The sequence below is a fragment of the Callorhinus ursinus genome, unplaced genomic scaffold, assembly GCF_003265705.2.
Source record: "Callorhinus ursinus isolate GAN/ISIS: 27379988/994484 unplaced genomic scaffold, GSC_fseal_2.0 scaffold29, whole genome shotgun sequence".
Classification (NCBI taxonomy): domain Eukaryota; kingdom Metazoa; phylum Chordata; class Mammalia; order Carnivora; family Otariidae; genus Callorhinus; species Callorhinus ursinus.
Genome location: NW_027397091.1, coordinates 20,345,112 through 20,472,256, shown reverse-complemented (window position 1 = coordinate 20,472,256; position 127,145 = coordinate 20,345,112). Strand labels below are relative to the sequence as shown.

At 43.7% G+C, this 127,145-nt stretch overlaps 5 protein-coding genes, 1 long non-coding RNA gene and 1 pseudogene across 10 annotated transcripts in view; 4 read left to right on the top strand and 3 right to left on the bottom strand.

The window, feature by feature from the left end:
* Positions 1-889, bottom strand: part of LOC112828137 (probable cystatin-16) — a 16,574-nt gene extending 15,685 nt beyond the window's left edge. Inside the window, exons 1-2 of the mRNA XM_025877003.2 lie at positions 473-889; positions 167-262 (exon numbers count right to left, since the gene is read on the bottom strand). Coding sequence (XP_025732788.1) covers positions 167-262; positions 473-751 — 375 coding nt within the window. The 5' untranslated portion in view covers positions 752-889. The remainder of the gene's footprint in view (positions 1-166; positions 263-472) is intronic.
* Positions 890-18,190: 17,301 nt separating this feature from the next.
* On the top strand, positions 18,191-18,712 carry LOC112828136 (nuclear transport factor 2 pseudogene; annotated as a pseudogene).
* An 824-nt stretch (positions 18,713-19,536) lies between these two features.
* Positions 19,537-21,556, top strand: CST11 (cystatin 11). Its single transcript, XM_025876972.1, has 3 exons — positions 19,537-19,761; positions 20,347-20,451; positions 21,473-21,556. Exons 1-3 carry the CDS (start codon positions 19,537-19,539, stop codon positions 21,554-21,556), a joined length of 414 nt encoding a protein of 137 aa, XP_025732757.1.
* Positions 21,557-29,053: 7,497 nt separating this feature from the next.
* On the bottom strand, positions 29,054-34,022 carry CSTL1 (cystatin like 1). Its single transcript, XM_025877018.1, has 4 exons — positions 33,906-34,022; positions 33,177-33,428; positions 29,936-30,046; positions 29,054-29,179 (listed from the first exon to the last, which is right to left on the bottom strand). The coding sequence occupies exons 2-4, from the start codon at positions 33,393-33,395 to the stop codon at positions 29,096-29,098; spliced, it is 414 nt and encodes a 137-aa protein (XP_025732803.1). The 5' UTR covers positions 33,396-33,428; positions 33,906-34,022; the 3' UTR covers positions 29,054-29,095.
* A 15,903-nt stretch (positions 34,023-49,925) lies between these two features.
* Positions 49,926-92,026, top strand: NAPB (NSF attachment protein beta). Of its 2 annotated transcripts, XM_025877014.2 has the most exons (11): positions 49,926-50,112; positions 66,624-66,703; positions 69,390-69,506; positions 71,285-71,331; positions 71,484-71,561; positions 79,442-79,497; positions 79,670-79,754; positions 86,342-86,446; positions 87,421-87,489; positions 87,863-87,913; positions 88,920-92,026. In XM_025877014.2, the coding sequence occupies exons 1-11, from the start codon at positions 50,015-50,017 to the stop codon at positions 89,028-89,030; spliced, it is 897 nt and encodes a 298-aa protein (XP_025732799.1). In that variant the 5' UTR covers positions 49,926-50,014; the 3' UTR covers positions 89,031-92,026. The 2 variants fall into 2 exon arrangements, with proteins under 2 accessions (XP_025732799.1, XP_025732800.1); XM_025877015.1 differs by lacking the exons at positions 49,926-50,112; positions 66,624-66,703; positions 71,285-71,331 and having other exon boundaries at positions 69,447-69,506.
* Positions 92,027-93,869: 1,843 nt separating this feature from the next.
* GZF1 (GDNF inducible zinc finger protein 1) lies at positions 93,870-104,394 on the bottom strand. 4 transcript variants are annotated; one of them, XM_073878469.1, is made up of 7 exons: positions 104,324-104,372; positions 102,358-102,524; positions 100,282-101,683; positions 98,888-98,982; positions 97,130-97,297; positions 96,418-96,575; positions 93,870-96,047 (listed from the first exon to the last, which is right to left on the bottom strand). In XM_073878469.1, exons 3-7 carry the CDS (start codon positions 101,658-101,660, stop codon positions 95,697-95,699), a joined length of 2,151 nt encoding a protein of 716 aa, XP_073734570.1. In that variant the 5' UTR covers positions 101,661-101,683; positions 102,358-102,524; positions 104,324-104,372; the 3' UTR covers positions 93,870-95,696. The 4 variants fall into 4 exon arrangements, with proteins under 4 accessions (XP_073734570.1, XP_025732791.1, XP_025732792.1 ...); XM_025877006.2 differs by lacking the exon at positions 102,358-102,524 and having other exon boundaries at positions 104,324-104,394; XM_025877007.2 differs by lacking the exon at positions 102,358-102,524 and having other exon boundaries at positions 93,870-96,001; positions 104,324-104,394.
* A 13,063-nt stretch (positions 104,395-117,457) lies between these two features.
* On the top strand, positions 117,458-121,335 carry LOC112828132 (uncharacterized). The gene is made up of 2 exons (XR_003209418.2): positions 117,458-117,602; positions 120,670-121,335. It is a non-coding gene; the product is annotated as an uncharacterized lncRNA (long non-coding RNA).
* The last annotated feature ends 5,810 nt before the right edge of the window (positions 121,336-127,145 follow it).

Sequence of the window (127,145 nt, the reverse complement as noted above, 5' to 3'; positions counted from 1 at the left end):
TGCCTCTCATTGGACTGAACTGGAATTATCTAGAAAGCTGACTTTTGGGCTCAGTTTTTGCAACTGACACATGATATCCACTCGTGCCCCAACACACACCAACAACACACTCTCGAACATGTGCGTGTGCGAGCACACACACACACTCATGAACACCCAGCCTCACTTGCAGGGTCACCAGACCCTGAGCTAGGACAGGGCACAGGGGCTTGGAGACCACCCCAACGAGCTCCTGTGGCCTCCAGGTGTCCAGGGCTGGTTGCTGTCCAAGGAAGAGGCGGAGGGTCAGGAAATGGGAAAGACTGAGGGAAGCTGGTGGGTGCTGTGCAGGGAAGGGGCCACACCCAGTCTCTTCAGGAGTGTGGTGCAGAGGTGAGACCCTCCCTATCAGGGCCCTGCTGGCATGGCACCCAGCTCACGGCTGTTCATGCAGGGACCAGAATCTGGGCATGGACAGAATGATCGAACTCACCTTTTGCTGGGCCTGCCCGACCTCCAACAACTTGTATGAGTCTTCTTCCATGTTGTCATCATTGAACCAAGCCAGAGCAAATTCCACAGATGCCACAAAATAATCATGGTTCTTACAAATGTCTACAAATTCTTTTTGAATGGTCCAGACATGGGTGCCCAGCACAATGAGTCCCAGAAGCAGAGGCGTCTTCAGGAACATGCTGTCCTTTGTCAGCACCAAGGACTGGTGACACATGGGAGGAGGGGGTGGCAGCAGCTGCTGGGCTGCCCTCCACATCTCCAGATCCCACACAACCCTGCCCTCAGAGCTGCTGACCTCCCCCCTTTGACTGGTGCCTCTGGTCAGCTCCACCTCTCCATCTACCTGCCTTGTCGCTCCCACATCACCAAACAGAAAGCAGAATATGGGGTCACATCATCACCCCTTGTCACAAAAACCCTGGACACAGGGCATGCATGCAACATGCTCTGTTTCCTGCGTGTTTCCAGGGCTGCCTGCCTGAGCTGCTATTTCAGCCCCACTCCTCCAGAGCTTTGTATCCACCTTGTTTGCTCCCACGGCAGTGCATCAACTGCCAGAGTCACACAGATTCCTGGGAACCCTGATGAGTCCGTTTCTGGGGCTGGAGGCCATTGTCAAGCCTGCCTACAACCTTGGCTGGAGCCCACCACTAGCCAGACCCAGGGAAGTACAGGGTGTGCGGCCGGCAATGAGGAAGGTTGGGGAGGTGTTTAATCCACTGTCCTGACCCTCCTCTGCCAGAAGGTACATCTGGCTTCATCCTTCCAGTCTGGTATGATTAGTTTTCCCTCCCTCCAAAATATGTTCTCAATTTCACTGTGATTTCTTTCTTGATCTGTGGGCTATTGTGACTATGTCGTTTAATTACTACCATAGCCAGTTTCCAATCATCTTCTCTCCTGATGACTTCCAGCTGAAGTCCACTGTAGTCAGAAAATATCCTATTATTTATCTTCTTTGAAATTTGTTGAGGTTTTATTGCCCAGAATATTGCCAACACTCTATATGTTCTTGAACACAATGTATATTCTGTATTTTTTAGGAGTTAGATACCTCTCAGTACACCATTTTGTTCAAACCTTCCATATACTTACATTTTTTGCTTTATTTTGTTATATTGAGTTTTGTTTGGTTTGGTCTGGGTTTGGGTTTCAGTCTCCTTTTCTGTCTGTTGCTCAGAAATGTGTTAAAATCTTTCACTGTGATTGATCGTGAATTTGTTCTTCTTTTCCACAATGATTGCTTTATGTATTATGAGACTCTGTCATTAAGTGCTTATACAAATAGAATTTTTACACCTTTTTGGTGGTCAACCATGTTACCATTATGAGTTAGTTGTACCTTTTATCCCAAGGAAATCCTCTTGCTCTGCAATCTGCTTTGTGTGATGTCAGAGCTCCTACATCAGCATTGTTTTCATTATTGTTCTCATGATATGTCTTTATTCATCTTTTTGCTCACAGATGGTGTCCTAATCATTAAGATGTGGCTTTGTGAGCAGCAAACAGTTTTTAAAATCAGTCTAAGTGTCTTTTATTTTGAGGATTTATTCCACTTACAATGACTTGTATTACTGATCCCTGACAACTAGTATTACCATTAATGATATGTTTGGATTCCAATTGGCCATATAATTATTTGTTTTCTATTCATCTCATTGTCTGTTCCTTATTTTCTCCTTTCTTGCATTCTTTTAAATTATTCAAGATCTTATTATTCCATTTCTTCCTCTCAGCGGTTTTATTTACCCCTTACTTTACTCTTCTTTTAGTGGTACCATTAGTGATTGTGACAAGCATCACTGAGTTACTTGTATCTACTGTAAATTAGTACTTCTACCATTTCAGGGATGGTGGAAAGACCTTAGAACATTATTACTCCTAACTCCCTGCCCGCCTAGTGTGTTATTGTTGTCAGGTGTTTAAATTCTATATATTCAAAAAGCCCATAAGACAATATGATTGTCTTAAATTAATTGGATTTAGCAACATATTTACCCTTCTGCTCTGCATCATTCCTTCAACATTATTTTCACTGGGGTTATTTCTTGTCCCCTGAAGAACTCTCTTAAGGATTTATTTGTGGTTGGACCTTGATAATACATCTTTTAGTTAGTTAATTTGTTCATTTGTGTTTTTATTTTTCAAAAATTATCTTCTCACTAAACAATTGTACTTCCTTGGGAGCCCTTGTCCTAGGGGTTCAGCAAAGTTTCCCCCTCCCCCCTATGTCCTTCAAGCATGGCTAATACATGGATTTTAAGATGATAAATTATCCTCTGTGCCCTCTTTTGGCTGCATCTCAGAAGGTTTGTTATGCCATATGTTCATTATCTTTTGATTCAAAGTATTTTCTTATTTCCTATGTGATTTCTTCTTTGACCCTTGGCTTATTTAGAAATATACTACTAAATTTACAGGACCTAGAGTTTTTCAAATTGAGTTTTTATTGCAGTTGTCTACTGTGAACAGAAAACATACTCTGAACCCTTTTGATCTTCTAAAACTTTTAAGATTCTTCTCCTTTTTGATTGAGAATGTTTTTATTTCACCTTCAATTTTGAAGAAAAATTTTGCTGCCTATAGAATTCTAGGTAGTTAGTTCTTTCATTTCAGTTCTTTGAAGATTCAAAGTGGCACTTCTTAAAGTGGTCTATTTCTAATTGACTTTTACAAGCAGGATGTGGCCCTTCATGGTCTCTGCTGAAATCTTAGGATATTTGCTATAGCTCTTCTTTTTGGCAGGTGCTGAACTCCAGGTTTTGTCCCCCATTTGAGGAAAGAAACACCTCTTCCCCAGGGCACTGAAAGCCACTGCCTCCTTCTCTTCCACTCACACCCTGGTGCCCTCTCACCCCATTCTCCTCTCCAGGCCTTGCTTTGAGTCAAGCAAGATAGAGATAATATAGTTCCACACCAGGGTAGTGTCCTTCACCACCTGTTTCTCCCAGGGGCAATAAGTAGTACCCACAGCCTAAGTTCTCACCATGAAGACCAGGCTGAGTCCCCAGGTGTTTAAGCATCAAGGAGCAGGTAAGGATGTGCTGAGTTGAGCTGCTGTCTTCCAAGGCCATTTGCAGTCCTGGTGAAGGCTTTCTTTCAATCCGGTGGCCCCTGTACCCTGGTGGGTAACTATAGGTAGATGGAACCTCCCTTGGCCACCCTCTTGTGCCTCTCAGATTTGGATATGGCCCATCTACAGAATGCCTGGGCCCTGTGAGCCTGGTGGGCAGAGTCTGAAGCAGAAGTGATATGGTCCTTGCTTCCTGGGAAATTCTCCTATAATCTTTTACTTTCAGGAGATTTGTGTAAAAAGAAGAAAATTTTCATTCCACTTGAAAGAGCATTGAACTTTGTAACCTTGCTCTATCTTAAAGCTCTCTTCATTCTGTCTTTGGCCTCTGGTTCAGGGTCTAGCACTGCCCCTGGAAGGGTCAGCAGGGCCATTTCCCTCCTTCCCTATGAAGGTCAGGCTTCCAGGTGACTGGACTCACTGGAGGCTCATAGACAAAGCAGAGAGCTGCCCAGGTCAGGGCCGCTGGGTGTTCTACTGGACTTCAACAGTTACTGCCCGAGAATGGGGCTTAGGACTGAACAGATATGTACACATCCATGTCCAAAGAAGCATTAATCACAATAGCCAAAAGTCTGAAGCAACCTATATCCATCAATAGATGAATGGATAAACAAAATATTGTATATCTATACAACAGAATACTATTCAGCCTTAAAAAAGAAAGAAATTCTGTCTCAAAGTATAACATGAGTGAACATTGAGGGCATTATGTTAAGTGAAATAAGCCAGTCACAAAAGAACAAATATTGTATGACTTCACTTATATGAAGTACCTAGAATATTCAAATCCATACAAACAGAACATAGAAAGGTAGTTGCCAGGGGAAAGAGGGTAGGAAGAGATGAGATGTTACTATTTAATGGGTGCAGAGTTTAAGTTTAGGAAGATGAGAAGGTTCTAGAGATGGATGGTGGTGATGGTTGCACAACAATATGAATGTACTTAATACCAATGGAATGTACTATTAAAAATGATTAAAACAATAAATTTCATGTTATGTATCTTTTGTTAAAATAAAAAACATTATATATACATATTAGGGGCTCAGGAAAATTCTGAATTACAAAAGAGAGAAACATATGGTTCTGCAGGGAAGGCCATGTTGCTCCCATCACACATGCTGGTGCAACCCTCCAGTGCCCATGTGTCAGCAGGGGGAACAGGAGGGAAGAGAACCCCTTCCCCAAACATAACCAACTCTAACCTGCTGGCTGTCCTCCTCTGGTCTCCCAGCTGGCCTCAGCACTCCTGCCTCTTTCTAGAGCAGTGTTGTCCACCAGGGGCTAATGTTAGCCCCTCTGAAAGCTCTGCCATGTATCTCAGAACACCTGATGCTTGCCTGGGTGTCCAATTCTTATATCACATTTGAGATCAGTCATTCCCAAAGAATCATTGAAACTCAACAGAACACAGAAGAGTAACCACCTGTTATAAGAATATTTTATCCTCTGTGGGAAAGGGAAACCCTCTCACACTGTTGGTGGGAATGCAAGCTGGTACAGCCACTCTGGAAAACAGTATGGATGCTCCTCAAGAAGTTAAAAATAGAGCTACCATATGACCCAGGAATTGCACTACTGGGTATTTACCCCAAAGATACAGACAGAGTGAAAAGAAGGGGCACATGCACCCCAATGTTCATAGCAGCAATGTTCACAATAGCCAAACTGTGGAAGGAGCTGAGATGCCCTTCAACAGATGAATGGATAGAGAAGATGTGGTCCATATATACAATAGAATATTACTCAGCCATCAGAAAAGATGAATACCTACCATTTGCATCGACATGGCTGGAACTGGAGGGTATTATGCTAAGTGAAATAAGTCAAGCAGAGAAAGACAATTATCATATGGTTTCACTTATATGTGGAACATAAGGAATAGCACAGAGGACCACAGGGGAAGGGAGGGAAAACTGAATGGGAAAAAATCAGAGAGGGAGACAAACCATGAAAGACTCTGGACTCATGGAAACAAACGGAGGGTTACAGAAGGGAGGAGGGTAGTGGGATGGGTTAACAGGGTGATGGGTGTTAAGGAGAGCATGTGTGGTGATGAGCACTGAGTGTTATATGCAACGAATGAATCACTGAACACTACATGAAAAGTTAAAGATGTAGGGCGCCTGGGTGGCTCAGCCGTTAAGCGTCTGCCTTCAGCTCAGGTCATGATCCTGGGGTCCTGGGATCGAGCCCCACATCGGGCTCCCTCCTCAGCAGGAACCCTGCTTCTCTCTTTCACACTCCCCTTGCTTGTGTTCCCTCTCTCGCTGCTCTCTCTCTGTCAAATAAATAATAAAATCTTTTTTTTATTTTTTTATTGTTATGTTAATCACCATATATTACATCATTAGTTTTTGGTGCAGTGTTCCATGATTCATTGTTTGTTCATAACACCCAGTGCTCCATGCAGAACGTGCCCTCCTCAATACCCATCACCAGGATAACCCATCCCCCTCCCCCCCTCCCCTCTAGAACCCTCAGTTTGTTTTTCAGAGTCCATCATCTCTCATGGTTCGTCTCCCCCTCTGACATACTCCCCTTTTCTTCCTCTCCTGTTATCTTCTTCTTTTCTTTTTTCTTAAAATATGTTGCGTTATTTGTTTCAGAAGTACAGATCTGTGATTCAACAGTCTTGCACAATTCACAGCACTCACCGTAGCACATACCCTCCCCAATGTCTATCACCCAGCCATCCCATCCCTCCCACCCCCAACCACTCCAGTAACACTCAGTTTGTTTCCTGAGATTAAGAATTCCTCATATCAGTGAGGTCATGTGATACATGTCTTTCTCTGATTGACTTATTTCACTCAGCATAACACCCTCCAGCTCCATCCACGTCGTTGCAAATGGCAGGTTCTCATTCCTTTTGATGGCTGCATAATATTCCATTGTGTATATATACCACATCTTCTTTAGCCATTCATCTGTCGATGGGCATCTTGGCTCTTTCTACAGTTTGGCTATTGTGGACATTGCTGCTATAAACATTGGGGTACACGTACCCCTTCGGGTCCCTACATTTGTATCTTTGGGGTAAATACCCAGTAGTGCAATTGCTGGATCTAACGGTAGCTCTAATTTCAACTGTTTGAGGAACCTCCATACTGTTTTCCACAGGGGTTGCACCAGCTTGCATTCCCACCAACAGTGTAGGAGGGTTCCCCTTTCTCCACATCCCCGCCAACATCTGTCGTTCCCTGACTTGTTAATTTTAGCCATTCTGACGGGTGTGAGGTGGTATCTCATTGAGGTTTTGATTTGGATTTCCCTGATGCCGAGCGATGTTGAGCACTTTTTCATGTGCCTGTTGGCCATTTGGATGTCTTCTTTGGAGAAATGTCTGTTCATGTCTTCTGCCCATTTCTTGATTGGATTATTTGTTCTTTGGGTGTTGAGTTTGATAAGTTCTTTATAGATTTTGGATACTAGCCCTTTATCTGATATGTCATTTGCAAATTAAATAATAAAATCTTAAAAAAAAAAGCTAATGATGTATTATATGTTGGCTAATTGAAAAATAAATAAATAAAAATAAATAAATAAAAGAATATTTTATCCTTTTGAGAGACCTGAAAGTTTAGATAACAATGTTTTTTTAATGGTGCAAAGAAAGGTCTTTTCCTCAGTCATTCAGCTGTAAGTCAGAACCAGGATCAAGCACCAACATAGTTCGATGCTCAAGGAACCCAGACCAAAACCACTAAGTCTCTGCTCTCCTGCCTCATCCCATGTTTCTGGCCTTGCCCTTGGGATGATAAACCAGTGAATAAACACAATTTCTACAGGGACATTCCTATTCCTTAGCTCTGCATGGGTCTGATTGTTACTATTTCAAAAGTTGGGAGAGACCAAGAGAGCTGGCAAGGCAACCATAGGAAAAACAGAGCCTTCCTTTTTCAAGAAGGTAGGGTGAGAGCTGGGACCTTGTGAGGAGGTGGGAGATATGTGTTCACTGAGGCCAGTGGGCACAGACCAGAAGAGATCCACAAACAGGTTTCTGTACTGGGGCAGCACTTACCAGGATTCCATGCTAGTGCACACATTAGACAAATACAAATTTAGGGAAATTCTACAGAATAATGGTCCTTCAAAAATGTCAAGGTCATGGTGCCTGAGTGGCTCAGTTGGTTAAGTGTCTGCCTTCAGGTCAGGTCATGATCCCAGAGTCCTGGAATCAAGTCCCGCATCGGCTCCTTGCTCATCAGGGAGCGTGCTTCTCCCTCTTCTGCCTGCTGCTTCCCCTGCTTGTGTTCTCTCTCTCTGTCAAATAAATAAATAAAATATTTTTTAAAATGTCAAGGTCATAAAAGTCAAGGAAAGATTAAGGGACCTTTCCAGATGGAAGAGCAAGTGTGCCCCATGATTCTACATCCTTTTGTCATGGGGCACTTAGTATGGTGATTAACATAACATAATAATAAAAAAAAAAAAGAAGGAGAAGAGGTCCTTCGTTCTGGGAGGGCCAAAACACATGTCCTGCTGCTCTGCCACTGGTTGAGGGTGGGGGAGGCATGACCATCCCTTAGCACTTGTCAGGATTTGAGGATCAGGCAGGAGATATGTCTCTGTGTTCATCTCTGGACTCCATGGTTGCATTGTGGTTAGGGAGGAAAGTGTGCCTGTTTGTAGGAATGACTCACTAACATATTCAGGGTGATAAAGCATCACATCACCAACTTTCTCTCAAGTGTTTTAAGAGCGAAGTTCTTTGCATTGTAATTATAGCATTTCTGTAAGTTTTAGATTCTTTTAAAATAAAACTTCTTTTTAAAAACTCAGCAGGATGGGGACATGGAGCATATGCCTCAGAAGTAGCCCATCTGAGGGGCAAACAAGCTAAAATATTGAGTCCCCAGCTCCTGTCTTGTCATGTATAGCAGTGCATACATCTGCCACTTTTGGCCTATTCCATGATGGGCAAATGTGCCCTGTGGCCAGAGAAATCTTCAGGCAAAGCCACGGAGCATGCACCAAGTCTAAATGAGAAGTGTGAATGAGAAAAGATTGAGTCTGGTCTATACCCTTGGAAAACATGCCCAGAATCCTCTCTGCTCTGTTCCCCCAAGGATCGACCCTGTCCTATAGCTGGCCATGCCCTGGAGCAAGCTGGCTGCATCAACCCAGCCCCATATCCTTCCCCCATCCAGTGCAGAGGGAGACTGAGGCCTTTCTGGAAGTTCCTGTGAAAGAGGGAAATGGTTCCATGTTCTGGAGGGCCAGTACACAGCTGAAGCTCAACCACTGGCTGGAGTTAGGGAAGGTGTGCCTGTCCCTGCCTGTGTGTAGGTAGGGCTGTGGTCTGCACTGATCAACCTGATTCCACAGCAGACCACCTCTGATAGAGGTGGGCCCAGTTCTTCCTACTACCATGGCTAGAGACAAGGGAAGGGTTGGGTCCCCAAGGAAAGTCAGAATTCTGTTTTTTTTTTTTTCCAAAGGCATTCCCAAAGGGAAGGGAAAAGCAGGGTCCTCTACATTCTCTTCAAGGTAGTCAATTACCAGAAGAAGGAAGACAAGCCTGAAGCCCCAGAACAGAGGTTCCTTGGATAGAGAGTGTTTAGTGGAAGAGTGGCTTTTGGGAGAGGAGAATGTTCTCGTTCCAGGTAAGACAGAGTCAACACATAACACCCTGACTTTACCAAAGAATCGACTCCAAAACCTGGACAGAATGTATGGAACAGCCACCCAGAGGCTCTGAAACATACATAGTAGCAGATAGACAAAAGATTAGAATTTGAAATACCAAAGAACCAGGAAGGTTTATCATTGCTTTTCCTCTGGTGTCCCCCAGCCTGGGTTTTAAGAAGCCAGGAACTCAAAAGAGGGCACCTGGGTATGGAGAGAGAGCTCTGGGAAGTCCTGCTCAAGGAGAAAGCAAGGCACTCAGGAGACAGACAGTGGGAGTGGTCCCTGTGTTTTCTTTTCTCTGCTCTCTGATGCCCTGACCCCTGGGGCAATCCTGTGGTGGCAGCCGAGAGCACAACAGCAGTGGCAGGGGATCCTAGAGATACATAAAATGCTGCCGAAGGGGAGCCTCCTCTGATCAGAGCAGCTGTTCGTCCAAGAGAGGTGAACAAACCCCTGTTGCTTTCTTCCTTTTCCTCTCCTCCTCTGTGACCTCAGAACTGGCTGTAGTTATGGGCCTGCATGACAGAGCAGGGTAGGGGAGGTCCAGGGGACCAGATAGTACTGGAAAGATAGTAGGGAGTGAGGATCTCAGAAGCAGGAAACCTGAATTGCACAAGTGCAGGTCTAATCTTAAACAGCACACCAAAGACTTTTAGAACTGCATGAAGGGTTAGAGTATCACCCAGCCGGACTGGACACTGGAAGACCCACACTCAATACAGGTCCAAACAGCATTGCAGAGGCTTGCTTTGACACAGAACTGACATTAAGATCACAACCCACAGAAGGCTGGTCAGAATTTGCAGCCTGAACCTAACTGGGTTAATTGCCTGCTGAAAAAAGAAAAATCAACATTCCCTATAGGATTTGAACAAGATACAGAGTCTCACAGCATAATTTTCAAAACATCCAGGATATAATCCAAAACTACTCAGCATATGAAGAACCAAGAAAATTTTAGTTCTCATGGGAAAAAGAAAACAATTAAGAGACACCAAAGTTAGAATTAAAAAGACAAGAAATAACAAGTGTTGGTAAGGATGTGGAGAAAAAAGAAAACTTGTGCACTGTTGGTGGGAATGTAAATAGATGCAGCCATATTGGATACAGTATGGACGTTCTTCAAAAAATTAAAAATAGGAATACCATTTGATTCAGTAATTCCACTACTGGGTATTTATCCAAAGAAAACAAAATCACCAATTAAAAAAAAATATATGCACCCCTCTGTTTATTGTAGCATTTTTTTCAGTAGCCAACATAGGGAAGCAACCAAAATGTCCATTGAAAGATGAATGGATAAAGAAGATGTGATATATATAAAATGGAATTTGCTCAGCCATAAGAAAAAGAATGAGATCTTGCCATTTACAACAACACAGATAGACCTGGGGGGGGTATTATACTAAGTGAAATAAGTCAAACAGAGAAAGGTAAATATCATATGATTTCACTTATATGTAGAATCTGAAAAACAAAACAAACAAATAAACAAAAAGCAGAAGCAGGCCATAAATACAGAGAACAAAATGGCAGTTGCAGGGTGGGGAGGATAGGGGGATGGGTGAATTGGGTAAAGGAGAGTGGGAGATACAGGCTTCCAATTATGGAAGTATAAGTCATGGAGATGAAGGGCACAGCATAGGGAATATAACCAATGGTATTGTAATAGCGTTGTATGGTGACAGATGGTAGCTACACCTGCGGTGAGCATAGCATAACATATAGACTTGTTGAATCACTCTTTGTACACCTGAAACTAATGTAACATTGTGTGTCAACTATACTTCAATCTAAAAAAAGACACCAATGCTGAAATAATTCAATATCTGACAAGGAGTTTAAAGCAACATTCCAAGAAGTAAAGGTAAGCCCTTTTGAAATGAATGGAAAGGTAGGAAATATTAGCAAAATCAGAAAATTAAAAAAGAAGTAGCAAACAAAAACAAATACTAAAATAGTAGGCTAAATCCAAACACATCGACAATTACATTAAATATGTGATCTTAATTAAGAGATTGTCAAAATGAATAAAAATATGACCAAACTATATGCTCTTCTTATTCACACACAACATGATTATATGTATGCCTAGAAACATTGTATGATTACATGCATCATGTTGTGAAAATCCCAAGGAACCTACCCCAAAATCCTATACAGCTAGAGTATGGTTCTTGCAAAGTGGTAGATAAATACATGGAACAGAATAGTCAAAAAATATAACCATAGATAGCCTATTCATTTTTTACATTGATGTAAAAGGCAATTCAAGGTAGAAAAACACTCTTTTCAACGAATGGTGTTGGAATAATTGAACTCCCTTGGACAATAAATGAACCTCAAACTCAAGGAGTAAATATAGAGGAAGGAAGAAATAAAATCATCCTACCATGCCCATCTTGGGGGTAACAGAAGAGCAGGAAAAAAAAAAGTCTAAAGAGTTCATCTTTTAGGAGAGAAAGAGTGAACAGATAATAGTCTTGAACAGCAGGTATGATTATCATTTTAAGAATAGGAAAATATAGTTTTATTTGGGATTAATACTCTGTGCTCAATTGACAAAATGCTTACAGTTCTTTAAGCCTCCCTATATCCACGCCCTTTGCAAAGGCAACTTTACAGTTCCTCTCACTGAGAGGTGGGGTCTATTATCCTATTCCATGGAATGTGGCTGAGGTGTCTGTGGGCCAATTCCAAACCTAAACCCCAAGGACATCCTCTCATTCTCTTGAAAGCCTGTCACCATCGTGGGACATGCCTAGGTTACTCTGCTGAAGCATGAAAGGCCATGTATAACAGAACCAAGTGGACCCAGCTGAGGCCCCTGACATATGAAAGAATGCAGTCAAGAGCAGCAGAGCAAATATTATGTTTAAAAGGTTGGAAGGGGGGCTCATGGGTGGCTCAGTCAGTTGGGTGTCTGCCTTCAGCTTGGGTCCTGATCCCAGAGTCCTGGGACTGACCCTTGCATCAGGCTCCCTGCTTGGATTCAAGTCTGCTTCTCTCTCTCCCTCTGGGATTTCCCTCACTCTTGCTCTCTCAAATAAATAAATAATTTTAAAAAAAAAAAGGTTGGAAGAGCTGAGAACACAAAAAAATCAAGAGAAAATGTCAGAACACTTAAAGTAATATGCATAAATTAACTCTGCACAAACTGCATTGAAGCTGAAATAATGTGGGCAAAGTAACAGACACTCCTTTGGAAGATGAGAAGCCATGGAACTTTCATGATAGCCTTACCAACTATAGAGGGATTTACTGCGATTTCTTGTTTTTCAGACTGTTGCTGAGTTACAACTAACATTTATTTAAATAGAAAATATGCATATTGTTTATATCTACACAGATAAATGTATAATATATCTTCAGTTTTATCTATAATTTGTAGATGTTATATTATAGACTTATTATCTATATATAAGCTTAAAAATAATTTCATACAGTACAAAATGGAGTGTATGCACTGCATATACTGAAAACAGGAAATACACGTCAGTTCATTAAACTTTTATTTCAGTTACTTACATGGTTTTATATATGTAGGTATGTGCTGGACCATAATATATACTGTATTTCTTCCTGTGGAATGATCCAACATGTTTATACTCCAATATATTAAGAAAAAAGTCTGTGCAGCCAGCTGAAAAGGCCAGTACAAGAATAACCATCCTTTTTCCATTCTGTAGACACATCATCTTAACTCCTCCAAGCCAGGCTGCAATCATTCTTTGATAGGCTCATACTTTGTTGCCTTGTCTTTTCAGATTTGCAGTCCGACAGTGATCCTTATTTAAAAGAATTCCTCCAATTGCTATGATTACTTATAAGGCTGGGAACTCTGGTGGCAGCATCCCAGATATTTATAGCTCTGCCAAAGGTTTAGAAGTTGTTTACCCCTCTTTGTGAGATTTTTAGAAAAGACTCCTTTAGAAGGGATGGCTTCTCACAGATATTATCCCAAACTCCCCCAACCCATGGCTTGAAAGGACCAATCAAGAAATTCCAGTTAATCTATCAATAACCAAACTTAAACTGGAGTCTTTTGTGCCTCAACCAGTTTTGTTTTTGTTTGCAGTAGACAGCATTTGCCATGGGCATATGAATGTTTAGATAGCTGGTGAACCAGGGGTCAATGCTTATAGGGACATTTAACTGTCTGTGTCAGCATCCATAACAAATCAGAAGTTTCCCAATTGCCCTGCCATTGAGCCTCCATTGCCACCTTCAACAAAAACTTCCAGGAGGCGTACATGACTCCAGATTTGCCTCCATAGGAAGACCCTTTCTCACATGCCAATCAACACATGACCAGAAATCTCTCCCTAATATTAGGAAAGCTAGCCAACCCCACAGCCAAAGCAGTAGCAGCCCAGTGATGATCACTTGACTCGTTGGCTAAACAGACAAGCACATGGCCCTTGATTATCTACATACTGGACAAGGAGGCATTTGTGCCTAGTGAATTCTATCCTTTGTACAGGGATAAATGCCTCTAGAGAAGTAGAAATTCAATTATACAAGATCAGAGAACAAGCCCACCGGTTATGACAAATTTCTCCTCACACTCCATTGTCTTTTTATCTATTTAGCTGGCTACCTTCAGGTTTGAGCTCCTGGCTTAGAATCATCCCACAAACTGGATTTATCATATTACTTCTAATTCTGCTTCGCATAATTATTCTTGAACTTCGTACCTGTTGCCTGTCAAATGTCTGCAGAAGCAATGCACCAAAGAGGGTGATGCTGTTTCAATGCTTGGATATGATCTTCAATGTTTACCACCTTGATAAGATACAGACTATAAGTGGAAAAGGCCTGAGAGTTCTCCCTCCTACCCTTCCTTTTGCTCACATGTGGCCTAGGTAGTTTGAATTAGTGCACTTTCCCTTCCAACATGGGACATGACAGCCAGGACAGGGCCTTCCTGGCAACAAGGGACAAAAGGACTAAATGGGGAAAACCTTGACTTGTGATCAGTGATGCTCTCTAGGGAAGATCTTGATCAAAAGGGGGAAATGTGAAAATGCATAAAGGACACCTCATTTATCATTTTTTAATTTTATCTTATTTTATTATGTTATGTTAGTCACCATACATCATTAGCTTTTTTTAAATTATGTTATGTTAATCACCATACATTACATCATTAGTTTTTGATGTAGTGTTCCATGATTCATTGTTTGTGTATAACACCCAGTGCTCCATTCAATACGTGCCCTCTTTAATACCCATCACCAGGCTAACCCATCACCCCACCCCACCCCCTCTAGAACCCTCAGTTTGTTTCCCAGAGTCCACAGTCTCTCATTGTTTGTCTCCCCCTCTGATTTCCCCCCCTTCATTTTTCCCTTCCTACTATCTTCTTCTTTTTTTTTTTAACATATAATGTATTATTTGTTTCAGAGGTACAGGTCTGTGATTCAACAGTCTTACACAATTCACAACACTCACCATAAACATCGGGGTGCACATACCCCTTTGGATCACTACATTTGTATCTTTGGGGTAAATACCCAGGAGTGCATCATTAGCATTTGATGTAGTGTTCCATGATTCATTGTTTTTGTATAACATCTCATTTTTATTATTTTTAGTTTTTGATGTAGTGATCCATGATTCATTGTTTGCATATAACACCCAGTGCTCCATGCAGAACGTGCCCTCCTTAATACCCATCACCAAGCTAACCCATCCCCCCACCCCATCCCCTCTAACACTCTCAGTTTGTTTCTCAGAGTCTATAGTCTTTCATGGTTCATCTCTCCCTCCGATTTCCCCCCGTTCATTTTCCCTTCCTTCTCCTAATGTCCTCCATGCTATTCCTTATGTTCCACAAATAAGTGAAACCATATGATAATTAACTTTCTCTACTTGACTTATTTCACTTAGCATAATCTCCTCCAGTCCCATCCATGTTGATGTAAAAGTTGGGTATTGATCCTTTCTGGTGGCTGAGTAATATTCCATTGTATATATGGACCACATCTTCTTTATCCATTCATCTGTTGAAGGGCATCTCAGCTCTTTCCACATTTAAAATGAGTCAGGAAGCCCTGAAGGGGGCACTCTTCTTGCACATACTGCTCCTGGCAGCAGGCAGCACCAGCAGGAAGAGAAAAGATAAAAATTATCTTGACGAGGAGGACATTTTTCACATAGGAATTTGATCTCCTGCTTTTAAGAAAAAGAAGGAAACCCCTCCCTGTCCCGGCAACTGCACACTAAGCCCTCCTTGCAGCCAATGAGAAACCACCACAGTCTGAAACACTTGTTCTTCTCCAGTGAACTTTTGTTCAAAATAACCCTCCCTGATTTCCTCCTAAAACCTAATAAAAGCTCACCTTCCTTTTGTCTCTTTGGACTTTCCTATGGTTCACCATACTGTGTATGTCCTGAATTGTGATTCCTCTGCTATCCCCAAATAAACTCACTTTGCCAGTAAAATAACTGGCAATTTTATTTTTTAAGGTTGACATAACCAGAGAACTTACAAAATCACTAGAGTTGGAGAGTATGTGAGTTTTAGAAACAAACCAGGCAAACTTCTTCAGCATGTCCATCAGTCTGAGGTGAAAATTTGGTGGTCAGATAACATCTTCCGACAGAGCACAATGAAGCCTGTGGCAGGAGGCACATTAAGCAAATCTGTGTAAACCTGAAACTAAGTGTCCTGTTCAAGGTTGAGCAGGAAGACCTTCTGACAGCGGGCAATTACCCTCCCTCCGCTTTTAATCTCAGCCTCCAAACCAACTGTCAGTGGGATGTGGAAAGCCTACTGCCAGGAAGAATGGGTTTTTTTGTTGTTGTTTTTTAATAAGATCAATGTGCTAGAAAAGTATACCCATTGATGCATTGTCTTGTGGGTAACATTGGTCCATGTTACCCATAAATGATCCATGGCAGGAGATAGGCTGGAAATGATGAACGAAGACTGAGTGGGCCTTGGTGGCTGCCTTTGGGACTTCCAAGGGACAGTATGTGGTACTCCCACAGGGCAGTGTGAGGGGAGTAAAGAGAATGATCTGGTCCTGGGTTTGAGGAGTTTCAGTACACAGTGGGACTTTCAAAGAAATTTGTGGCAACCAGGTAGAAATATAGGATCAGATCTCAAAATAAGGACCTGGCATGAAGGCAGATGTATAGGGGTCCCCTCTATGGAAGCATTGAATGTGGCCAATAGTAGCTTTGAGTGTGGAAAAGGGGTTCTTCATTCAGAGCCCATGACAGTGGGTATAATTTGGGGATCTATAACCCCGCTAAAGTTATATGCAACATTTTATGTAGATATTAATGAATGCTCAAATGGACTTTTTAATTGCGGCAGATGTCAAAGTGAGGTGCCAGAGAAGAATATGAAATTTCTCACAGAAGGAGAAGACCCACAGATGTTGAGGAAATAAAAGTCAGGAGTTGGAGAGCAGAGGGAAAGTTTTAAGCAAGGTGGGCTCCTGTCCAAACCTCACCAAAGCGACAAGCTGAGATTGACTCAATGCTTTCTAGCTGGGCACACAAGAAGGGGCTGGCTGGAACTGGTCTGAACAGAGAGAGCTGGGGGGGGGGGGGAAGGCCCACACTGCTTAGCCAAGAGAAACCAAGGGATTCCCTTGGGGGAACCAACCAGCTGGAAGACAGAACATTACACTGCAATGACAGGCAGACTAGTGTCCCCCAAAATATCTCTGTCCAACCCTTGGAATCTGTGAATAGGCTGCCTCCAAAAGCAAAGGGGATTTGCAGGTGTGGTTAAGTTAAGGTTCTTGAGTTGGAGAGGTCATCCTCAGTTATCTGGGTGGGCTGAACATAATCACAGAGGTGCTTGTGAGAGGGAGGTGGAGAGTCAGAGAAGGACAGATGGCAGAAGAATCAGAGGTCAGATGACATATTGAAGATGCTTCACTGCTGGCTTTGAAGATGGGAAAGGGGCTATAGGCTAAGGCATACAAGCTGGAAAAGGATAGAAATGGGTTCTTCTCCAGAGCCTCCAGAAGGAATGCAACCCTGCCAACACCTTAATTTTAGGATTTGTAATCTCCAGAACTGTGAGATAATAAATGTGTGTTGTCTTAAGCCAGTGTTGATGGTAACTCATTACAGCAGCCCTAGGAAACTAACAGAGCTTCCAAGAGAGCTATGGAGGAGAGGTTACTAGCAGTGGAGGCTGGGGGAAAGCCAGGAAGGGACTCAAAGAACAGTACACTGCACAATTCCCAACAAGTCCAGGAGCACTGCAGCTGGAGCCAAGTAGGGACTTCTCAGTACCCCCACCCCTTCTTCTTCCCCTGGTCCTCACACCAGAAGAGTCCTGAGGTAAGATGGTAAGATGGGGCAAATGGAACAGATGGAACAGATGGGGAAAACGAAAAAGGAGCTATCACTCCTCCCCACAGTCAGGACTTCAGGAGGGAGAAGTGCAGCTTCACAACACATTCCAAGTTCTGACCACTTGGAGAGACTGGTTCTTGATTACTGGATTGAGGCTGTATGTATTGTCTGAGAGTGCCTGAAAGGTTACAGGGGACAAATAGCACAGCTGAGTCCATTCAAAAAGACAGTGGAAAGTGAATATAAAGCCGTGTCATGACTTCACCCATACATGGAGTCTGCTCCCCATATGGGGCACAGCCTCTGTTTTCTGGGGAGCACTGGCTTCTCTGAGGGGAGCCATACACTTCCCAAATTTAAGAATTATTAACACAGAGCATTGTCTGGGTGGCTAGTAGGTTAACCGTCCGACTTCAGCTCAGGTCATGATCTCAGGGTTCTGGGATTGAGTCAGGTTCCCCATTCAGTGGGAGCCTGCTTGTCCCTCTGCCCCTCCCCTTGCTCGTGTTCTCTCTCTCTCTCTCTCTTTCTATCTCTCTCTCTCTCAAAAATAAATAAAATATTTTTTTAAAAGGTAAGAATTATTAACACAGGCAGTCACACCACTGCTTTCATCATGCCACCCCTTTGGGTCTCAACAAGGCTGGGTGATGCTTCAGAATGACACACAAGCCAATCTGGGAGCAGATTGGATCCAGTTTCATTCCACATGACAGAACCCAACTAGGCACAGTTTATACTGATGCATCATGCCTTACATGAGAAGGACAGTAGTTCCTGAGGAAAGCTTCCATTGTGGAGAAGTTGTCTTGTCTTCCATCCCAGAAAATCCAGCACAGCATCACGATGCAGAACCATCAGCCCACGCCAGATAGCTGCATCATCAGCATGGTTGTGGGCCAGTTCAAGGTTGATGAAGACCCCATCATGGGGTTCCACCAGATGTTCTTATTAAAGAACATTAACGATGCTTGGATTTGCACCAATCACATGTTCAGGCTTTCCCTGCACAGCTTCAGCTGGGCTCCTCCCAGCCAGGCACTCTTGCTGTTTCCTCCTTTCTCTTCTTCTTTATACTATTCACATTCCTCCAGATGCTCCAAATATTATATACAAATGAGCAGGGCCGTGGTGGGAGCGGGTTCTGTGCGCTGCTATTATGGAGGTATTGTGCAGATGTAGTTGCATCTGACAAAGTTTGTGTTGTACCAGCACATGCCTTGGAAAGTCTTAAGTAATGCAAAAGGTGGTCTTTTTATTTATTTATTTTTAATCTACTGACAAGTTGCTCTAGTAACGCAAAGAAGTGAAGGAGCAAATGCCTCACTGCCCAGATATTGATTTGTTCGGATATTTCAATGCTTCATGATACAATAAAACCACAAAAATTTTCTTTAAAAAAAAAGAATTATTAGCATAGAGGAAGAGACCAAGGTTTGGGCCTGACGGAAAAGTAATATCCTGGCCAGGCAGGGAAGAGGGAGAGGGTGATAAGAAGAGTCCAAGGGAAATCAAAGGACAGGGAGGATGTGGTGTTCACTTGGCTGACCTTTTGTGCTCCACTGCCCTGTGATCCAGCATCCCCCATGTCTCCATTGCTTCCTGTCACTCCAGACTGCCCACAGTGCTGGCTGAAGTGGGTTCAGTAGATAGAGGCCCCTGGCCTGACTTCCACCCAGATAATGCTGGGGCAGCAGGAGGGTGTGTGCTGCTAAGACAGAAGCCCCCCAAAAGAGAAGAAAAGAGCATTTGCATGAGTGTATGTGTGTGAGAGATGAACATATGCAAAAAGAAGAAGAGGAAGTAGGACTGAAATTGCCAACCATGGCAGAGTGTTCCTGCTCATTCACCAGGTCCAGCTACAGATGGAGAAGGAGGTGGAGGAGGGCTGTGGGTGTCCACCACTGACCATTTAAATCCAGCCAGGCAAGGAAGGTCAGTGGTATCCTGCTGGGCCCTGCAGGGTAAGGAGGGGGGTCTTCCTATTCCTCCCCAGCTTAGGGACAATGGCCAGACTCTGGCAGGCCCCGCGACTTCTGCTGGTCATCCTGGTAGCCCTGATGGCCCTCACCTACCAAGAAAAAAGGAAAACCTTTCTGAGTGTCAGAAAAGTTCCTGCATCAGAGCCCTATGTGATAGCCACCATGCAATATGTGATCAATGACTTCAACAAGAAGAGTAACGACAAGTACAATTTCCGGATTGTGCGTGTCCTGAAGGTCGAGCAGCAGGTCAGCTCAGCCCCCTCTCCTAGCCATGCCTCTCCAATGGGGACAGTCCAAAGGGGATGCCCATACAAGTGAAATTCAGCCTCGTTTAGTTTCAAGTGGGAATTTTAAGAGAAACAAATTCACTGGCATAGATGAAGTTACTTAAATGATACCTAAAACCAGGGGTCAACAGATTATACCCCAGGAGCCAAAGAGGACTGCTGCCCATTTTTGTAAATAGTTTTATTGCTGCTCAGCCATGCCATACATCATCCAGGGCTGCTTTTGAGCTACAACAGCGGTGTTGAGTACTTGCAACTGAGATTTCAGGGACTGCAAAGCCTAAAAGATGGACTCTCAGGCCCTTTACAGTTTATAGACCCTTGCCCAAATCAATTAGTATCATTTGAGTTGTCCAAGGGATGTCTTTGCCCAGAGATTTGAATGGCAAATAGATAGGAGTCAGATAGGAAGGGGAGAGAGAAGCCCACCAATTTGTCCAGGAAGGAGTGCTTGACCTTGGGCACCATGCAAAGGAGTTCTAGCCACCAGAACCTACAGAGAAAGGAGAAGTCCTTTTATCTCTTTGCCACTTGCTCCTCACAGATTACTGACCACATGGAGTATCGTGTGAACATGGAAATGCGGCGGACCACCTGTCAAAAGCTCGAGACTACTAACTGCTCCTTTCAGGAAGGGGAGCTTTACAAGGTACTGGGTGAATACACATTAATTCAGAAAGAACCCACTGGGGTTTTCTGTGGTTTTAGGATGAGGTAGGGTAGAATTACTGGGGGTATATTCAAGCCTGCTTGAAAAGAAAGCATAGGTAACACCAACTTGCTCAAAGAGGAAAAGTAAAGGTAAGAGTAACCAAGATCCTGCCTGGCAGGTGCGGTTCCTTTGTTGTTGAAAGAATTATGGGAGGTAAAGGGAGTCCAGACAGGGAGAGCCAAGGTGGCTGAATAACTGAATATAGCAATAGAGTAAAATTAGATCTTCTTGGATGTTAGTGATTGAGCTGATGGAGTTGGTAGTCTGATTTCTATTTTAGGAGAAATGTAAGTGTTTAAGCCTCCCACCCCACCCCCACCCTGGGCTTTCAAATGAAGAGCAAGAAAACAAAATCAAACTAAGAAATTATATTTATTAATTTTTTATTATGGGACAAGAGGGAAGTGAAAAAGAAAAGCAAAGTTTTGAGAGAGAATGGGGACAAGGGAAGGAGGGAGTGGGTGTGATGGATCAGTGGATGAACAGACAAAGAAAATGCAGGGAAGGAAGGATGGATGGTGATGGGTGAGTCCAAGTGGATGGATCCAAGTGGATGGATGATGGATGGATGAATGCATAGATGGATGGATGGATGGTTGGATGGATGGATGGATGGATGAAGTCAGCAGAGGCCATGTAAGGGAAAGTGTGAAGTAAATGACACTGGAGTAAAAATAGAGGAAAAAAGAATCACTAGTTCCTATTGTGAGTATGGCAGGATGGATCCTATTTCTAGTCTACAATTATCACCATAAACAGAAGGGCATTTGATGATCTCAGCAATACTACCATCAAGTGACTGAAATCAAAATAAAAGTCAAGTCATATTTGGATTGGAGGCATGGTGAGGTGGTGTCATCTTCCCCAACTGCATGTGTTATATCCTCTTCTTGCTCCTTTAAAATTTTCACTTTGCTTACCTTTTTAAAATATTGTTTTTGGTTTGTTTTTTTTTTAGCAAATTGAGTGCTTCTACTCAGTGTTTGTTGTTCCTTGGTTTGAAAAGTACAAAATTCTGAAAAAAAACTGCACCGATGTCTAGATGTCCTGGAGCACACACCTGCAATCATTATGCATGAAAGTATCCTGCAATAAGCAGTAATTCCCTTGACTTGACTTTAATATAGAAAATAAATGTTTGTCAAACTATTATCGTAATGCTCTTAACACTCTTAATGTTTATGATTCCACTCTTTTTTGCCAAATTCTTCAGTTCATAATAATATAATATTTTGGGCTAGGGCAGTTTGGGGATTCTAATCAGGTGATGTGGATAATTCCTGACCTTATAGCCTATACCTGCATGATAGCAGAACTTCAGCCTCACTTCAAGTAGGAGTCTTCAGACTGTAGAGTAAGTAGAAGATGAGAAGGAGGAGGAGGGAAGAAGCTGTATGTCACTTACCTGATTAGACAAAAGCTGTTTGCAAGTATGGCCTACAATGCCTTCTCTGAGGGCCCAATGAGGAGTATCCCTTTCCTTGCTTAAAGTGTCGAACAAGGACAAATAACACAAGTAATTTTAAAAGATAAGGGTCTTTGTTACTGATAAGGACTAAGTTGGGACATGTGTGTTATTTTTGCAGGAAAATGAACTAATACCAAACTCTATATTTACACCCCTAGCATCAGCAAAATTGGAGCAGGTCTCTTCATAGAGGACTTCCTCACTTGGAGTTACCAAGGAAAATATGTGCCCATGTGGGAAAGAGGAGGACCGGGGTACCATGACTTCTTTATTCATCTCAGATAGACAAATTAGAATAATTCCTCCAAGAGAGAAATGATTGAGGGTGAAGAGAAACTGGGAATACTATGTCAAAGGACTCCCTTTCTATGGGTGCCATATTAGCAGTGGGGAATGATCACACACACACCCCCAGCCAACAGCTTGATTCAGGATTTCAAACAATGTCACCAATTTCATCTCTCCACTCTACTTCCTCCATGTGGTCTCAGAGGGCTACCAGCTGGGTCACATCTGTCCTCATTCACATCCAGTAGGGGAGAAAAAGATCTCATCCCCAGGAACTGAGGAAAAAGCCTTGTGGTTTAATACCACTGGGGAACTCTAGGGACATTATAAAATACTTACACACACACACACACACACTCACACTCATAACTCTTTCTTACACACACACACACACACACACACACACACACACACATATCTACCTGAAGGGAGAGGGAGTGGGGTATTTATGCAAAAGCCCCAGTCAGTTATTGGCTGCAGAAGAGCTCCTAGGAGGCATTAATTCCCTAGAACCACTGGCCTGGGGTGGCTTGAGGGCAGAGCAGGCAGTCAGAGATAAAAGGGCATAGGTGCTGCATTTGGAGCTGGTGTGCACAGAAAGATAAGCTGTGGGAGGATAAAGGCAGAATGCCAATAGGGTACTCTTTCTACATGTGGACTGTATACAGGGATGCAAAATAGACACATCAATTCTCTACCAGATAGAGATAGCTGGGAGCTCTGAAAGAACAATATTTTTGCGTTCTACACTTCCTACCAAAGTTCTGGAATGCTCAGGACCCTGTTTCAGGTGGTGCCCAGGTGGGACACCCCTCCACCAACTATTCAGGAAAATGTTAACTTACAGTTTCTTCATCTTTAACTTAAAATAACAGTACCTATTTCTTGGGGTAGTTATAATATTAATGATGATAGTGCATGTAAATTACTTAACAAAGCAAATATTCAAATAAATGTTAATGATTAGTAAGAATATTGGCAGTAGCAGTAGTAATTTAATATTAATCAGTCATTCAACTCTCTGCTGGCATTTTGGCTGCTTTGTGTGAAGGCAAATGTTATTAACCTGGGGTAGAATAAAAGAAAGGTAGAACATTTGTGCCCCTTGATATTTTGGATTTCTCAGCCCAATTTTTTTTAATTTTTTATTTTGAAACAATAAAAAGAAGAAAGTTATAAGTACAGAGAGGTCTCTTGTATGCTTCATTTAGTTTCCTTGCATGATCACAACTTTTGTAGTTATAGAAAAATATCACAAGCAGGAAATTGACACTGGTATAGTTTGCATGTGTGTCATTTTGTCATATGTGTAGATTTGTGCGACTGTAACCACAATCAAGATATAAAACTATTCCATCACCACAAACATACTCTGAACTAACCCCTATAGAGTCACACCTCTCTTTCCCCACCATCTAAAACTCCTTGCAACCACTAATTTATTCTCTATCTCTTTAGTTGTGCCAATTTGAGAATGTTATATAAATGGAATCAAGTACGTGACCTTTTGAGATTTGTGATGATGCCCTTGGGATCCATCCAATGTGTTTCATGTTATCAGTAGCTTGTTTCTTTTAATTGTTGAGTGGTATTCCATGGTATACTATAGCACCACAGTTTGTCTAACTATTTACCTATTTTAAGATGTGTTTGTTCTTTTCAACTTTTGCTAATAAAGTTTCTATGAACAATCATGTATGAGTTTTTGTGTGGAGGTAAGTTTTCATTTCTGTGGGTTAAATGCTGAGGAGTGCAGTTGCTGCACCATATAGTAAAGCATATTTTAGGATTTTCTCTTTTTGAAAAAGAAACTGCCAAATTATTTTCCAAAGGATGTAACATTATGTAATGTCCCTTTGTATCCCTGGTAATTTTCTTTGCTCTGAGGTCTGCTTTATCTGATAATATAGCTTCTCTCACTTTCTTTTAATGTTTTATAACTTTTTCATCTTTTCACTTTCAACTTACACATATTATTATATTTGAAGTAAGTTTCTTGTAGATAGCATATAGTTGGGTCAATATTTATTTAATCCACTCTACAAATCTCTGTCTTTTAATTGGCTTATTTAGACCATTTACATGTAGTTTACACATTCTATTTAATGTAATTGCTGAAAGGACTTAGGTCTGTTATTTTATTTTTTCTTCTCTCTGTATTTTGTTTCTGTTTTCTTTATTCTTCCTTCCTGTGAGTTACTTGAACATTTTTTAAAGAATTCCACTTTTATGTATCTATACTGTTTGTGAGTATATCTCTTTGCACAGCCTTCTAGGTGGTTGCTCTAGATATGGCATTATAAATACATAACTTGTCAGTCTGCTGGTGTTGTTATTTTACCAGTTTGAATGAAATGTAGAAAGTTTACCTCCCTTTACACCCTTTATTATTCCTCATTTACAAATGTTCTAAATATTTCTTCTACATACATTGGGAACTACATCAGAAAATGATATAATTTTTGCTTTAATGATCAGACATAATTTAGAAAACTCAAGAGAAAAAAATCCTATTGTATTTACCCATATTTTTACTTTTTATGTTCTTCTTTTCTGATGCTTTAAGATCCTTCTTTTAAATTTCCTTTATATTTAGAGAGCTTCTTTTAGCTGTTATTTTAATGTAGGTCTTCTGGTGCAAATTCTCTAGTTTCCTTCCATGTGAGAATGGCTTATTTCCCCTTTATTCCTGTCGGATATTTTTAGTGGATAGAGGATTCTGGATTGGCAGTTTTCTTTTCTTTTAGACCCTGAAAAACATTGCAGCTCTTCTGGCCTCCATGGTTTATTATGAAAAATCTGTTGTCATTCAAACTGGGGTTTTCCCCCTAAAGTTAAGGTGCCTTTTCTCTTTCACTGCTTTCAAGATTTTTTGTCTTTATATTTCAGAAGTTTAACTCTGATGCGTTTTGCTGTAAATTTCTTTCTGTTTAGGATTTACTCACTTTCTTGAATCTATAGGTTTATGTCTTTTGCCGAATTTGAGAGGTGATCAGCCATGATTTCTTCAAATAATTTTTTAGCCCCCCTCTCTCCTCTCTTTCTGCAATTCCAATGTGTTAGATATTTTGTAAGACTTTCACCAATTTCTGAGGCTCTGTTCATTTCTATTTGGTTGACTTTCTCACTGTTATTCAGATTGGATAGTTTCCATTATTCTTGCTTCTGTTCATTTACTTTTCCTCTATTCCTCCCATTTCACTGGTGAGCCCACACATTTAATTTTGTATTTATTATTGTACTTTTTAATTCTAATATTTCCACTTGTTTTTTCTTTACATCTTCTATTTCTTTGTTGTGATTGTATCTTTTCTGAGACTTCCCATTTTTTCATTTGTTTGAAGCATGTTGACAACTGATCATTGCAGCACTTTATGATGACTGCTTTAAAATCCTTATGAAATGGTGGGTATTCATCCTTTCTGATGGCTGAGTAATATTCCATTTTATATATGAACCACACCTTCTTTATCTATTCATCTTGAAGGACATCTCAGCTCCTTCCACAATCCTTATCAGATGATTTTAAGATCCGTGTCATCTCTATGTTAGCATCTGTTCATTGTCTCTTCTCATTTAAGTTGACATTTTCCTCATTCTTAGTAGGACAAATGATTGTCTATTAAAATCTGGGTGTTTTCATATTGTACTTCTGGATCTCACTGATATGTCTCTTAGCAGGCCTCCTCTGACAGTGCTCTTCAGGGAAGAGGGACACCACCTCATCACTGCAGTGGGGACTGAAGGCTAGTTTCCTCATTCAGTCTCTGTTGACACAGGTGGGGGGGATTCTTCATCACATTTGGATGGGATAGGAATTCAGCCTCCCCACCCAGGCCTCTGCTGATACTATTCTCACTGGAAAGAGCAGGAGTATCTCATCACTACTCCCCACATGCCTCTTCTCACACTAGCTCAGTGAGGAGAAACAGAAGTCTGGGCTTTCCATGTGGCCTCCACTATCACCACAGGGAGCGGGGCAGCGGTGGGGGGGCATGTTGACACTCAGTGAGGTAAAAGCTCTGGCACCCTATTTGGCTTTCTCTGACACCATTTCAACTTGAGTGCTAGGCTCCTCATTACAGTCTCAAGAGGGTGAAAAATCTACATTCCCCACTCAAGCTTTGCCAGGGGGTCAAGGGATTGTGGAGCCTCATTTTTCCTGCAGTATTTTCCTGGAGTAAAGCACTTATCTAAATGCTGTCATAATGGGCTGCCCCATCCTGGCCTTTTGGCCAGAGAGAGCAACCTTTCGCTGAGATGTTTTTTTATCTGCCCCTGTTGTCATTTCCAGGTTTCCACCTTCTTCATCTCCAAGTCTGAGATACAAAGCAAAAAGGAAACCCAGGGTATAAGCTTCCTATAGCTGCTGTCAAATTTTCACAAACTTGGTGACTTCAAACCGTAGACACTAGTTCTCAGTTCTGGAGCCATGAAGTCTGAAATCAAAGGTGTTGGCAGGACTGTGCTCCCCCCAGAGGCTCTAAGGGAGAATCTGTTCTTTGCTTCTTCCAGCCACCGGTGGCTGCTGGCTTTGCTGGGCTGTGGTACATCACTACCCTCCCTGCCTCTGTCTTCACACACCTTCTCCTCCACGTTTCTTTGCTAAATCCTTCTCTGCCTCTCTCTCATAAGGAAAACTGTCTTGGGTCTCTTAGACATCAGGGCCTGGACTCCCCACTCCTTTCACAGAGGCCTACCTTGTGTCTGTCCTTCCTAGCTGCCATTCATAAAAGCAAGGCAGGTGGGTGGGGGAGGAAGAGGTCACTTTAAAAATTCAAAGCAAAGCCATAAAGGTTGGTAAAATATTATTAAAAGAATAAAGTATCATTTGAAATTACATAAAATAAAGCTACAAACAAAACAATTAGGTCATATAACTAAAAGATATTTTTTAAAGTAAGAACTTAGAAGTTGAACAAGGTTTAAATCAATAATTAAACATCATTAGAGAGGTAAATTAAGTAAAAAATTTTAAAATGTTAAAAAAAATCTTGAGTAAATTAGCTAAAGGCTGAATGTACACATATCCTATTATCCAGGATTCCACTCTTAGTTGTGTACTCAACAGAAACTCATGCATATGTCTACCATTAGACACACACATGCATATTTATTCTTAATAGCTTTTATTCTTAGAAACTAGAAACTACCATAAAGTTCATTATCAGTAGAATAGATAAGTATAGTGTAGTATAATCACAAAATAGAAGTCTACACAATCTTAAAGTGAGCTACAATTACACACAACATGAAAGAATTCAGAAATATGTTGAATGAAAGAAGCCAGAAACAAAAGAATATATATTGTATGATTCCATTTGTAAAAGCTCAACCAACAGGCCAAACTCAGCTAGAATGGTAGGATCTGGAGAGGCTCCTCACCTGTAACATGGAGGTGAGAGTTGCTATTTCATAGGTTGTTGGGATAACCAAATGAGAAAGTGAGGACAGCAGGCCCGTGCATATCACCCACTCAGCCTTCCATGACTTTAGATCTGCAGAACTGGATGCTTCTGCCTTCTCTCTTGCATGAGAATTTCCCCACCTTTAACACTGCACCTCCACTCTCCCTTCTCTCTTAAGACACTCAGGTGAATTTGAGGTTCTTATTTGTGTATTTACTCTTCCCCTTTGGAAATCCTCTCTCAAGTTGCCATTATAAGTATGCCAGTGGGTCTGGTCACTGAGGAGGTTCTCAGCCTTCATCTGATCCCCATTTCTGGTCCAGTGTACACCAACTCTGCTCAACTATGAGTCACAGGAGGGAAGATGCTGTAGGTCTCATTCCTCCAGCAGTGAGCACATGGGAGGCTCAGGAGCTCTCTGTGAAGAAAAGAGTTCACACGGCCAGCCCAGACTGCTGTCCTTGGAAAGGCCCACTTGTGAAGTTGGCCTTGGTTGGAGGGTGGGGACTTGGATGGCAAACGGTTCCATATATATATATACTGATATAAACTCTCTCTAAGTGATGAGAGGCCCTCATTGTGTCTGTACTCTTTATACAGTGTGACTTATGCTGAATAACTTTTCTCCTTCTGGGAGTCTGAAGTTTGGACACATCCTAGGCAGAAGCTGCTTATGTGCAGGGAAAAACCCATGGCACTGAGTCTCTAATGAGCTTCCCTGGGAAATACATTTCACACATGCTATCACAACTCACTACTGGGGAATTAAGCACATACCATCTGACTGTACCAGGAAAGGAGTCTGGAAAACTGCACCTAGTTCCCTGAACTTTTCCACATTAACTTTTTCCCCATTGCTGATTTTGTCTGATACCCTTTCACTGTAATAAGTCATAGCTGTGAGTACAACTGTGTGCTGAGTCCTGAGGGTCTTTCTACTGAGTTACTGAACCAGTGAACTTGGGGACCTCAGCCACACTCACAAAGATACATAAGTTACAGAGAGTATGGGGAAAAAAGAGAGTTCCTGCAAGCTCAGGCTGGTGGTCAGAAATTGCCTGAATCACAACAAACCTCAAAGACATGCACTGAAGTAGAAAAACTATGAGTTTCCTCCAAAGAGTTAACATCCTTCTGTTCAAATTGCACCCACCCCCTAAGGGCCACTGAACATGTGCATGAGTGTGAGTGTGTGAGCATGTGAGGAATGTGAGTGTGTGTCTGCATATGTGTGAGTGTGTCTGTGTATGAGTGCGTTGTGAGTGTGCACATGCACTTATGCAAGTGTGCATGTGTGCATGAGTACGAGCAGGTGTGTGGAGATCCTGCTGAGGGGGATGAGGCCCTTCAGAAGTCTAATAGAAAGCGCACAGTGTGACCATCTAAGTTTTTATCAAACATCTTTGCACCAATGCATTCAAGCCTCCAGACAAGAGTTGTTCCAGAGTTGGTAATAGTTCATCCAGGGCACAGTGTACACCAAAAAATCACAAATGAAACTCTGTGGAAGGAGAAAGAAAACAGCTTTCAGGGAAATATTTTTTGAAGGTGAACAAAAAACTCCTGCCCTCCAACAAGCCCTTATCTGGGGTATCTGGACCAGTCTCTGTGTCTGCTCAATGACCACATGGGTGAGGGAGATCTGCTCACAGTCACATGGTGGGGGTGGAGTGGGCCGGCCTGAACAGGGATGTCACCTGGGTGCCCCCTGCCCAGTCATTGGGACCTGGAACAGGTGCACCTGGAGCCTGCAGCCCAGCCAGATGCTGGGATGAAGTCTGGGCAGGACAGCCTGGGACAGCTACATTGCCCAAAGCCCCAGTCCTCCTGCTCCTGCACTCAGGCACAAAGTGTCCCTCGTGTCTGCCAGCTTGCAGGTGGTTGCACCAGGTGGTACTGGGAAAAGCCGGAAAAGATGGGCAGAGGTTGGAAGACAAGAAGGAAACTAGACAATTCCCAGGAATATAGAGAGTATGAGCCGAGGGCAGAGCAAAGCCCCAGGGAAAGTAAACCACTTCCACCTGAGGGGCAGGGGTGATACTGCCAGGGCCGGGGCTATAACAGCTCAGGGTGGGGAGACTGCCCAATTAGAGAGCCTTCCTCCCACCTCTGGGCACCTCCAATGCATCAGGCAGCCCTAAGCCCCATATCCACACAGCTAGAAAAGCTGTCAATGTCCACTTTTGGTCTACTTTTTAAAATTTTACTTTTCCCCCTTTGATCACAAGTCCCTGCTCAAATGACTGCCACCACACACCTTTTTCAGCTTCTTTTTGCTTTGAATGGGACATGAATTACTTGTGCTATTCCTCTTGCATTTGGTCCGGCTAATCTTCACAGTTACCATATACTCCACTCCAGTTGTGAGCTACCGAGAAACAGCAACACTGTTAGTGTTGACTCCAAGCATCCAGTTGCTGACTCTCCCCAGGAAAAGCTAGGAGATGAAGCCCCAGGAGCCACAATCCCTGTTTCCAGAGCTCATCCAGTAAAACCATGGCTCCCTCTTCTCCTCCCAGCTGGAGGATGCACAGTGACAGTTGAGGCCCTTGGTCGGCCCCCAGCATGTGCAGAGCCCTTCCCCTTGCTCTGGACTGGCCTCACTTTTGCAGTCACAGATGGCTTCTCACTTGTCTCCCTTGCATCCTCAGGATGAGGGACTGGCAATACACTGAGCTTGGCTGCCCGGCAGCCCCAGAATACCCCCCATATCTATACACATGATCCTCAGAATGCACAGGGGTGCATCTTGTCCCTCAGTTTCATCCTTGCCTCCCTCCCTACTCTCCTTCCCAACCAACCTGATGGAAAACAGTTTAAAAACACAGCTAAAAAACACAGGCTTAGAAACTGAATTGATTTGGGGCATTCATTTCCCTCCTACTAACCCTGCACCCTTGAGCAAATGCCCAGCAGCCTCCCTTTCTTCAACTACAGAGTTCAGATAATAATTGTGCCTGCTCAAGGAGTTGTTACATGGGCTAAAGAGAAGCATGCATCTCAGTGAATGCACAAAGCAAATTCTAAAATAATTCATTACGAATTATTAAATGTTTTAGCAAAGTGTGGGGAACATTACTCTGAAGCAGCTATGGAGTTAGGAAAGCAACAGAACAGAAGACAGAAGAACTGTGCTCAAGTTCTGGCTTTATCCCCGGCTAACTCTGTCTCCTTGGCCAAGCCCCGCCACCTCTCTGACTCAATTTCCTCATCTAGAGAATGGGAAGAAGAGTGCCAATTTCCTCCTAGGGTGTATGCAAACAGTGAATGTGTAAACCATGGAGAACACACACCAGGGTTAGTCCCGGCTGTTGGGATCTGTCTTGCTGTGCTCATGATCAAGTGCCAGGCTGTAAGGACTGTGAGGTCAGGAATGCTGGGAAAGCCCATTGTGGCAGGACCTGCACCCTGAAGTGAAACTGCAACAAATGCTTTGGTGATTCATGTCCTCTCTTGGAAACAGCTGGGTCCCTCAAGTCAACACACTGGATAGAGAGCTCTGCCCTGGGGAGGGGAGAAGCTCCTGGAAGTTCCCTGCTTCCTTGTTCCTATGTCAGGGTCAAATCAACCGAGAGGGCTTGGTACTCTCCCTGGTGGTGGTAGAGGGAGAGAGCACCCACACTGCCCCCTAGAGGAAAGTGCCCCCAGAAAAGCTCAGGGTGGTTGCAGGGGAAGGAGGCCTGAGGGCGTTATGGCCATCCTGGTCCCAACATCTGCCACCTGAAGAACCTCAGGATGCAGGGCTCCAAGCTCTTCATCAAAGGACGACGGTTCCATCCAGGTGTTGGCATCTTACAGGGCTTTCACACTGACTTTCAGCATACTCCATAGGTATGAAAAATCTAAAACACCGGCCATAAATTTTACTGACATTCCAGTGTGCAAAGTGTTTTAGTATTCATTATTAGATTGGATTGCTAGGTAATAAGAGGAATCATCATAGTCATACAAATATTTTCACGAGTGCGACTTCACTCTTATTCTGCCCACTTGCCGATGAGGAAACAGGCCTGGAGATAATGAGTGGCGCTTGACATAGATCTCACAATTAGAGGGACCTGGAACCTAGGTGCAGGCAGCTCATCAGGCCCACCTCCTATACCCCTCTGTGGGGTATTAGGATGCACACATCATGTGGTGAAAGGACCCAGGTCACCTAGCTACCTCAGGGCACACACACTGTCCTTTTATCCATCTGAATGACATTAAAAGGTTGTTCATAAACTATTCTTTGAGAGTTAACTGTTTTGTTTTGTTTTTAAAGATTTTATTTATTTATCTGACAGAGAGAGACACAGCGAGAGAGGGAACATAAGCAGGGGGAGTGGGAGAGGGAGAAGCAGGCTCCCCGCGAAGCAGGGAGCCCAATGCGGGGCTCGATCCCAGGACCCTGGGATCATGACCTGAGCCAAAGGCAGACGCTTAACGACTGAGCCACCCAGGCACCCCGAGAGTTAACTGTTAACGATAATGGACTGATTCCACAAGACAGACCTCCTGGGAGTCTCAGATTTATCCTTGAGAAGTATGGCCTGGGAGAACAAGCCAACTTGGCAAGAATTTTGGTCAACAGCCGCCACCTTGTGGCCAAGTCACCTCAGTGTTTGTGGGCCTGATGAGCCACCATCTTGGGGCAAGAGTATGTGACTGAAACAGGGACCGGCTGATGTCCACATTGTGATGTCAGGCCTGCTTCGTATCACACTAACACTGCCTGCCCCTCTATGCGCCCCACCTTTGCTGGTTTCTCCTGTTCCCACTGTCCCTCTCTCTCTGGGCCAGAGACCTTTTCTCCGGTCAATTTTTTTTTCCAAATCGGGTTAATTGAACTAAAATGTGCTATTGCCTCTGCCCTAACTTACATATAGTTTACTATGTAAACTTGAAGGGAAGTGGGACCCACAAAAGTGGTTTTCAAACAACTTTTCTTTCCTCCATCACCCTCAATTGATGTATTTCAAAAAAACTTTGTATGCAAAACACATAAAAACACATAAAAAGAGACATGATCTGGTTGAAGTCTGTTCCTCACTCCCCCTTCTGTGCCCTGTGCAATCCCAGATTTCTACAGAATACAACTAGAAAGTTCAGACTTGACAGCCCTGGACACTGAAAAACTATGTTGAGGGGGAACCTACAGAGAACATTTATATTTCACCAAAGCAGAAACAAAGTCATCTTCGTCAGCTGTCACTCTGGTAGGACTAATTTCAGAACAAAAGGCAATTCTTCCCAAGAAAGAACAGTTGAGAACCTCAGAGACTGTTTTTACTTCAGACCAAGAGTAACAGAGTAAGGTTTCATTCCAGTCATTCAGCTAGCATTTCAAAGCATGGTGAAGGCAAGTCTGGGGTCCAAACAACTCCAAACATGCTCATCCCAAATGAAGCCTCCCCCCACCTTGGTGAAACCATCACTTGATTCTCTCTGGGAGCCATACCATGTCCCCGGATGTCCAAGTGGGCCCTGCCCACATCCAGAGAAACTGAAGCACAAACCTGCATCTGACTTCGAAGTAGCTTGTCGACTTGAAATAAGTAGGTGTCATTGCTAGCATTGTTGTAGGTTTCCATGAAGAATTGGAGCGTTGAATTCATGTTTGTCTTGCTCATGGACTTCTCCTGGAAGCCTTCCCACCTTTGAAAATGACCTAGTCTGGCTTCCAGGATCAGGACAGCCAACAGCAACAAAGGGTTCCTCCAACATCCAACTCCCATCTTGTAGCCTCGGAAACCTTCTAACCACTGCACCTGCCAGGGTAGGGTTGGAGCCAGAATACAACTCACTCACCCTCCCGCAGCGGCCCTTGCCCAGTGGGCTTGCCCAGGTTAAGCAGAGATTGAGACCCCAGCCTTATCCTTTCAAGGCTCTGCCCCCAATCTGACCAAAGGACCAACCCAGGAAATCTCCCTGCGTGGTTGCTCAACTCTCTTTCAGGTTTGTACATTTTCCACATATTTATGACACCCACTTGGTTCTTCTATTATTCAGGCAAGTGTAATTTCTAAACACCTGCCAAGATTGGCAAGACCCTCTCCTTGCCTTCGTATTTATCAAGGAAGAAAGCCCCCAGAACAGAGCTCTACAGTGCTATGCCATAAGAAGTATATTGGACAGAGAAGCGCCATTGGTGGGAATTGGGGAAGACTTATGGAGAAAGTAATATTTTAACTGGGTGGGATATGAGGAATCAAGATATGGGACAGGGCGTGATACATTCTACTTACCTGCTGTGGATTCTACCTTTTTAACCCAGCCATCAACTATTCCCTATGCCTCCTTTAGAGATAAGTTCTCTTTACTCTCCTGCCTCCTTTCTCACCACAGATTTCTGCCTGCTGGATCCCACTATACCTGCAGGCCCTGGCACTAGCTCTTGCTATCTTGGTGTGACCCCAGCAGACCTTTGTGAGGTAATATTAGCCTCCCTGTGAGGAGGGAATAAACTCTGATCCTTGTTCACAAATTAATCCTAAAGACCCCTGAAGGTTAGGTGTTGCTTATTTGGGGCAGGAAAAATTTTCCTCAACCCTCTTTGGGTCTCTGGATGGACCTAAGAATTAAACTAACAGGAGAAAAGCATACAGGTTTTATTGACATTTTGTATTTGCATGGAGCCTTCACAAGAAAATGAAGACGTGAAGAAGTGGCCAGAACAAAAAGCTTATATACCCTGTAGACAAAGAAACAATAAATGTGTGAAGAATAGACAAGACAAGGGGGTTTGGACTAGGGATAATAAATGGTGAAGAGATAACAAGGTTTGTTTCTACAGTCTTATCCCCCATCTCTGGGGATAAGGATGTCCTCCATCTTCCTGGCACATGGAAGGCACCTTTCACATGGGAGATTTATCTTCTGTTTTTAGGGAAGAAGGCCTCCAGGTGGGGGGTGGGGGATGATCAGATTGTCCTTCCTGTTTCACCATTTTCTCAAACTCCTTAGGCTTAAGATCTTCAATGCACCAAAGTGCCAAATTTGGGGGTAACATGCCCTGAACCCATTACCTGCATCCAGAAGCCTGGAATAGCTCCTCATTTTTAAGACTTTTGTTAAGGCGGGATCCTGAATGGGGTCCTGCAGCAGAAAAAAAGAATTAGTGGGACAATTGATGAAATGTGAATCAAGTCTGTAGATCAGTTCATAGCACTGCACCGATGTTAACTTCCTAGTTTTTACCGTTGCACTGCACTTACATGAGATGCTAACATTTGGGCAAGTGGGGTGAACATTTTATGCTATTTTTGTAGCCTTTTTGTAAGTCTGAAATTATTTCAAAATAAAGGTTAATTTTTTTAAATTTTTTTGTTTAAATTCAATTTAGTTAACATATACTATATTATTAGCTTCAGGGATAGAACTCTCTTCAGCAACCCTCAGTTTATTTCCTAGAGTTTAAGAGTCTCTTATGATTTTCCTCCCTCTTTGTTTTCATCTTATTTTTTTTAATTAGATATTTGCAAATGACACTACAGATAAAGGGCTGATATCCAAGATCTATAAATAACTTCTCAAACTCAACACCCAAAAAACAAATAATCAAGTCAAAAAATGGGCAGAAGACATGGACACTTCTCGAAAGAAGACATACAAATGGCTAACAGATGCATGAAAAAAATGTCCATCATCATTAGCCATCAGGTAAGTTCAAATCAAAACCACATTGAGATACCACCTTACACCAGTTAGAATGGCAAAAATTGACAAGGTAAGAAACAACAAATGTTGGAGAAGTTGTGGAGAAAGGGGAACCCTCTTACACTGTTGGTGGGAATGCAAGTTGATACAACCACTTTGGAAAACAGTGTGGAGGTTCCTCAAAAAGTTAAAAATAGAGCTACCCTATCACCCAGAAATTGCACTACTGGGCATTTACCCCAAAGATATAGATGTAGTGAAAAGAAGGACCACATGAACTGCAATGTTCATAGTGGCAATGTCCACAATAGCCAAACTGTGGAAAGAGCTGAGATGCCCTTCAACAGATGAATGGATAAAGAAGATGTGGTCCATATACACAATGGAATATTACTCAGCCATCAGAAAGAATGAATACCCAACTTTTGCATCAACATGAATGGAACTGGAGGAGATTATGCTAAGTGAAATAAGTCAAGCAGAGAAGGTCAATTATCATATGGTTTCACTTATTTGTGGAACATAAGGAATAGCATGGAGGACATTAGGAGAAGGAAGGGAAAAATGAAAGGCGGGAAATCAGAGGGTGAGACGAACCATGAGAGATTATGGACTCTGGGAAACAAAATGAGGGTTTTAGAGGGGAGGCGGGTGGAGGGATGGGTTAGCCCAGTGATGGGTATTAAGGAGGGCATGGGTTGCTTGGAGCATTGGGTGTTATATGCAAACAATGAATCATGGAACACTACATCAAAAACTAATGATGTAATGTATGGTGATTAACATAACAATAAAATAGTTTAAAAAAACTAATGATGTACCATATGTTGACTAACATAACATAATAAAAAAATAAAAATAAATAAATTCAATTTGCTAACACGTACTACATCCTTAGTTTCAGATGTAATGTTCCACAATTCATTAGTTGCATATAACACCCAGTGCTCATCACATCACATGCCCTTCCCAATGCCCATCACCCAATTATCCCATCCCCCCATCCACCACCCCTCCAGCAACCCTGTTTTTTTCCTAGAGTGAAGAGTCTCTCATGGTTTGTCTACCTCTCTAATTTCTTCCCATTCAGTTTTCCCTCCCTTCCCCTATGATCCTCTGCGCTATTTCTTATATTCCACACATGAGTGAGACCATACATTTGTCTTTCTCCGATTGACTTATTTCACATAGCAAAATACCCTCCAGTTCCAACCATGTCGATGTAAATGATAAATATTCATCCTTTCTGATGGCTGAGTAGTATTCCATTGTATACATAATTCATCTGCTGAAGGACATCTCAGCTCCTCCCACAATTTGGCTATTGTAGACATTGCTGCTATGAACATTGGGGTGCAGGTGCCCCTACTACATCTGTATCTTTGGGGTCAATACCTAATAGTGCAATAGCTGGATATTCATCTTATTTTATTTTTCCTTCCTTTCCCCTATGTTCATCTGTTTTGTTTCTTAAATTCCACAAAATAAAGGTTAAAATGTTCAAAAATAAATAGGACCTTAGTCTTTGGGAAGGGGTACACATGCAGTACTACCTTGCAATCCAACTCTCCTGGGTTCAGATCCCTTGCTGGGTGACTCAGAGAGACAGTTAATCTCTGAGCCTCAGTTTCTTCATCTATAATATGAGAATGGGAAAAACTACTAATCTTGGTTTGTGGTGGAAACTAAATCCACATACCGAACAACCTGTTCTCAGGTCAGGCATCAGTCAGTGCTCGGAAACATCTTCTGGGTGATTCTTTCAAGACTCTGAACCCACACAATGAAGCCCATGGCCTGTCAGACCCCAAATGCCCTAGGACCCAGACCACCCTCCAGTGTGAAAATCCTACTAGGACCTGTTACAACATCACTGCTGACCCTCAAAGCCTGCCTTGTAAGACTTGTCCAGCTGATGGAAGTGGCCACTTTGGAACACCCTGGGCCAAAGGTGCAGGAGCACCATTGTCAAATAGATGCATAAGGGTTCCAAGTAATGTGTGTGCAGACTGCCTTGGAAATCTGAGCTATTCCCATTGGACTGTGGATCTGAGGAAGGAAATGTAATATTCAATGGACTATATCAGAAAATCTACGAACAGGGGGCCAAATACATAAAAAAATTGATCTACTTAAAGAAATACGCACCTTGGTTATAACCATAAAGTAAGGGAAAAATGAATCCCCAGTAATTTGCACGGAATAAGAAAAAATATATAGACCCTGGCTATCCCCATAGAATAAAACAGAAAAAGGGAACCCTATCTACCACACCTGGAGTTCTTTGGCTTATGGTGGCAGAATTCCAATCTCACTTCCCTCCACATGGCCTTCTCATCTGTCTCTTTATCTCAAATTTCTCCCACCTTTCTCTTAAGAATGCCAGTCATTGGATTTGGGACTACCCTAAATCCAATGTGATCTCATCTCAAGATCCTTAACTTAATTATGTCTGCAAAGACTTTAAATCCAAATAAGTTCACATTCATGGGTACTAGGGGCAACGACTTGCACATATATTTTTGGGGAACACAATTCAACACACTAAATTGTCCACAGAATAAGAAGAAAATTGAGAGTATAAGTGTGTCCATATATACTAATTTCCCATGTTTTTTGTAATAAATTAACATGAGTTTGGTGGCTTAAAACCACAGAAATGTATTGTCTTTTAATTCTGGAGGCCAGAAATATGAAGTCATTTTCACTAGACCAAAATCAAGGTGTTGGCAGCGCCATACTCCCTCCAGAGGCTTTGGGGAAAAATCCACTGGTTGTCGTCATTCCTTGGCTTGTGGCCACAACGCTCCAATCTCTGCTTCTATGGGCATATGCCCTCCTCTTCTGTCTGCCTCCCTCGTATAAGGATATATGGGTGGTATTTAAGGCCCATCTGAGAAATCCAGAATGATCTGTCCATCTCAAGATCTTGAACTTAATCACATCTGTAAACTTCTTCTTTACCACATAAGACAATGCTCACAAGTTCCAGGGGGTCATTATTCAGCCTATCACACCATGGAGTCAGGAAAAATAGGAAGAGTGATTATTTCCATGGAAGGAGGGGGACAGGGGCCCTGGTCATGTCCCTGGAGAAGGAAAAAAGAGAAATAAACACATCCATGGAAATGAGAGGAAATAGGAGGCCTCATCAATTCCATGCTTAAAGGGAAAACAGGTATCCTGGTTACGTCTGTGGAATAAGTGAAAAATAGGAGACCTGATAATATTCATGGGATAGGTTGAAGATAGGGATCAGCATTATATCCATGAATCAGTGGAAAAATACAGGAGGATGGATGATTTCCATAGCTTGAGGGGGAAATGGTGGTTTTGGTTATGTTCATGGAATGAGGAGAAAATAGGATTCCAACAATGTTTGGTATAACGGATAAGCAGGGGCTTGGTTAAGATTATGGAATAAAGAGAAAATGAATGGCCTGGTTATATCCAGAATAGATTGTGAGAAAAGGCAGTGATATAATGCCCATAGAATGAAGGGGAAATGAGGGACTCTTGTCATATCCATGGAATATGGTGAAAATAAGGGGTCTGGGAATGTCCATGAACTAAGAGAAAAATACTAAACCTGATAAAATCCATAGAAAGGGAAAATATTAGGCCTAATTATTTCCATTCAATGAGGAGAAAATACAGGGCTGGGTGTGTCCGTGTAATGCAGGGAAAGTAGGGGGCCTGGTTATGTCAGTGGAATAAGGGGACAAGCAGAATGCCTTGGTCATATCTATGGAATGAAAGGAAAATAGGCAGCCCCATTGTGTCCATAAAAAAAGAAATAGAGACAATGACTATGTCTACGTAGTAAGGGGAACGTAGGGACCCTGGTTATATCCATGGAATGTGAGAAAAAGCCCTAGTTGTACACACGAAAGAAGAGAAAACAGGGGACCTGGCATGTCCATGCATGAAGAGGAAAATAAGCCTAATAGTGTCCATGAAACAAGGAAAAGCATGAGGTCTGATTGCTTCCCAAAAAATAAAGGGAAAATAGAGGCCCTAGATGTTCAGGAATAAGAAGAAAATTGGAAACATGGCCATGTCTGTGGAATAAGGGGAAAACATGTGGCCTGGATAAGTCTATGAAAGTCTATAAGGAAGATATGGGGGGGGCTGATAATATCCATTTAATAGGGGACACAGGGAGCCTGGCCATGTCCAGGGAATTAGTGGAAAAGAAAGTAGGGTCTCTGGATGTTTCTATGGGAAAGGGGAAAGTAGGTAAAAAGGAAAAACTCTGCTTCCCATCTGGGTAGGGAAAACCCCAGCTCTTCCCTATGTTATTTCTCTCCAGCAAGTCTCCTTTTCTATCTTGCAAAACACTTTCTGACACTTCTGGCTGCCAAATATGTGGGGTTTTCCCCACAAGCAATTCTCTCCAACACCAGTTGGGTGTCCTATAAGTCCACTCTACCTGGAGACAGCATCAGACCTCACAGATGAAGGGCTTAGTCCAACAAGACTTTCCCACTATCACCACCTTCAGATGCCAGGTGCAAGTCCAGGTTGTCAACTGTGCTTCATGACCAACTGGCTATAAATCCAAGGTTCTCATGACTCCATTTCTGGGTTCAACTAATTTGCTAGAGTGGCTCATAGAACTCAGGGAAACACTTTTTCCCAGCTTATTGTAAAAGGATATGACAAAGGATACAGATGAACATCCAGATGGAAGGGATATGTAGGACAAGGTATGTGGGAATGGGGGCAAGGCTTCCATGCCCAGTCCCGGAGGGCAACTCTCCCAGCACCTTTATGTGGTGACCAACCTGGAAGCTCTCCAAACCCTGTACTTTTAAGATTTTATGGAGACTTCATCATATAGGCATGATCTATCATTGACTCCATTTTTAGCCCTTCTCCCTTCTCACAAGCATAGGGGGCAGAGCTGAAAATTCCAAGTTTCTCATCATGGGTTGTTCTGTCTGGTGACCAGCCCCCATCCAGAAGCCCACCCAAAGTCACCTCATTAGAACAAAAGGCACTCCTGTCACCCAGGAAATACAAGGCTTTCAGGGGCTCTCTGCTGGGAACCAGGATCAAAGCCCAAATATTGGAGCAAAAGACACTCTTTATAGTCTCACCACTTAGGAAATTACAAGGGTTTCACAGGTTCTGTGCCAGAAACTGGAGGCAGAGGCCAATATACATATTTTCTATTATCTCATAAATAAAACTCGGTTACAACCATAAAATAACAGGGAAGTAGAGGCCCTGGCTCTATATATGGCCCAGTAATGTCCACAGAACAAGAGGAAAATAGAGAACTTAATTATTTCTATAGAATAATAGGAAATTACATTGCCTGGTTACAGTCGTGGGATAAGAGGAAAATGGGGACCCTGATTATCCATGGAATAAAGGTACATAAGGTGGGCTGGTTATGTCCACCTAGGAAAAGTGAAAAATAGGAGCCCCATTTTGGTCAATAAAAGAAGGGAAAATGGGGGCCCCAATTATAGCCTGAAATTATAAGAAATATGGAGTCTGTGTATGTCCATGGAATAAGGAAGGGTAGGTGGGAGGGAATGCAAAGGGGCATGAGGAAACTTTGGATAACAGATGTGTTCATTGTATGGAGTATAGTGATGATCTCACAGGTGATACACATCAAAACTCAGCAAGTTGTGCAGTTTATTGTATGTCAGTTATACCTCAATAAAGCCATTTGGGTAGGTAGATGGACGAATGGATGGATGGATGGACAGATAGATGAGTGGGTGGACAGAGGAACAGATAGATGGATGGGTAAGTGGGGGTGGGGGGATGAACAAGTAGATGTATGGACAGGTAGATGGATGGATGGATGGGTGGGTGGATAGATGGATGAAGGGTGTGCAAGAATAAGCACAGAGCTTCCTATGGAACAGACAGGGCTGCCAACTGTGCCCCTTTCCATAACTGCACCCAGAGCACTGAGAAAGAAAAACCTGTCCTTGTCCAGAGCCACATGGAGGCAAGTATGAGAACAGTGAGAACTGCACCTCAGCATCTCCCACCTGCCTGGGCCCAGGCCACCTTCTCACTTGTTGCTACACCATTCAGAGGAAGAGAGTCAGCCTCATTAGTAGTTGGCGCTTAAGAAAGAATAAGCATCTTTCCCAAAAGCCCAGGGCACCTGGCCTTCTGACTCATAGGCTGAACCTGGTAGCAGGGCCACTGCTGGAGCAGTCAGTGGCAAGGGCATGAGATTTGTCTTAGATCAACCCACAGCTATGTGGTGTGTGGGTGACATGGTGGTAGGCCACAGGGGGTTGTCTGTGAGCTGCACAACTTCTTGGTTTTGCCTGTTGCCAGCCAGGCTTGGAAATCCTTTGTCAGGCTGCTCCCAGGGAAAAAAATAGCAGGAAACAGAGGGACAATGTATCTTATCACTGAGGGCAGTATGGGTCTGCTTGTGTGGGCTGAGGAGTCTGGAGACTGGGAGTTTCCTGGCTGTGGTTTTTCATCTACCCCTTTATCTTACCTTGTCATTACTGCCCCTCCACCCCAGATGAACTTCACAGGTTCTTCCTTGACCCCAGTTCTCTTGAGCCTGCACAGACCACTCATCAGTCTGGTCAAAACCATTGCTCATCATGATATGCTTCTGATTGGAAACCCAAAGCAGAGTGCCATTACTCCCCGAAGTGGGAAGGGACCTGGAGGTCTTCTAGCAGGTGAGAATCCATGTCCCAGGCTGCTGGGCATGTTCCAGGACAGGCAGCTAGGTAGACCATCCCTCACCCAGACAGACTGAGTCCAGACATCCAGGCTGGTCAGTTCTGGTCTTGCTGCGGGGCCAGGGGATGCTGTGAAGAGTAGGAGAGCTGTAGAGCAGTCAGACGTCGGGCTGCCCTTCCACAGTTTCTTGGCAGCTGCTTCACCTTCGGAGTCTTAGTTACCTCATCTGTAAAATCCACATGATAGTAAAAACATCAGAATATTTTAAAAGGTACCTAGCAGTGCCTGGAACACAGGGCTCAATCATTTGGGTTCTTCTCCCCATATTTTTTTAATTTATCTATCTATCTATCTATCTATCTATCTATCTATCTATCTATCCATCCATCTATCTATCTAAACTCTTCCTTGTTCTGCTCTCAACTGGCTGCTGACCTAGAAATTACCTTGACAAGAAGCAAATCTATTTGAGAGCCACCCTGTCCCCAGAAACCCTTCAAAGCCGGCCCAGCAAGGAACAATCTGCAGTCTGGGTACCTGCATGACTACTCTCCCAAGCACGGCTGCAGGGGATCATTGCCTAGGCTACCAGTGGCAGGCTGCAACTGCAGCCCCGAGCCCCTGAGCCCTCATCCCTGGAGCTGCAGAAGAAGGACATGGCTGACATTGGCTGGAGATGCCCGCTGGTCCTGGGGAGCAGGCCAGCAGCAGGCGCAGAATGTCAACAATGACAAGGTGGTAGTACAGATGGCTCAGAGCTGGCATTGCCCCAAAAGGCTCAGTGTACATTTTCCCTTTCCAGACAAGGAAACCTGAGAAATCACGAGGTTCAGAAAGTCAGAGATGTCATAAGACATGGAACATTCTCGCTGTCTCTGTAGGATCTCCACCTGGGGACTGAGAGTGACAGGGTTTGTCGGCAGGCCACCGTCCTCATGCAGCTTTTGGTCTCCTTTCTGCGGCCATTCTCCCTGGTGCAGCACTGGTTTACCAGCTCCTAAACAGGCTACTCCATTTAAGTAACCATCACATCTCATTTTGAAAGCGAATAAAAAGTACGCAGGCTCTGCAGACTGTTGTTCTCCTGTTTCTGGTCTCCGGCTGTACTTCTGTTTTTCCGTGAGCAGGGAACCATCTTCCTGAAGCAACAAGCAGCAAAAGCTGAAAAGGGCCAAAACTTTGTTGTAACTTTCAAGTGTTCAAGTTCAAGTCTTTTGTCCATCTTTTCTATTTGGTGGTTTGCCTCCCATTGATTTGTAGGATTTCTTTACCCTTAGTAATAATTATTTTGGGGTATATTTCCTGCAAATATCTTTTCTGGGTTGTGGTTTTGTGTTTTCATTTGAGTTATATGCTATGTTAACGAAAAGAAATCCTTCATCTTAATGGAGTGAACGTATTGATTTTTTTCTCTTATGGTTGGCAGTTTCGATATCTCATTTAAGAAATCAAGGTCATGAAGCTACTTTCCTGTATTTTCATTTAAAACTTCTAAAAGTTTTTACCCAAAACTCATGTGACATTGTGTGTCAACTATACTTCAATAATAATAAAAAAAAAACTCAGTTTCAAAGTTAAGCATTTCACACTTATGTCCATTACCATCAATATTTTTGTGCCAGGTGTATTTGCTAATATCTCATTCAGAATTCTTGTATCCATGTTCCTGAGTGAGACTGGCCCAAGATTTTCCTTTCTCATACAGGCGTTTTCTAGTTTGGGTCTCAAGGTTGCACCTCATACAACAAGCTGGGGAACGTGTCAGTCAGGGTCCCTGCAGTAAATAGAGGCACACTCGCAATAGGAAGGTTTATTTTACAGGGGGTACTTACAATGCTGCAGGTGCCAGTGAATCCCAGGGCACAGGGCTGTCATTTGCTGGCAGATGAGGGGAGCAATCTCGATGTCAGGGAGCATCAGCTGGCCACCCTGCAGATGGACCGGTGAACAGATGCCATGATTTCACTCACCTTCTGCCCCTCCACCTCAGGCTGAGCACCTCATTGGCCTCATGCACCAGAAGTCCGAGGACATGGGACCCTATTGGTGGAGTCCCTACAGATCAGCCTTTTGGGGCAGAGAGCAGCATAAAGCAAGGTAATGAGTGGGACGGAGAGGAAGGGGGGATCAACGTGATCAAACACGGGGACATGTCCCTCTCTTTTAATTCCCTGGAGGAGTTGCTAGTTTGTTACGTTTCTGTCCATGTCTTTTAGGGACTGGGAAAGAGAGAGTCTATATGTAGCTTCATTTCATTTTCTTTATCTGGACACTCTCACAATATACAGTCAATTCTCATCAATCAATGTAGTTATGATCTATAAAGTCACTACAAACACTGAGTTAACAAATACTGAACCACTGCTCCCCAGGAAAGCACAGATTTTGTTCCTTTGAGTCTCTGGTCACATTTTTGTCAGCCCATTAACTGTTTTATATGTGTTTCTGTTTAAAGACACTTTATTTGATGTATATCTTGACTTGTTAACATTGAACTCATAGCCAACAGCACCATAACTTGTGCCTGAACAAAGCTTATCTAACACGTATCTTCTCCCTAAGGCACAGCACCACTTTCTTGTGCTGAGGAACACCAGGAGACTTATTTACAGTATGAGCTAAAAAAAAAAAAAAAAAGTTAGTAAGCTGAAAACATGTTTATCATGCCACTCAAATTTTTCACTGCTCTATACATGTCCATAAATGACTACAGAAATTCATAGTATTGGTTTGGGGGTTACAAATGGATTTTAGCAAATAGGCAAATTTGCAAATATAGAATCCGTGGATGCTGAGCATTTACTGTACTTTCAAATGCAGTCACTACAACAGTGCTTATGAAGACTCAGTTCTTTCAGACTATGAGATGTCTGAAGACTCAGTTCTTTCAGACTATGAGATGTTAGCACCACACCTAAGTAAGCCTGTTACAGTGTGACCACTGATAGGAAACCCTTTCTTTATTTTGGGACAGATCTGACTATTCTGGTAATAGGCAAATAGGATGAAACTCAAACATGCCACAATTGGAAAGGGTTATATAAGATTTGGTGCAATGAACTATTATCCATTAACACCTAATTGCAAAGACCAGTAGCAATCTAGAAAATGCTTATGTATCCTTAGAAACATATAGATAAAAAATGAGTAGAAAGGGGTGAATTTTTCCTAAAATTTCTTTTAATTAAAGAAATTTAGATCAATTAAATTAAAATAATAATGTGAAAGGAAATCGAAACAGTCCAGGAAATAAACCCATTTTTCTCTGTAAGCCATTGTGCCTGCAGCTTAGAACTATAATTCTGGCTAGAACTATATTAACTATCGAGAAGAAAAGTCTTAGAATATATCATTATATAAATAAAAGTTGGGTCATCTTGGTTTTTATGTCTATTTGCCATTTTTAAAAGTATCCAGTTAATTTCAAACTGTGTGGCGGAATTTCATATCAGTTAATGAAAAGAATAACATTAATTAATGACATAATATTACTTTTTCACAAGTATTTTCTTGAACTTAATTTACCATTTTCTATGTTTCCTCTAACAGATATTTTGTACATTTAATTTTGCTTTTTCTAATGTTTTGGTCTAAATTTCACAGAACAATTTCTTAAGAAAATGGTAAATAATATTAACAGAACTGTCTTCAGGAATAGTTGTAGTAATTTCGACACAGCATGAAATGTCTCAAACACACACACACACACACACACATACACAAACTACGATTGATTTGAAAATTTAAAAATATATAATAAAAACCACTTATTTAATTATCCCTCTGGAGTTCCCCATTCAATTGCTCTCGGGTTTTGCGAGTCCATGAGGAAAATGAAAAGAATGACCATGAATAGAATAATTAAATTCTAGCCTCAAAGCTACACAAAGTGCAGAAGCCCAGCCTCATCAACATGAATAGAGAACGTTTATTTTCATTAATTCATTATTTTGATGCTTTTGGATGAAGAGCCTTCTGGAATGAATTCTTTTCTTCCCTGCCTTCGAAAGGGGACCACACTGGAGCAGCCCTGGCCTTGTCCCTCCCGACACCTCTGAGCCACTCTTAGGTTACTGAGGCTGAGACATCAGTGGAGGAGGCAGCCAAAGATGGGGCAGACCCTCCCGGGGTTCCAAGGCCCTTGGAGGTGAGGGGCTGCTCCACAGCCTGGGGGCTCCAGCTTCACAGTTTTGTCAGTGCAACCAGGCTCCCTTGAATATAACTCTGGTGGGTTTAACACCTCTGACAAATCCTTTGAGACCCTCCCCTTGAATACAGGTGAGCCTGAGCAATTTGCTTCAGGGAAATAGAAATGATGCCTCAGAACTTGAGACCTTAAGTTGTAAAGGTGATTCAGCAGCTGCCTGGCTCCCATCCCCCTAGCACCTTTGGAACCCTGGTCACCATGTAAACATTCGGAGAGAGAAACCAGGAGCCTTGGCTGTTCTGGTCTTTCGAGTCTTCCCATCTCAGACAGCAGGCATGAGTAGAAAGCCCTAAAGATGACCCCAGCTCCAGCTACCACCTGACTGAGAGACCCCCAAGTGAGAACCACCCATCTGAGCCCAGTCGGGCCCCAGAACCACAAATGATACTAAATAATAAACAACTACTATAGCTTTTCACCCCTAAGTTTGAAGTGACAACCAGAACCCCAAGTATACAGTTATCCACAGATGGCAATACCGATTTATGAATTTGTAATGAACACCATGACTGTGTCTGGGTACCAGAACACACCTATCAGTCCTCAGTGCATATGGTCCCCGTCTTAGTTTGTGTTCTCCCAGAAGCAGACCTTGAGACAAGGATTCTACTGAAAGCAATTTCTTAGGCAGTAACACCAGAAGGCAGTGCCAGTAGGAGTGTGGGGAAAGGCAAGGGAAGAAAGTCAGTAAAGAGTACAGAACAAGGAACGTTCTACTGTGAGCAGCTTGGAGCTCACTGCCACTGGGGACCCCTATGAGTGAGTGTAAAACATTGCTCAGAGTTGTCCCACCAGAAGGGTACTTATCTTCCAATTTGCCAACATTCATTGATTGAGGGCTGCTCATAGGAGGCCAAGAGGTGTTGATTTCCTTGTTAATGTAGTTAATTAATCTTCCCCACTTCTTTGGCATTCCAGCAGAACAGGCTGGAAGGCCAAAGAGAACCCTCAGGAGAATTGCAGGTGCTGGCAGTTGGGACCCCCAGGCTAGTTATGGCCAGAAGTTTCCTACAGACTTTGGAATCAGAGGGAGGGGGGTGGGTGACACTAAGTGAATGCAGGACCTGGTAGCTGCTGCTCAGCTGCAGGGCAGGCAGGGGTAGTGGGAGCCAACTGCACTCAGTGGCATGGGAGAAACTCACCCAGTGCACTGGGCCCCTGCACTGCCACTCCAGATCCCAGTCCAGACAATCCTGGAGGTGCAATGCATTTGTGCCCACTGCACCTTCCCTTGGTACTGGTCTCCACACAGGACTTTTCCCATGCTGCACTGCCTTCTGTGAACACATGCAAAGGGCCACACCTTGTTTTTCACACAGATCGTTTTCTGATCCTGCCTCTCTTACAGCAGGCTATTCGCAAATGGCTTCAGTCTTGCCTTTGCAGAGCACCTCTCAGGGTGAACAGTTGGACACTCGACATTCCAGTTTAACTTCCTGTGTGTTCATTCAGTCTGAATGCCTGTGAGTCTGCCCTGATCATAGGGAAAGGCCTGCAGGTTCTGCTTGGTTCTGCCTGGTAAAGGGTGCAGGCTCCTCCTTTCTTTCTCCATCTTCTCAGAAACTGTCTGAAGTCTTTTCTTCCAAGTGTCCAGAGCGGCTGAAAGGCAAGATATGTCTAGGCCAGCATTGTCAACTTCGTGCCATAAATAGAAATGTTCTGTATTTGTGCATTCCAATATGACAGCCACTAGGTACATGCGGCAATTGAGCAGTTAAAATGTGGCTAGTGTGACTGAGGAACAAAATTTTACATTTGATTTCATATTATTTGATTTAAATTTAAATGGCCTCTTTCAGTGAGTGGCCACCATCCTGGTCAGCACAGGTGTACATCATGGGTCCTTTGGACCCACTCTAGGACAGCTTCTACTTGAGGGCTTCACTCTTTCCCTGGCGCACAGCAGAGCAGGTCTCCTTTTCCCTCCTGCTTGGAGGAGTCCTCATCTGTCTTTCAGTCATCCTCATTCTTTGAGGTTTTTCTCTCTGCCCTGCCACCTCCCTCTATCTAGCCTCTGGAAGAAGAAAACAAGTGCTCTACACAACAATTACAGTTTAAAGTTTTTTCCCTACTTGGGTGTGGACTGGGGAAGGATGGGAGTGACTGTCAGAAAGAAGAGAATGAAGGAAATACCCAGAAACATTAAAAATGTCAAGATGTACCCTGCCACCCCTAGCTGCATGTTCTGGCTCAGAGGAGGAAGTCCATTCTACCTCCTTTTGAGCTGACCACAGGTTTGAGAATCTAGAATTGTACGCTTTACAATAGCGCAGAGAATTCTTATTAAAATGTACATTTCCTAGACTCCAACCTCAGGAGATCCTGATATAAACAGCTAGCGGCTTAGGGATCAGTATTTCTTGAACATCCGTTACTTTGGGCCAGTTTTGGGAGCTGCTTTAATCAAAATAATGATGCTGCACTTAGGAGCTTTTGAGTTGGCTCCACTCCATGAAATTCCCATGGACTGCTCTGCTTTTCAAATGCTTATGTCCAATTTTGCAGTTTTTCCTCTTTAATCTGACATTTACTGACACCTCTAATTTCCTGCCTCCTTATTCTCCAATACTGCTTCAAAAGAACACAAATTAGGCTTTTGAAGTTAGAGTATTGCATGTAGTAATAGTAAATAAATTCTGCCTGAAGATCTGATACTTCCATCTCTAGAGTTCCTTCAATGTTTGAACTCTGTGACATATGCTTTAGTTACCTTTCTAGGAGTTTGGACTTCGTTGCCTTGCTTCTAAAGACAGGCTTCATTCTAAAGACAGTTTGACATTGTCACACATTCTCATTTGGCAGTGATTTTCATATTTGCTTCACCACCTCTGCTTTAGCATTGCCAAATGCAAATGGTCTAGATTTTGTATAAAACAAAAACAAAACAAAACAAAGAAAAAAAGCCACCCCCTCCAGGACAGGCCTGGAAATTGTTGGCACATGATAGCATCTATCTATGGATTCTTCTGCTAGGGAATTAGAAGTCCTCCAGGCAGGCCTGTGCCCCAGGAGACTCACCCTCTAGGGCCAGCACCATGTAAAGAATAAGAGAGCTCAAAGCTTCCCATCCATGGAAAATAATTCAATTAGAAGAGTGGATTATGCATATATAGCATAAATGCAACTTATTTATAACCAAGAAAGAGAGAACCGACATTAAGTTGTAATACGGAGAAACTGAAAAATAACTCTGAATTTATATTGGGGAAAATGATGCATTCTTAAACGCCTTGCTCTGGAGATAAAAATGGCTCTTTCTTCCAGCTGTTGCTGGTGGGTGGTTGGGTGGATGGGCATCACATGGTTAATGAAATTGCTTTCAGTGGCTGCGTTAGATTCCCTTTTGCAGAACTTGCGCGTAGGTTGAACGTTCCAATCTGTTATCCACCGTTTCCTCATCTATCCCATTGCCAGGTGTCAGTCGTGGTGAGCAAGGGATTCCTGAACCAACATGATGCGGCGTGTTTGAGGTTACCCTAACTAGAAAGCCACGCGTCATCTTCCATTTCCCCGCATACTAAATGATTAAAGTTCACCTTGGACTAAGACCCCTACGGAGAGCCACGCCCCTCGCCCCGAAATCCCGGGCGCTGGCAGTCTGCAAGCTCCGATCCCCACCCCGCCTGGCTCTGCGGCCCTCTGGGAATTGTAGTTGACACCTCACCCATCTCCAGCGCCAGGGCCCGACCCGGCACTACAAGTCCCGAAAGGCCTTGCGCACCACGCCTGCGCTCCCCATCTCTGGGACAGAAGGGCGAAGGCGCTGAAGGCGCGTCGGAGCCGGGAGAGGAGATTGTGGCAGCGGGCGACATGGACAACGCGGGGAAGGAGCGAGAGGCGGTGCAGCTGATGGCGGAGGCCGAGAAGCGAGTCAAGGCCTCCCACTCCTTCCTCCGAGGGCTCTTTGGGTGAGCTCCAGACCGCGAGTGCCCTAAGGGGGGGTCTCCGTCGCGGGCCCCTTCCTTAGCCAGCCGCCCCCACGCGCGTCCAGTTGAATCCCCTCTCTCCCCTGAGACGCCCTTGGGCCCTACGCCCGTGGGCCCTCATTTCCCCTGCATCTTCCAGAGAGCTCCTAAGCCTTAGAGCCTCCCAGAGACACCCTACCAAGAACGCCACAGGGGCTCTCAGGACCCCCGCGCGCCCCCAGACCTCACCCCCGTACGTCCCCTGGAACCTCCAGGATCTCTCGGGGTCCCTCAGCCCCCACACACCTTTCAGACATCCCCGGAAGTCCCCCGAGCCCCCACGCCCCCTCCGCCCCGGCGTTATCCACGCGTTGGTTCGGCGGGGGGGTCCCACGCCTCGCCTGGAGGGGTGCAGTCGCCGCCACGGCGGGATAGATTTGTTCATTTCGCCACGGTTGAAGCCGCGTCCCTCGGAGACCCGTGTTAGTGGGAGGCGAGCCCAGGAGGAGCTGGAGGGGCGGGTCCGGGGACCCCCCGCCCCGGCGCCTGGCTGGTGCATCTGGGCGCATCTGGCTGGGCAGGTGGGTTCCCGGGAGGAGCAGACTGTCGCGGCGCCCCCATTCCAGAGATCGTGTGCCCGTTTGCCTTGCGCCAAGTGGACGTTTAATAAATGTTCGTTGGAGAACGAATACGTTTTCTCAGCAAAGTCTTTTTACTTCACCAGAGATTGATGGGTTTGCCAGTGCCTCCTGTTTGATTAAGGATAACGCAGTTCCTGTCTAAGTCGGCGTCTTTGGGGAATCCCGTTCATTTTCTGTAATTCTTAACGTGTTCTCCTAGGGAAGGTCTTAAATTCGGACCTCCCAAAAAGCAGAGCTTGAATATGTGAATGATTCAGCTGTTCAGGATTAGAGAGGCTGAAATTTCCTGGTGGTTTTTGTTGTTGTTGTTGTTTTTCTTTTTGAAAGTGGAAGATCTGCCGACAGCAAGAGCATATTTTTATTTTTGAGAAGGACCAGTACTTTATTAGAGTTTTATTTCTGTACTAAATTCAGTTTGGAATCTGCTTGTTTTGCCACCTTCATTCTTTTGATTATAATATAACACTTTACCGTTGTGAAAACATCTCCAGGAAATGCTTAGATACAGGTTTCATGTACAGTAGTACAGGATGCAAAGATGCATAAAGGTAAGGGTTCCTTTCCTCAGGAACCTCTCAAAGGGCATTTATCCTAGCTGGTTTCTAAATTTCTTGCAGGACGTAGTTCAAACACAGCAAATTCATAATAAGTTGTCCCCCTTTTACAAGTTACCCTGATATACGCTGATACTTAAGGAGTACTGCCTCATACTTGATGCTGACACCAAACAATAGCTCCTTTCTGTGATTCACAAAACATTTAAAATCTATTCAAATAAAATTTAATGTTCTAGCACCTCCTGCCTAGAGGTGATCTTAATGTCACAGCAGATTTTAAGTCAGGATGTACTTCCGTGGAAGAGAATCTATAATTGGCAGAGGAAAACATTACAGCACTTGATACTGGTCTCAGGGGAACCCTCCTTTTTGTGAAGAGGTGTTGCGTTATTGTTTTTGTGAAACTAGGCCAAGTCTTGAGCCAGTAATCCTAAAAGGATTTTGAAAAGGCTTTTGTTTATAAACAAACTTCTGTTTGTTTGCTGATTGTTGATCACCTGTTTCATTGACAGGAGGTATAGGAAGACTTTCACCTTCACTCTTTACACTTAGTTTGCACAAGTCATTGCATCCTAGGCCTGGCCTGGATATGGCAGGCCAGTTGATGTCTTAGCTCTTGGTTGGGGGGCAAGGTACTTAGCCTCTCTGTGCGTTAGTTTCATCTGCTATAAAAAGGGGTAATAATAGTATATCTCATAGTGAGGGTTCAGTGAGTTTATGCTTATAAAACATTTAGGACCATTGGAGATGGTGATTATGAAATATTAATTAGCATATTCATCAAAATTGTCAGCCATTATTTACCAAGGAAGCAGAGAGCCAGACAGATTAAGTGACTCTGCCGGAATTTCAGAGCCAAAGACCTTTAGGACTAGATCTTTGGTCTTTTAATTAAAGATTTGAAAGAGTTTTGTACCATGTTAAGTGTTATTTATCCTATGGGGAACTGTGTTATTTTCAGTGATAGTTGGCTTCAGGAAAGCTTAGGGAAGACGAGTACTCACGGTTCTGTGAGTTTTAATAGTATATAATTACTTGAAGCCAAAAACTAGGCCTAGTTTCTCTGTCAGTTACAGTAGGAAGGCCGATTCTGTATCAGTTTTAGATGTTTAGAATCTTCCATTATATCTGACATCATTTATACTTGTCCTTATCCTTCTAGGCTGGAGCACATGTTAGTCCATCCTGCCACCCTTCTTTTAATGTAGAATTTTCCCATCTACTTGTTACCCTTTCTTGACACCACAGTGTAGTCCATCTCCCCATGTCAGACTCCTGAATTAACAGAACACACATACTGACCTATCATCAGTTTCGTCCAAGCTCCATGTATTTAAGAGCTGACCAGTTAGTGCTTTAAAGGGGACAGGTGATGCTCTTTTGAAGACGTGGCAGCCATTAGAAGATGCTCAGCATTTGCAACACACTTCCCATGGACTCATTCTCATTATCCTAACTGCAGATTAAAATGTATTAGGAGCTTATTTTCTTCACCCCCTGTTTATCCACCACCCACACAGGTTTTGTGGCAATACTGTATTCTCACTACTGTTCTATTGCTGTTTCTTGTTGCTTTCAGTAAGATTAAATGAAAATATACATTGTATATTCCTGAGGAAAGGTCAGTTGTGTATTCTGTGTACAAGGCACAAGTCCCATGCTTGTCTGCAAGATGTTAGTGAGCCACGGAGGGATGCAGCCATCACAAAATACCTATTATGGGTGTTCTGCTTTTCTGCTTGACTGCCAGTTAAACAGTGGTGTGTTTTTTTAGCTGTGGTATTGAATTAAAATTTACTCTTTCTGAAGGGCTTAGCATAGTATAGCAAAACTACCACCAAAAGAGTTCTGTTTTCATTTCATTTGTTCCCAGGGATGAGCTATGGAATTTTTCAAATTTGATTGTAGAATCTTAATGAACTGCCATTAAGATCTTAAACTGGCCTGAGTGTGACAGTAAAGTAGTTTTGAATTGCTAAGGTCTCTCTTGCTATCTTCTCCTTGTTAATAGGAGGCCAGATTGGGGATAGCCTGCACAGTGCACATCAAAGAGAATGGCTGCTTAAGAATGGCAGTTGGAAGATGTTCTGCATGGCTAATGCTGTCTTCTCCTACTTTTGGATGTTGCCCAGTTGTAAAGCTTATAAAGAGCCATGAATTTGGCAGTGTCAAATTTAATGAAAGACCGTATTGCGTTATCTTGACGCAATTATGAGTCTATAATTTAGCTATTTTTGAAAATTGGGAATATTTCTTGAACATTGTAAGGCCATCAATTATTGGTATTTTTCACTCAGCTTTATTTCTCAAAGGTTGTTTTTAAATTTTGCCAAAATGTGATGAGGACATATGATAGCATTTGTAAAGCATTAGGGGCACCTGGGTGGCTCAGTCGGTTAAGCATCCAACTCTTGGTTTCCACTCAGGTCATGATCTCAGGGTGATGGGATTGAGCCCTGGGTCTGGCTCCTTGCTGAGTGTGGAACCTGCTTGAGATTTTCTTTTTCCCTCTCCCACTGTTCCCTCCCCACCCCCCACTTAAAAAAAAATTTTTTTTTTTTGGTTTTCTAGTTTTACTGCCAAGTTATAGCTTGTGTACCAAATGATAAAATCTTTCTAGATTGGCCTTTTTCTGTTTGCATTTGCAGTGTTCACCATCTGTTCTCATTCTTGTGAGCCCCATGAGGTGCACTTGTTTAGAAGAGGTAGGGAGAGGAACGCCTGGGTGGCTCAGTCGGTTAAGTGGCTGCCTTCAGGCCAGGTCATGATCCCAGGGTCCTGGGATCGAGTCCCACATCGGGGTCCTTGCTCAGCAGGGAACCTGCTTCTCCCTCTCTCCCTCTGCTTGTGCTCTCTCTGTCAAAAAAAAAAAAAAAAATCTTAGAGTAGGTAGGGAGGACCCATGGTGGTATGTGGCTCCAGAATGTAAGCTCCTGGTGAGTGTCTGTCTTAATATCATTGCTGTCACCCCGCACCTCACTCGATGTATGCCAGCCAGTAGGCACTTGGTGAATATTGGTAGAGAGAATATGTGAATGCTCCTAACATGTTGATTTTTTTCTTTTACTCTTTAGTTTTCGAGAGCAAAGGCAACAAAGTGAAAGGGAGTTCATGTCACGTTTTTCTATGTTTTACCTAAATATGTGTTTATTATAAATGTGGTAGCTACTACATATGTGAGAAAAATGCAAGGACTATGGAAAAGTTCCAGTTAAAAAGTAAAGTATTCCCTGAGTCTCCCCTCTCCTAAATCGTACTCCCCAGAAGTAATGGTTTTTAACTTCCTGTTTAATTCCTCTGATGGTTACCACTGTAATTCTAAATAATTTTGGAATACTTCTACTTCTTGACTTACTAATTTTAGACGGTATCTAATGATTCTGCTAAAAATGAATAGTTACATGGCCTTGCATTTTCTCTTACCTCCTGATTTTACTTAGTTAATTGTCAACCTCTAAATATTAACTTTTATATATGAATAACATTTAAACTATAATTCTACTTTTTTTTTTCCAATAGTTCCCTATTTCTGTGAGTTACAGAGTGGCCATGAATAGGTTGTTCAATTTGGGATATTTTTGAGATGCCAGGAAGATGGGTATAAGCCAAGGTTGTCTGTCCATCCAGCCAGGACATAGGATCATCCAAGTTCTAGGAGACTTTGCAATCTGTTCTTATGAACACTTTGTGTTCATTTGATTAGATGGTAAGATCACTAAAGCGTTTGTTCCTTCAAAGCATTTTCAGTGACTAACACTTAGGGTTCACAGTAAGGAAACATTGGAAGTAGAATTTTAGAATGCTAACCATTTCTGTATTTAAATGGAGCTTATTATAAGTAATGGTAATGTAATTAAAATCGAAATAACTGATAGATCATTCCTTCTTGGCTTAAAGTACATATTTTTTCATGATAAGGAAGTATCTGTCAACTTCTGTTTTAATGAGTGTTTTTATCAGAGATTGAAGAGTCATATTTTTTTTAAAAAGATTTTATTTATTTATTTGAGACAGAGAGGGAGAGAGAGAGAGTATGAGTGGTGAGGAGGGGCAGGGGGTGGGGGAGAAGCAGACTCCCTGCTGAGCAAGGAGCCTGACAGGGGACTTGATCCCAGGACCCTGAGATCATGACCTGAGTTAAAGACAGATGCTTACTTAACCAGTTGAGCCACCCAGGCACCCCAAGAGTTATATTTTGAAGGCCTCTTTAATATCTGTGAAGACAAACATGATTTTTCTCCTTAGTTACTAATACGTTAAACTGTCCTGGCATTCCTTGAATAACCCCTATAGACTATAATGTATTATTTTTTAATGTGCTATTTGATTCTGTTTTTAACTATTTTCCTTTGAATTATTTTCTTTACGGTTCTTTTGTGTATAGCCCATCAGGTTGAAGTATCGATGTTACAGGTGCCTCATAAAAAGAATGTAGAGATTTTCCTTTTACCCCATGCTATGGTCCTTGAAGATTTAAGTGGAACCCTTAAATTGACTTTTTTGAACATTCTTTAGTTCAGTAGTTACTTCCCTTTGTCACTTCTGTTTTTGTGCATTTACCTTTCTCTCTTGATTCTTTTGATCCTTTTCCTCAAACAGCTAATATTTTGACTCACAGGTTTTATTAGTTTCCTGTTTTCTGCTTTTAACTCTGTTGCTTTCTTCCATTTTTTCCTCTGGCTTTTTGGGGGGAATGGAAGATGGTATTTATTTCACTATTTCTATTACTTATATGGGTCCAAATACTCATGGATGAATTTTCCTTTAAAACTGTATTAATGTTCTAAATTGTATCCCCCCTGCACTGATCTTGATATATAGTTTTTTATTGTCATTCGTTTCCCCTTTAATCCAAGAATTTGTGGGTTGTATTCGAGGTGGAGGTGCTTTGATTTCTAGTTTTCTTTCATTATCATCAGAGAACTTACTAAGGTTTTCTTTGCCACCTGATATATGATTGGTGTTTATGAATGGCCCTTGCACACTTGTGAAGAAGGCAGATGTTCTCTTATTGGAGTGTATGCCTTGATAGAGATCCCTGAGATGTAGATTTTGATTATGTTGTCAAGGCCTTTCACATCTGTGTTTATTTTTTGTCCACTTGACTTGCTTTGGACTAAAAGGGGTATAGTCATATCTCCTTTTATAAGTGCATTTCTGTCTATCTTGCATTTCTTATAGTTTCTGCTTTATGAAGGTGGCTACTATGTTTGGTAAGTAGATGTTCAAAACTAATATAATTCCATTATGAATTGTATCTTTAGCATTAACGAGTGAATTTCTTTCTTTCATTTGGTATTTTTGAGCCCAAATTGTGCCTTGTCTGATACTGGAGTAGCAATCCTTGCTTTCTTATTATTTGTGTTTGCCTGCTTGAGGACTGTATTATGTAAGAGGATTATACATTCTGTCTGCTGCCATGTGACCTGTGCTGCCTGGCTCTAGGCAAAGTGCGCTTCCCCTCCCCACTGAGTCTGCTCTGGCCCATGACTGACTTTGAGGGAGTGGAAGGGGGGATGCACTCTCTGCCTGAGCAGAAGCTGCAGGGGTCATCCCTTGCTTCTGTCCTGGTTGGGTGGGGGGGAATAAAATACACACACACACACACACACACACACACACACACCTGATAGGGCTACATTCCAGACACACACACACACACACACACACACACACACACACACACACACACACACACACACACACTCCTGATAGGCTACATTCCAGAATGGAGGGATGACACATGGAGAAAGAACCAGCACAACTGGCCTGCAGTAACAGGTAAAGTAAGTGAGAAAGAAGCCTTTGGAGATTTGAGGGTTATTTGTTGTTGCAACAAATCAAACAAAAGTTGGTTGATGTATGTGGTATACTTTTGACGTCCTTTTAATCGTAAGCCTTTCAGAATAGCTTTATTTTAGTTGTATCTCTCCTATTGAGCACACAGTTGGCTTTTTTGTGAGCAAATCTAAAAATCTTCAGTCCACTTACATTGTTTGTATGACTGGTATATGATTGGTTTTTAAATCTGTCATCTTGCTTTATATTTATTATGTCTTTATTAATTATGTATGATGTTTTAATTTTCTTCATGTGATCTCTTTTCTCTCTTTTATTTTTGGAAATTTTGTATTTTTGTTCTACTTGGTAACCTTTAGACTATGAATTTTTTTTTAATGTCCTTAGCTCTAGTAGGCCTCTAGTATTTGATGTGGGAAAACACCCATTACCTATGTGCCAGTCCCTGAGCCTGTTCTAAATTTCTCCCTCTGTCCAGCTTATGTGTGTGGGAAGATGGGGCTCAGTTATTTGTACTTTGTTGGAACAGATGTTTCCATTTTATATTTCTACCCTGTTTCTACTTTTTTTTTCTCTTCGATCTGTAGTAAAATATATTCAATGCCACCACCACCAACCTTTTTACTGATGTTCCTTAGTCATCTCCATAGTTGGAAGCCATTGTGGTATTCCTTAAGTTCTTGCTTCGATCAGTGGTACTTATTGGTTGGCTTGGCTGGCTGTGTGATCTTTGACTCACACTTTTTTTCCTTTGAGTTTCTTCAAATATGTTGTTCCCCTGTCATCTTGCTTTGTATGTTGCTGTTGAAGTCTAATTGAAGCTAACCTGATTTCCTTAATTTTGTAAGTGACTTTGCCTGGGAGCCTAGAGATTTTCTTGATATATAAAATCTAATAGTCTTACTAGATGTGTTTCACTGGGTCAGTTTTCCCAGTACATGGCAGACCTTTTCAGTACTTAGATTCATATCTTCTTTTGTTTCCGTAAAATTTTCTGAAATTGTAGTTTTAAATCTTATTTCAATATTTTGTTTTGTTTTACTCCCCTTTTCAGGGACTCCAGTTATCCTATCATTTTTTCTTGAATCCACTTCCATGCTCTTGGCTGTTTTCATTTTTCTCCTCAGTGTCAATAGAATCTGTTCTCCCTGTAGGTATGTTCTAGCTAAGATTTCATTTCTGAGATCACTTGGTCTTTTTTTTTTCTTTCCTTCTAGAATTTGAAATAGGAGTTCCTGGTTTTATTTTTTGTGTGCATGTAGGGAAGGAAGAACTTCACCTTTGTTCTCTAGTCTCCTAGGTTCTCCAGACAGACTGACAAGAAAAAATAGTTTATTGAACATGGCAGCAATGAGTAACTCAAAGGGGTTATTAGAACTGGGCTTATAGCATCTTAACAAAACAATGTATTTGTAGAGAAGTGTCAGGACAAAAGGTTTTAGGCTTCCAAGGGCAGCACACTGGGAAACGAAGGAGTAAGGTTTGTTTGTGCAGGCCTGTCTCTGTATGAACGTTCCATCGGCTTCATGGCCATAAAACTTTCCCAGGAGAGGGGATTTATGGCAGTCCTCATTTCTTAGAAGTTTCTGCATTTGGTCAGATAGGGGAAGCTCTGAGAAGGTGTCTTTCTGTATCTGCTATTCTCATTTTCCTCTAGTTCAAAATAATCTTTATGCCAAAGTGGTGTATTTTGGGGTGGCATATTCTGGTCCCCTGCATGCTCTTGCATTCTGAGTTTTGAGTTTCTGACCTGTGATGTAGTTTCATATCTGTAAATGTTTGTTTAATAATATTTAAATTATATGGAATTGTTCTCCTCTGCCTTGTGGTAGTTTGGGGGAACGCTTTGGTCAGCTGCAAAGGTTTTATTCTTACTTCTCACATGGTAGCTTTGTATGGATGCTGCTTGCCTTCTTCTGTTTAGAGTGTCTTGGAGTTTCTTGGGCTCATAATAGCATGTGTTTCTGCAATGGGAGATGAGGGGTTTGGGTGCTTTCACAGGGTTCTTAGTTTAAATCCTCTCTTCTGTTGACACCATTAAGGACTTTTTTTTGATGAAAAGTATCAGGGAGGGGTGGATAGGGGCTTGATGTTACTCCCAGTGCTATGATTCTCCTTTGTTTCGTAAGACTCTTAGTTTATTTCTATCACTGGTTTTCTTTCCCTTCTTTCCCTAAGCTTCCGTGAACTGCCTCTGCCTCTCCCAGAAGTGGGATCTTCTGGAGGCCACCACATCTAGCCAAGTTCCCCTGTTCCAGTGCTCTGGCCCTCTCGGTCTTACACCTGGTCTCTGTGTTCCCCCCTATGCAGCCCTTCCTTACTAGGGTGTTGCTGTCTGTGAACTGCTGTTGTGGGAACCTGCTGCACCCCCTCTTGTGTCCATGCATTTCCTCCTGAGAGGAAGGAGGAGGAAGTGTCACTGGAGGAGGAGCAGTGTCACTGGCTCTGCTAGTTTCTCCAGTTGTCTTGTTGAATTCTGTCTCCTAGTTTTGCTGTTGGCATGGTTGTATCTGCTGCTTGTTGATCTGTCTGGGTTTGGAGGACATAAGGACAAGTTGGTATTTAGGCAGCCACCATTATCCTGTGGGATTCACAAGTTTCCCCAGGATTTCTTACAGATTGAGTTCAGTTTGAAGATTGAATTTTCATAAAGATGGAAATTAAAATATAAAAACTTCTGTGGTAAGTCATGTTGTACGTGTCATTTCTGAGTCCATCCAATAACTACTGTTCTTAGCTTTCCTGTATATTTAAGTATCTTGATTTGTTTTATTAATAGGTCCAGCTACACATTTTCCCCTCTATAAGAAAGGTGACTCTCCATATCAAGTCGAGGCATTGGGACTAATACCAAAATAAAGACCAACTAGCCCTCTTTGCTGTACATGTTCTTATAAACTTTTCAGGAAATTATGCTTAAACACGGATACTTTTGTCAGCCATTCCTTAAATGTCTCAGATTGTTTCCTGTGTCTGAGAATCTAGGATTGTTGTTTTCCTTAAGTAAGTAGAAATAAAGTGAAAAGTTCTCAGAAAATGGAATCCCAGAGTCCAAGGCAGAGAGCCCTGAGACTGCATTGGTAGTAGAAGTGTGGCTCCTGCTCAGCTTCTGTCGGTGGCTCTGGTGGAGTTTCTCTTGAGACCCAGGAGGGGCTGCCTGCTCTGTGCTGGCCGTACCTAGCTAATAAATGACAGTGTTCCTCTGTAGATTGTCTCACCTGTCCAAAGCCTGTGTCCTTGCCACTACTCCTGGTACTGGTTCCTGAAAAAACAAAGGACCTCAGTCTAGTGGTTTTACAGGCATTTGGTATAAGAGTTCAAGGTAGCTTGATGAAGAGCATCTCCCTGGTGCCTGTGCACCTCCCTGCTGCAGATACTTCTGCTTTCTGCATCGCATGAAAGAAGTTGGACTCTTTAGAAATATATTAAACCCAGCAATAAATTCATCTTGAAATGGTTATGTTTATCTAGGAAAGTTTAAGTTTTTAGAATATGGAGATTATAGAAATGAAGTACAGATGAAAAAAATTGCTCTTGTAAGGTAAAAAATAGAATAAATAGTTCTATGTGGCTGTGATGTTGTGATCTAATAAATATATATTTGTTCTTCATCCCTGGTTCCTGGCACAGAACTTGTAAAGTGCTTATGGGATCCTCAGTGGTAAAGGTGAGAGAAGCATCTTCTGTATCATAGTAAGCCCCTTTCAACAATACTAAAGTTCATGCTAATGAGGTGACTGTTTTTGGGTCCCTCGGTGGCTTCAGGATGAGGGCTGGTCCTCAGAGGAGCCAACCATGTAATTAGAGGGTTGGAACTTTCAGCCCCACTCCCAAACCTCCCAGGAGAGGAGAGGGGTTGGGAATTGAGTTAATCACCAGTGGTCAGTGATTTAAACAGTTGTGCCTGTGTAGTGAAGAATCCTACCAGAACCCTAAATGATGGATTCAGAGAGCTTATGGGGTGGTGAACACGGAGGTGTTGGGAGGCGGAGCCCCTGGAGAGGGTGTGGATGCTCCTTGCACTCCCTTCCAATATACCTCGCCCTGTGCATCTCTTCTAAATGATATAACTCTGTGAGTTATATCATTTGTGATCATAAGTAAAGTGTTTTCCTACATTCTGTGAGTTCTTGCCAATCAATCAAATTTGAGGAGGGGGTTGTGGGAACTCCTGATTTTTAGCCAAGTTAGAGATGTGAGTATCTTGAGGACCCACTACTTGAGATTGTTGTCTGAAGTGGGGGCGGTCTTGAGGGATTGGGCCCTTATCCTGTGGGGTTTGCATTGACTCTGGGTAGTGTCACAGTTGAATTGAATTGTAGGACACCTAGCTGGTGCCTGCAGAGAACTGGAGAATTGCTTGATGTGGAAAACCCATACGTTTGGTGTCAGAAGTGTTGTGAGTAGAGAAACAGTGTTTCTGTTAATGGTAGAGATATTTTAAACAGAGTTTGAATTTTTCTCTCCTTTTCTAGATACTTGTTGTGTTTGCTTTTTGTTTTGAATGATATATGGGAAAACTTCCCAAAAAATGTAATGTGGGTAGTTTCTTCCATCCAGACCCTGAGCGGTCAGCATTGTTATTGAGACTTGTGTGCCAGGCCCTGTGCTGGTCTCTGTCCCCAGGGTCAGCCTAAGGGCTAAAGTAATGTTGCTCATAAATAGTGAAAGTAAAGAGCTGTCCTAGTCGGTGGGGTTTCCCCCACGGGTCCCAGGCACTCCAAAAAGTGATCCCTATTTGTAGTCCCCTGATGTAGTTTGACATCCCTTCAGGATACTACGATGATAGAGTTGAATTTTGTCTCTAGTTCTGCGTTCACATTCTCACAGCACTGTGTCACTTTTTATATTTCTTCTCTGCTACTCTGTGATTTTATTTTTTTTATTTTTTTAAAGATTTTATTTATTTGAGAGAGAGAATGAGATAGAGACAGAGAGCATGAGAGGGGGGAGGGTCAGAGGGAGAAGCAGACTCCCCGCCAAGCGAGGAGCCCGATGCAGGACTCGATCCTGGGACTCCAGGATCATGACCTGAGCCGAAGGCAGTCGCTTAACCAACTGAGCCACCTAGGCGCCCTACTCTGTGATTTTAGAAGCAACTTTATTTCTCCCTTAGCAGTTGCCTCCTTTTCTTTTGGGTACATCTCATGATGTGTGTGCCATTAGTCTCCATGTTGCTACTTTAACGCCCCCCTCTTCCCACCCACAGTCCTAAAAGAGCATGTACTATGGTTGCCAGGGTTTTGTAGTGCTCTAAAAATAGTTCTTATTCAGGATGAGGAAAAATCAAGACTTCAGATTATTTGAGGATTAATTGGTTTTTAAAATATCAATGACTTATCTGCATGTGGATGTTGTGGGAGCTCTTTGAAATAATGGGCTGTAGTTTCCCAGGCTGGGTTCTCCTCCCCGTGCCCCCAGCATCTGAATAGGAACAGACAGGATGCAACTGTGAAGAGAGGCAGGGACTTGCAGGCTCGGCTCAAGGCACTGCTCTGTGGTTCACTGGCTCCTGGTGGGACATGTTGTGGCTCTTACCACGTTTCTTCAGTGCAACATGTGAGGTGGGATGGGCACTCCGATCTTTTCCAAGCCCTGAAGTTAAATACTTTTTCCTCAGTATTCTGATCTCTTCGTGGGCAAGAACATTCCTTTTTTTTTTTTTTTTTAAGATTTTGTTTATTTATTTGACAGAGACACAGCGAGAGAGGGAACACAAGCAGGGGGAGTGGGAGAGGGAGAAGCAGGCTCCCCGCGGATCAGGGAACCTGATGCAGGGCTCGATCCCAGGACCCTGGGATCGTGACCTGAGCTGAAGGCAGACGCTTAACGACTGAGCCACCCAGGTGCCCCAAGAACATTCTTTTCTTAGTGTTTTCTGACACTTACTGATCTCAGTGAATGTCTCCTGAATAAGCATGGTCAAGAAGGGAAGGGAGTCTGCCTTGCCCCTGGAATTGAGAGTTGGTGGGGTCAGCTGGGGCTGCATGGGTGGGGTGGTGATGGTGGTGGTAGAGGTGATGGAGGTGATGGTGATGTAGGTGATGGTGGTGGCAGTGGTGGTTCTTAGGCTGGTCACTGTTTCCATTAGTGGCACAAAAAGCGTTTTCTTCAAGTTCATGGTAGCATAATCTCCCCAAATAGTTAATTTGGCTCAGTTTAGCTTTTCTTAATGTCAGGTCAGTGCCCTGTACTTATATTGTATCACCTTATAATGTAGATTCCCTCATAGAAACTTGTTTCTCTTTTCAAGGATCTTATACTTCACTTATGGGGGCTCTGAATAACAATCATTTGAATTATTTGAACATGAGTTCTGAATATTTGTCCTTAAAACTCAGAAACATTAACTTTCACATGAATAGAACACAGTAGGCATTTGGAATGATTTCAGAAGTACATTTTTTCATAAATTGTTAAAGTTGTGTTTGTGACAAGTAAGTTTTTCGAGTGCTTTTAAAATGAGTATACTTCTCGTGATTCTATTTTAGGAGAGGTGAGAGTCTTAAGTTTTTATAAAAATGTATTCATTATTTTTGTAATGATCACTGAACTTGGTATCAGGTTCAGCTCCACTACTGACCTTGGCTAGATGACCTTGGTTGAGCCATTGATCTCCAGATACAGTTTTCTTTCTTTTTTTTTTCCTTAGATTTTATTCATTTATTTGAGAGAGAGCACAAGCAGAGGGCTTGTGGGAAGCAGGGCTTCCCACTGAGCAGGGAGCCTGATGCAGGGCTCAATCCCAAGATCCCTGGATCATGACCTGAGCCAGGTATCCCCAGATACAGTTTTCTCTTCTGTCAAATGGAGTTAGCATCTTTCATTGTGGTTGTAATAATGATGAAAATGACATAACATATGTGGAAATACCCAGCATAAAAACCTAGCATAATGTAGGTGTTCTATTATTCCTAGCTGAATCTGTCTCCAAAAATAATAGGGTAAAGTACATTTTAATTAAGCTAGTTTTATTTGGAAATCTTTAATAAGAATGAATGAACTATAATTACAGTGCAAGATTCCTGGTACACTTTAGAAAAATAAGAAAGTGGTAAGCCTTTGTTAGCTCCAAGGAGTTATGGCTAAGATCGGAAACTTGGGAATTTTCCACTGGGGTAATTAGCTAATTGTTTTGTTGTTGTTGTTTTAATATATGAAGGTGTGATTGAAAGAAAGCTTTACTAATTCTGACGCTGCATTTTTGGTGTGGCTTGTCGCCATCCTGTCATTCACTGTGTGACATAACCCCCGAAGGCTTTTTTCTTTTTGTGTGCGTGGGGGGGGAGGGAGTGATACAGCTTTAGATATAATTCACATACTGTATAATTCATCCATTTAAAGTGTCCAGTTCAGTAGTTTTTAGCTTAGTCACAAAGCTGTGCATCCATCATAACAGTCAATTTTAGAACATTCTCATCGCCACAAAAAGAAACTCTACTCTCCTTGCCCCTCCCCATTTTTCTCCAGAACTCTAGGCAACCACTAATCTGTATTCTGTCTCTATAGATTTGCTTGCTCTGAAGTGAAATCTTACAATATGCTCATGGCTTCTTTCATTTAAACATAATGTTTTCAAGGCTTATCCATATTAGAGCATATATCAGTACTTCATTTCTTTTTATTGTCTAATATCCCATTGTATGTGTATACCACATTTTTTTTATCAGTTGATGGACATTTAGGTTGTTCCCACTTTCTGGCAGTTATGAATGATGCTAGGGTTGAACATTTATATACAAGTTTTTGTATGGATGTAGTCTTTTCATTTCTCTTGGGTGTGTACCAAGGAGTGGAGTTGCTGGGTCATATAGTAACTCTATGTTTAACCTTTTGAGCAACTCACTAAATGTGGCTGCAGCATTTTACATTTGTACCAGCAGTATAGGAGGATTCCAGTTTCTATACATCCTCCCTAACATTTGTTACTGTCTTTTGATTCTAGCCATCCTTATGGGTGTGAAATGAGATCTCATTTGTGGTTTTGATTTGCATTTCCCTGATGGCTAATGATGTTGAACATCTTTTCATGTGCTTATTGGCTGTTTGTATATCTTCTTTGAGGAAATGTCTAATCAGATCCTTTGTCTATTTTTTTAATTATTAGTCATTTTATTATTGAGTTGTAAGAGTTCGTTACATATTTCAGATATAAGTCCCTTAGCAGACATGTCCCTTATTTGTACAAATATGCCCAAAAGTTTTTATGCCTTCAGTACATGAATCTAATTATAATAATCATCCTGATTGAGTACCTACTCTGGGTCAAGCCCTGCAGTGGCCACTATATATGGATTATTTCCTTTGATCTTTATAATGACCAACAAGTATAGATTCTATTATCTGCTGTTTACACATGCAAAAACTGAGGCCCAGAGAAGTTAAAGAACTAGCCTGGGGTAAGACAGTAGTTACTGCCTAAGGTGCAAGTCACATGTGAGCCTCAGTGTACTGCAGTGGGACACGTATGGATACAGAGCTGTCCATGCCCCTCTGCCAGAGCTCGGAGCCTCTTTGAGTTTCTGGCATATATGTATGTGCTCACTCTTGTTCATATTGTGCCCACTCGAAGACTGAGCCTTGATCTCCCCTTTCTCTTAGTCCTTATGTCCTTAAACCCCTCTGAATTCCTCATATGCACTGCACGCAGTACTTTGTCTTCATTTTCTGGTTATTTATGTTTATAGCGTAGATAGAAGAGGTAGAGAAACATCATTTATAGAGGGGTCTTAGTTTAGCTTTTAGGAAGAACCAGGTCAAATTGGAAAACTCTGGTGCTAGTTACAGAGGATTATTTTTGCCTTTGTGTAAGAAGAAATGTCTGACAGCTAAAGCTGTCCCTCAGTGGAATCAGCTGTCTAGTGGAGAACTTTCCAGAACAGTATGTATGCAAGCAACGGTAGAGTTTCCTTCTCTCGGGATGTCGTAAATGCATTTCCACACAGGATGATGGGCTGGACTCTGAGGCCTTCCCCCTTCCTTTCTTGGAGAAGAGCTTGTCTCCTGCCAGAGGTGATAATATAGCAGTCAAAAAACATGGCATTTCTTTTATGCTCTGGCTTCAGGTTTTTGTTTTTTTGTTTTTAAAGTCTAAATAAACATAGTGCTAAACTCTTAAAAATTAACAGGGTAAAGTGTCTTTAACCTTCAAAATTTAATCTCATTTGAATAATGTACTTCTTATTTCTCCAATTGACCTAAAACTTCAATTTCCATGCATGGAAATTGGTTAAGGGCGTGGCTCTGAGATCAGCCAGATCTGTATTTGAGTCTCAGTTCTGTGGCATTCTTGCTTTGTGACCTTGGGCTAGTTACTTTACTTATGTATGCCTCAGTTTCCTCATTTGGAAAATAGGGTTAATAAGAGTATATGCTTTGAGTGAGCAGCTGTTAAGATTCTGTACTTGTCTGGCACATAGTAAGTGCTCATTAAATGCTTATTATTTGAGGGAGGGAGAATTAGAGATGTGGATGGTTGCTGTAGTAAAACTTAACCTCGTTTTTAAATTTTTCTCAGAGGAAACACAAAAATAGAAGAGGCTTGTGAAATGTATACCAGAGCTGCAAATATGTTCAAGATGGCTAAAAATTGGAGTGGTATGTATAAAGTTTTTGTTTGTTTGCTTTTCAGGCAAATAACTTTAAAATCATCTTGAAGGAAGAAATAACTGTCTGCATTTCCTCCTGTTGGCTGAGGCAGGTGTACGTGCTGGAGTAACTGGTGTGGCCACTGTGGTCTGGGAGAAAAGAACCTTGATCTAAGTGAACAAAGCCTATTTTTCTTTACCTAAACATTGGGTGAGAATTTCTTACTGTGGGAACAGCTCTGTGATAGCTGATTGAGGTTCCATTGAGAAATGGAACACCCAGTAAGGGTGTTATTTCTATAAACCTCAACATTTTTATTGTCACTTTTTAACATAATGCTTTCTATCCAGTGAAATTACACATAACAAAATCACTTCCAAAACAATGGAATTATTTACTGGTTTGAGAGAGGATGACTGTTTCTAACACTGATTTGAGAAACAAATTCATCCCCTACCATGTAAAAAGGGGCTTGTTATGTCTCTGTGATAGGGTCTCTCTGTCGTGAAAATGGAGACTGCCTTGAGCTGGAGCAGGGACTGGGTCTCTAGCCCTGGCTTGCACCTGCTGTGTGATCTAAAGTAGGGCCTTTGCCCTCTACAAATCATTTCCCCATCTGCTTTTTTTCCCCCAGTTTTATTGAGATAAAATGGACTATAACATTGTATAAGCTTAGGGTGTATACTGTGTTGATTTACCCATTAAAGCTGACACTTTAAAAGCATTTCTATGAAGAAATGGCTGTAGAAGTACATGAATCTGAAAGTTCCTTTCTGACTAAAATTCATTTATAGGTTAAGTTTTAGGTTAAAACGATGTGTTATGTTTTCAAAATGTACTTCTATCTGAATTATAACATACTGAAAACAATAGAGGAGACAAAGAGCATTGTCTCAGCGTTTTTTATCTTTTGTGTTTTATAAAGGTATGGTCTAAGGATAGATTCGCGTGTACTAATGAGATTGGCCGATGCATGCATAACAGGAGCCAGTCTGTTGGAAGCACTTTACTTGGGAGGTCCAAGCTATTACTGTACTCTCCTTAGGCAGAGCCCATCAGAGCTGCCATTCAGTTAGCTGCTGCCACAGGTACCCATGTGCCTGCTTACTCCCCTGGCGGCAGGCTTGGCCCCTCCTCTGGGACTGCCAGCCCCATGAGTCACCAGTTTAAGGGGTAAAGCCTGGTGGGCAGGGGTTCTCCAGTCCCAGCTCCAACTGGGGGCCACTTCCTCTCTGATTGCTCAGTGCCTGTGCCACACTGATGGCTGAGTATTTTCAACACTGCCTGGGCACTCTTTTTGTCTGGCACAGAGCCAGAGTCGAGCCTGGGCAGGCTGGATCAGGAGTCTGTACTGCTTCTTTTCCCTTAGTGGAAGTCCAGAAGCCTGAGTAGGAATTGTGTGGTTACCTCTGGAAGAGGGGTCAGAATAAGGGATGATAGCCAAAGCTTTGTGGAATTGAATGCTTTATTTCTTAATACCAGCAGTGGGTTTTTTGGTGTCTCTCACGATTTTCTGTACTTTTCTGAATGTTTTTGAAATGACTAAAAACATTTTTTTTTAAGTACCACAAGTTCTTATGATATTCTTCATCATGTTTTTCCTAGTGGAGGGATCTCTTTCCCATCCATTCCTGTTAGTGCTGACTTCCCTATTCCAGACCTTACTGAGCTGTGACTCCACAGGCCTCGTGCTTCCCAGTCTATGGTTGTTCTCTCTGAGCCAAGAACTTCAAGACAGTGGTGGGCTCATCCTTGTCCAGGTTCCTCGTGCTGGCATTTAAATCTCCCAGAACTGGCCTCATGGCACCTTCAGCCTTCACTTCCCCTGCCCACTGTGTTCATCCCTCCTGCAGGCAGCATGGACTTGTCACTGGCCTCTGTTCCCAGCCTTTTCTTGTCTTCAAGCATTTGTTCCTTGTTCATGAGACTTCTGTGCTAGGGATTCCTTCCCTCATTCTTTTCTGCTGCTCCAGAATCTACAGTCCCTGATCGAAACCTTTTCTGAAAAAATTAAGTGCATAAAACTTTCACATTGTGCCTTGTTCCAACAGAAACCTGGACAGCACCCTGTAACCAAACCCATCCGTCATCCCACAGGGAATGTGCAAGTTTTCACACTAAGTGGGAGATAAAGACATGTTAAACCTCATATGAAGTTCAGTCCGATTTTGTTATAACTTAAGAAACTTGGAGTTTTGAAATTGTGGGCCTTGATTTTCACTCTCTGAGATACTTACTTTGTCCAAGAAGCTTCCATTAATGCTTTCTTCAACAATGACAGCCAACAAGTCCAGTGGACTCTGTGAGATAGAAAGATGAGTAAATAAGTATCCTTGACCGCAGTGTTTTACCTTTCTTTAAATACTTGTGGCCTAAAGCCACAAGTCAGTATTTAATATATGCTGGGGGACAGAGTTGAACGTGACTGGCTCTGGTACTAAATGGAGGCCTGTTGCCCAGGTGTCACTTGGGAGGTTTTCTGGGGCTGAGAGACACTTTTGTCACCGTTGAACTTGGTTCTGATTTCTTTATACATACCTGAAGTGCACTTGACCACATTTATATATGCTTCTGACTGGAATGCTTCTTTTCAGTGACAAGGAACTTTTCTAGGGGTAGGTCCAGCACTTAGAGCACGGACTACCCTGGGACACCGGCTGCTCTGTGATTAATTGTAGTGACTTGTCTTCTTCAGCTGCAGGAAATGCATTTTGTCAGGCAGCCAAGCTCCATATGCAGCTTCAGAGCAAGCATGATTCTGCCACCAGCTTTGTGGATGCTGGCAATGCTTACAAGAAGGCAGACCCTCAAGGTAAGACTTGCCTGCATCTCTGCACAACTAGAACCGTAGGGTCGATGTCAGGGACCTTTCTCACAGGGTATGCTGCTGGACCTTGGAGTCCTGGTAAAATAAATTTTGGTGCTTTGGGAAAATAGACATTTTAGTAATTTTAGGGATTTTTCTGTAATCATTTTGAGCTTTTATGAGGAGAAATTGTGTTCAATTTGTCCTAGCTATTTAGTTGACAGCACTGTTTTTTTAAATGCCATTTAATTTTATGAATATATTATTACTCGTTAAAGAGAAGGAATGGTTCCTCACTCCTAAATACGTGGTGCATTTTAAGATCCAGTTAATGGGAGATTATAATATCTGATAGTTAAAAACAACTTATTCACACAGTATTCATCTGACTTTTTTCAAAGTACTGGTTTTGAAGAAAGAATGAACTTGGGTATTTAAAGTGGCAAAATTTTGCAAATTTTTTTTTTTAGTTAAGAGTATACATTTATTGATTAAAAGTACTAACTTATTCCTGTAGCACATGCGCTGGAGGCTGTGGAGTCTCCCATTTTTCTCTTTTAGCAGTGTATTTTAACACAAAAATCCCAACTTTTATTATGAATATATCATTGAGAATGAAAATGCTTCGAGGGCTTTTGTATAAAGATTGTCACACTCTATTTCCAAATGTGAAAAACTGGACACGGCCTAAATGAACAGCAAGGATAGAATGGTAAAATTAAAATGCATCAGTATTCTAGAATATGATGCAGGCATTAAAGTCCCTGGATTCAGAGCTTCTTCAATGACTGGTCATTGTCCACATGGTAACCAAAGAACCACATGAGAATTGAGATCTCAAATTTATAAAGAAATATGTGCACATAGAAATGCATCCAGAAAACACTGGAAGGAAAAGTGCATCAAAATACTAGCAGTGGGTTTGAGTGGCATTCTGGGTAGCTTATTTTTCTGTATTTTTAAAGGTGTAACAAACCACATTTCTTGATATAGCTTGGGAGAAAGTTGCTTTTAATTTTGTTAATCTCTGTACCTTTCTAATTCTTCAGTCAGGCCTTTTCTCTTTGCTACCTCCTTTAAAGCAAAAGCAATAAATTTGGAGCTGTTGCCCATAGGGCAACATTATAAGGACCACCATTTTGTGACAGGAAATTTGTTGGCTCAGTGTTTTAAAAAATTAATAGAATTTATTAGTATCACTTACTAGATTTTTTTTCTTCCTTTTGGCATATACTGGTACACCAAAAGTTAGCATCTTTTAACATTGTATGAAATGTTGACTTTGCTTAAGGGTTGTTTGAACAGGTATTTCAAAGTGCTTTTGATTTTGGCTGCATGAAGAATCAAATCTATTGAAATGATCTTCCTTATGAAGGACTGTCTTCCAGAATTCATATATATACATGATATCAGTGAAGAATGCATTTACATTTATGTTTTAGCAGCTAGAGCTGATGAGTGTTGATGACAGCCCTCATGGTTTGTCTGCTTTTTAATGCAGTCTTGGCCCTGGATGGGGTCTTCACTGGCAGGTTGAGAGTAGTGAGCCAGTCCCACGCCAGCTCCAGTTCTCTAAATTGCACTACCCCTGCTGGGGACCGAGCATACCGAGGTGTCTGTCCTTGTGTGTGATTTCTGCTTGCTTTTTACTAACTCGGCTGCACATCGTCCACCCCAAATTCAACCTCTTTAACGTTCTAGTAACAGCCAGGAAGATAGGCTCCCCGGAACCCTCTTTGACTGAATGGATTTTTCATTGTTTTTCTTAAATGCCTTCGCTTCAGAGGCTATCAACTGCTTAAATGCAGCCATCGACATTTACACAGACATGGTAAGACACTGCCTTGCTTGAGCGGCTGTGGGGTGGAATCCTGGAGATGGCTTACAGTTGTACTTTTGCTGTTGTTTTTTGTTTCCTAAAGGGATTGGCATTCAAAAAGGTAAAAGCAGAACGTAACTCTGTTTTTTTGTTTTTTCCCCCAGGGAAGGTTTACGATCGCAGCCAAGCACCACATCACCATTGCGGAGATCTATGAGACTGAACTGGTAGACATCGAGAAGGTAAGCCAGGGCACGGTTCCTCCATAAGCTGGGTACAAGGCAGGTAGATGACATGACTCGGGGAGCCCTCTCCCTTCCAGTAGAGTTGAGTGGTGCAGAGCCATTGAGATGGCTTCATGTGGAGGGTGGGGGACCTGACAGGTTGAGGACTGGATGGGCTTCTCCTGGGGTGAGCACCTGGCACCTGAGAGCTGGGTAAGGTTTACCAGGCCTACCTGTTATCTCTGCTCTGGGTGATTCATGTCAGGATGGTGGTGTTAGCAGAAGTCTTCCTCTTGGTCACCAAGGCCTCTGTGGCCCCGTGAAGGGAGCTTCAGGACTGCAGGCACATGCACACCTTTATATTCAGGCCCTGACCTGTAGGAGGAAGAGAGCTGAATGCCAGCTTGGCCACACCTGTTTCATGCAGGTCTCGTTTTCTGAGCTGTGGTTTATAGTAGCAAAAGAAGAGAGGCAGGAGAAAATGCTCACTGAGCACCACTGTTTCCCAGGCTCTGTTCTTGCTGGCATGCTGTGAATTTAACTGCTTTCAGCTTTACAACACAGAGGCCCCTTTATGGGTGTGGAAGTTAGGGCTTAGAAGGACTGCACTGCCTGGGACCACTCAGGTTGGAACCAGCAGAGCTGAGGCAAAGCTGGCCCCAGTGCGGAGCTTCCTCCTGTTTCACACTGTCTTCTCAGTCAGGAGATTGCCGGCAGGGCTCAGGGCACCTCGGCAAGAGGAAGACATTTGTCAGACTCCAGAGGCTGCCTCAGCTCTGGAGACAGATGTTTGTGTAACACTGCCCTGAGTACTGTGGAAGACAGGAGGTGTGAGTGAGAAGGAGAAACGGTAGTGGAGGCCATTGGTTGTTCCTGCCAGGCTGATGGGCACCAAGCATGCTCTTAGGAGTATAGTTGTGTCCTATCTGAATGGTCAGAACACTCCCCGAGCCCACTTTGGCATCAGACAGGGGTCCCTCTTCCTCTCTTTTGTCTCATGCCTTCTTTCGGCATCTGTCACAGGCACCTAATGGTGCCGCCTCTTCTCCCCACCCTCTAGTGTGGGGCACCCTGGGGTTGACTCCTTGTCTTCTCTCACTCCACATTGCTCCCTTGGTACTCTCTCTGCACTCAGCATTACGGCTTTACAGATCATCTGTATGCCAGTGGCTCGCAAGTCTACCTGCAGCCCACACCTCTCTCCACACCTCAGACTCCTCTATCCTCCTGTCTGCCGACTGTCACCTCCAACCCAGGTGTCTGAGTCAGAATTCTGATACCCCGCCATGATGTTCCCTTCCGAACCACAGGTGTCTCTGCCTCCTCTCTTTCTCTACATCCAGCCTGTGGGCAATTTCTTTGGTGCTGTCCTCCATGCTCCCAGGTCTGGGCACCTCTCACTCCCTTGTTGTCAGCTTTCCCTGGATCTCTGCAAGGAGCCTCCAAATTGGCCTCCCTGCTCCTATTCCTGCTGGAGTTCTGAGCCCTGGGCACAGGGTCCCCATCACTCCTTCCTTTTGGATTCATTCTCTTCTTTTCTGCTTCCGTGTGTTTTCTTAAGAGAAAGGGGGCTTTATACTGAGAAATAGCATGTTGACCCAAATCCCAGGGGACCCTCAAGAGGGTAGCCAAGTTAGCAAGATGGATACTATTACCAACATAAGAATTTCCTCCTGATACAAAATGATAAATTCGTGTATATTACACTGGTTTTTGATACTGTCAGTGGTAGTGACCACCTCCCCCATGTAACATAGCAGCCAGGGCAATCCTTGTCAAAAGTAGATCAGATTGTGTTTCTACTGCTGACAACCTGCTGTTGTCTCCTCTTCACTCAGAGGAATAGCCAGAGCCTTGCAGATGGTCTCCGAGGCCCCTCTGATCGGCCCCTTCAGCCCTTTGCCTCTCTGAACTCTCCTCTGGCTCTTCCTCACCCTCCTCCCTCATGCTACCCCGTGCTGTGGCCACCATGACCTCCTTGATGATCTTCACACCTGCTGGATGAGCTCCTGTCTCAGGATTTAGCACTGCTGTTTGCTCTGTGGGGTTTTTCCACAGATGCCTGCATGGCTAACTCCCCATGTCCTTCAAATTTTTGCTCATTTGTTACTTTTTCCATGAGACTTATCATGACCACTTAGTTAAAATTGGAACCCCACCCAGTCACGAATACATACCCAGACACCTCCCCCACCTCAGCTTTTTCTTTTTTTGCAGCACACTTGTCACTTTACTTCATGTGCTACAAATGCTTGCTCATCATCATCATTCCTTACACTAGAGTGGGTGCCCATATCAGCACAGAGCTTTACCTCTGGTTTACTGATGTATCCCAAGAGCCCAGAACTCTGGGACATAGTAGTTTCTAAGAAATAGGCAAACGATGCACCCATCTCTGTCATAGCAGCGTACTTACCAAAACACAGAGAATCTTGGTTTGGGGAGGTATCTCTTACTGCTAAAGTTGGATTGGCATCGTTAACCTTTTCCCTCTAACTTCATGCTGACCACCACCTTGTGGCTATTGCAGCACAAAATTCACTGACTTATTACATAGAATTCATGATTTGGCCATTTTTGTCATAATATGCCATGGTTTTCTAAGGATACTTAGCTTGTGACTAAATCAGAGCCACCAAGTGCATTGCATATGCCCCTTCTTGTTGAAGAAGCTATCTGTAGACTCTGGAGAGGATGAGGAGACCCAAACCTGAACCCTTCTTTGCTCCCTGGTGCAGAATTGATGATGGAACAGAAAGGAGATGGGTCTGGTGTGGCTGGGACATTTATTTGGTCAGGGTGTCTTGGAGTGGCACAATATCTTTATTGAGGTTGAATCATCCTGGGGAGACAGCACTCATGCAGAGTGTCTTTCTAGCAGAGTTTGCGGCATCAGCTCCTTGCCTGGCGTGGTCAGGAAAGCACTCTGAGGCGGGAGCCCACAGCACTGTGCTGCTGCTGCTGCCAGGGCATGTTCTGGGGCAACCACTTCACACGTGGCTCTCCATAAATTCAGAGGGGGTAAAATGATCTATAGCATACTCTTGTTTTCCTTCTTCTAAAAAAAAAAGTATGGTTTGTCATGGAAGCTTCTGAAGCCCGTTAACTCATGGTTTTCCTGCCATTCTACGAGTTGGCCAGCAGGTGGCATCTCCCTTCACTGATGTGAAGTGCCCTTTTAAAAGCAATTTAAGAGTATCACTCAGCGCACACAGGGTTACCTTGTAGTGTTCCCTGATGTTTGGGCTCCTGTGTTTATTATTTTTTAATAGATTTTATTTATTTATTTGACAGAGAGAGAGAGAGCAAGCAAGCATAAGCAGGGGAAACAGCAGGCAGAGGGAGAGGGAGAAGCAGGGCTCCCCGCTAAGCAGAGAGCCCGGGATCATGACCCAAACCCAAGGCAGATGCTTAACCGACTGAGCCACCCAGGTGCCCCAAGGGCTCCTGTGTTTAGAAATATCATTGCCTTCGCTTTCCTGGTGGGACTCACCAGATGTATTCCGTTGTACTTGAAGTTTAAGTTTGAAAAATCAGTTATGTTATCAGTATATATATGTATCATTATATATACACATATATATAACGTAAGGTACCTTACATTTCACTTACTACGAATGAATTTTTTTCCCTGTTAATATAAGCTGCTATATGTTCTCTGATTCATTCACAGATTTTAGCTAGTGAACAAAGTGTGTGAAATTTCAAAGACTAACATTATTTCTTTGATTTTATGAAATCAAACAAAATAATAAAATGGGTCCTCTTTAAATGGGCTTTTATTTTTTTTTTAAGATTTATTCATTTTAAAGAGAGCATGCGTGCGTGAAGGGGGCAGGGCATAGGGAGAGGGACAGAATCTTTAAGCAGACTCCCCACTGAGCGTGGAGCCTGACTTGGGGCTCAGTCCTATCCCATGACTCATGAGATCATGACCTGAGCCAAAATCACGAGCCAGACGCTTAAACAGCTGAGCCACGCAGGCGCCCATAGGAACGCCTTTTAAATGACCCAGAGGAACTGTGATCCATTTCTCTTTCAGCCCCTCGAGAACATGATTTACTACTGTTTGTTACCATGTAGGTGTGTCTGTGGCAAGTTCATGTTAGGTCCTATCTGGGGGTATATGTTCTAAAAGAATTGATCCCATCTGAAGGCTGTTTAAGTTCACCTACGAAGTGGACTCTTCTTGACACTTGGAAATTGCATTTGCTTTGAAACACTGATGAGGACTGCAGTCCTAGAGGGTCTTGTCTCTCATTTCAGGATTTATGTATTTTCCAGCATGGTGACATTTACCAGATTCCCCAGGAAGGAATATTATTGCAGTTCCTTTGGTGGGCTACTTAAATAACAGGATAACGAGCTGGTTTTGTATCTGGTTTTTTGTTGTGTGTGCTGTTGTTATTGGTGGCTGTGTTCTACTTTTGATATTTATCATGATCTTTGAAATTGTAAGTAAGAAACAGATTTCTAATGTGGAAGGGTCTACTTGTGCCTGGTAAATTTCACTACATGTTAAAATTCTAAACAGGTATGAACATCCAAAGATGACCTGTCACAACCTCTTTTCTCCAAAACGTCTCTGTTAAGCCACTAGATAAGCTTTCCTTTCAACTATAGCCTCAGTCAAAACTTGGGACTATCATAAAATTTGATTATTGGTTTAATTAGCATTATTAAAAACCAAGCTTTAGTTTTCTTTTTTACTATGATAAATCTAGCCATAGTTTACAGTTACAATATTTCGATGAATCAATATCATTATTAAGAACTAGGTTAAACCAAATTATCCACAGTTGTCCACATTTGGCCATTTATTTTTACCCCCAAAACCACAGTTACGTACAGTTCAACCCAACACTGTTCATTGAGTTCTGGTGTTGAGAACTAGCAAGATAAGTAGTGACACTCCCCACCCCACCCCCAGGAGGTTGTGTAATCTGATACTCTTTACTGAAGATTTGGTCATGTTTCTCATACTTTACCCCATTTGTTACGATGGAAAAGAGTGCTAAATACTTGAGAGCATGGGGACAGTTCAAAAAATACTAGTAGTCAGGAATTCACTGATATTATTAGGAATTCACTGAAAAACTTCTTTTGTGGGCATTCCAGATTAAGATATTGGCAATAATTTAATAGGGGTCCATCATTTTAAATGCAGCTTGCCTTCATTCACTTAGCATCTATTTATTGAGCACCTACCATATGATAGACACTATGCTAGGCTCAGGGACATAATGTTGAGCAAAACTCTCATGAAACCTGTCCTCGCATTTTAATGGGAGAATACATACATTGATCAGATTATCCCACAGGTGTGCGTATGTGACAGCTCTGACAAATGCTCCAAAGGAATCTATGCCAGATGTTTTCTGTATGTGTTTATGTATTTGTAAAAAGAGGTCCACAGTGTATCTGTTCTTTCATGGCTGTTTGTTAATTTAATATTTCATGAAGAAATTTCCATACTGATACTCTGTCATTATCTTTTTTTTTTTTTTTTTTTTTTTAAGGAGGCTCCACAGCCAGTGTGGAGCCCAACACAGGTCTTGAACTCACAACCATGAGATCAAGACCTGAGCTGATATCAAGAGTTCGACCCTTGGGGCGCCTGGGTGGCTCAGTTGTTAAGCGTCTGCCTTCGGCTCAGGTCATGATCCCGGGGTCCTGGGATCAAGCCCCACATCGGGCTCCCTGCTCGGCGGGAAGCCTGTTTCTCCCTCTCCCACTCCCCCTGCTTGTGTTCCCTCTCTTGCTGTCTCTCTGTCTCTGTCAAATAAATAAATAAATAAATAAAATCTTAAAAAAAAGAGTTGGACCCTTAACCGACTGAGCCACCCAGGCAGGCGCCCTGTCATTATTCTTAATCTTAGTCTATTATATTTAACCACTTACCTTGTTTCCAGTTTTGCCCCTGTTATAAATAATACTCAGAAAATTTGTTTGGGGAGCATATTAGTTAGGATAGGCTAATCAAGAAGACCCAAAACATAATTATTTAAACCCATAAATGTCAGGGCTAGGTTCCTGGGATCGAACTTCTCTGCTCATCGGGGAGCCTGCTTCTCTCCCTCTGCCTGCCCCTCTGTCTGCTGCTCTTCCTACTTGTGCTCTATCAAATAAATAAATAAAATCTTAAAAAAAAAATACACCTAGAAATGTCAGTTTTTCACACACTGTCAGTGGTGCTCTGCAGTCCAGACTTGACTAATGTGCTGTGGGCCCTTCAGCCTGAGGCCTCAGAGGTAAACAAATTTTGTAAACCAAATCATTGTTGGTCTTGGTCATTGCACTAGTACGTGCAGAAAGTGGGGGCTGAGGCTTTACGTACGGCCAGGTCTGTCCATTTCCAGTCAGCTCTCAGGAACCATAGCCAAAGCTTTAACGTAGTTCTCTAGCCTGTTTTGTTTGTTGTTTTGTCTTTGTGCCTCTCTCTTAAGTCATTTGGTGGGACTTCCTTGAAGCTATGGGCTTAGTGGGAAGGGAGCACCTGTAGTCTGATGTTTGCATAATGCCAGCTTCCTCTTTAGGACTTAACTGGGAAAACCCTGAAATTTAAGGCAGAGGTCTATAGACCTACTACCTGTTTATGTACACCCAGAAGTTAAGAATAGGTTTTACATTTTTTAATCACTGTTAGGGAAAAAAGCAGTTCATGACACATAAAAATCAAGTGAAGTTGAAATGTCATTGTCCATAAATACAGTTTTTGGAACATGGACACCGCTTTTGTGGCACTGCAGGAGAGCCAAGTTGTTGCAACAGATCATACGGCTCACAAAGCCTAAAGTATTTATAATCTGGTCTATTACAGAAAAGTTCATCAGATCCCTAGTTTAAAATGTTGTTCAGGCTTATGTTTTGCTCTTTGGGGTATAGAGGCCACTGGCCTTTCCAGTCTTATAAGGCCCTATCACTGGACTTTACCTATCCCTTTTATAATTGCCTACAAATAAGCTAGTTCTTTCCAGAGTTCTTCTCTCTTACAAAACTGCTGAAAGCATTACACGCTCTTACAAAACTGATAGCATTACACGCTATCATCTGTCTCTTTCCATAGAGCTTCTTCCCTTAGAGTTTCTGGCTCCAGTAGGGATATCTTCTGCCTTCTGAGTTGTCCTATGCTTGACTTTACTATATCTTATGCCACAATGTGACAAAGCCTTCTAGCTTTCCAGCCTGCAACTTGTTTCCTCTCCACTTGACTGTTAATTCAGCACCACACATTTTAGAATGAAGGCAACACCCTTATTCTAGATGACACTTAAGGTATTAATGAGGAAAGTCTGTGCTGCTCTAGCAAGCTATAGATCTAAAATGCAAAAGGGCTTAATATGCCTTTAAAATAACCATCCAGTGTAGCCGTTCGGGGTTTGGCAGCAGTACATGGTGGATGAAGTACATTCTGCCCTTTGTAGTTATTTAGGAACCAGGCAGACCAGTAGTTCTGCCATCCTCGGTTTGTGGCTTCCACTATCACTCCAGACTTGGTCATTGCCGTTCTAGCTCCTGGGAAGGGAAGAGGCCTGGAGAAAGACGTACAGTTAGATGGACCGGCCAAGCCTGGTAGAGGCCCACAGCATGCCTCTATACATTCTATTGGAAACAGCAGGTCACAGCTGCCTGGCATTGCATTGGGGGCTGGGAAAATGGTGTAGCTGGGCGTTTGCTTTGGGGGAAGGGAAGAAGAGATTTTGATGGATGGTGAGTATTATGCCACCGGGCTTCTGGATGTGCATGCTTTCGTGTCTTCCCCAAATAAAGGAGGCTAGGTTGTGAAAGGTGTGCTGTTGAAATAGGCTTATCTGTAGGAATAATACCTATGCAAATGTAATTTTTAAATGTAGCTCTTCAGAGAAGTAGTTTGAATAAAATACATGTGTGTTTTTCAGGCTATTGCACATTATGAACAATCGGCTGATTATTACAAAGGGGAAGAATCCAACAGGCAAGTGCTGTTTTCCTTAATATAATTAAATGGGTTTTGTTATGTGCGATAAAAGACAAACCTTTACTGCACTCTGTGAGCATATTGGGCTGTACCAAATGGAGGTGTACTGGGATACCTTTTAATTTTTTTGTTGGATTGTTATTCGCTCTGCTCTGGTTCTTGATTTCAGTTCAGCTAACAAGTGTCTGCTGAAAGTGGCAGCGTATGCCGCCCAGCTGGAGCAGTACCAGAAAGCCATCGAGATCTACGAGCAGGTGAGGCTGCTACGGTCTCACCAACTTCCGGCAGAAGTCACTGAATCTTGTTCTTTTTTAATTATACATTTTACTTAATTTTGCTTTTAATTGAGATATAATTTACACATCATATAATTCATCCTGGTAAAGAATACAAGTCAGTGGGTTTTAGTATATTCACAGAATTGTGTAACCATCACCAGCACCTAATTCCAAGGCATTTTCGTTATCCACCACTGGGGAGACACCCCATTCTCCCCTCCTCCCAGTCTCTGGAAACCAGTGTCTAATTTCTGTCTCAATGGATTTGTTTATTCTAGGCCTTCTAGGATAAGTGGCCTTTTGTGACTGACTTCTTTCACATAGCATAGTTTTTTCAAAGTTCTTTATTTTAGCATGTAATGATACTTCCTTTCTTTTCATAGCTGAGTAATATTCCACAGTTTGTTTACCTGTTTATCAGTGAATGTTTATCATTTGAGTTTTCTTCACTTTTGAACTATTATGAATAATGCTGCTCTGAACACTTGTGTTCATGTTTTTGTGAGGGGAGGCTTGCTGTTGTCTTGGTTATATACCTAGGATTGGGATTGCTGGTTTATGTGGCAGGTCTTTTTTTAACTTTTTGAGGAACCGCCAGACTCTTCCACAGCACCTGCACCATTTTACATCCCACCAGCAATGTGCCAGGATTCCAGTTGCTCCACATCCTCACCAGTACTTTTTGGGTTTTTTTGGTAATAGTTACCCTAATGAGTATGAAGTGATTCGTTGTGGTTTTGATTTCCATTATCCTCATGGCTGGTGATGTTGACCCTTTTCAATCGCTTGTTAGCCATTTTATATCTTCACTGGAGAAATGGTTCGATTTCTTTGCCCATTTTTGAAGTGGGTTGTTTGCTTTTTAGTATTACATTTTGGAATTCTTATTTCTTAAGAATTTAGAAATTCTTATTTTAGATATTCATATTTCATTTATATTTATATTTTAGATATTATCGGATATGTGATGTGCACATATTTTCTCCTATTCTGTGGGTTGCTTTTTTACTCTGTTGTTGATGTCCTTTGACATGTAGTTTTTAACTTGGACGAAATCCTAAGAGTTTTATAGTTAGAGCTCTTAGGTTTAGGTCTTTTGATTCATTTTGAGTTAATTTTTGTATGTAGTGTTAGGTAAGGATCCAACTTCATTCTTTTGCTTGTGGATATGCAGTTTTCCCAGCACTTTTTGTTGACTACACTGTCCTTCTGCCATTAAATGGTCTGGGCCCCCTTATTGGAAGTTATTTGACTGATACTCTGTTTGACCATCTATTCTGTCCTGTTGGTTAACGTGTCTGTCTGTGTGCCATTATCACATTGTTTTGATTATGTAGCTTTGTTTTGAAATCATGAACTGTGAGTCCTCCAACTTTGATCCTTTTTTTCCCTAAGATTGTTTGGCTATTCTGGGACCCTGTCATCTCCATACAAATTTTAGGATCAGTTTGTCAGTCTGTGCTAAGAAGTCAGCTGGAATTTGATAAGAGATTACATTGAATCTGTAGACCAATTTGGAAAGTATTGACGTCTTAACATTGTTAAGTCTTCCAAACTATGAGCTCAAGTTGCCTTTGCATTTATTTAGATTTTCTCTAATTTTGTTCAGTAATATCTTAAAGTTTTTAGTGTGTAAGCCTTGCACTTCTTTGGTTAAATATACTCCTAAGTATTTTATTCTTTTTGATGCTATTGTAAATGTAATTGTTTTCTCAGTTTCCTTTTTAGATTGTTAATTGCTAGTTTTATACACTGCAACCCTGCTGAACTACTTTATTAACTCTAATGGGTTTGGGTATTTTTGTTTGTTTGATTTTTGGTTTTTTTTGATTCCTTGGGATTCTGTTTGTACAAAATCATGTAATCATGTCATCTGCAGATAGCTATACTTGTTCTCCAATTTGGATGCCTTTTACTTCATTTTCTTGTTATTTGCCCTGACTGGACCTTCTAGAACAATGGTAACTAGAAGTAGCAAGAGCACACATCCTTGTCTTATTCCCATCTTAGACAGAAAGCTTTCAGTCTTTCATCATTAAATAGGATGTTAGCTGTGGGGCTTCTGTGGATATGCTTTATCAGTTTGAGGAAGTACCCTTCTCTTCCTTTGTTGAGTGTTTTTATCCTTGAGGCATATTGGGTTTTGTCAAGTGTTTTTTTCTGCATCTGTTGAGATGATCGTATGGTTTTTGTTCTTTATTAATATGCTGTATTTCATTGATGGATTTTCATATTTAGAACCAACCTTATATTCCTGGGATAAATCCTTCTTGATTATTGCAAAGTTTGGGGCTCTTCAAGAGTACCTTTAGGTTTGATCATTCTCTAGAAGCACTCACAGGACTCAGTGAAAGCTGTTACGCCACAGTTATGGTTTATTATACCAAAGGATACAGATTAAAATCAGCAAAAGCAAGAGGTGTGCTTAGGGCAGGGTCCAGGAGAGTTGCAAGTGTAGAACTTGTTTTGCCCTTCCCCAGTGGAGTTGTACAGGTAGCACTTACTTCTCCCAATGATGATGTGTGATGAAAATATCCATGGAATATTGCCAACAGGGGAAGAAGTTCACCTGTACTGGGTGTCTCGAATTTTTATTGTGGCTCAGTCACAGATTCTCCAGTCCCTACAATGGTTCAGCTGAACCGTGTTGTCAGAGACACCCAGGTAAACAAAAACAGTCTTTCAAGCAGGCCGTTCCAAGCAAGGGCTTAGAGATAACACCCCAGGAACCACAGACAAAGGCAAGACCTCACTTAGGAGAAAATTAATCCTGTACTGTATAGTCATAATGTGTAATCCTTTTAATAAGTTGTCACAGTTAGTTTGCTAGTATTTTGTGGAGGATTTTCAATCTATATTCATAAGGATATTGATCTTTAATTTTCTTGTGAGATTTTTGTCTGGTTTTGGTAGCAAGGTAATAGTAGCCTCATGGAATGAGTTGGAAAGTATTTCCTTCTCTTCTTTGGAAAAATTTGTGAATGATTGATGTTCGTTCTTTAAACATTTGGTAGAATTCAATGATTTTCTCTGTATTTCTGTTTTCAGTGTCATTGATTTCTAATATTATTATTTCATCCATTTTCTTTAGATTTATTTTATACTTTTTTTAGGGCGTTGAGATAGGAACTGGTTTTCCTCTTTGTTGTGTATACATGTTTAGTGCTATAAGTTCCCCTCTAAACACTGCTTTCACTATGTCTCACAATTCTGGTATATTTTATTTATTTCATTGTATGTATTGATTTCTGTGGATTATTTAGATGTGTTTTGCTTAATTACCAAGTGTTTGGAGGTTTTCCTCTTTATCTTTCTGTTGATTTCTGATTTGATTCCATTGTGGCTGGAGAATTCACTCTGTGATTTCAAGTCTTATAAATTTGTTGAAGTTGTTTTATGGCCCAGAATATGGTCTGACTTGGCATTTGTTCTGTGAGACTGCTGTTTCTTGGTAACATGTTCTGTAGTATTGATTAGATCTTCTCAGTTGATGGCGTTGTTGAGTTCTGTATACTTGCTGATTTTCTATCTCTATCCATTGTTGAGAGTGGAGTGTTGGGAGTCTCTGACTGTGATTGTGGATTTGTCTCTCTTCTTTCATTACTATCAGTCTTTGCTTCACATATTTTGCAGCTCTCTTGTTTGCTGCATACATGTTTAGGATTGCCATGTTTTTTTGGTGGGTTGACACTTTCATCATTATATAATGTTCCCCTCTGTCCCTGGTAGTTTTCTTTGTTCTGAAGTCTGCTTTATCTGATAATATAGCCTCACCTGCTTCCTTTTGGTTAATATTTATGTGATATATCTTTTCCCATCCTTTTTCTTTGAACCTGTCTTTATCACTATAATGGAAGTGAGTTTCTTATGGACAGCATATAGTTATGTCATGCTTTTTAATCTGTTCTTCCAGTCTCTGTCTTTTAATTGGTATATTTAGACCATTCACATTTAATATAATTATTGATATATTAGGGCTTAAGTCTGCCATTTTATTTATTGTTTTCTATTTATCTGGGTTTTTTTTTTTCTGTTTTCTTTTTCCTGCCTTATAGTGGGTTGCTTGATTATCTGTAGTGTTTTCGAGTAAATGTCTTTGACTACCTGTTTTTAGTGGTTGCTCTAAGTAACATGTACATGATTTATCATAAGCTGCTGATGATATCATTTTATCATTTCCAGTGAAATATAGAGGTCTTACTTTTTGTCCCTTTCTCCTCCCCATTCAGTATAAATTAACTGTTTTCTCTGCATATTTAAGAACCACCTCAGTCAATGATATAATTTTAATTTCAATCTTCCAACATATTAGTAAACTCAAGAGGAGAAGAAAAGCCCATTGTATTTACTCATATTTTGCTTATTGTGTTCTTTCTTTCTTCTGATGTTCCAAGATTACTTCTTTCATTGTGTCCTTTGCATTTAGAGAACATCCTTTTGCCATTCTCTTAGGATAGGTTTTACTGCTGTCAAATTCTTTGTGTCCCTTCATCTGGGAATGTTTTGATTTCCCCTTCATTCCTGAAGCATGTTGAGAGATGAGAAGTCCACTTTCATTCAAGTTATTTTTCTCCTGTAGGTAAGGTGTTGTTTTTTTTCTGGCCACTTTTAAAGTTTTTTCCTTAGCTTCAGTTTTTCAGAAGTTTATGTGGCTTGGCTTGGGTGTCTTTGCTTTTATCCTGTTTGGGTTTCACTAAACTTCTTGAATCTGTAGGTTTATGTTTCTTGCCAAATTTAGGAAGTTTTCAGCCATTATTTCTTAAATTACTCTTTCAGCCCTTCTCTCTGTCCTCCCCTCCCAGGACTTAGACAACCTGAGGGTTAGACCTTATTTTATAGTCCAATAGGTCCCTGATGCTCTGTTCGTTTGTTTTTCATTTTGTTTTTTTTTTTTTCAGTCTGTTTTCTGCTCTCTTTTATTCAGACTGAGTAATTTCTAATGTTCTGTCATCAGTTCACTGATTCTTTTCCTCTCCTGTCTATTCTGTTGAACCCGTCCACTTTTTGTGAAGTTATTGTGTTTTTCAGTTCTGAAATTTCCATTTGTTTCTTCTTTATATCTTATGGGGTTTTTTTTGCTGGAAATTTCTTTTTTCTTTGTTGATGCTTTCTGTTTTTTCTTTAGTTTTAAGCATTTTTGTAATTGCTTGTTGAAGCATTTTTTTGGGGGCTCCTTTAAAAATCTTTGTTGGATAATCTTAACATTTCTGTCACCTCAGAGCCGTCATCTATTGGTTGTTATTTTTCATTCAGCTTACGATCTCCTTTCTTAGTGACAGCTGGACTAGATCATATTTAAACCTTCTCTCAGGGGGGCTTGGGGGGCGCAGTCAGTTAAGCGTCCAACTCTTGGTTTTGGCTCAGGTCATGATCTTATGGTCGTGAGATCGAATCCTGTGTCAGGCTCTGCACTCAGCACGGAGTCTGCTTGAGATTCTCTCTCCTTCTCCTTCTGCCCATCCTGCTCATGCTCTCTCTCTCTCCTTAAAATAAATAAATAAACCTTCTCTTTCAGCTGGTTTCCTGTGACCCTGCTCTGGCAGCAGAAGGGGAGTGTTGCTTACTGCTGGGCAGAGGCGGCCATTCCTACCCTTTCTTGCCCTCCACCAACACCACATTGGGATTGTTCTCATTACTCCTGGGTGGTGATAGAAGTCTTAATCCTCCACTAGGCCTCTTCTGAAACCACAACTGCTGGGAGATGAGGGATGATGCCTCATTCCTGCTGGGTGGAGGAGAGACCCAGGCTCCCCACATGGTCTCCATTGCCTCACAGCAGGGATGGAGGAGGGTGGGCCATTACAAGCTGACAGGGATGAAGGCGTGGCTCCCTTCTGGGCCTTTGTGAAGCCACCTTGGCAGGGATTTGGGGTTCCTCCACAATTGCATCTCAAAAGCATTGACATCTCAGTTCTATCTAGGGCCTTTACTGAAGTGAGTAGGGGTGGGGCCATAGTGTTCTGTGGTGTTTGGCTAGAGTAGAGCAGTAATTACCTAAACTTTTCTTTCTTGCTAGGCTGCCCTTTTCCAGGTCCTTCAGCTAGAGAAAGCAAACTTCTGTGTATTCTTTTCTTTTCTTTCTTTTTTTTTTCTGCTGCTTCTAGTGTGGCATTTACGGGTTGCTGGCTTTTTCTGTTCCAAGTTAGGGATATGTGAAAGAAAACGAAAACCCAGAGAACTCCCTGCTGTGTTTTCTGTGTGTCTTAAGGTCCCTAGCTGGTCTCCTGTCTTGTCTTTACTTTTCAGTCTCCTTGTGTTGGTTTTATATAAAATGACTGGGGCTTTCAGTTGCTCTTAGCAGGAGGGATAGAGAAAAATAATGTCTATTCCATCTTCCATCTTCCTGGAAGTAGAAGTAGAAGTTTTCTGGGGCATTTTTAACAGGTTAGCACTTATATATTAAATATTGTTTCTTGTCTAGTGTGTGATACTGGGTTAAAAGAATATATTCATAGCTAAACTGATGTAAGATACACAAGTATTTTCTAAAGGGCAGATGAGGATCAGTTTGCCTACTACAAGAAGGCAAACCCTTGAAATCTAAATCTGCTTTCTGTGCCTAGGTTGGGGCAAACACCATGGATAATCCTTTGTTGAAGTACAGTGCAAAGGACTACTTCTTTAAAGCAGCCCTCTGTCACTTCATAGTAGATGAACTGAATGCCAAGGTAAGAGTCCCGCAGTGCCAATTTCGGCTGCACTTTACCATGAGAACAGGCCTCAGGCCCTCTGTCATTCACGATATGCTTTGTTGGGTGATATTGGTTATAGTAAGACCAAACTGCATGCATTAATAATAATAATAATAACAGTAATACTATGCTGTGCATCCCAGCTGTAATCTTGAAACCACTGCCGAAGTGCTAGCTGCATTCCCTACAGTAGTTTTGCTTTAAAGAAATTAGGTGGCTGGGGCCCCTGGGTGGCACAGTTGGTTAAGCATCGGACTCTGGGTCTCAGCTCAGGTTGTGATCTCAGGGTCCTGTGTCAGGTTCCCTGCTCAGCGGGGAGTCTCCTGGAGATTCTCTGCCCCTCCCGCTCATGCTCTCTCTCAAATAAATAAATCTATCTTAAAAAAAAAAGAAATTAGGGGGCATAGGGAGGAGACAATAAAAGTGGAATAACATTCTTTGTTTCAAACTCCAAAATCACATCAGAATGTGGCCTGGGGAGACCAGAGGCAGAGACTTGGGCGGCCTTGCTGTCGTCATGTCTGGGGCTGGGAGAGCAGAAGTAAAACTGCTGAGAGGAAAGGCGTCCTTCCCTCCAGACTCAAGCACAGAGGTCTGACTGTGATTTATGTGGAATCTGGACAGTGTTAAGGAAGAGCTTTTTTATGTAGTGGGTGGAAACAGACACCTGGTCTGTGAGTTCTTACAAATTAGATTTGGTCCATGTTGTCCTCTCTACAGCAACCTAATTCAGAAAAACTGGTTTAGAAATTTATTCTTAACTGAAGGTGGCAATTCAAATTGAATAGGGTTTCCTGTGTTGATTTTGATGTTGAGTTTAACAGCATACTTCTTATACATTTAAATAGGCTGCAGAAAGATCTTACTGAAGTGGTAAGATGTTCAGATAGAAAGGGCTTTATTTCCTGATTCAGTGAGTTTGACATTAATGAGTGGCTTTTCTCTTTCAGCTTGCTCTTGAGAAATATGAGGAAATGTTTCCAGCATTTACTGATTCAAGGGAATGTAAGTTACTGAAAGTAAGTAACATCACAAATTTGAAGAAGAAAAAAAAAGCCTTTGCTGTCAGGTGGGATCAGGTCTAAAGTGAAACTCTAATTCTTTGAGGAGCACTGGCACTCTCCTGCTTTTGTAGAATAGGTTTCAGATGCCAGCAGAGTCAAGGACATAAGCATTGTGTTCTAAACCAAGCAACTCAGAAATGTTAGCACAAAAACTAGGTCCCTGATTTGGGATAATTCATGGCTTATATTTGAGTATTTTCTCTATTCTGTAAGGTGTTTGGCAATATCAATTGATGTGATACTAAGGCTATTTCTGTATTTAAAGTATCTATTCATAGGTGGAATTTTTTAGCCTACCAAACTAATTTTTCCATACTTACGCTACCAGAAACTTCTAGAAGCTCATGAAGAACAGAACAGTGAAGCTTACACTGAAGCAGTAAGTTATGCATTCGGGGTACAGTACATTCTTGGAAGTTTAAACTACAGAAACATCTTTTCATTGTATGAGTGCTGAATGTTTATTCGAACATTTTTCCAATATGCCTAAGTTGTGTTTCCCAAAGGTCATGTTTTATATATCCCACAAATCTTTACAATTACTTAATTCTATTAGCCATGTTGAATTTGGCTGGGAGGCAAATTTAAGAGACTATCGCATACTGTTAAAATTTGCTATTTGAATGTTTTCTTTTGAAAATAATCTGATCCATAAATAAGTATAAAGTAAAATCAGTTAAGTACAGCTTAAAATATAAAAACAGTGAGAGTTTGCTATATTCTTGGCATAAAAGAAATGGAAGACTTTTTTATACTCATTAGTTTTCTGTTTTCCCATATTTGCCATCTTATGTTTAGAATCAAGCAGATTTCTTAGTATCCTCCTTTAATTTACTCATGGCTTTGAAGCAGTAGTGGAAAAGAATGTTTTCCTGTTTCACTTTGGCTACCAAACCATTTGCATCCTATTGAAATAATCACTTTCCGGTAGTGCACTGAAATGAGTTAAAGGGATTCCACTTTCACACATCCTGTCTCTGCAAGTACGTGGATGCATGTTCAGTGAATATTAGAACACTATGAATTTTCCATGTTCCCTTCTTACACAGGGTCTTGTTTCCTTTGTCACATTAAGTATGCTCTTCCAGTTACAAAGGCAGTTAGGAGCTCAGCATGTTAGCACACAGAGCGGTTTAAAAAGCCCAGGAACTTGTCACTGGTTCCATCCAGATAGTCACAGAACAAACCATTTTAATGAAAAGAGTTATAAAGTGGAATGAATGATTTAAACAAACCATTTTTCATGAATAAAGTTATAGACTAGAATGAATGATTTAAATGAAGGATTATCACTAGAAATGTTTAAACAGCTTGAGGTGTTTTCTTTGTGTGTGTTTTGGTTGTATTTCCATAGACTAATTCCTGTTCCTCTTTTTTTAAACTAGGTGAAGGAATTTGACTCAATATCTCGCTTAGATCAGTGGCTCACGACCATGTTGCTTCGTATCAAAAAGTCCATCCAAGGGGATGGAGAAGGAGACGGGGACCTAAAGTGAACATTTATGTCTTTGTGGCATGCAGCTGACTCCTCTTTAGTTTCATGTTAGGGCCACATGATCTTTATGGGATGCCCATTTAATGGCTTACTTCTGTTGCACATGAGCCAAACCATCTGTGTGTTTAAACTCCCTGTGTTTGTGTCTTCATGAAGCGGACGGCTGGGAAGCTCCTGTGCATATCGTGGGTGTGATGGGCTATTTCATGCTTGTCAGAGCCCCCAGAGTTTTCTGAGAACTACTTCAGAATTTTTTTCCTGTTATTTTGATATCTGCAGAGCCCATGTTCAACTTTGTCATGTATTTTTATGTCATTTTCTTGGACTGGAGTACCCAGCCTAATCATTGTAATAGATGCTTTGCATATTTTCCATAAATTCCCACCTGGATGTATTCTTTAAGTGTACATGTTTAGTTCGGGATGGTTGTTAAGAATGAGCTTTATGACTTCACTTCCTAGAAGTGGTTTTTGTTGTTGTCGTCATGATTCTTTTGACGGTGCTAGTGACCCATTTGTTTGCTTTTTATATTGTTGTGTTTGCTAATATGCATGCGAAAATTCAGAACAGCCGGGGTCTGCCAGCATCCCTTAGTTAACGTTGTGAGAAAAGAGAGTTTCCTGGCAGGGCTTGCTGATGTGTGTGGGCGAACGTCAGGATGAGTCTGATGGATTCGTACTCCTTTACACACAAGAGATCTGTACAAAACAGTTTTTCCCTTTCCTGGAGATAGTTTCCACTTTTAGTTGAGATATTCACATAAAAGTGATTTGACTGGCATGTCCCTTTTGCTTACTTTCACATTCATACACTTACCCACGTTGAGACTGTGCCTGGTGTGCCACCACCATGTGAATCCTCTTCAAGGCTGCAGAGAGAGTGGGTCATTAATTTTACCCTTTTATGGAATGTGATGGGTTAGGTGGGGTAAATACAGTACAGAGGTTTACTATGTGTCCAGTTGGGGAAGAAGGGCAACCAGCTTCTGGGGAGAATTGATTTTCCTCTCAGCTAATGGAATTGTTTTGGCTTGTATGTTTGAATTTAGTATGTCGTTTTGGTTTACATAATATGTGCTCTATTGATTTATGAACTTACATGCAGATACTGTACTTTAGACATGGTCTTGTTTCTGGAATCTTCCCTGTGTGTATTTTTATGCTTAACTGACTTAAGTTTGACATGCATTTTTTTGCCAGTCCTAGCTTGTGGGTCTTTCTAAATTATGTAGCTGTCATTAAAGACAGATAATGAAATTTCCCATGTTAGGTCACATGGAAACTGGCATTTGAAGGGTGTTTTCATTTTTGGATGTCCCTCCACTGGGATTGGTAGGCTTATGTTGGACAGAAGTAGAGAGTGTGGCCACGAAATGGGCTGAGTGTGGAGGAAGGCAAGGGGATGGTGCTTGGGTCGGGCTGAGATGAAGGAGAAAGTAGCAAGAAAGTAGCTGGAAAGGGCCAACTGAGGCCTGGTAGTGGAGGCTGTCCCTCAGGCGGGTGGAAAGGGCCAGCTGAGGCCTGGTAGTGGAGGCTGTCCCTCAGGCGGGTGGAAAGGGCCAGCTGAGGCCTGGTAGTGGAGGCTGTCCCTCAGGTGGCTGTGGATTTCCTGGCTGCAGTTGTAAGGCCACCTTTGCCAACATAGCCTGGTGGGGAGGAAGGTCAGAGATGTCACAGTGTGGGCCGAATGGACCAGAAGACGTGGACATTCTTGCCTTGCACCCTGGGATATGATGAATGTTCCTTCCTTCAAAGTTCTGGGATTCTTAGAAGAAAGCTGGCTATCACTTACAGTACAATTTGGAATGCAGCCCATTTGGTACTTCTTCACTTCCTGTCAGACTTTCTTACAAAGAAATGATTAGAGCAGAGAGTGGGTTCCTATGCCTCATCTGTTCCACAACCAGCCAAATGCACTTTTGTGAAAGTGAGGCATGGGGGGTGCTTTTGTTGCCTGTATCCTCAGGCTATAAGTCTGTCCCATCTGGAGAGCATTTAAATCCTAGCCTGCCAGCCTGCTTGTTTCATCACTAGTGTGCAAGGTTTGTTTTCACTTGTTAAAAGGACTGTCTGGTTTGACCACTGAAAGTAGGAACCAAATGATTGCTCTTAAGAGGATTCCTTTAGCTTTCATCATGGTCCCCTGTCAGATCCCTGTCTGAGAAAGAGGTGGGGTTTGTAAAAACAGTACTGGTACCATTTTGTTTTGTCAGTTGGAGAGTTGCTGGTTTGTCTTGAAATAAACACTGGGATCAGTGGCTGGGTTAAGAATTTTTTGTTTTTAATATTTCACATGAAAAGAGTAAAAATAATTGTAATGGTTAGAACAGAACTGCCAGAAGATAAAAGGAAAATGAGAAGAAAAAGTCCCATTAACATTATCCAAACTTCCTTCTTTTGAAATGTCCCCTTAACATAGGGTAGTACCATGACTCAGAGGCCCGAGTTAGGTTTTCAGGAGTTAACAGAATGTTCTTTATGAATAAAATATAATGACTATTTATGTTCTGGTTCTTGTATTTTAGCAAATCTGGGGTTCATAGAGTCAGTTAAAATTTCTTACAGGAAAGCTTTGCTTTTTGTGGCAACATTTTTATAGCTTGTGTGAGTTCCTTTTTTATTTAATGATTTGAAAACAGTATTTTTGCACAGTTGTGACCGTATGTGATGCCATCCCTGTAACCAAAGTGTGTGCATTTATTGTTTTCTCTGATACTGTGCATTTAAAATGTCCAAATGCAAACCTCTGTGGCTTCCTTTGGGGGACCCGGCAGCACAGCATGCCGCCTGCGACCCACCTGCCTGAAGTGGGAGCTGTGGCCCGGAGCGGGCCCCTGCCTGCCAAGTGCGGTGTCGGGCACTGTGGGGTCTCCTCCCTTGTGCTCTCCAGTGGAGGATTATGTTGTGAAAACTAACCATGTGACGATCACTCTACCTTAGCAGAAAGAGTATGTTTTATGTCACCCTGTACAGAAAATAAAGTGGAAATTATGAGTAATATTTTGATGGGTCTTTCCTATGTAAATTTACACAAATCAAGAGTAGCTTCCTTTCTTTGAAGTTGTTCCCATTAAGGTTTAAGGAAATGGATATTAATATTCGTTAGGCTCTTTGAATATCCATCCAAACATGAGTTTGGCTACCTCAAAACCTCCATCACTTGGAAATGCAGGGCACTGTAGCAGGTCTGCCAGCAGAGGGTTTATGAGGAAGCCCTGGTACCAGCCTGTAGGTGCAGTCACTGGGTTGTACGGTGTCGTCCCTTCTGGCCACCCCTGGCAAGGGACTCTTGCTGGCATACCTTAGGCCCCAGTCACCTGCCAGGTGCAGGGAGGGAGGGTTTCTAGAAGACTGTTAGGTCGGGGGGGAGGGGTGAGGAACCCTGAAGCCCCTCAAGTCTGTTCACAGTGCGGGTGTTTGTGTAACTCTGCAGGATGTCTGTATGGGGCGACACATGCCCCTGGGGCAGGTCGAGCCACAGGCCATTTGGGCCTCAAGTTCTGGGGAGGAGGAGGATGTGGTTGGGGGCAGGAGCTCTCACGGGGCCGGCTCCTCCCCTCAGAGAACAGTGGTCAGGTCCATCAATATATTCACAACAACTTAAAGATAATTCAAAGCAAGTTTGAAAAAATGAATGGTAGAACAGGCTGTTCCAGTCTAGGCATTCTGAGAAGTTGATCATTCTCATTTAGTTCTCATTCAGATTCTCTTCTCAGAATCCTTTCCTAATGGAAGCCACCATGGTGGTTTAAAAACCTGGCTTTACCAGCCGTGGTAAAGGATCCCTGTACAGATTGGTAGAAGTGAGTAGATGATTTCTGGGGCCCAACTAGGATGATATGCCAGATGGCCCTCTGAGCCACGTTTGTAGCCTGCTTGGTTATTGCGGCCTGCTGGGTACAAGTGAACAAATGACCCTTTGCATGAGTGCCCCAGGCCTCATACTCCCCACTGAAACAATATCGTTACTTCAAGTAACATGAACACCATCAAGTTTAGTTAAAGAGACAAGCACACATTTGGTCTCAAAATATGTCCCTGGTGTGGCAAGGTGTAAAACTGAACAGGTTAGAATTAAAACTTATACTCAAATTTGTTGGTTTGGATTATCACCTACAGCAAAACCACATTTCTATTAAAGTCAATTAGTATAAAGGTCTTCCCCAGCACCCCCCACCACAACATGGCTTTTTTCTTCAAATTCTGTACAACAAATTTTGGTAAAATCCAAGGTGGCAGCATGCTTTGGACTTTGTGCTGAGAGCATTTCCCATAAAATGTTTGGAGGGCACTAAATCACCCCCGCAGTCGCCTTTCATGATGCTCTGGGAGGAGCAGCACCCGCACCCTGGGCACTTTCTGATCATGCTTTTGGGACCCACATACTCAGAGGCCAGCCTTGCTTTCTCTCAGCAGGACTGTACTTGGATTAGGAGGAATCACGACACCCACAAATCCCTCTGTGCTGGGTCTTCTACAGGGTTTTTGCATTTCTCTGCTCTCGGACGCAGCCTTACCCTCCCGGGAAGGACAGAGAAATGGGTCTAGCTGGAGACGTGCCCATGACGGAGACTGTCACATCACTGAAGAGGCCTTTCGGCAGCCGCCCCAGCACCAACTACACGGCATACTACCCCTGCAGGCAGAGGCCAGCGTCCCTCACCACCAGGCTTTCATGTGTGTAGTCATTATGCAGTCCAGACAGTTAGTCCTAGGACTACAGATCCTGATTTGACATTTCACTACTCATGAAATGGAAGAGAATTACACTTGTTCCAATTAAGAATCTTATTTCTACAAAGCCTAGATTCTAACAGTGGAAATAAACTCTAGACCTGCCGAACTTTTTAGAAAGCAAACATTTATTAACACATTAAACGATTTTTTGTAGAATTTCTAAAGAAACAAATTCAAGACAAAAATTCTTCCAGTAGGTAACAAAATAATCTATTATTTAAACTCCTTCTCATTAAGATGACTTTATTCCATGAAACAGTACATCAGCTGAGCAGGCTCATTCTCTTAGCAAAAGTAAAATGGTTGTGTGACAGTTTTGTTGTTGTTGTTCTGTAAACACAACCAGGATATGCTGTCATCATTGAAAATTCAGTACTGCCATCTTCAAGAGCAAGTGTGAAACATGTTATCAGCACCTCTAAAACATCTTAGAGTGGCTTTAGTATTTACTTAACATGTTACAAGTTAGAACAAAATAAGCATTTAGGGAGAGTCTTCCCACATTAGTTTCTGGCATAGTGCAGCTGTGTCTTCATCCTGGAACTTAGGATAAAGTACCTTTCTCTCAGAAAGTGAACGTTTTCACAGCAAGTTTAATAAATTAAAACGTAAGAAAAAGAGCAAGTAGTGAACAAAAGAATTCTTCGGGGTTCTCTCTTTAAATTATTATGTTTAGGGTTACATGTGAGTCAAAGCACTTAGCATGCGGCAACACACCCAAGCCACTGGAACCAAGAATTGGGCTTAGCAAATACAGCAGAATTAACTTCACTGCAAATTCATTTTAAGCAGAAGGCCAGCAGAGCCAGCCACAGGAGCACTGAAAACAAAGTTCCTGGTTCTTCACAACCCACTCTTAAGGCATAATCAAAGACACTCCAAGGCTTTTGGTCCCTTCTGCTTATACGCTCACATGTTCCCAAGGAAACAAATGCGTGGGAATTACTTGGCTGTTTCAAGCTGCTGATACGTAAATGAGAAATTCTAGGTTTCTGAAAATCACAGAGTAAGTCGGGAAAACCTAGCCAAAAATACTAACACTCTGTGTTCTAAGATTTGCCAGATCACCTCATTGCTACTTGTGAATAAAAGGACTCCACAGTGTTTCAAGTGTTCTAAAGCCTCTTCACTTTCACACCTCTGCAAAACCTACTACACCATTTGCTGCTAGAATCTTTGGTAGGACAGCTTTTATCTAATCAGACTTTAGGAATGAAACCCAACAACCACACTTCATTTCAGCAGTTATCCTATGGCCAACTTCCTAGCTGCGAATGTGCTGTGAATACAGATTATACGAAGCCATTTTTCAAGTGTTCAATTTGTCATTCCTTTTTTAGTGCCTACAGACAGGAGGTGGAGGGGAATGAATGCAACCATCCATTTCTTCAGTCCAACTCAAGGGTCCCCAGAGCAAAACGGACTTGCTTCCATTCAACAAGAAAGAGCTGAAAATACATGGTCCCAGTTTTATTTTAGCTTGGTAGAAAAATAGCTTAAAATTATCAGAGAACTAAACCCACACAGAAGGGTAAGGCAGGCTGAGAGACCAGGGAGATCACTAACAGTAACTTCATGAGCTGGGCCAGGGCTCTGTATTCTACAGTTACATAGTTGTCCAAACTTCCTACACATCAGGACAAGTGTTACGCACACAACCTGCACCAGGATCCAGTGAGGTCGTGTTAACTGCCTTGTTTGTCGATCAAGCGTGGCTGAGATCATGCAGACTGGGATTTTTAAGGGTAAGCTCTAAAAATGCTTTGATAAACACGTGCAAGTTAGCAGAGATTCAGGAAAATGTGCAGAAGGTATTCTTGCCCACTCTGCCCACAGACAGTTCTTCGTCTTAGCCCCTGACATTAACCTGCATACAGCAATCACACACGTGGAGAAGCAGTATAGGATCTGCTTGGCAGCTAACTAAGCTCTCATTCCATGTTGGTCAGCGAGTGAAGCTGTGCGGGCATCGGGTCTGTCTGCGGAGTCAGCTCACTAAGCTCACTGATGGTGGTGGCCAGCAGCGTGTCCTGAGACACCACGCAATCATCCGACTTGCAGGCCGTGTCTGCAGAACTGTTCTCATGCACCATGGGTACACTGCCTTGGACTGTGGCGAGGTTGTGAAAATGGCCATTTTCTGCAAAAGACAGCAATTTATCTGAAAGTTTGGATGGCGTATATTCTTCATCTGGCTGCTCAGTCTTGTGCACATCATCATTCTTGGGTGAGCCATCTACAATAACAAGGAAAGACTTCCATGGAGTATTCTTATCATGTATCTACAAATCAAACACAAAACAGAAGTCACAACATGTCTCTGAACAAATGCATCTTTCAAAACAATGGTCTCTTTTCAACTTAAATTTGGTTTCCACCGTAGCAAAATACCCTTTCACTAATGGCCAAATCTCTCTCTCCCACCACTGTCACAGTGAAGAAGCACTTATCACAGATTGTGCCTTTGGGGCCCTGAGACTCGGTTCTCCGTTCACACTGTGAATGTACTCCCTGCAGGGAAAACCTGAAAAGGAAAGGCCCGCTATCTTCTATGACCACCGTATGGAATGATGGCTGGCATTTCTGACTGCCTAAAGTTACGTGTACCTGGGGACCAGCGACGGGCCCCGCGGAAGCCACGCCACTGCTTACCGAGGTATGCCGCCGGAGAGTGGACTTGTCGGTGAATGTCCGCCCACACGCGTTACACATGAATGGCTTTTCCCCCGTGTGGATGCGATGGTGACGCTGGAGAGCGTTGAGCTGGGTGAACTGCTTCCCGCACTGGTCACAGCAATAAGGACGTTCCCCTGAGATGGGAAGGGAAGAAAGCCACTGGTTGGTCTCCCCAGCCTACTGTGCTGAGTTCTGAAACGCTCTGCAGTCATGCTGCTGGGAGCCCACTGGCAAGCAGCAGCAGGAAGGCTACGCTGGGAACGACTCGACAGTCGACTGACAGGTACAAATCTATCCCTCTAGTACCAGGATTTATGGTCTACACCCAAAAAGGGCCAAAGCCAAAAGCTGGTACTACATCTACAGAAGTTCACCTTTCTCCGCAGTAATAGAATATAAAATTCCAAGTCCCATAATAACTGAATTTGTGTGTGTGTACACGAATATGTATAGACCATTACCCTGACTCCTAATCTGAAAATGTTAAAAATGTCTGCATATCCACATCCAAACACTCATACCTTTCCAGTTTGTCAGGGCCAGAAACTAGAAACTCAGAAATTTAAAAATGCTATTATGACACACAGAACAATGCTAAATTCCAAATAGTTTTCTAGTAAATCAAAAACTTTTGGGATATTATCCTTGCCATACTGGACTCCCTTCCCTGACGACATGCCAGCCATACCTGTATGGACTTTAATGTGCTGGTAGAGTGAATTCCGCTGGGCAAAAGTCCTGAAACAAACTTCACATTTAAAGGGTTTGGATCCAGTATGGATTCTATTGTGATGTTTTAAATACTCCTTAGAAGCAAAACTCTTGCCACATGTTTCACACATAAAAGGTCTTTCACCTACATGAAAAGATGAGACGGAAAGTTAGAAATGATACAGGCACCAGAACACTTGACAAGCTGGCCCACACTCTAGAACACATATGAACTCAGAAGCACCGTGCTGGGCAGCACATTACATCTTCTAGTTAAAACTGTCCTAGAACATCTATTTGTGTAAGATGCCTGCTACTTCCTGGAAGTTCAGGTAAAATAGCCTTGGGAATCCCAAAAAGGGTTCCACCAGCCTAGAATTAGATCATTCAGGCAGCCCACATTTTGGAAACTTAGTCATTCCAAACAAGAAATTAACCTTACAACCTGTTTGGGGAAATTGTTGGATTTTTCAAAGCAGCACTCATGTGGCACTTTATCAGGGCAAAAGTCCCTTGAGAGGAGAGGAAGTTTTTACTTGGACACGTATAAACGGCTGCTCTGGGGCAGCAACTCCAATTAACCTGGGCTGGGTTACAGAACAGGAGAAAAATGTTCCCACTTCATGTTGTATAGTTTGAGTCTTTTAATCCCACAAATCAGACTCATCCAATTATTAGGTGTACCCCTGACTTTACAAACATCAAAATAAAAATACTGGCGTTAACAGAACCTGAGTACATTAATATTTTCATCACATGACTGGTTCTCGCGTAATGCTTCAGTGAGACCTGACCTCACCTCCACCCCCAATCTTCCATTAGGCACCAATTCTCATTTTAGAGTCTCAGTAATTCCCATCGTTAAATGCCTCAGCTCTGCCTCGCCTGCATTTGAACTTGAGGCTCATATGGCGGTGTTTAGAGATAAAAAATTTTAAGTGCAAGCAAGAAAGAACTGGGTTAGTATGATAACAGCAGTATACAACAGTTAGATTCTGTATCCTATACAAGGTTCTGAACCTCAGCATTGCTGTGCTGAATTTGAATAAAGTCAACTTAAATTTTCTCCCTCATGTAATAAAATCATATCACAAAATTTTGAAAAATAGAAATGAGATAATCCCACCACCACAAACATTATATAGCAATTTATTTTCATCCAGTCTTTTAAGTGCAGGTTTTCAATGTAGCTGGGACTAGCTGTCTGCATAATTGTGCATTTTCCAGTCCACATCCAAGCACAGGTGTTTTTCCTAATGTTCAGAGCCCTGGGAGTGGCCCCATCAGGCACCGGGAAGGGATGGATTTACCAGTTTATTGAACCACACTTCCTTGTGGTTGGACAATCAGGCTGTTTCCAATGCTCTGTTATTAGGGAGAGCAAGAAGGGGAATGACAGCATATAGCTTTTCCCATATTTTGAACAATTTCTTTAAGACAGATTCCTGGAAATGGAATTTGGGGCTAGAACAGCAGGAGCTGTTTCACACCTCTTGATATGTCAGACTCGCATGCCGGCTCCCACCGCCCAGTGTGCACAGGCTGCCGCCACGAGCATGCCAGCACCAGAGCCCCGGGCATGTGTGAACTGTTCGTTTTTGCTCACTTATGAGATGGAAAAGCTATTATCATGGCCTTAGCCTGCACCACTTTGGTAGATGCCAACTTCTAAATTAAATGGCAGTTTCTTCTACAGCTAGAAAGACATTCAATCACAACAGCATTGAGTATTTACCTGTGTGACACCTTTTATGATAAATCAGCATGTGGTTCTGAGTGAATCTTGCACCACATTCATCACAGACAAAAGGTTTTTCCCCTGTATGAATTCTGAAAGTACAACATTCAGATGATAACTTAGGATGTATCTCAAAGCTCACTTTGCAATACAATTTCCACGCTAGCCTGCAAAGATGGTTATTCCAAGAGACCGAATGGGAATGGCTGAAGTGGAAATACACAGGCCCACGACCTCCATCCCCAAGTCCATTTCCGTGGGAGGCCAGCCGGGCGGGGGGCGCTGCACGGCCCTGGCCAGCAGACACTCGCCTTTGCTCGCTCTCTTCACCACTGAATAGTACCGTGCAGTATTTGCAAAGCTTCCTCATCAGAGTAATCGACCACAGACACCCTGGGGACTACGGCTGACCAAGCACCATGCGATCAAAAACATTACCGTCGATTCCTAAGACGACGTGACCAGTCCAGAAAGAACGGTTCTCAAAATGCTAAGGAAAGCTGGTTTCTGAGGAGCGTGCACCAGCATTTGAGTTTCACAACCAGTATGAAGCAGCCATCAACCACGACTCACTGCGCACTTCCTACACCAAGGTTTTAACTGATCACAGAGTAAAAAGACAATGAACACCATGCTACCACCCCAAAGACGCCCCAGCCTGACAGCAGGTCTACAATAGAGGAGAAACTGCTTGTCTGGATTTCAAGCGCAAACAGTCAGCACTGGAAGTAAACCTATTTAAAAACTGGTGTACTCCACCTACAGTTCAAAAATTATGAACAGAAAACACTGTCCTGATGCTGGAGGTTAGACTAACCAGTGGCACTTTCCAAGCCCCGAGAACGAACACCTACGACCAGAGTGTCCTAAAGCCCTAAACGTCCTCACATGGAGGTCTTTAATGGGACCGTGGGACCCAGCTGGTCACAGGCCCAAGTTCTAAATGAAGAGTCAGGAAAACAGCAATGATGGTCATTAGGCCGAATGGCCCTCAAGCATAAGCATGGCGGGCACCGTAAGCTCCAGAGGCTACTCTGGGATCAGGAAAGCCTGGCCTGCAGTGGCCGTGCAACAAGACAGGCGGGGCCTGGGTTCCGTGTCCAGGCTTCTGCGCTGGCACTGGGCACAGGGTGAGGGGGACAGCCATCAGCCTGGGGCCTGTAGGAAGGCTGAGTGGAGAAGAGAATTCACAGACGTCCCAAAGCAGCCCCACCGCGCCAATTTCTAGAGGGCACAAATTAAGAAGTGGAACGTCTGCAGACACAGCCACGCCGGTCAAACCCTAGCACGACCTCCATCTCTCCACACCCCCAGCCCCAGCACACAAACAGGCCGCATTGTGGGCAAAGAGCACCCTCGCAGCGGCTCTGGCCCGGCGGCCGCGACCCTACCTCATGTGGGTCTTCAGCGCCGAGGGCTGCGAGAACTTGGCCTCGCACTCGGTGCAGCCGTATGGCTTGTGGCCTGTGTGCGTCCGCTCGTGCAGCCGCAGCGCCGTCTTGGAGCTCAGGCCCTTGCCACACTGCTGGCACTGGTGCCGCTCGCCGCCGCCCTCGTGCACCTGCACCACGTGCCGCTTGACGTCCTTCTTCCTCTTGAACTTCTTGCCGCACAGCTCGCACGGGAAGTGGCGCTCGCTGCTGTGCACGTGGCGCTGGTGGCTCTTGAGGTTGCAGCGGTTGGCAAAGGTCTGGCCGCACGTGTCGCAGCGATGAACCACCTCGGTGGCCACCCCATGGTGGTGCCGGATGTGCTTCAGGAAGCTCTTCTCATACAGAAAGGCTTTTTCACAGATGGTGCACTTGAAGTTGCTCTTCCTCTTCTCGCCCTCCTCGTCCTCGTCGTCGTCCTCCCCCTCCCCGCGGCCTGCGTCCTCCCTGCTGCCTGCTTTCGGCAGCACCTGTGCCGCCTCCACCCCCACACCGCACTCCTCACGCTTTGGGACGGGCTCCATCTCTGCTCCCATGGCCTCCGGGTCAGGGTCCTGGGAGCCACGGGCGTCCCCCATGTCGTCCTCGGCGCTTTTCTGCTGCTCCCGCAGTCTTCTCGTGTATTTCTTTTTAGGGATTTCCACAAACACCTTTCTTCCAGCCAGTCTTCCACTGGCCCTTCTGATTTTCGGGTAGGGAGGCTTGACTGCATCTTTTTTCTTGTCTGGCTTCTCCTTGGACTTCCTCGGGGGCACATCTGGCAACACACCATTGCTGATTGTCTCCACTAGGGGATCGGAGGAATCCCCGAGGCCGTTAGGGAGAGGACTGTCCCCAGAGGGACTTGCCCTGGGGTCGGGAGCAACAGCAGCTTGGGAGCCACTGCTCCCTTCTGCCTCCTGAGACTCAGAGAAGTTCTGCAACTCCAGAAGTACAGACTCTAACATCTGTTTCTTCAACTGAAAACAAGTTTCTGATAAGTCCAGACATTTTAGTTTCTCAGCCATTTCTAGCATTCGCTGCACCCGATCTTCTTCTACCTGTACCTTTGCAGTGTACACAAACTCAAGAAACGAGGCAAAGTCAACAACTTGCACTTCATTTAGGTAGACGTTAGTCCTCGTACCATCCACAGTCTTCTCATTAAGGAACATCTCCTTAAAGAACTTGCTGGTGGCTGCCAGCACCGCCTTATGAGCCATGAACTCTTTGCGGACGCCCTGGTACTCCACACTGACAGTCACGTCACACAGGTGACCGAGAAGGCGTAGTTGATGCATTTCATGCAGAAGGTTGAACGGTGAGGATTTGGATTCCAGCAGAACTGCGCCACTTTCCATGTTTCTTCTTTCTAATAACAGCTCTGAAAACAGAACAAGAATTATTCAAGCCTGAGCAAACACTGAAGTGAAAGGATTAAAAATTAGGATTATTTCAATTCTCTAGAGGATATAAACTGATTAACAGCCAAAACGTAGCTTTCCTCAGCTAAAGATACAAATCACACCACTTCTTAGCGGGTTCTAAAGCGAAGTCCTAATGCACCCTCATAAGATAATGTTTGCACACACACAAAAAATATTACTAGGGTTTCTCCCAATGATAAACATAACTGACCAAAGTGATGCTTAATGAAATATAGTACAGCAGTAATTGCTTATCTAGGTCATTTTCTAACTTGTTTATGGACACAGACCTCAAACCGTAACAGAATTTATAACAACAATAATGTCTAGCTCTTTGACCAGGAAACCAAATAATTAAAACAAAACACATGGCCACCAAACCTTAGAGAATCATGTCTGCCTTTGAAAACAACCAACGTGGGGTGCCTGGGTGGCTCAGTAGGTTGACTGCCTTCAGCTCAGGTCATGATCCCAGGGTCCTGGAATTGAGTCCCGCTTCGGGCTCCCTGCTCAGCTGGGAGCCTGCTTCTCCCTCTCCCTCTGCCTCAACCCCCCATGCTCTCTCTCTCTCTCATAAAGAAATAAAATAAAATATGATAAAATAAAATAAGAAAGAAAGACAACAACCAACTTGGGACGCCTGGGTGGCTCAATCAGTTAGGTGTCTGCCTTCAGCTCAGGTCATGATCCCAGGGTCCTGGGATCGAGTCCCGCATCAGGCTCCTTGCTCAGCAGGGAGCCTGCTTCTCCTTCTGCCTGCCGCTCCCCTGCTTGTGTGCACGCACGCGCTCTCTCTCTCTGACGATAAATAAATTTAAAAAAAAAAGGAAAAAAGAAAACAACCAACTAAATAAATAACTACTTTCCATGAGGAAAACTTCATGAAAAAGTAGTCCACAATCCATGGCCATTTCCAGCACCCCTAAACATCTCATAAGTGAATTACCGCTACTCTACGAGAATAATTTCACGAGCTGTGCTACCTTGAGCAAGTAACTTAATTTCTCTGAACCAGAGTCTGCTCCTTTGTAGAAAACTGCCAGAGCCCATGAGGCTCCAGTGAGTACAAACATGCCAAGTACTTACAGCCTCACCTGAGGCTTGTAAGCTACTTGCTACTGGCTTCCCATACACCAGGCCTAGGTGCCACTGTCACTATTACCATTCCCACTTCACAGAAGAGTAACTAACAAGATAAGAGTAAGTGGTTGGGCTGCCACTTGAGCCTGGGCCTGGTGGGACTCTGGACTCACACTGAAACTGCTCAACATGCCCCTCACCTCAGCAGTGCCAAATGCAAAGACCTGCTTTTCCTCCCTAGATCTTTCCACACCTGTGGACACTGCAGACTGCACTCCCCACTCCAAGGTCTCTTCCCCCTGGCTTCCGTGGCACCCCACACCAGCATGGGTCACTTCTGCTTTAATGGAGCTACTCTTTCCTCAGACTCCCTGACTAGGTGCTTTCTCAAGATGCACCCAACCTTATGCTCTAGAATCTACCTTCCTTCTCACAGTACGTTTTAGTTCCTAAATCTCCACCACCCGTCCAAAGTACCTGTCCTCCTTCTAACCCCCTTCAGCCAGATCTTAGATCTTGCCTCAGATTCAACATGTCTAGGGCAGAACTTGTCTTCATCTTCCCTGGAAAACCAGCCTCACCTCTACCCAGTTCTCCAGTCCCACCAGTGATACTATTTCCAGTACCTGGGGCTACAGTTGGCTTCCTACAACCACCAGCCACCCCCAAACATGAAAAAAGACTGCCCTCTGAGAGTTCAATTGTAACAAGAATATCCAGGAGGCCTGAGCAGTCACCGGAAGAAGACTCCATAGTCAACTGAAAACACCCACCAAGCTTAGATGGGTGAGGCGGGGGAGGGGCGGTACACTATGCCAAGGACTGTCACTGATTCCAGCCCCAGCCTCGGAGAAATGGCTGCAGAGGGCTCGCTCAACCTGATGTCCATCCTCACCAGCAGCCCTCCACCTCCCCAAACCTCTGCCAACCGGGCCCTTAAGCAGACGTGCGAACCTACAGGCGGCCTGACAGCGATTTCTGAGTCAATCAATAAAGTGGTTTCTGAGCATGATTTCCCATCCTGTCTCAGCACAGGAAGGGAAGGCAGCGATCATGGCGACAAGAATCCTCTGGCCTGGGTGACAGCTGCATCTCCCACTGTAATTGGCTGGCGCCCGGCCGCACCTCCGTCCCCGAGCATCTCCCTCCCGCCGGCCGTTCTCCGCCGCTCCTCCGCACTAAGAAGGGTGCGGCGCTCCCGCCGGCCGCGTCCGGGTCCGCATCGCGCTCCGACGGCGCACGCCCCCGCCCCCTCGGCCCCTCTGACCCGCACACTTCAGAGGGACACACGCCCCCTCTGCAAACGGATCCGGTGCCTGCTGGGCCGCAGGCATTCACGGCGCCCGCGTGATTGGGCCTGGACCTCCGACCCCGGGGCCGCCCCCGACTCCTGCGCCCCCAAGGCCCGCCGCTTCTCCTCAAGGGCACGCGCGGCCGGCCCGCTCGCCACGCCCGGACAAGTCGGGAGGCAGCGGCTGGCGCAAGAAGCCTGAACGGCCCGCGGGCCGCACACTCACCTCCCAGCCGGCGTCGCCGCCGCCGCTACAGCGCGTCCACCGGACCAGGGCCCCGGGGACCGACGGCCGGCTGGGCGGGGCGGGACAACAGCACGGGCGCCGCCGATTGGTCGCCGCGGGGCCCGCCCCGCCCCCAGACGGCCCCGCCCCCTCCCGTGGCTGGGGGTGGGGGCTGCGCGCGCACGTCCGACTGCGGCGGCCGTTCGGGCTGAGTTACGTGATTCGACGTTCGCTCGGGGCCCGAGTCCGCGCAGGAATGCGTCACGAGCTGCGAGTCAAGGTCTGCGCCTGCGCAGAAGACCAAGAAGGCGGCTCCGCGTCTGTTCTTGGTGCGGCGGGGGGCGGAGCCGGGCCAGCCCCAGAAGGTCACGTGAGCGGGGGAGAGGTGCGTGGTCACTTTTGGGTCCGTCTCGGTCGTTCGCCTGTGGCGCCAGTAGTCCTTGTGCTACGCGCAGTTCCGGGCAGTGTCCGCCACTCGGAGAAGGGGAGGGTCTACGACGCCGGCCGGCACCGGGAAGGAGCTGGCGGCCCGCGGGCGTCCTGGGACTGCCGGTGGCGGACAAAGCGCTTCCACGTGCTGCAGGACAGGGTTGGCGAGGGGCGGGGTGCTCGGCGGGCATTCTTCCCGCAACGTCGCCGCCAGGTTCAGCCCCGGCCGAAGAGCGCCGAGATCACACCTCACACCTTGCTTCAGCGTGCGGTTTGGTGTCTCCGGAGTCTGCAGCCACGCACGTGGTTTGAGCGGTCATTACGGAGCTTCCCAAAGACCCAGCCTCCCTTGGGTGGAAAGAATTCATGCTCCGTCTTTGAATTCTTCAGCCCAAAACCTTGCTGCTTCCACGCATCCTTGTGCACTCTTAATCAAAATTCCGCTTTGGAAGACTTGACTTAAACCAACAGTTCTCGGTTAATCCGGCCCCTGGCTTCCCGCTGCTAGCCACCGCTAAAGCTGTGCGAGATCCTGTTCCTCAGCGGCCAGCCTTGCACTGGGCGGCGTCTTACCTGCAGAGTATGTCGGTAATGTGTAGGACTATAAAACGCAGATTAAAAAGACGCTTAATTCTTCCTGTTGAAAATATTTTACTCTTTTTGAGCATATAGTTTAGAAAAGTGATCATTGTAAGTATTCTTTGAAATGTACCTAATTCATTTTGAAGACTAGCTAGGCCCTGGGTCAGCTTTACGACCTAGAACCTAGAAAAACCTTGCTCAAGGGGGGCAAGGTGTAGACATCCAGAGAGAAAGCGCCCAATCTCCCAGTTTCCTAGGAGACTAACTTTAATGGGCGTCTTGTTCCAAAGTTGCACAACTAACTCCTGTCAAAGGTATGAGAAGTGTGTTTTTACTTTGGATAAACCAAATAGATGACGTAGATAGTCATCCTACTTACTAGGTAAAGAGGATCAACTATGTGTGATCAGTCGTACTGTCTAGTCCTCTTACTGGAGGACTAGTTATTACTGTTTACATTGAGACAGATTGTACCTGGTTAGCTAACACGGAAAGGGTGAGATTTCTTTCTGTCTTTGTCAGTTGCCTGTGATCCACGTCACATTCTGGTGTAAGGCCTATCTGATAATACAGGTGTTTTCTTTACTACGTTTATAGACATTTGGGGAGAAGATTTTATTTTCAACTTTATCACCTCGGGGTGCCTGGGTGGCTCAGTCTGCCTTCAGCTGGGGTCATGGTCCTGGGGTCCTGGGATCCAGCCCTACATCGGGACTCCCTGCTTGGCAGGAGGCCTACTTCGCCCTCTCCCACTCCCCCTTCTTCTGTTCCCTCTCTCGCTCTGTCTCTCTCTGTCAAATAAAATCTTTAAAAAAAATAAATTTTATCTCCTCAATAGGAGCCAGCTTCCCACACATAGTAGGTTCTCAGTCTATTTTAAGAGTGAATGAGAGGCATCTTTGCATAGGCACACTCTTTCTATTTGCATTCCATGATTCCAGAAAATAGGTATGAACACAATTTTCAGTTGTGGCCCCAGGTTCAGAATAATTTTTTATTTTATGATTTTGTTTTGCGTTGCTCAAAGGTGATTTGCTTCCTCACTTAAATCTTCAGTGCTTGTTGGCCATCTGTGTATCTCCTTTAGAAAAATTTTTTATTCATTCAGACCCTCTATTTTTCTTCAGTTATTGTTCTTTATATTATTGAGTTGTAAGAGTTCTTTTTATAAATTCTAGATGAAAGGCCCGTATCAGATATATTTTGTAGATACTTGTTTTTACTTTCTGGATGGTATCCTTTGAAGCACAGGGGTTTTTAATTTTGATGGACTCCAATCTGTTTTTTTTTTGGAACCTGTTGCCTAATCCAAGGTCATGATGATTTACCACTGCTTTCTTCTAAAAGCTTTGTAGTTTTACCTCATATTTAAGTTTCATCCATTTTGAGTTAACTTTTGTATACATATGAGGTAGGGGTCCTACTTAATTCTAATTGCACGTGATTATCCAGTTGTCCCAACATTGGTTGGAAAGACCCTTCCTCCATTAAACTGCCTGGCCTCCTTGTCAAAAATCATTTGACTGTAAATGCCATTATTTACTTGACTCTGTTCAGTTGATCCACAGGACTATCCTCAGTACCACACTGTCTCGGTTAGTGTGTATGTTTTCCTTTTTCATGGAGAAGTTTTAAAGTTTGTGCTGATCTGCCAGTCTTTTCTTTTGGGTTTCTTCTGCTGATTTTAAGCTCAGAAAACACTTTGAAATGTAAAGCAGAAAGAATAGGAAGAACAAAGGTGCAGAAATGATACCCCAAGCACCTACCATCACTAGAACAGGCTGCGGATGTGGCTCTGAGACTCCTGGTGGTCAAAGAGAAAAAGGCCATAAAGCTTTGTCTACCAGAAAGAACAAAGCGTATTTAGTTTGCTCAGAGGAAGTTTTATGTATGTTGTGGGCAGTATCTGTCCTAAAGAGCATTCTTAAGATGAACTGACCTCCGTGTTCTTCATCATCTTTTTCATCTTTTCTCTCTTCAAATTTGCATTAAATGACTTTGCTGCCCCCTCTTCACCACCAGCAGATTCCCTGTGATTGGCTCCTGCTGTATTCCTCCAGGTACATCTGTCTCATAACCTCTGGCTGCTGATTAGCTGGTGAGTGGGACCACCACCTAGCACACTGGCTGAGTTTTTTGTCTTGTCTGGATTCATGTATTTTTCTGTAGAAAAACAAGATGTAACTGCAGTGGATAAACACTCATTTTTGTGAACTGGGCAACTATAAGAAATAAGGTAAACATTGGAATGAGATGTAATGCACAGCTCGCATCCCCTATGTGGGGATGAAGACTCAAGGGGGAAACAGGCTGATGAGAGACCCATGGGTTCCAGGTAAAAAAAATACTCCTTACCCACGTGACTTGAGGCAAGCAGCTCACCCAGTCTGTCAGTGTATGCCTCTCTACGAGCTCCTGGACAGGTGGAGGCTCTGGGAACATTGCACATCTCCAGTGAAGATGGCAATTTATTTCACCGTGGTGTTGGACACACTAAAAGAATGTGCTTTAGTGGGTTAGTGGTGCCAGCTCCCTGGTCGCTAGTGACCAAACATGACAGTTCCTTGTGGGAGAGCCTAAAACATACAGAGATTGGCAAGAAAGTAGCATGTGCCATTCAGAGATGTCCTGGGAGGAGAGCAGCAGCTCTGGGATGGGCACAGGACAGGCTGTTGGGGTGGCTGCACATCTATCTTGACCTGGGTGGTGGTTACAAGGGGGTCTGTTACTAAGCTTAATACTTGTTTTGTGTAGTTTTCTGTATCTGTGTCTTATTTTTCAGTAAAAAAAAAATAAAGGAGATAAAGAAGCAACGCTTATTCCTTTCTACCAACGGAACATGTGCTCAGCAGTGAGTGTGCCTGTCCCGTTTCTGACTGCAGACATGTGGGTAAAGGACCACTTCTCTACTTGGTCTTTTGTTTCCCACACTGTAGTTATTGGGTCCCTCAGATCACCAGCAAGGTCTCTTCAGTTACAGTATAGCCCCACTTTGTTCCTGCAAGCAAAGCAAAAGGAATGGTATGTGTGACCTTGAATTGCTGACCCCGCCAGGAGCCAAAGATCTCTCCCAAGTTAGGCTATAGAAACAAGATTTGAAAAATTCCAGCAATAGAGCCAACTATGTAATGACGACAGTCCTCCTGCTACAAACCCTTAGAAATGGTAGCTTAAATATAGCAACTGTCGTTTGAATTCATGGCCAAGTTTGCAAGGAATCTGGAAAATCTCTGGGGTCCAGAAATAAAGAAGGAGCTCAACATGAAGCCTGTCAGTGAGTGAGCTGCACCACCCTGGAAGGGACTGTGGGTCTGGTCTTGATAATAGAGCTAGGAGTCTGGATTTACACACACACACACATAGTCGGGAAAGTAAGAACAGTGAGACCTTGCATAAAGCTGAGACTCACAAAGAACCACACCTTCAATGAAACAGTAGTTTAGAAGAAAACAAAATCTATCAGCACAGAGGATCAAGTAGCTGTTGAGTTTACCGTGAGCTAGGGGTGTAAAAGGCTCCCCTGAAGGTTTATAACTATGGGCCTGCCTCCGCATATGGAGTTGTGGTTCAAGTTATGCCGTCCCTGAGACCTGGGAACCCGTTAGCTTGGAAATTAACAGAAAGCCTGGTCTCTGGCCAGAAACATCCCAGGAGCTCCCGTAGAAGCAAATGCAAAACTGCTCTGGAGGGACAGACAGGGAGCAAGCTTCCTGAGTGAATGGACGCCAGCGGTGTAACATACAGCAGATTGGACCCATAAAAACTTTAGTAGGACTCTCAGATTCTACCATAAATATGTTCACATTGTTTAAAACAAAAGGAGGACTTAAATATGTTAGAATAAGATAAAGGGCAAGCAGATATGAAAAAGAACTAAATAAAACTTCTGAAAGTTAAAATATACTCACTGAAATCAAAAGCTGTGTTGAGGTAAGCAGTAGGTTCGGCACAGCTGAAGGATTACTAGGCTGGAAACAGACCTGATGATGTTACCAAGAATGCAGTGGAGACACAGCATGGGAGATGTGAAAGAGAGGTTAAGGAAGATGGAGGAAAGAATAATAAAGTCTAATATACTCCCAATAGGACTTGAAGAAGGAAAAAAAAAAACGAGAGGCAAGATTCAAAGAGATTGGCTGATAATTTTCCAGAACTAAATAAATTCTCAGGTTTGGGAAGGATGGATAAAAATAAATTCGCATCTAGACACAATATAATGAAACTGCAGAACAACAGAACCAAAGAGATCTTAAAATTATCCAGAGACAGACCAGAGAGAACTGAGTAAAATTCTCCAAGATCATAAAAGGAAGCCCATGATCTGTGTACAAGATTCACGCCGAGGGCAAGGAGATAGGCACCCATAAATTCAGCAGCAGAAATGCTGAGTGCAAGTAGCAGCCTTCTTTATGGAAATGATAAAGGATGAGTTCCACAGAAAAAATTCCCCAATTCAAGAACTGAGATTTTTCTTCCCCTCAATTTTCCTAGTCTCTGGTCTAATCCCAGGTGTGACAGTTAATTTTGTTACAACTTGACTGGCCCAAGGGAGGCCCTGATAGCTGGTAAAATAGTATTTCTGCGTGTGTCTGCAGGGATGGGAGAAATTAGCGTTTGGTTCAGTACACTGAAAAGAAGATCCACTTTCACCAATGTGGGCAGCATCGTCCAATCCATTGGGGGCCCAAATGGAACAAAAAGGCAAAGCGAGGGCCAATTCTCTCTCTTCTTGAGCCAAGACGTCCATCTTCTCCTGCCCTCTGAGCTCAGAGCTCCTAGTTCTTGGGCTTTTGGACTCTAGCATGCATACCAGTGGCCTTTGACCTCAGACTGAATGATTCCCTGGCTTTCTTGTTTTCCACCTTGCAGCCAGCAGACTATGGGGCTTCTTGACCTCCAGAGCTGTATGACCCAATTCCTGTCATGAGTCTCCTCTTAATTTATCTCAATATATCCAGCTACCGTTTGTCTGGAGAGCTTGGACTGACACTAGGGCAGGTCCACCATTCCATGTCCTCTAACCACCTTGACCTTGAGCAGTTCCCCCTTGCCCCTTCCCTCATTTTAACTCTGTCACTTTCTGACCCTATCTGAAAATTCTTGGCACTAAGATATACTCTCAGGACAGAAAACCTATTAAGTCATGGCCTCAGTTAATTTTCCAAAGTTCTCAAACCACTACTTCTTGAAATATGTGTCACATTTTCTCATATGAGTCCATTACACTGCATTCAAATTTGTACTTGAAAGAGGTTTCCTTTTTAATGAATCCACATTACAATGTAAAAATTCTGATAGTTTCTATTAAAATTGGATTTTATGTTTTTATGTATTTTATATTTTTGATTATCTTCAAATGAATGGTGCAAGTTCAACTTCTTATAAAAGAAATACAACATTAGATGATAATTCATTCACTTGCCTACTGTAATGTTCAAAACAAGAATCCAACCCACAGGTTCTAAAGTCAAATTATAAGTCTTAGCTCTCTGGTGATGAAGCAGATGTTTCTATCTGCCATTTAAATGTCTTACCTCTTTTGCTGGTTCTTCATTAAGCAATTCCAATAGAAAGTCAAGGTGATTAGAAGTTTAAACCCTGACAAAACTTGCCATAACTGTGAACACAGACTCTTTCTCTCTCAGTCCCTCTCTCTCTCTCTTTCTCTCTCTCTCTCTCTCTCTCTCTCTCTCTCACACACACACACACACACACACACACACACACACACACACACGAGTCCCTAACGTGAGTGGCAGGCAGCCCACTATGGAACCCACACAGCTCTCTGCAGCATCTCTCTCTCTCTCTCTCTCTCTCTCTCTCTCTCTCTCACACACACACACACACACACACACACACAAAGTCCCTAACAAGTGTTGCAGGCAGCCCACTATGGAACCCGCACAGCTCTCTGCAGCAGCCACATTCATGGGGCTTCTCCTAGTGTGGGTTCCAGGTGCCTGGCACACTGCACTTTGTGACAGAAGGGACAAGCCTGGAGGCCCCCAGAGGACAAGACACTCTGCGGGCTCTCTGTCAGAGGGCACTGGGAGGAGCGCTGCTCTGCTGGCCCCTGGAGGACACTGATCCCACCTACAGTCATTCAGTCGTTCGGGACTGCCCACGGTTCTCCAGGCCCTGGGGTCTGAAGAGAGTGCAGCCATGATGGCATGGGCCCCCCCAGCAAGGCCTGGCAGCTCCCTTGCCGCCTCGGTCGCAGCCCCCACATGCTGTGCTCCCTTCCATCTGCCTAAAGGGCATATCTAGTTTCCAGGCTCCTCCCACCGTGCCCTTTGCATCCAGGCACTCCGGTTGTCCACCTGCTGACGAGGCTCTGTGCACACATGTGCCACAGTTTTCTCTTGGTGGGAAACGTCTACTTTTCCCATCCCTGGCCCCCAGTCCTTGAGGCCCCGCCACTCACATGGCGGGTGTTCTGTGCTGTTCCTCCAAGCCTTCCATTTGCTCTCATTTCTTCGCAAATATCCAGTAGACCCTGGCACTCAGGTCCCTCGGCTGCCACTCTGCAATTTTTCTGGTTCAGTTTGTGCGCTGTAAACAAACTCCAGAAATGAGGCAAATTCCTCGATGCAAATGTCATCTAAGGCAATCTATCTCTTAAAGTCTGGCGTCTCATTTCTGAGACAGTCCTTGAAGCAGCTGCTTGAAACAGCTAAGATAATTTGTGGACCAGAAAGGCTTCCAGGGTCCCTGGGTGAGCAGGGGTGGTGTCACAGCCCGCGATCCCAAGGATCCCGCGATCTGCCCAGCCTGTAGGGCCGTGCAGGACCCTTGGAGGACTCATGAGCAGTGGCTGCTTCTCCATCTGGTCAGAGAGGAGGAAGGAATAAGCAGAACTGGAGCAATTGAATGTAATGTTAATGACCACCATTTAGCTTTCTTTCTTTGGGGATAGAATTACAGCGTGAAAAGGACTCGCCCTTGTGAAAGCAGTGTGCGTGGTGGACGGCCCCTGGGGTCAGTAAGTCTGGAAGCTCTGTGGCCTGGGATGATGGCTGGGCTTGCCTAGGCCACAGGCTCTTCCTCAATTCAGGGCAGATTCTTCTGGGCCCTCCCCAAGCCACCTGCACCTGCCTGCTCTCACTGGGTGTGGACAGGGCTCAGTGACCTCGGGGAGGTGGGTTAGCTGCTGTGCACGGTGAACACCCAACAGTGACAAAGCAATTCCACTGACTGTCCCTGCCCTACTTTCTAGCTTCTGATTTGGACAAACCTATGTACAGTTTCTACTATCTTTGTTCCAGCTTGAAATATATATGTGTATATATATATATATATATATATATGCTCTGCCCTCCTCCAACACCTGTTGGCTCCTCCTCCCTCCACCGGTAGCCCTGGTCCTCACCCAGAAGTGGATCCCACAGTCGCTCCCCTTCCTCAGGAGGGTTTCCTGATGCCATCTCAGTTCCTACAGGATGGGGCTTCTCCCTAGCTGTGTGTGCTAAGGATTTGGCCTTTCTGCAATCCAGGACTGTTCCTGCTCCTCCCCCCGACCCAGGACCTTCCCTTCCTCCTTCAAACATTGCAAACACAGATCCCCTCCCTGCAACCTCCCCCCAAAACTGGTCCCAATTCTCAAGTTAACAATAATGAAAATAATAACAAAGTGCATTTCATGCTTACAGTGGGTGAGCCACCATGTCAAGTACATTGCTGGCGTTACTCAATTCTCACAAAACTATGAAGGGGTAGTATTTTTACCCCTTTTTACAAATGGAGAAACTGTGGCACAGAGAGGATAAAGCTTTGAAGGGCCAGAGCCAGGATCTGACCCACAGAACCAGGAAGCTCCAGAGTGTGAGCTCTGCCCAGACCATAAGGCTTCCCAGCTCCAAAAAATCCAAAGGGAGCTGGAGAGGGTGTGATTAAATAACCTCCGAAAAGTGCCGTATCTTCGGTTTGCATGAATCCTGAAGTGAACACTGAGAAGTGTAGTTCGTGCACGAGCCCAGGAACCCAGCCCTTCTCCGCCTGGCCACATCACCGCCCATCTCTCACCTCTACACTCCTGGGCACCAAGGCCAGGGTTCCAGTCTGGCAGTGGCTGCACAGCCCGCCAGCACAGGCCATTTGCACATCCTGGCCTGATCTTCCCTTCTTTCCCCACTTAGTTCCCACATATCCCTTCAGCCTCCTTTCATTTGTCTCCTCCCCAGGAAAGCCAACCCCAGCGCCCTGACCATGACAGAGCCGCATTCCATAAGCTCACAGTTCCACGTACCACTCAATAGTCACACACAGGACAGTGTGATGTAATACTTATTTGGTGATTGTTGGATCACAATCTTTCTCCCCCCAACTAGGCTGTGGGGTTTATGAGCACAGAATGGTGAATCCCTAGTGGCCAGCTCTGCATCCTGGCACCTAAGTGAATGAATGAATGAATGAATGAGTGAATAAATCAAGGAATGGCCACTCATTTGTCTTTTGCACAGGATCCCCCAGGCTGTCAGCTGCCTTTGGTGTCATCGGTTCCCTGGAAACTTCACAGAAGGTGCAGGCAGCTTCCCAGCCCTTCCTATCCTCTGTAGCCCTCTCATTCTTTTGCCCATGGCTGGTCTGATTGACAGACTTGACTCTCAGTGCTGTCCTGGACATGGTGATGTGGGTCATGGGCACGGTCATATGCCCTAAAGAAGCCAAACCAGAGACCACTATAAGAGTTCAGATGACTATTTTCCGCTTCTCCTGGCTGAATTCAGCTCAGATGCACTGAGCAAGAAGAAACACCTATCACACAGCTTCATTTCATTTCCCTAATGCCAGAGAAATGCATTCAATGCACCTACTATGTGGGAGGCTTTTGAGGTTCTCTGGAGCCCCAGTGGCAGAACGGGTTGTCTCAGTCTTCAGTGAGGAGTATAGAATACGGTAGCAGTGCTCCTGTCACTTTGGATTCATGTTATGATCACAGATCACAGTTTCTAGGATTCTAAACCAGCTGATAGCTGCAAAATGCCTAAGTGGCGGCCACACAGTGTGTTTGTCATGAGCACTTCTCTAAATTGATGCACAATCCTGAAACTCTGTCTAAGCAGGATCTAATTGAAAGTTACGGCTCTCCTTTCTAGGAAAAAGGGAACCATATACACCTAAGTAATTTTGCACACAGTTTCAAAGCCTTCACAGGCCTCCAGAGGCCCATCTGCTAAGGGAAAAGGAGGACCAGGGCCTCAGGCTATCTCCTCTTCCAGCAGATATTAATTTGTAAGTTATTTTTTAAGTGTTTAAACGTTAAGAGAGTTATATGTCTAGGCCAAAGTTCACTCCTCGTTAAAGTTAACCTCTGCTCACTTCCAAATGTCCTTCCATCCTCCCGGCTTGCACCAATGACAGTCACATCAGACCTCAGTCACCAGACTGGACTCTGGAGTGGGGACCACTGACGTAGTCTCTCAGAGCATGCTAGTTGGTGGCAAAGCTGAGCCCACAGAGGGACACAGTTTCTACACAAGGATCCGTAAAGATCTCTAAGATATAGTTTGTTGAAAGTTTTTGGTTTGATGTGCTTGATGGCTTTGACTGGAATTGGAGCTGTGGAGGTTGTTGGTTTCAGCTGGCCTAAGCTCATCTCACACAGGCGCATGAGATTCTTCCTGTGCTCGCCAAGAACGGCAAGGTGTTGGCAGCCCAGTCCCAGTTTTGTTTGCACAGCTGCATGACTTCCAGCTCACTACAGGCATTAAGAAAAACGGGTGACAGAAGCTCTGTCTAAGCACTAAGGGTGAAGGAGGTGGGGAAAGGTCATTTGCCTTTTAAAAACACTTTTTATCTTTAAGGCACTGTTCCTTGAAGATCTTCGTAAATCGTTTTACGATGCTTCTGGACGGCATCTTTCTTTTTTAGTGTGAGGAATTATATATAACATAAACTTCACCAGTTAAACCATGTTTAAGTGTGCACTTTGGGGCATTAAGTACATTCACAGTATTCTACAGCCATCACCACCACCCATCTCCAGAACTTTCTCAGCATTCCAAACTGAAACTCTGTACACATTAACAATAACTCCCCAATCTGCCTCCCCCAGGCACCATTCTACTTTCTGTCTCTCTGAATCTTACACTCTAGGGACCTCATCGAAATGGAAGTACACAAACTGTAGCCTTTGGGGTCTGGCTTATTTCACTTAGCACAAGTTCATCCATGTCAAAACATCTGTCAAAATGTCATTACCTTTGAAGTGTGGATAATGTTCAGTTGTATGTATATACTGGTCTTGTTTACCTATTTATCTGTTGATACATATTTGGGTTGTTTCCATCCTTTTGCTATTGGGGATATACTGCTATAAATATTGGTGTGCAGGTATCTGAGTCCCTGTTTTCACTTCTTTCAGGTATATATTTAGAAGCAGTATTGCTGGATCATATGTTAATTCTGTTTCTAATTTCTCTATATCCTCAACAATGGACTGAAGCATTTTTAAGCAAGAGATTTTTACACATACATAATCTTTTCAGCATGATGTTCTCAATAGTTTTATCAAAACTAACAATACTCTCAGTAGTTTTAAAAAAATAGTTTTCAGTGTTCAGGATTTGAGTCCAAATAAAATGTCTCCAAGAAAAGCCTATCTGATAATTCATGACAGGAGACGGGAAATATACTAATAAATGACACTTTATTTTGAAAAGAGTTCAGGTTCCATTAAGAGTTAAGAACACATATATCTTCTCATCATGAGCATCACATTCAGATAAACATAATCCAGCCCTCACATTTAGATAAATTTAATCTGGTTTTTAAATAAATCAACTTTGATTCAACATGGAATGTCAAAAAGGGTGATGCACCACTTTTATAGAACAATTTCAAATAAAACCTTGCTGTAACACTACTGCGATCTTACTTTATCACTATCAAGGATCCTATGTAAGTGTTTAAAACAGCACATGAAGTATTTAGAGTGAGCTAGAAGTCTAAGTAGACATAAAAACAACATATGTGGACAAGAGCAGCTAGGATTCCGTGTTCCACGCAAGTTAGTTAGCATTCACTGCTGGAAAGACTTCTTCAGTTGGGTGTCATAACAGCTTTAGTGCTTGACCAAGTGACGAAACCAGATATGATTATCATAAATTTTATATTCAGTTCCCTTTAGAAATGGCACACAATCAGGTTCAAAGGTGGAAATTATGCCAAGCTTCTTTAAGGAACTTTTGGAAATCAATAAGGAAAAAAAAAACACCAACAACCCAATACAGATTAGCAAAGAACACAAATAGACAATTCACACATAAGAGTACAAATAGTAGAGATTTCACTGACAAATGTAATAGTATAAAAACAATGACAGACCAATATCTAGATCAGTTGGCCCAAAGGTAAACATAATGTTTGGGGCAGCACAAGTATGCATGGAAAATGCAATCTCAGGGTCAGTTAGGAAAAAAAAAAATCTATCCATGGAACTGTCCTTACCTGTTAGCTGTCCTGAAGAATTAAAAGGGAGTGAACAATTTTCACGTAAGGGCTTTCACTGGAGTACATTTATATTACTAAAAATTGAGAAAACAACCTACTTACCCATAAGGAGAAGACTGAATAATTTACAATATACCTATGCATTGGTTCATTATGCAGTCATTGAAGTAACGTTTTAAATTATTTAATGGAACTAGTGGTAATTATTTCACAATGTATACATTTCTAAAGTTGTACACTATAAATAGAATATTGTCAGTTAAACTTGAAAAAAGCTGGAAAACGTTGGGGAAATGCTCACTATATCATAATGAGTAAATTAGATTACACTATTCTCATAAGAAATGATCTGATTTAAAAAATAAATCTATAAAACTAGACCCGAGGGAACCGTACCGAACTCTACACTGCACTGGGACCCGTGGAGACGCTCGCGACTGCCACGTCCCACCCACCCGGCCCCGGCCCCGCCCACCGCTACACCGCCCAGCCACTCACCCGGCGCCACCCGAGTCCGCCCAGCAGGCTGGGCCACGCCCCTCACGGACTCCCTGGAGCGTCGCGGAGGCGAGGGCCAGGCGGCTCACCGCCCATTGGCTGTCGGGCCATCGGCCCCGCCCCACCCCTCCGAGACCTCTCCTTTTCAGGGCTCCTCGGAGGGCAGGAGGCGGAACTGGGGCCCTGGGTCACGTGGGGCGCGCCGCCGCCGGTGTCCGCTGTCAGACGGTCTTCCACTTCGACCTCCAGTTCGTCCTCGGTGGTCGCAGGATGATGATGTTGATGCCATCCGTGAGACCCGGGAAGTCCCGCTAAGGTGCGGGAGCTCTGGGTTCAGAGGGCCGCTGCGGGCGAGGGCTCCCCCCGGGTACCAGCGAGGGGAGAGTAGGCCGGTCAGGGGTCGAGGCGGCTGCGGCCAGAGCCCCGCCGTGTGTGGGATCTTGGGGAGGAACGACGGCGCCACCTAGTGGGTGATTTTCCTAACGTTTGGATTCCCAGGCTCCAAAAGACAAAGTAGATGAAATGAAGCATATTTACACAGCTTGGGGGTCAGTCAAGAGTTTGAATTTTAGCATCCGCCTTAAACTTGGGCAGATCATTAGAACTTTATTTCTCACAAGGTTAATTGGTGATTTTTAAATTTTTTAAATGTCTATTTTTTTGTGAGACCCCAGTATGTTTCAGTGAAATATCTACCTGGAGACTTCGTTGCTCCAGGTCAGACTCAGGTTGGCTGTTCTGTGGGGAGAAGTGAGGCCTCTCATCGTGGATGCCTGCAACTTGAATGCCCTTTACATCTACCTACGAAAACATACTCCTAATTCTTAAATGAGATTTTAATTGAAAAAGCAAAACATGCACACTATAAAAATGGAGAGTCTGAGAGAATATACAACACCAAATGCCTTGTTCCCACATTAAAACCCTAGAATCCAACCCCTAAGGACAGCCATCGTTAACTTATTGCCAATCCTTCCAGAAAGTCCATGCATACAGAGCAAGCGTAAAAGGAATCTCTTTTTTTAAACACGAAAATCAATTTTCTCATCTGTAAAACGAGGTTGGAAGTAGTGCAAAACACCTTGAATAGTTCTTGGAATGTTGATTGCACTGCCTGTGATAACTATTGTTAATATTCTACAAAGATTTAAAATTTTTCTGACTACCATGCATCCCTAAGATTTCATGTCATTCATATCATGTACAGGTCTGCCTCTTGTTTTCAAGGCTGCAAAATAATCCATTCTGTGGGAATATTATAATTTACTTAATCTCTTAGTGTTGGACATTTGAGATGCTTTCACTATTATCACAGAGACTGCTATGACGAATTATCTTGTATGAAGATGTGATGTGTGTGTATGGCTATCTGCAAAATACTCATACAGTTGACCCTTGAAAAACAGGGGGTTAGGGACAGTAGCCCCTCTGTAGTCAAAAACCCACATGCAACTTTTGACTCCCCCCAAAGCTAACTGTTGTTAGCTGATAGCCTACTGTTGTTCAGAAGCCTTACTGATAACATAGTTGATTAACACATATATTTATATGTATTATATACTATATTCTTTCAAAAGAGTAAGCTAGGGGAAATAATTTACGAAAATCATAAGAGAATGCATTTACAGTCCTGTAATGTAAAAACTCCGTGTATAAGTGGACCCACGTGATTCAAACCCTTGTTGTTAACTGTACGTGGAAATGCAACTGCAAGGATAGGGGAGGTGGGTTTTAAATGTCACTTTCCCTCAGAAGAGCCTGCACCAGTCAGCATCCCCCAAAACTGAGCAGGAATGCTCCTTTCCCTAGACCCTAGCCAACATGGAGTATAGCACAATGTTTTGGTCCATTATCACTCTGATGAATGAAAGGTAGTAGTGATTCATGTCGGTTGGACAAATTAATTGAAAGTTGCTGAATTAAAAAAAAAGTTGCTGAACGGCCCATCACACTGTCTTACATGTTAATAAAGATTAATTGAGGGGTACCTGGGTGGCTCTGTCGGTTACGTGTCTGACTCTTGGTTTTGGCTCAGGTCACGATCTCATTGGTTTTGAGCATGAGCCCACCCTCTGCCCCTCCCTCCACTTGAGCTCTGTCTCTCTCTAAAATAAGTCTTTAAAAAAATAAAATAAAAAGGGTTAATTGACTTCCAAAAGACCTGGAGGTAGTGCACATGGGCTTTGTGGTTGGATTAGTTCTATGGTGCATCAAAGCCACCGTGCACCCAATTTCCTTTTTCCCTCTGCTCTTCAGTTATTTGCTTGGCCCAGGTCCCTGAACCTGCTACTCTTGCAGTGGCAGCAGGATTACTCTGACCGCCAGAGACCCATTAGGAAGTTTACCCAGAGATGAGCAGGGGTCCAATCCCTTAAAAATATGTTACAAGGGGGATTCCAGGGAAACAGCTACAACATCCACTACAGCAACATGTAATTTAAAAATGAGATTAGGGGCACCTTGGCAGTGCAGTCAGTTAAGGGTCCAACTCTTGGCTTCAGCTCAGGTCATGATCTCAGGGTTGTGAGATTGAGCCCCGCATCGGGCTCCGAGCTCAGCATGGAGTCTGCTTGAGGTTCTCTCGCCTTCTCCCTCTACCCCTCCCACTCGTGCTCACTCACTCCCTATCTCTAAACTAAATAAATAAATCTTTAAAAAAACCTTAAAAATAAAAAAAATGAGGTTGGAGTGCTTTGATCTTAATATTCATCTATATATCTATGATGTGCATGCATGAATCTTTTTACAAGTTTTCCATTTTGCTAAGCCTTTTACTGATTTGTACAAATTATGGTAAAGGAATTGGTAAATGGTAAAGAAATTATCTTTAAATTGTTAAGAAAATATCATTGTCCTGTGACAAATATTTTCCCCCAATTTATTGGCATCATTTAGGCTCTGACAGTGGCACCTCCTTAAATTTTGCACCTTAGGCACCTCATCTTACCCAGACCCAGCCTTCTGTCTATAGGACAGAGGAACTTCCTACAGTTTTTTGTTTGCTTTTTACAAAGGAGACATGGTGCCTGAATTAGGCCAGGTTGTGGAGGAGGCAGGGCTGGTCAACCAATGCAGCATCCAATCTCTGATCTTACCCAAGATGCCAGAGCTACATGCTCTGAAAAGCAGCTCCTACCAGACGGCTCTTCCCAGTCTGAGAGAATCAACATATCTTTAAGTGATTATTGGGGGAATTTAGGATTCTGTAGTCCCGTTGCCCTGTCAAGTCTCAGCGGCAGGGTCAGACTCCTAAAGGAAGCCCTTCCCATTCTGCTCCACACCCCTCTCCCCGTGCTTTAGGAGTGGGCCTAGATTGTATTGATCAGTGGCCTCAGTTCCTCACCCCACATATGACCCATGCATTTCTACTTTTTCTCTAAGAGGTGGTGTCTATTTCCAAATCTGTTGACCTTGAACTCGGCCGTATGACTTGATGGAGCCAATGGAGAGTGCAGAAGTTACAATGTGCCAGTTCCAAGCCTTGGCTTCAAGGGGCCAAGCCTGCCCCTGCTTGCACTCTTGCACCTCTGCCATCACCATGAGATCACCCCTGGGAAAGCCCACTGATCCCAGCAGGAAGATGAGGGCATGTGGATCAGAGACTTGCCAGCTAAGGTGAAACAGCTCAGCCCAGGCTAGAAGAGCACCCCTGCACACACCCTCATAACTTGCAAACTCCAATAAGATCAGCTAAGCCTCAGCCTTGTGTCACCTGAATGAAGTAAAAGCTTCTGCTGTGTGCTGCTGGGGTTGGGGGAATGTTTGTTACCCAGCATTATTGAAACCATAAGTAACTCACACAGAACCCTACAGAAATCTGTGCGGTCTTCTTCCTACTGTATTTACATAGTGATCCACTACTTCAGTCAATAAACTGCTAGCACACAGAGATCTCTCTTTGGGGACATACCTATTTCCAAAAACTAGCACAATGCACAGACACTGTCTTAGCCAAATTCACAAACACTTATTCTAACCTGTGTTAGAATCTTAATAGTTTTTATAAACTTATATTTTACCTTAGTAAAGACAAAGGATGTTTTAAAATATTGCTCTGCTGCTTTGTTGAAAAAGTGCTGAAAACATTGTTTACCCTTAACAGTAGGGGTAAAAATACTTTGCCTGGTCGTCCTTAATTTCAGAAATGATGGGGACAAGTTAAAGATGACAACCTGGACTCATATATGCAGTCCTCTGGTATTCTGCAGGACCCCCAAAGACCCCTCTCTGGCTGTTTTTGCTCCCTACCCTGGGATTGGGAGAGGTTTCTGCTCCTGAAAGAACTGCTCGGCAGGAGACTCTTAAGGATCCTGTGATCCTGCAGGCTGGATTTTGGGGACAAAACGCTGGTCACCAGTGGGCTCCCTGGACCGTACCTGACACTCCAAGGCAGATCTCCCACGGGAATTCCCGTCCACAAAACCTTAAAAGTCCATTGTGGGCTTTTAAGACACCCGAGGCCAAATTCTGTCCGTGCCTGGCCCTCTGCCTGGCCTGTTCTTTCCTCCAGCGGGGGTGGGGGGAATCCCTGGTTGGAAGAGGAGGAGGAGGAGAGCAGCCCTGAGGGCTTTTTGCTGCCTGGGGCAGCTGAGAACAGTCCAGGCCCCGCCCCCCGCCCCCCGCTGTGTGGGCCAGCAGCTTGCAGTCAGGTGGGCACTGTCCCATCACCACTGGCTGGCTTGGAGGAAGGATGGGGCAGCCCGCAGCCAGGGTCTCTGTGCTCCACCTTGGGCTCTGAGCACCTCGTGGGCATGGCCCGGGGGCACCCTGGTGTCCAACGGGTAGGATTCCCGCTCCCACGTCGCCCACTGTAACTATCACGTGCCTGCCACGTGAACAAAAACACTCGACAAGTCCTTGGTCTGCGAAATCACGGCGACCACGGCACTGACAAATAAGAACATTAAATATATAAAGGCCTCCAGCGGGGGTGATGCCCGCCAAGTAGTGGAGTTGGGGGCAGGTCGATCTGAGGCTTGTGGATCAAAACACGACTCAGGAAGGTGAGCAAAAACTCCTTTTTTTTTGGAGGTTGGGGGGGTGCGGGTGCAACCTGGGGACCCCTGGGAAAGATCTCCAGGCAGGAGAAACAGCGTTTGCCCGGCACCAGAGGGAGGGTGCAGGAATGACATGGCGTGGACCGCTGGGACTGCCCTTGCCACCGCCCCCCCCAACCTCCACCCCATGCCAAGGGTCCAGCTGATGGTCCAGAGAACCACTGCTCTCGAAGTGCTCTAGAGTGCATGTGGAAATAGGGATCAGTCTTAGAAGGCTCATGCTGCTTCCGAGGGTTGCAGCTCCTGATGTCCAAAAGTGGGAGCACCTCAGTGTCCAAGATTACGGCCTTTTCGTTATATTGCGAGAAATGCCATGAGCTGGTGCGCTCAACCACCACCAAGCTTGTTGATGTTTATTACACCAGCATGGATGAAAAGAGGGACCAGGTGGCCATAAGTGGCAGATGCCACGCTGACATGGGACAGGAGTCCCATCTCTAGACAGAAGTCCCTGGGCGAGTTTTTCAGCTCTGTGCCTTCCTGTTCATTCCATGTCAGCACAGTCCACTGCCAGCCCATGAAGCCCCCAGAAACAGATGGCCAGATGAGTGTCCTCATTGTGATCTATGGGGCAGTGTAGTTTGAGGGCTGCCCACAATGCAACTCCCACCAGACCTTTGTTTTGAAACCACTCACTTGGTCACCACACACAGATAGGTTTCACAGGGCTGCTAGAAGTGGAGCCCCACAGGGGCTCGCCCTCCGCATGGTCTGTAATATGGAGGCCCCCCCTTGCCTTGTGGTAGACAGGGCTGCTGCAGCCCTGTGCTCTACTGAGGTTCACACCTTGAATATGAGCAGCCGATCTGCTGAGTAATTTGCAGTTTGCTATAATTCCCTTTTACCAAGCTATTTTTTCCCTTGCCCTATAAAAGGACCTAGTTATGAAATCCTGAAATACAAAAATGCAATGGAAATGTTGCCAAGTTAGTGCGGCTGGGATTGGAGGTGGGGGGGTTGGAGGAGTGTTGGGGGAAGGTTCAGCTATGGCAGCTGGCCGCCACATGCACAGCAGTTCACACATATGTGTGGCATTCCTTAGTGAAATAGCTCATCTTCAGGCTAGAGCAGAAGATTCAGGCACATACTCTAGCCTTTCCACTCCCACGTGATCCGGTCAGGAGAAAGAACATTCTGGAATTGGATCGCCTTTATACACTTTGCACTAGTCACTGAAAATAAGCCTACTGATCACCTGACTCATCTCCCTCTCCCAGCTGGGAGGTGACAACTGAACAGTAATGGTAAAGCCCCAAGCAGGACGGCAGCAGAGCACAGGCAGGGAGCCGAGGTCTTTCCCACTTTGCCTCCATGGAACCTTGATGGACAGGAGAAATTCTCTCCTTTGGAGATGGAAGGGGGGTTTCTGCATTACCTGTCCTGTGCCCAACAAGGACTGTGGAACCCTGTCTGGTTCTGAGACATATTCCTGTTAAGGAGCTCCCTGTCCCCTCTGGTCACTCAGGCTCCAGTGGTGGTAACACTCTTTCCTCATTTCTGGGTTTCCCAGCTACCTGGGAATGTCTCTAGACCAGCAATTCTGCTTCCACTGTACCATCCACTACAGATAGAACCAAGCACATGCAGCTATTTGGATTTAAATGAATTAAAATAAAATAAAAACCCAGTTTCTCAGTTATAGGAGTCACATTACAAGTGCTCAGGAGTCCCGGGTGGCTGGTGAGACAGGTCTGCCCATGAGGGTTCTGCTGAAAAGCCTGATGACCTTCTGTTCTCGGCACCACTGGCCACAGCTCCCACCACTCCCCTCCTTCCCTATTTCCAGAGACCACAGTGCAGTTTAGAGTTTACTGGTCTGCGGCGTACATTAGGCTAAGAGCAAGGTGACCAACTAGTCCTAGTTTTTCAAGGACTTTATTTATCTTTCTTTTTTTTAAGATTTTATTTATTTGACAGAGAGAGACAGCGAGAGAGGGAACACCAGCAGGGGGAGTGGGAGAGGGAGAAGCAGGTTTCCCGCTGAGCAGGGAGCCCAATGTGGGGCTTGATCCCAGGACCCCGAGATCATGACCTGAGCCGAGGGCAGATGCTTAACGACTGAGCCACCCAGGTGCCCGTCCAGGACTTTATTTATCTTAGCACTGAAAGCCCACCTCCAGGAACCCCCTCCTGGGCAAACTGGGGTGATAGGTCTACCTGGCTAAGACCCACAGAGCAAATAATGTCTGATGGGGCTGTTTGTGGGATGGGGCCAGAGGGCTGCTCATGATGCCATGCACGGTCCCTTCAGTGGGGACCCTTTCCCCATTATCCTGATGACACTGTATGCTCACTCTTAGATGAAACAGTCCGCATTCACCTCAATTCCACCTCCCCCCCCAAAGCCTCAAATGTGGGTGGAAGGCTCTGTGCCTTGTCCCTTCCCTCAGCTGGGTCAGCCACCATCTTGGAGGAGGCAGAGGTACCCCTCTGGCCACCTGCACCTACCTCTGTTGCTCCTGGGTTTCTCAAGCATGAGCCTTTGGAGGTGAATGTTCTGGTAAGAGGAGTTTGTGTTCTCTGAACTTGTGATTTTTTCCTCTCCGAGGGTACTTGGGTAGGTTTTCTGAGGCCCCCCACATCGCTGAGGTGTTCTGGCCCTGGAGAACAGACCTCTTATTCTGGGGGCTCTTCCTCCCCCTAGCAACTCTGAGGAACCCTAAGGGCCACCTCCACATTCCTGTCGGCCTTTCCCAGATGCCCTCCAGCCTGCGCTCCCTGCTCAAGCCCATGTCTCAGCCTGGAAAACTGACGCAGGCTTGCTCCTGTGTACAGGCTCACCCCAGGGCAGCAGCCCCTGCCTCTCCTCCTACCCTGTCCCCTCAGTCCTGCTGGCTCTCCATCCAGTCCCCAGGGTTCAGACCCCTTTGCTCCATGTCAGAGGGAAGTAAGACCCTTTCCAACATGGCAGCAATGCCCTGCCTAACCCAGCCATCCCAGGTGGATGCCACAGCACCGGCCTCTAGGTCCCTTCAGGCTGTGTCCAGTGGGGTCTCATAGACCCCAGACTATCCATGTCAAGCTAGGCAAACCCCCTGTTGAAGCCCCTTCTCTCTGGGCTAGAGGCAAGGGAGGTGGCACCTCACCACACTTCCCTGCTGAGGGGCCATGGAGCTGGGGTGGGGAGACAGCTTTCTCTCAGAGGTTTTCTCTCAGGAAACCTCTCCCCAAAATGCTCACCTCCTCCCCCCACTCCCTTCACCCTCTCTGTGCCATCTTATGAAGAAATCAACACTTGCACCCTTGATGGCCCATTTTGGCAAGCACCGGGGTCTGGGGTTTCCTGGCTGTTGCCAGTCTTGACTGGATGGGAGATGGTACCTCCTGCCATCACCGAGGTGGTTGCTATACAACAGGGAGGGGGATGGAAATGGTTAGTTTATGCATCTTCCTCCCTCCCTCCCTCCCACCACCCTTTCATACATATTTTTGTGATTTGCCTGTTCTTTTCTTGTGCTCTTGGTTTTTTTCTATTTTTTCCCTTACTGATTTGAAGGTTCTTTATATAGTAAAGAAATACTATGCCTGTGCTTTGTTGTACATACTTGCCTCCAGTTTGTTACTGATGAGTCCATTTGGCTGCGTGTAAAAAGGCCCCCAAACAACAGTGGCTTCAAGAGGATTGAAGTACATTTCTTGTTTCCCCTGAGACCCAAGGGAGGTCATCCAGTGCTGGTGAGGGACTCCATGAGGTTGACAGGGACCCCAGGGCCTGCTTTCCATTCCTCCACCCCTTGCATGTGGCCAAATAAGCCTCAGGGCCCAACAGAGCCTCTATCTAGGACATCAACTCTCATACCTGCTCTCTGAATGGCAGGGTAGAGGTAGATTGGGTGGGAGGAAAGAAAAGATTGGATGCCCCAGTCTTTCAGGGAGACTTCCCTGAGGTGTCTCATAGCCCTTCCTCATACACCTCACTGGCCCCATCGGGTCTCAGGGCACACTAACTGTGTGGCCTAGGGAAGGCTGGTCTTTCATCTGAGTGCCTTCCCAACTAAACCCACTTTCCGTTGTTCCTGAAGGAGGGGAGAATGGGAGGCCACCAGAGGTGCCCTGGTGCTCTTCAGAATGCCATCTATACTTTTAATTTCCTGAACCGTTGTCCCACAGGAACACACACAGCTGCTGTCTTGAAGATTTTCAGGCCAATGTGATTCACAGACTCCAGAGATTTCACGTCAAGCTCTCTGATGGCCTGATGGGACTTGCACCCTCTATCCAAGGCTGAGGTGAGGCAGGTGCCATCCTACCTCACCCCTTAAGGGTTGAGGGCTTTCAAATTTGAAGCCCAGCATCTCCCTCCACATTAGTCTCTGCACTAACCCTCCCAGCCCACTCCACTGGCCTCCCTATGGGACAGAGCTCCAGGGTCTGACAATTCCACATTGTGGTTTGGAACCTCACTTCCAATCTCACAAGTATTTCACCAGATCTCAGCTGAACTGCTCGTCTCTGCTTGCTAGGCATGTATCTATAGGATCGATTTGACTACTCTTCATATGTGACTTTGAAACTGAATTTATTTACCATTTTAATGTCTTGCCTCCCAATTAAGACTGTGAATTCCTGAGGGCACCTGGGTCTAGTTTGGTTCCCCAGGACACTATGACAGAGCCATTCCCCTACAACACACTCACACTGTCTGCCCCTGTTGCAAATCTTTTTCCTTACTTGGGATTAGGTTTTACTATGGCAGGTGAGACCTGCCCCAAACCAATTAATGTCTTCCAGATAAAATTTCTTTCATTTAAAAAGAAATCTAAGGGTAGGTGAACTAGGTCCATTTGGATGGTTCCACATAG

What these genes read in the sequence shown, in the direction of transcription:
- CST11 (XM_025876972.1), top strand. Translation starts at nt 19,537, where the DNA reads ATGGCCAGACTCTGGCAGGCCCCGCGACTTCTGCTGGTCATCCTGGTA. An exon ending in TCCTGAAGGTCGAGCAGCAG is followed by an intron (nt 19,762 to 20,346) that starts GTCAGCTCAGCC and finishes TGCTCCTCACAG; the next exon opens with ATTACTGACCACATGGAGTA. An exon ending in AGGAAGGGGAGCTTTACAAG is followed by an intron (nt 20,452 to 21,472) that starts GTACTGGGTGAA and finishes TTTTTTTTTTAG; the next exon opens with CAAATTGAGTGCTTCTACTC.
- CSTL1 (XM_025877018.1), bottom strand. Translation starts at nt 33,395, where the DNA reads ATGGGAGTTGGATGTTGGAGGAACCCTTTGTTGCTGTTGGCTGTCCTG. An exon ending in TACTTCGAAGTCAGATGCAG is followed by an intron (nt 30,047 to 33,176) that starts GTTTGTGCTTCA and finishes GTTTCTCGGTAG; the next exon opens with CTCACAACTGGAGTGGAGTA. An exon ending in GCAAAAAGAAGCTGAAAAAG is followed by an intron (nt 29,180 to 29,935) that starts GTGTGTGGTGGC and finishes CTCCTTCCACAG; the next exon opens with AGTTTCATTTGTGATTTTTT.
- NAPB (XM_025877014.2), top strand. Translation starts at nt 50,015, where the DNA reads ATGGACAACGCGGGGAAGGAGCGAGAGGCGGTGCAGCTGATGGCGGAG. An exon ending in AAAGGGGAAGAATCCAACAG is followed by an intron (nt 79,498 to 79,669) that starts GCAAGTGCTGTT and finishes TCTTGATTTCAG; the next exon opens with TTCAGCTAACAAGTGTCTGC. An exon ending in GGGAATGTAAGTTACTGAAA is followed by an intron (nt 87,490 to 87,862) that starts GTAAGTAACATC and finishes TTACGCTACCAG; the next exon opens with AAACTTCTAGAAGCTCATGA.
- GZF1 (XM_025877006.2), bottom strand. Translation starts at nt 101,660, where the DNA reads ATGGAAAGTGGCGCAGTTCTGCTGGAATCCAAATCCTCACCGTTCAAC. An exon ending in GCACATTAAAGTCCATACAG is followed by an intron (nt 96,576 to 97,129) that starts GTATGGCTGGCA and finishes TTCCCATCTCAG; the next exon opens with GGGAACGTCCTTATTGCTGT. An exon ending in CTCTCCGGCGGCATACCTCG is followed by an intron (nt 96,048 to 96,417) that starts GTAAGCAGTGGC and finishes TTTGATTTGTAG; the next exon opens with ATACATGATAAGAATACTCC.